Consider the following 144,179-nt stretch of genomic DNA (forward strand, 5'->3'; position numbering starts at 1 on the left):
GTGACGTCTGTGGATAGTCCACTTCTCGCAGGCGTATAAGAGAGTTGGGAGGACAATAGCTTTATAAACAAGCACCTTGGTATCCCTATGGATATCCCAGTCCTCAAACACTCTCTACTTCATTCAAAAAAATGCTGCACTCACAGAGCTCAGGCGGTGTTGTATTTCAGTGTCAATGTTGACTTTTGTGGAGAGGTGACTGCCAAGGTAGCAGAAAGGGTCAACATTTTCTAATGTTACACCATTAAGCTGTATCTCTGGCATTGGAGAGGGATTGGCTGGTGATTGCTGGAAGAGCACTTTGGTTTTCTTGATGCTCAATATAAAAGGGCCCCACATCTACAAATTTCTTCATATTTAGGATGCAATCAAACAGAAGGTTTTTAAAAGAAAACCATTTGAATGTGGGGAAAAATATATTCCCATCCTTGTGCCCAAACCTGATTGTCAGTCCCACCTAGAGCAGAGCCACTGAATCAACAGCACACACAGAAGTCCTAGCCATCGACAGACCTGGCACACAATTGCAGGATGCGCACAAAAGGGATACTCCCTGAAAATTAACTGGAGAGGCAATGAATCCACAATTTCAAATGTCAGCTGGTCTCTCTGTTTCTTCCATTTCATCAAACCGACTTCAACTGACAGCTTCCATGCGGAGCTTGGCTCAGATTGCAGATGCAGCAGCAGCTTTCTCTGTGGGATGGATGGCAAAAAAAAAAAAAAAGCCATAGCAAATTTCATCACAATTGGGATAGGCTTTCTAGGTTTCAGAGCATTTGAATAGTATATTGATGCCCATCTAATAAATGGGAGACCAGTAAATGAAAGTGGAGAGCAGTGGTTCTCAACCTTCCTAATGCTACGACCCCTTAATACAGGGGTCCCTCAATACATCACCATGTTGTGGTGACTTGGTTATAGCGAATCAATCCAAAGTCTCACTTGAAGCCAAAATGATTGAACTGAAGCTGTTGTATTATGGATTCATAATGAGACAACATGGCAATGGAAAAGTCAACAATGCCTTGTAAAATGGAAGGGAGGAGGAAAAGAGGAGGATCCCGCAGCAGGTGGATTGACTCAGTCAAGGAAACCACAGCATAGTCTTCAAGACCTGAGAAAGGCAGTTGATGAACTCTTAGAACAGGGTTTCTCAACCTTCCTAATGCCGCGGCCCCTTCATACTCATGTTGTGATGACCCCCAACCATAAAATTATTTTTGTTGCTAGCACATAACTGATATGCAGGATGTGCTTTCATTCACTGGACCAAATTTGGCACAAATACTCAATAGTACCAAATTTGAACACTGGCGGGGTTGGCGAGGGATTGATTTTGTCATTTGGGAGTTATAGTTGCTATCATTTTTAGTCAACCTACAATCAAAGAGCTTTCTGAACATCTCCAACGATGGAATTGAACCAAACTTGGCACACAGAACTCCCACAACCAACAGAAAATACTGAATTTTGAGTTTTGAAGTTGTAGTTCATCTACATCCTGAGAGCACTGTGGATTCAAACAAGGATGGATCTGGACCAAACTTGGCACGAATACTCAATATGTCCAAATGTGAACACTGTTGGAGTTTGGGGAAAATAGAACTTGACATTTGGGAATTGTAGTTGCTGGGATTTATAGTTCACCTACATACAATCAAAGAGAATTCTGAACCCCACCAAACCTCCCACATGAAACCCCCATGACCAACAGAAAATACTGTGTTTTTTTATGGTCTTCGGTGATCCCTCTGACAACCTCCTGGTTGAGAAACACTGCTCAAGAGGATATAGCAACTCAGTCCCATGGTGTTTGGTTTTGTATTGTGCCCAGAGGATGGAAAAAGAGCTAAGCAATCATAGTTGCTACTCTCTTAGCATTAAATGCACTGGTCTCAAACCAGTGTGGCATAAATATCCATGTGTGGACATACGTCATGTCAGCATTCTCCATCTCATGCAGGATACCAATACTGCACAACACATATCAATAACTGGGTGCATTGTGCAATAATAATAATAATAATAATAATAATAATAATACATCTTTATTTGTATCCTGCTTTTCTCCTACAAAGGGACTCAAAGCGCATTGTTGAAGGCTTTCATGGCTGGAATCACTGGGTTGTTTGGGTTTTTCGTACTGTATCCCCATGTTCCAGAAGCATTCTCTCCTGCTGTTTTGTCTGCACCTATGACAGTCATCCTCAGGGGTTTTAAGGTCTGTTGGAAACTAGGAAACTGTTGGAAACAAGCATGTGGACAATTTCAACAGAAAGGAAGAAACCATGAAAATGAACAAAATCTGGATACCAGTATTGAAAAATTCCAAAATAATAACAGTAAAAAAGAGCAAACTCAAAAACGGGGATTTCAGACAAAAAACAATCAGGGCCAGCTAACCACCTCCCAACAAAGGATTCCCCCAGACAGTAAGAAGCCAGACCTTGAAACTGCTAGGCCATTAAATTTTAACCGAGGTGGCCAATTGAAACGTTCACACCTACCTCAAACAGACAAGAGTCCTTTCTCCCACCCTGGACATTCCACAGATATATAAACCTCATTTTGCTAGTTTCCAACAGACCTCACAACCTCTGAGGATGCCTGCCATAGTTGTGGGGAAACGTCAGGAGAGAGTGCTTCTGGAACAAGGCCATACAGCCTGGAAAACCCACAACAACCTGAAACCATAAGCGGCTTCCAACATGTCAAAATGCAATCAAATACTGTATAAAATCAACAACAATCAAAGACAAAAATATAAAACATAATAAGCAACCATTAAAATATAAATAAGCATTCAAATGCACAGTTTGCAAAAACAAGACACAGATGAATACACTGTTTATCTTAATCCACTGTGGCCACTACTTGCAAATATATCTGTGGTGCAATGAGGGTTTGGCATGGTGTGCATAGTGTGACTGATGCATACCTACATCCTAAGTGAACAATAGCTATCAGAGATAAACGAGGGCTCCCATGTCAATGGGATAATCAGTTCAATTGATATTTTAGGCTGAATATTGAAGGTGTTGTCTAGAATGTCGTACCTATCTTGGTGTTAGGATTCAACACCTTGGATGACTCGTTTTAAATTAAGGGTAAACCCAATGAAGAGCCACTGCCCTGATGGCATCGAAACCAGAACCCATCACTGACAACTGTGAGGACCAAAAAAAAATGAACTGGGAAGATTGGAGGAAGCTATATCTGGCAAATTGTAATAGGTTTTTGCCCTCTGTCATTCAGTACTTTTTATTACATCTGCTTGAATCACCAGTCCAGAATGGCCAGCGGCTCTGGGGGTTATAGTGCAATAAAAATATCTTTGTAGAGCAAGGCAATAAGATTATATATACTAGCTTTACAGAGATGTCAGAAAGAAGGTCAAAATGATATGAAGTGGAATTATTATTTCGAATTTGGGAAATTAACTTTTGGACCACAACTCTGAGAGCTGCTCAATCTGGCTGAAGAATAGTGGATGCTATAGTCTAAAAATAACTCCCAGGTTCATATTTTAGTTTATATTAGGAATCACCTGCTCTGGAACGTACCCAGGTCTGACAGCTGAAGTTCTGCTCTGTGTATTTCAGAAGGTAGATGGATGACTTTGCTCTGACAAGTATCTTGTTTTATAGAATTCCCTCCCTATATCTTTGTACCCGATTCATACATTCAGATTCTTTTCAGCAGCAGATGACAACAGTCTCCTTGAACCAAGCTTGTGGGAACATCCTGGACCTACATCATTTGGGGCTTGAGAGATATTATTCCATTGGCCCCATTTATATCCAGGGGCGGCTCAATCCATTACGCAAAGTAAGCATTGGCAGTATAGTTGATTTTGCCCAGGGGCACTCTTGAGGTGCTCTTGGGGGAAAATAGACCCATATGTGAGTTGTCGTTACTGGGATGTATAGTTCACCTAAAAGCAAAGAGCATTCTGAACTCCACCAATGATGGAATTGAACCAAATATGGGACACAGAACTCCCATGACGAACAGAAAATATATATCAATAAGTGGTTGGGGGGGGGGGGGGGCAAAATACTGTTTGTTTACCATTGAAAATTACCTAGGGCCGCCTCTGTTTATATCCAGCATGCCTCCAAGGAGGTTGAAAAATGATGTGGGGAAAGTCCAGTTTGTGGGTGATATGTGGCTCCAAGGTTGTTTTCATGGTCCCACAGGATCTACAACTTGGGGTGGAGTCCCCTTAGTGGCCCAGCAATATTTCATCTTGCTTCCTAAATTGACCCAGGCAGGACCAAAAATGTGCCTTCGTGTTTATAGTTTTTTGAGGGACCAGTTGTTCAAGTTCAGCCTGTGACTGTGTTTCAGGATCAGGGTGCTTTGGATGTGAGAAGTCATGCCAATGAATTTCAAGATGGATGATAAAACATCAAAAATCATCCGGACATCCCCTGGGCAACGTCCTTGCAGACGACCAATTCTCTCACAACAGGAGCGGTTGCTCCTGACACGACCAAAAAAAAAATCAAGATGGCAATGGTTTGGTCAATGATACTGATGCAGAGAAGGACCAGGAGACCTCTGTGCAAAGTGTAGTTTCCCATGTGAATATCTCTGAAGGGTGTGGGGATGATAGTATACTCCCTGAATTGCTACCAGAGGGTTCCCGGGATTTGGGGCTTGAAAACAACCGGTCACCTGGCCCAGCTGTGAGACTTAATGAGCAAATATTTATTTATTATTTACAGTATTTATATACCGCTTTTCTCACCCCTAGGGAGACTCAAAGTGGTTTACACATAGATATTGGCAAAAATTTGATGCCTTACAACTACACTTGTAAAACCACACATAAATCATAATAAAAACAATACATTACCAAATAGATAGGTGAGAGAAAATTAGACAAAACAAACAGGCCGAACAGTGCCTTCGGCGTTCTGCCAGGCTCTGACAGAAAAAAATAAGGGGATCTCAAGTAAAACGAAACCAATTCCTGAATGCGTGGAATAGCTTAACGAGGGGATAATAGTTCCAGGTATGGGAAATATAGTCAGATGAAGCATCGTTGGAATCAAATGTAGTTCTCCTCCTTTGTTTCATGGAAGCTTTGCTTGAAAGATTCTTATGTAAGTATTTCTTGTTCATTGTTTGGACTTTTGGAATGTATGAATGCCTATTCATGCCTTGGATTAATGTTTCCTGTTTTTCCTGAATTATATTAGAGAAGTGTGGACTTTGTTTTTATGGACTTTGCTGAACTTTACCCTGAACTATTTTTGCTCCTGCTTATCTTCTTACCTAGTTGGATTTACCTATTTCTTTTAAGTGCTTTTTACTTGCTGCTTTTTAATTATCTTCAATAAAAGGATTGTTTTCCAATCAACGGTGTGGTGTTTACAGTCAGAGGGCTTTTCCTGTCCTGGAGTGCAACACTAGCATTCTTTGGTCAAGAAGGCCAATAACCATGTACAGCTACAACCCCCAAACTGAATTATTTATACATGCACCCTGAGGCAGTTTGCCTAGTTCAATATCCCCTGGTGAATTGCATGCAAAAAATGGGAACCTAAACCCAAGTCTCCCTGATCCTAATCTAAACCCTTGCTATTACTTTGTATTGGCTTCAGCATTAGCCAGGGCTTTCCATTGAACCCAAAAACACTCCGATAGCAATCACACATTATCGAGTGGCACCAGTGGAACCTTCAAAATGATTTTCAAGGCAGAGTAATTTAATATAAGTTGTAGCCATGATTTAGCATCATCCATTATATTACTAAAGCATTTGTGATCATAGAATCATAGAGTTGGAAGAGACCTTGTTGGCCATCCAGTCCAATCCCCTGGCAAAAAGTAGGACAATCACATTCAAAGCACCACTGAAAGATGGTATTCCAGCCTCTGTTTAAAAACCTCCAAAGAAAGAGCCTCCACTACACAGAGAGTTCCACTGCTGAACAGCTCTCACAGTCAGGAAGTTCTTCCTAATGTTCAGGTGGAATCTCCTTTCCTGTAGGTTGAAGCCATTGTTCCAGGTCCTAGTCTCCAGAGCAGCAGAAAACAAGCTTGCTCCCTCCTCCCTATGAATTCTCCTCACATATTTATGTTCATGGCTATCATGTCTCCTCCCAGCCTTCTCTTCTGCAGGCTAAACATGCCCAGTTCTTTCAGCCGCTCCTCATAGGGCTTGTTCTCCAGAACTTTGATCATTTTAATCACTCTCCTCTAGACACATTCCAGCTTGTCAACATCTCCCTTACAGACAGCTCAGAGTGGGAAGATTCTGCAAGTTGTCAACTCCAAAAGAAAAGTGTCTAAATTGTGTTCAAGACTACAATACCTAAGAAGATGGCACACAATCTTATGTAGCCAACAATATCGCCCAGACTACCTGAGAATTTCAAGAGCAAAGGTAGTTCTGAGAAGATTTTAAAATACCCATCTTTGACTTTATTATGACTGACCCATATTTTGATGCCCCAAATGAGTGGCGTATGGGAGGGGACCATCTCCGACTGGCTTCTCAATGTGGCAAGCACAGCCCACAGGTGTATTCAAATCTTCACGGCTGGAGTGTGAGACAGCAGACACAAGCACATGTTAATTACAATCCACTCAATCTCCTTCTATTGGGAACGGAGCTTTATTTTGCAATTTAAATATAACATAACCAAATAGGGATCATTTTAATGTAACAACACACTGCAAGTGAGAACCTTGGTAAATGTTGACAATGACTGGCAAAGGTTGGACAAGGCATACCAATAGCAAGAATGTGTGAAAATCAGAAATATCCCAGCAAATCCTGGCAATTACTTGAAGGTGACTGACAATATTTACAAATATGTGTTTCGAAGATAGGAATATGTTATTGCTATTTGCCTTCAAGTCATATCTGACTTGTTTTGGAGAGATAAAAGTGTGCAACGTACCCAGAATCACCCAATAAATTTCCTTCATCAAATGGAGAATCAGACTGAGTTGTAGTCCAATAGTAGCTGAAACTACTACTGCCTGTAATGGGAATATTGATTTGCACAAAAATATCAAATGCTGTCAAATGAAATTTGATTCTGGATGGTTCTTCACAGGGATGTGGTTCTTCATAGGGATAGTGCAGCAGGCACTATCCCACTGTTCAATTCTCTCACTGCTCAAGTAAAGCTATTCTTCATTGATCTTAAAGTCCAGCAGCATGATTCTGAATTGAATACATGTGCTTTTCCAAATGTGTTAATAGGAATATACATCAAGCAGCGAAGAAAATTGACAGGAAAAAATTAACTCATCTAAAATAGGGCACTGAAGAAAATTCTATGGACACCCTGGACCAGGCATGTAGCCGGGGGGGGGGGGCATGAGGGGCTTCAACCCCCTCTCCCCGAAATTCTCATGGTGGTTTGCGAAAAGGCCTTACTGGTGCATTATTTAAACTGTTATGTTTATTCATATCATGATCTGATCACCATACTCAATATATCCCATATGCATGGGGGTTTTGGGGTAATGATACAAATGGTTTGCTAGGGTAGACCTTCTTTCACTCAAACTCAGCCCCCCCCCCCCCCCCCCCGAACTCCCCCGAAAAAAACTCTGCCCCCCCCCCCCCCCCGAATTGAAATCCTGGCTATGGGCCTGCCTTCCGAGATGAGTGTGTTGACTATAAAAATGTGAGTGTTGACTATAAAAGTGTAGCTCAGAACTGTCACAGTTAGTTTCTCATCACAATATTACTACATGGTAAGAAATAGTTGATTTTCCAGCCACAGAGAACAGATATGACAATACAATGTATTTCAGGGGTCCTCAAACTTTTTAAACTGGGGGCCAGTTCACTGTCCCTCAGACCATTGGAGGGCCGGACTATAGTTTTTTTATTTAAAAAAATCAATAAAATATGCACACGGCACATATCTTATTTTGCTGTGTGGAAAGGCCCTAAGAGGGGGTTCTTTCTAGCCCTCTTTAGGCAATAATTCCAGGAGCAGAGAATGGGAAATCATCCTATTTCTAGTCTGAACAAAATCTGGCTACCAGTATTAAAAAAAACTCTAAAATTATAACTGTAAATAAAGAACAACACTCAAACACAGGGGAACTCCAGACAAGAAACAATCAGGGCCAGCTAATCACCTCTCAACAAAGGATTCTCCCTAAAAACTGTCAGGCTATGAAATGGTAATCAAGGTGGCCAATTGAAACATTCATACCTACCTCCAACAGACAAGAGTTCTTTCTCCCACCCCAGATCTTCCACAATTTTCCTAGTTAAAGGTTTTCCTCTGACATGAAGTCCAATCGTGTCCAACTCTGGGGGGTGGTGCTCATCTTCATTTCTAAGTTGAAGAGCCGGCGTTGTCCGTAGACACCTCCAAGGTCATGTGGCCAGCATGGAGCACCGTTACCTTCCCGCTGGAGTGGTACCTATTGATCTACTCACATTTGCATGTTTTTGAACTGCTAGGTTGGCAGAAGCTGGGGCTGACATCGGAAGCTTATGCTGCTCCCAGATTCGAACCTGCAACCTTTTGGTGAACAAGTTTAGTAGCTCAGTGGTTTAACCCACTGTGCCATCGGGTGCTCAATACATGTTAGCAGTCTTCAAAAAGTTCAGCTTTTTGCAACTCAGAGCCCCTCCACGCAACTGAATAAAATCCCACATAAAATCTGCTTTGAACTGGGTTATCTGAATCCACACTGCCATGTATCCCAGTTCAAAGCAGATATTGTGGGGTTTTCTTCCTTGATATTCTGGGGACCCATCCACACAGCCCTCTATCCCAGAATATCAAGGCAAAAAAAAAAAAACCCCCACAATATCTGCTTTGAACTGGAATATATGGCAGTGTGGATTCAGATAACCCAGTTCAAAGCAGATATTGTGGGGTTTTCTTCCTTGATATTCTGGGGACCCTTCCAAACAGCCCTCTATCCCAGAATATCAAGGCAAAAAACCCCCCACAATATCTGCTTTGAACTGGAATATATGGCAGTGTGGATTCAGATAACCCAGTTCAAAGCAGATATTGTGGGGTTTTCTTCCTTGATATTCTGGGGACCCTTCCAAACAGCCCTCTATCCCAGAATATCAAGGCAAAAAACCCCCCACAATATCTGCTTTGAACTGGAATATATGGCAGTGTGGATTCAGATAACCCAGTTCAAAGCAGATATTGTGGGGTTTTCTTCCTTGATATTCTGGGGACCCTTCCAAACAGCCCTCTATCCCAGAATATCAAGGCAAAAAACCCCCACAATATCTGCTTTGAACTGGAATATATGGCAGTGTGGATTCAGATAACCCAGTTCAAAGCAGATATTGTGGGGTTTTCTTCCTTGATATTCTGGGGACCCTTCCAAACAGCCCTCTATCCCAGAATATCAAGGCAAAAAACCCCCACAATATCTGCTTTGAACTGGAATATATGGCAGTGTGGATAACCCTGTTCAAAGCAGATACTGTGGCCGGCATGGCTGCATGGAGCAGCACCGCGCGCTCACACGTAAAGCATCTCGTGAGGTGCTTTACACGCGAGTAGACCCCGCGGAGCAGCCTCCCTTGGGTGGCGCACACTGCGCATTGGCCCTGATGGGCAGCCTGAGCCTGCCAAGGGAGGAGCAGCACCGCACCGCGTACTCGCGTGTAAACACCTCGCGAGGTGCTTTACACGCGAGTAGACCCTCGTGGAGCAGCCTCCCTTGGCTGGCTCACGCTGCGCATCGCCCCCGATGGGCAACGTGAGCCTGCCAAGGGAGGGGGGCTGTGTGGGGGGGGCGCTCCTCCCCCGCGGGCTGGATAGGTGCCCTTGGCGGGCCGGAAGTGGCCCACGGGCCGTAGTTTGGGGACCCCTGATGTATTTGGTTCTCCAATATGGTTTTTTGGTATATGCAAGGTCTACATCAGTGGTTCTCAACCTACAAGTCCCCAAATGTTTTGGCCTTCAACTCCCAGAAATCCTAACAGCTGGTCAACTGGCTGAAATTTCTGGGAGTTGTAGGCCAAAACTCCCGAGGACCCACAGGTTGAGAACCATTGGTCTACATTTAGTCAGGTAACATTGGGAACTTGTATTAACTGACCTAAAATTGATGGGTTATGGATAGATAAACCAATAAGCAAATGGGTGCTAAATACCTATCCTCTGAAAACATTTATGATATGCCTTCCGACAGGCATGTAGCTGGGGGGGGGGGGAGGGCTTGAGGGGCTTCATCCCCCCCCCCCCCCGAAATTCTCATGGTGGTTCGCGAAAAGGCCTTACTGGTGCATTGTTTAAACTGTTATGTTTATTCATATCATGATCTGATCATCATATCAATATATCCCATATGCATGGGGGTATTGGGGTAATGATACAAAAGGTTTGCTAGGCTAGAGCCTCTTTCACTCAAACTCAGCCCCCCTGAAACTCACCCCCCTGAAACCCAATCCCCCGCCTGAAAAACGCAACCCCCCCCCCCCCCCCCCCGGAATCGAAATTCTGGCTACAGGCCTGCCCTGGACCATTAAAAAGACAAATGGATGCATCCTAAAGCAAACCAAGCCTTTATTTTCATTACCACCCATGATGACTAAATTGTGACTGTTATAATTTATAGATATAATGGAATGACATATTGGAAAAGACAATAAGGCTCAATAAAGGTGAAGATGGCAGGGAAAAAGGAAGATCGCACAACAGAGGGATTGATTCAATCGACAAAATCATGACCTGTTGATGTCTAGGGCTCTTGTAGTCTGTCACCTGTAAAATGGTCATAATTGCAAATTTCTCAATGCTACAGAATCCTGAGATTTGTAGTTTAGTGAGGCACCAGCACTGTTCTACAGTGTAGATGCATCCTTAGCCTGACACTCAAACCACGTCTGTGTATTAGCTCAGTGGGATATGGGAGTTTAAGACATTTCAGAACACCCTGTACTTCAGCCTATCTAGGAAGACTTCAAAACAGAAGAATGGGGCTTCTGAAAATTCTTCATCCCATTGAAGTGTCAACTTCCTGGTTGAAAGTGATTAAAAATGTACTACTTCAATTTAAAAAATAATGTTTTTATCCTTTTACCAGTACATGATGTTCTGGGGTCTGACCTGTTTTCGGGCTATTGGCTTAATTAAATATCTGGCGGGCGCATTTCCTTTCTTTTGCATACATGCAACTCCAAATGACCAAGCTAATATTATTTATTATTCTATTAAAATTTTGCCTTCATCAACCCAGGCCTCCGTTTTTACATTGTTTTTTTTAAGTCAACACTGCAGTCATAAACGCAGGAAATTGGGCTTCTGTTGTGCTTATATTGGGTCCTAAGTTAAAACTTGTTTAAATAATAGGATGACTGCTTAAAGAAGCAAGAAGAAGAAAAAACGGGTTGCATGGGAGGACTGTATTGCAAAATTGAGATTCAATCTGATTAGCAAGGAATAAGTTCCCTATTAATTCTTCATTATTGTTGAGCTGTACGCTTAACCTCATTTAGCCAAGTGGCCAAAGGAAACCACCACAACATTGATTTAACCGAGGCTTGTTTACATAGGTGCCCAACCTGAGATTAGAACTGCCTATGTTCAGGCCAGCCCTTTAGATGTGTTTACATAAGAAGAATCAAGAAGTGCAGTCGGGTTTATGCATGCGGCAGAATGAGCTCGTAATGAGCCTTATGCTTGCAGCAGAGCAAAATGGAAATGAAGTGAGAGAATGGATTATATCCTTGCAGACTATAGGAGGGAAGGCTCGTGCTTTTGAATTTTCCACTATGCAGGCAAAATCTCCTGAGCACAATAAGGAGAAGACAAAAATAGGACCATTCCACTGTTGTGATAAGTCTTTAAAAATGCAACAACAACACTGACTAAGCATAGTGTAAAAAAAATGTCACCATCTATGGTTATGAAAAGGCACGGTCTGTCCTAATTCTGTGTCAAAGTATGAAAACTATAGCCCTAAATATATAGACTGGACCTTACTTGGAGGTGTAAGATCTATTTACATCATAACTAGGAGCAAGGTTAGTATGAGCCAGGATAGTGGGATTGAGGGTGCATCTACACCGCAGAATGAATGCACTTTGGTACCACTTTAACCATCATAGGTCATTGCTATGGAATCAAATATGCATGATGCATATGGATGCGCATGGGATACATATGTACATATGGGGAACCTGATCCTTTGTGCATTGTTGTCATTCAACCCAAGGGTTGCTTTTCACTTTCAATGCATAACTCTGTATGCAGAGATTTATGTTATACAAGTCTTAAATAGGACATCGGCCACCTAACAAATCTGAGGACACATTTGTCTATATCACACTAGTTCACTTTTACAACTGGCCATTACATACATTGCCACCAAATATTGGCGCAACAGAGTTACAGTAACCTGCTAACGGTGATAATGTTGCATTGAAAATCTCTCTGTGTAGAGCAGACTGCTACATGAGATAAGTTTTTTATGAAATAAAATATTACTAAACAGCAATTTTCTTTGATTTGCAAAAGACATATTGTGTTGCTTTCCAAGACTAGGAACCCCTATGGCCTCAGCACCACACAAGTATGCAAACAGATTATTGTAGGAACACATTAAAAGGAAAGGCAAAAAAAGCCAAAATAAAGGAAGTAAATGTATAATCCAAAAAGGTTTAGCAATAGATGATAATCCAAGCAGTAATCCAAATGTCTCAGGCAGATCCTAAGGTAACACAGCCCAAAAAGTCACAAGTACAGAATAAGTCCACAAGCAAAGGTATACTTAGTGAAACTTGAGCAGAAATATATAAACAAAAACATAGAATACTTCCAGGAAACTAAAATTCAAAACCAAAGGCTTGATTTGAAACAAGAACCAGAAAACTCAGGCCTAGCTTCTGACCTGAACACTACATTGCCTGAACTAACTCTTAGGTAAACAACTTGCTAATTAATAGGCACCCATGAAGTCATGTTTTTCGCCATTAAATTTCTCCTCAACTTTCCCACGTAAGTATTTGGACCTACGATGCCCATTTTCTGCTCTGATATGTAAACAAAGACCTTTGTTGATCTCTATAACTCCAAGTTTTTTTCCTGAGAACCTTCTCATCACTTATTTCTTTGGCCAACTCCTTATCTAATGTTACAGTTTCTGGCTCCCCTGAATGACCTTGAAGACCTGCAGTTTCTGTGTCAGATTTCTCACAGAGAGAAGAATCATCCCCCTCATTTGATTATTCATCACTTCTAGCCTCAGGAAATCACTCAATCCTCTTTAAATCATCATTGAACCCATCAATCTCAGGCTGATCCTCCAACATACTTATAGATTTGTCAAGCAGTGTCTATTGAGGGCATCACCCTGAGAGATCTTCAGCTCCATGATGGTGGAAAGATAGATTTTGCCAGTGAATGACCACATAGGCTGAAACCCACCCCTCCCCCCCCACAAAGATTGTGAAAAAATGGAACACAATATGAGAGAGAGAGGCGGGGGGGGATCCTTGTCTTGGGTGGATGTAGCCACATTTTTTCAGTATTGGCATTGGATTTTGCATTTAAGGGGAAAAAAACCTTTCGAAGCCTGCAAAATCTCTTATACAAAGGAAACTGTGGAAGGAGTCACTTTCAGGATTCATAAGAACTCTCTAGTCATAAATACTTGATGACAGAAAGGTTGGCATGGTAGACCAGGGGAACAATTAAGTTAGTTTAAACATTTCTCAAGAAAATAGCTAGGTAGCTAGCCAGCCATAGCCACAGCAATATATATCCCTGAACATGCTCACACTATAGATTGGAATCAAGTTGATTTAGTTAAATTTTCATGTTTCTGCCCTCATATTCACCAACTGTGAGAGCTGTTCAGCAGTGGAACTCTCTCTGCCCCAGAGTGTGTGGTAGAGGCTCTTGCTTTGGAGGGCTTTTAAGCAGAGGCTGGATGGCCATCTGTCAGGGGGTGCCTTGAATGGGATTTTCCTGCTTCTTGGCAGGGAGTTGGACTGGATGACCCACAAGGTCTCTTCCAACACAACGATGCTATGAATCTATGATTCTGTACCCTCTTCACTCAGAATGGATATCTGATCAACAAAAAGGTTGTCATGCACAGCAGTGCATATTGTAGCTTGGCTTGACATTTTTCATTTCCCACACTGGTGTCATAGAATCATAGAATCATAGAATCATAGAATCAAAGAGTTGGAAGAGACCTCATGGGCCATCCAGTCCAACCCCCTGCCAAGAAGCAGGAATATTTGCATTCAAATCACCCCCTGACAGATGGCCATCCAGCCTCTGCTTAAAAGCTTCCAAAGAAGGAGCCTCCACCACACTCCGGGGCAGAGAGTTCCACTGCTGAACGGCTCTCACAGTCAGGAAGTTCTTCCTAATGTTCAGATGGAATCTCCTCTCTTGTAGTTTGAAGCCATTGTTCCGCGTCCTAGTCTCCAAGGAAGCAGAAAACAAGCTTGCTCCCTCCTCCCTGTGGCTTCCTCTCACATATTTATACATGGCTATCATATCTCCTCTCAGCCTTCTCTTCTTCAGGCTAAACATGCCCAGTTCCCTAAAGCCGCTCCTCATAGGGCTTGTTCTCCAGACCCTTGATCATTTTAGTCGCCCCTCCTCTGGACACATTCCCAGCTTGTCAATATCTCTCTTGAATTGTGGTGCCCAGAATTGGACACAATATTCCAGATGTGGTCTAACCAAAGCAGAATAGAGGGGTAGCATTACTTCCTTAGATCTAGACACAGATCTAGACACAGGCTGAGCCTGACTTTATCTATGCAGGGGCAGAGGGGGCGGGGGGAGAGAGAGAGAGAGAGCCATTATCACATCACACAACAGTTGGACAAATACTGAAACATCAATTAAAAGAAAGGCATCTGCAGCCCCATTAGCAAAAGTCTCTTCGAGTTGCATCCCTCCAGACAAAAAAAACCACATTGTTTTGATTATAGTGTAACCCAAAACCAAACACAAGATGCACTTAGCTAAAGCACACTTTTTAAGTGTCGGCTTTTCATAGAATCATAGGCTAATGTAATTACGGAGTTGGAAGAGACTCAAGGGTCATCCAGTCCAGCCCACTGCCATGCAGGAACACACTGTCAAAGCACTCCTGACAAATGGGCCTCTGCTTAAAAGCCTCCAGAGAAGGAGACTTCACCAAATTCCAAGGCATCATAGTTAGTCCCAATGAGAATAGACCCCTTAAAATCAATTTCTGAATGGTGTGTGTAATCCTCACTACCTCTGAGGATGCTTGCCATAGATGCAGGCGGAACGTCAGGAGAGAATGCCCTCCGGACCATGGCCCTTATAGCCCCGAAAAAAACAATCCTGTGTGTGTAATGTTTGAATGAACAGTAGGATTTAGGCCCGTATGTCCACAGAATTATAGCATCATAGAGTTGGAAGAGACCTCATGGGCCATCCAAGTCCTGCCAAGAAGCAGGAAAATCACATTCAAAGCAGCCCTGACAGATGGCCATTCCAGCCTCTGCTGAAAAAGCCTCCAGAGAAGGAGAGCCTCCACCACACTCTGAGGCAGAGAGTTTCACTGCTGAACAACTCTCACCGTCAGGAAGTTCTCCAGAAAGTTTAACAGAAAAGTTCACTGTTGATTATATGTTTTTAATGTTTTTTGCATGGATTTTTATAATATGTTAAATGTTTTTTTAATTGTTTATTATGACTGTAGTGGCATCAAATTGCTGCCAATTTGTAAGCCGCCTTAAGTTGCCTTTGGGCTGAGAAAGGCAGGATAAAAAAATACCATAAATAAATAAATAAATAAATTAATTAATTAATTAATTAATAAACTATATGATGCTTAAGTGGCTGAGGGGGGAAAGGAAGGGACCTGAGACTGTTAGGAATGGTGGGAATTGAAGTCCAAAACACCTGGAGGGAAAGTCCCAAGTTTGCCTATGTCTGAGCTAGAACCTGGATGCATTAACTTTAGTTGAATCACTTCCCGCTTCAAAGTATTTTTTCCAAGCGCTAAAACTAGCTGAAGTGACATCTCTGGTTATGTTTCTTTCCTTTAACTGCTGTTTACAATGTCATTAATGCATGATTTCATATATTTACAAATACTCATTTCATTCTTTGATTTCCTGCAATTTTCTCCTTTACAACCGCAGAAAAACTATTTCAAAATACAGATTAGGCTGCAAATGAGATCATTAGTAATTATGAAACGGTGGTAGAAGATGGAAACTTTAGTTTTTCTGTTTGGAAGGGAGTCTGTTTTAAAGTGGATCTCAAGTGAACATATTTGTTTTTTCGAGCACACGCGCAGTTGACTGAATTCAGCAGCAGTTTAATAACACTATATTTTCTATTTTTGATTTGAGGATTCATATCCTGTTCTTTAAATCAGTGATTCTCAATCTTCTCAATGCCCTCGACCCCCTTAATACAGTTCTTCATGTTGTGGTGACCCCCAAACCATAAAATTATTTTTGTTGCTACTTCACAACTGTAATTTTGCTGCTGCTATGAATCGTAATGTAAAAAACCCAATATCCAGGATGTATTTGCATTCACTGCACCAAATTTTGGCACAGATACCTGTTACGGACAAATTTGAATACTGGTGGGGTTGAGGGGGGGTTGATTTTGTCATTTGCGAGTTGTGGTTGCTGGGATTTCTAGTTCACCTACAATGAAAGAGCATTCTGAACTCCACCAATGATAGAACTGAACCAAACTTGGCATACAGAACTCCCATGACCACCAGAAAATTACTAGAAGGGTTTGGTGGGCACTGACCTTGAGTTTTGGAGTTGTAGTTCGCCCTACATCCAGAGAGCACTGTAGACTCAAACAATGATGGATCGTGGACCAAACTTGGTAACAAATACTCAATATTACTTACTTAGTTGTTATAGGGTTTCTTGGGCTATATGGCCATGTTCTAGGAGGCATTCTCTCCTGACGTTTCACCTGCATCTATGGCAAGCATCCTCATAGGTTGTGAGGTCTGTTGGAACTAGGAAAATGGATTTATATATGTGTGGAATGACCAGGGTGGGACAAAGGGAGTCTTGTTGGAGGTAGGTGTGAATGTTTCAACTGACGACCTTGATTAGCATTTGATGGCCTGGCAGTGCCTGGGGCAATGTTTTTGTTGAGAGGTGATTAGATGTCCTTGATTGTTTCCTCTCTGTTGTTTTGCTGTTGTAATTTTAGAGTTTTTTTTTAATACTGTGTAGCCAGATTTTGTTCATTTTCATGGTTTCTTCCTTTCTGTTGAAATTGTCCACATGCTTGTGGATTTAAATGGCTTCTCTGTGTAGTCTGACATGGTGATTGTGAGAGTGGTCCAGCATTTCTGTGTTCTCAAATAATATGCTGTGTTCAGGTTGGTTCATCAGGTGCTCTGCTATGGCTGACTTCTCTGGTTGAAATAGTCTGCAGTGCTTTTCATGTTCCTTGATTTGTGTTTGGGTGCTGCGTTTGGTGGACTTTATGTAGACTTGTCCACAGCTGCATTACTTATTTACTTAATTACTTAGGTGAGGGGGAAAGGGGTAAGGGCCTGAAGCTGTCAGGTATAGCGGGAGTTGATGTCCAAAACAACCTTTGAGGGCCCAAGTTTGCCCATGCATGTTCTATAGCATTGAACCATGGCCGTTTAGGTGATGTCAAACTCCAAGCGATCTGCCAAGTCAGGGGAAACAGAATGTATACAAAACTCTCTCAAACTGGGTTGTTGTAGGTTTTTCGGGCTATATGACCATGGTTCTAGAGCAGGGGTCCACAAACTTTTTAAGCAGGAGGCCAGGTCACAGTACCCTCAAACTGTTGGAGGGCCGGATTATAATTTGAAAAATAAAACATGAATTCCTGTGCACGCTGCACATATCTTATTTGTAATGTAATAAACACTTAAAAACAATACAATAATTAAAATGAGGAACAATGTTAACAAATATAAACTTATTAGTATATCAATGGGAAATGTGGGCCTGCCTTTTGGCTGATGAGAAATAGGATTGTTGTTGTTGTTATGTGCTTTCAAGTCGTTTCAGACTTAGGTTGACCCCTGAGTGAGGGGCCGGGGTAAATGACCTTGGAGAGGCCGCATCCGCCGCCCCCCGGTGCCTTAGTTTGAGGGACCCCCTGGTCTAGAAGGCAATTCTCTCCTGAAGTTTCGCCTGCACCTATGGCAAGCATCCTCAGAGGTAGTGAGGGTCTGTTGGAACCAGCGAAAAAGGGTTATATATATCTGTGGAATGACCAGGGTGAGACAAAGGACTCTAGTCTGCTGGAGCTAGGTGTGAATGTTTCCAACTGACCACCCTTGATTAGCATATAATGGCCTGACCAGGCCCGTAGCCAGGATTTTGTTTCGGGAGGGGGGGGGGGGCTGGAGTCTGAGTGAAAGAAGGTCTACCCTAGCAAACCTTTTGTATGTTACCACCAATACTCCCATGCATATGGGATATATTGAGCATGGGTGATCAGATCATGATATGATAATAAACATAACAGTTTAAATAATGTACCAGTAAGGCCCTCTGTCAGACCACCACATGAGAATTGGGGGGGGGGAGGTGGGCTGAAGCCCCCCCAAGCCCCCCCCCACCCTCCCCGGCTACATGCCTGGTTTCAATGTTTAATGCTATTTTAATGTTTTTTATGTTGTTTTTCGATTTAAAATTATATATTGTACTAGCTGTATCCGCCACGCGGACTCTTTTTGGAGAGATAAAGTGAGATAGCCCCTAAACAGTTCTGGCCCAGCCTATCTATCCAAACGCATCCCTCCCTATGAACCCAACCCCCCCAACCCCCGCTACATGCCTGGGCCTGACAGTGCCTAGAGCAAACTTTTGTTGAGAGGTGATTAGATGTTCTTCCCAAACTGGCTCCACCAAAGAGATGATGCCTGCTGTCCTCATCTTGCGAGCTTGGGAAAGCTCCCAGCCCCCTTCTCTTTTAACTGCAATTCCCAGTAGATTCCCCTGCTGGGGTGTGAAAGGGGATTCTGGGAGGGTGTCATCCCACCCCCGAAGCAACTTTCCCAAGTTCTGCCCTGTGGAAAGAAACCCAATGTTTTGCAGTTGGTCTCCTTGACTCCCGACTCCTTTTTGCGCAGACGAAAATAATCCTGTTGCGGATCAGGATCCTCTCCACCGAAAGAGGAGGGGGAGAAAGGGGAGGGGAGGAGGAGAGATAGATGGAGAGAGAGAGAGAGAGAGATGAGAGGAGAAGAGAGAGAGAGAAGAGAGAGAGAGAGAGAGAGAGAGAGAGAGAGAAAGGCGAGGAAAGGCAGCCTCTTTCTGTCTCTCTGCCACCAACAGCGACAAGAGAGAGGAAGCCAAAGGCGCACAGAGCCAGAGCCCCCCTTTCTGCCTGCCTCCAGCCTCTCATTATTGGTAGTTTGGTCCTCGTTTGGCTCGGATTGGGCGCCTTGTGTTGATCTGCAGCCCAGAAAAATATCCGTCGGAGTGGAGGGACGCCTATTGCTCTTTGCTCGTTGCCTGGCTGGAGGAAGAAGGGCTGCTCTGGGAAGGGACCAAGTGAAGCCGAGCGAAGAAGTCCGGGATGCGCCCGCAGTGCGCTATCCGTGGTGCTGAACGCTGTCCTTGGTGCTGAAAGCGCCCGCACTGCCTTCGCCAGCCTCCTCGCCTCCCTCCGACCAAGGCAGCCCTTCACACACCATCCCTCCTCATCCTCATCTTCCTCCTCCAGGTTTTATGCCGCTACTCCTTCACAGCTTGGGACTTGAATCTGGAAGGCGGTAAGGGGATGGGAGAAGTACTTTGGGGTAGGAACCTCGGGTGGCTGTTGCAGGAGAGCCTTTGGCGGGAGATTGAGACTCTGGGATGTCTGTGAGGTTCCAAATGAAGGCGAAGCCCTTCAAGTGGAGAGTCCTACAACCTAAGAGTAGGCTATCTATAAATTAAAGGATAGCCATGTTGAAGTGTTGGAAAGGGTGTCATGTTGAGGAGAGGGGAAGCTTATTTCCTTCTTGGGTGGTTGTAGTTTTTTCCGGGCTATATGGCCATGTTCTAGAGGCATTCTCTCCTGACGTTTCGCCTGCACACATCACAATCTCTGAGGATGCTTGCCATAGATGCAGGTGAAACGTCAGGAGAGAATGCCTCTAGAACATGGCTATATGGCTATGTTCTAGAGGCATTCTCTCCTGACGTTTCGCCTGCACACCTCACAACCTCTGAGGATGCTTGCCATAGATGCAGGTGAAATGTCAGGAGAGAATGCCTCTAGAACATGGCTATATGGCTATGTTCTAGAGGCATTCTCTCCTGACGTTTTGCCTGCACACCTCACAACCTCTGAGGATGCTTGCCATAGATGCAGGTGAAACGTCAGGAGAGAATGCCTCTAGAACATGGCTATATGGCTATGTTCTAGAGGCATTCTCTCCTGACATTTCGCCTGCACACCTCACAACCTCTGAGGATGCTTGCCATAGATGCAGGCGAAACGTCAGGAGAGAATGCCTCTAGAACATGGCCATATAGCCCGAAAAAACCTACAACAACCCTGTGATTCCAGCCATGAAAGCCTTCGACAATTATTTCCTTCTTCTCTAGAGATTAAGACACAGAGCAAATTTGCAAGAAAAGAGATTCCACCCAAACTAGTGCTTCCCAACCATTGGTCCTCGGAATATTTTGGACTTCAACTCCCAGAAGTCCCAGTCCTCTTACCAACTGTTAGGAATTGTGGTTAGTCTAATTTATCTAAGTGTGTCTTGTGCTTGGTTTTGGGTAAGCCATAATCTGGATAATGTGGGCTTTTGTTTGGAGGGATCCCACGGGAAAAGGACATTCCAGCTAATGGGAGAGACAGGTGACTCTTTTCATCCATATTTAAGCACTTGCTCAGTTATTGTGTGGTTTGGGAGGTGATGGTTTTCTCCTTTTCCCACCCATCCCACTACATGAATCAAATCAGGGTCAACAAAAAATGCCAAGGCAAGCCACAGAATCCGCTGCTGTGCATAACTCCCTTTTTGTTGAAAAACACCTTCTCTGCATATAGAGATCTGAATAGAGGTGTATGTGTGTGTGAGAGAGAGATTTCTTGAGCTGAGACCTAAACGAAATTTCACTGATATCTTTTTGATCTAGGTCTTTCCAACTCCTAAAGATGACTGCAAAGTTGAAGCCCTCAAGGAAGGGGGAGGCTGGTTGGATGGACCAAAGCAGCCAAAACACATATTGAAGGTGGATGAATACATACTCTCTGGGTTTGAATTTCTACCACCTCAAAGCTTTATGTTAAATACACCTGGTCACTGTTGTCATGCCCTTGTCTTGTGTTTTTTGGGCACTACTAGGACACAAGAAGACAACTTATGTCAAAAGTCTAGGAGGCCCAGCAGAGAAGAAAGCTACTGAGTTTGATCCTCAGGCACTGGGCAAGGAGTTAGTGGAAGGAAGGATAACCCTTTGCAAAGAAGTGATGGATTTCTTTGGGAGTTTTGTAGAAAGAAGAGAACCCCGAATTCTGTTGGCTTTTCCATCTGCATTATGAAAATTGACTCCATTCATATTTATCCCTACAAGACCTATCTGCCTTTGATGTGGATAAAGACTGGAATACAAAGACTATGGCCAAATGGAGGTATCCAGGATGGGAGAGGAAGCATGAAGCCATTCCTTTTCAGCCAGTGGTTAATGTACTGAAGACGTCTACAGTGGCCTTCAAGGGTGACAGACCTCACACCGTGGCTCTAGGAAAACTGATGTGTCTTGGTTGATGTGAGAGAATCCCATGGGATACAATTTGGTGGAATTCTGCATTGACATCAAGCACAACAAGCCAAGATCCATGACTCAGAAAATAAACCCTTCTAGAGAAGGGTCCACGTTTCCCTCTTGGACTCTATAACTGAATGGTAGCTCCAATGAGGTGTTGGTCGCTATCCATCACCTCTGCGGTGCTGAAATTTGGATGATGTCTATCAGGAGACCTCAGGGCTGCTGCTGCGTATCGCATTTCAATGAGGACAATGGCAGATTTATCCTCTTAGCTGTGCTCATTGTGGCATACCTGACCGTTGGAGCAACCATCTTCTCAGCCATCGAAAGCCCATCAGAAGCAGAAGCTCATCATCGTTGGAACTGGACCCTTCAGAACTTCAGCCAGATCTTCAACATTAGCCTCCCTGAGCTAAGGGCCTTCTTAAGAAGCTATGAGGCAGCCATGGCTGCAGGTATCCGAGCAGATGCCCTCCGACCAAGATGGGACTTCACAGGAGCTTTTTATTTTGTGGGCACAGTGGTGTCAACTATAGGTAAGATTACTTTCCTTCTTTCCTACTCTCTCTTTGACATACTTACAATGTGTGTCAGTTCCAAATGGCCATCACTGTGTCTCTCTGAGAAATCTGAAACTATCCCTTTTAAAGTATGGACACTTACATGATGCAGTAGTGTTTGGAAAAAGAGGAAAATAGTGGGTTGGTTGTTTACAAAGTGTCTTCAGAGCAAACATTGTTGTGTAAGTTATTTTAAAATGACTCTTCCTCCATTTTTATCTCTCCTCTTCCCTGCTCTTCCAAGTCTTGTTCTGAAATCCATCCTCCCACCCATCTCTCTTTTCTTTCCTTGACTCTCTCTCTCTCTCTCTCTCTCTCTCTCTCTCTTTCTCTCTTGATCTTCCTGTCTTCTCTTCCTCAAGATCTTTCCTTTTCTGTTTTCTCTTTTTCTGTTTTGGTCTTTATAGCCAACTTTCCTTCACTTTCACACCTCATCCCTCCCTCTTGATTAATTTTTAATTCCTTGGTGAGAGATCTATTTCTCAGATGTCTCCAATAACAGTGTTTGCCTATATATTGTGTAAGATCACACGAAGACATAATGTCAGTGTTGCTTTAAAAAAGAGAAGCAGAATAACCCCAATTCTAAAGGCAATGTTGGTCTATTAAGCATAATTTTTGCACTCTGATCACAAATGCTAGCAATTGTGAATATATATGATGTTGAAAATGTGAGAAGTTTAATTCAGGTGGTATGTCAAGGAGTCTTTACGATAAAGATGAAATCTTTAGTCATATGCATCCTTTTCTATATTTATTCTGGCATTAACAACATTATCCCGAGATACATATAATATTCTAAATCCAACTGCTAATCTGTACATAGTTGACTCATTATTAACTGCTTAAAAGCAATGCTTCCATAAATCCTCTTGCTACAGTGGGTCTACTCTAGCTAGGAAGAACCATTGGATTCAGGCCATGATAACAAATTGTATTTTTGGGTGTTGGGTGTGAAAATGATATTAAGCAAACCTCACAACCTCTGAGGATGCCTGCCATCGATGCAGGCGAAATGTCAGGAGGGAATGCTTCTGGAACACGGCCATACAGCCCAGAAAATTCACAGCAACCCAGTGATTCCGGCTTTGAAAGCCTTCAAAAATAGTTGGTATGCAGAAAAAAATGAGAACACAGGGGAAGGGATATTTACTCTATTGGGTTTTGGGACTGCATGGACAATATTTTGTTGTTGGCTCCATTTTTTTCTCCCTCCAAAAAGAAAAGGCACGGATTGAGTAACACACACATGTCTGCCCCTTTCAAGAATCCAAACAAACATAAACAGCTGCTACGCTTTAATGAAGTAGATGGGGAGAAGTTCAGAAGTGATGTGTGTTTCTTTTTTGAGAAAGCTTTCTTAAGTTGCCATAGCAACAGGGGGAGTTTAGAAAGTGGATGGAAAGTGAGGATGCCTTCATAAAAAGAGCTGGTGTCTCCCCACTGTGAGCCGTTAATTGTATTTTAGATCTGGAAGGAAAGTAGGGCGTATGTGGTGGGTGAGATAAAGTCGGCCAAATCCCTGCTTCCTCCCTCATCTCCCTTTTGGATGCCTTCTAAATCCAGTGTTGCTAAAGTCTTGCCGTACTTCCTCACTTGAAAATAAGTCTGCAAATCCAGATCATAGAAATCTATTAAATACACCCCCCAAAAATGTTGCCAAATTTAGATTCAGGTTCCTCCCTCCACCCCCATGAGCCATGAGATTAGTCCCCTTCCTTCCCCTGAGGCTGATCAGTATGGTGCTTTGCCTTACATTTCTTCACAGTGAGAAAGAATTAATTACTCACATCTTAAAGCATTAACTAAATATATAACTCCCTTTCCAAAATTTTAATTGAGTCCTTATCTTTTGTATCATTATTGCCTTGGACATTTATCCTTAACTGGTTGCATCATCCCCCCCGGAAGAGCTTTGTATTGACATCATCTCTGACATAGGAAAACCAACAATACGCAAAACTTACATATTGTTTTGCTGTTTTCCATTTTGCCAAAAACTAAATGGTCTGTTACATAACTCTGTTATGCTGGAATCGTTAAACTTGGGTCTGCATATGTCTCATTGTGCAGCATTCTTTCAATGATATGCTGGCATAACATGAATTTACACACCTAGGTTTCCAGAGAGTAAAAATATTATATTCATGATGAGGTGGCAAGGATGCAACATTTAATGTTTGGTGTCTTTTAAATGCATCCTACCTGGAGACAAGTTCCTAAAACTGCAATGTTCCCAGGGAATCTGATATGCCTGCATTCTTTGCAGGTGGTTTTAATCCTCCAAAAGTATATTTGTTGCTCTTCGGCATACTGACAATACTTTCAAGAGGTACCAATCCCTCAATTGGGCATATGCTGCTGCTTTCTCTCCCTTGGCAAAGGGGTGTGTGCGTGAAATAGGGAGGGCAGTATATCTGCCTCTGCATAAACAAACAGATTGTAAAATGCTGCTGCCCTAAAACATAGAACTGCAGCAAAAATGTTTCTTCTCTCAGCAGCACTTTTGCTGTACTCCCCTTTCCACATTGATTTAACTGCAGCAAGGGTGTGATTATCTGATGGTAAACACAATGAGGGACAGGATGGTGTAGTGGTTTAAAAAGTTGTACTATGGGTGCATCTACATGGTTAAATTAATGCAGTTTGACACCATTTGAACTGCCACTGCTCAAGGCTAAGGAATACTCGGAGTTGTAGTTTGGTGAGGTGCTAGCACAGTGAGAAGGATAAAGATCTTGTAAAACTACAACTCCAAGGATTCCATAATATTAAACCACAACAGTTAAAGTGATTTCAAGCTGCATTAATTCTACAGTGTAGACCAGGCATGGGCAAACTTGAGGGCTCCAGATGTTTTGGACTTCAACTCCCACAATTCCTAACAGTCTCAGGCCCCTTCCTTTCCCTTCTCAGCCGCTTAAGCAGCTGAGGGGGGAAAGGAAAGGGCCTGAGGCTGTTAGGAATTGTGGGAGTTGAAGTCCAAAACACCTGGAGCCCCCAAGTTTGCCCATGCCTGGTGTACACTCTGGAGACCAGGGTTTGAATCCCAGCTCAGACATGAAACCCACTGGATGGCCTTGGGCAAGTCACTCAGCCTAGGAGGATGGTAAAGGTAAACCCCCCATGCACAAGTCTTGCTACGATGGTTCACATTAAGGCAGAAGTAACAGTCAAGAAGGGATGACGACAGTTGTGGTGTCTGAACACAGTTTTATTGCTTGCTTTTAGCAGAAGCTTAAATTCACTTAAATAGTTTATCAGAAATATAGCCTGGGTTTATTTATTGATGTCTATGGCTAGTGGAGTGGAAAGTCAATTTTTAAGCTGTTTGGGGGGGATTTGGAGGTAAGAGTAGTGACTATTTTCTTTGGGAGTTTGTGTACTTGTCCTATCTATCTATCTATCTATCTATCTATCTATCTATAAATGTAATGTTCGTTTGTGGGATTAATATAACTCAAAAACCACTGGACGAATTGACATCAAATTTGGAGACAATACACCTATCAGGCTAATGAGTGACCATCGCTCATAAAAACATTGAAAAACACAGCAGAAGAGACTTAAGAAGCCAAAAAACAAAAATCACATTACAATGCATACGCAAAACCACATATATATACGCAAACACACACATAAACACATAAACACACATATATACACACACAAAGCACACATACTATAATTATAATTATAATTATATATTTTATATTACGTGTAACATTACTAATAATATTATGATATAATGGTATAGTACAATATAGTAATATTTAATACTGATATTGTACTATGCTATTAATATATTATTTTGTATGTGTATGTATCTTGCATGCCACTCTGAGTCCCCTTTGGGGTGAGAGGGATGGAATATAAATGTTAATTAATTAATTAATTAATTAAATACACAGACTGGGCCACAGCAACGTGTGGCAGGGGATGGCTAGTATTTTATAACAGAATCATAGAGTAGGAAGAGACCTCATGGGCCATCCAGTCCAACTCCTGCCAAGAAGCAGAAAAATTGCATTCAAAGCACCCCTGACAGATGGTCATCCAGCCTCTGCTTAAAAGCTTCCAAAAAAGAGCTCCTCATAGGGCTTGTTCTTCAGACCCTTGATCATTTTAGTCACCCTCCTCTGGACACATTCCAGCTTGTCAACATCTCCCCTTAATTGTGGTGCCCAGAATTGGACATAGTATTCCAGGTATGGTCTGACCAAGGCAGAAAATAATAAAAAAAATAAAACTTTATTTATATTCTGCCTTAGAGGACTTGGGACAGATTACAACAAACAAAAAAGGCAAACATCCAATGCCTCAGTACAACAACAGATACAAACATAACCCCACTTTGTGGCAACAACTTATAACACGACATCTATAAATTAGATATTATTGTAATGTTCATTTTGTAGTTGTTAAAATACAATAAAATCTATTTCAAAAACTCAGAAGGTACACAACAACAACAAAACATGATGAGTGCTAGGGATCAGGTCTATTAACTATACAGTTAACATTATGTCTACCAAAATGAGCCAATTGGGTGCCATAAGGAAGATCGCATACAAACCAGCATCTGTTGTTATTATTCCTCAGCATGTTTCTGTTGGTGTCATGACCAAGCACAAAAATCGAATACATCCTCAATGCCAGTTTTGCCCCAGCTAATTCATTGAGTAGAATCCATGCAAATTAAAGTATTGCAGATGCAGAATCAATATAGATATATTCAAAGGTGGAGTTGTTGGTATTGAACATCTTATATCAATGGACCACCTATTTCTGGATCTAATTCATAGTTTGGAGAGCAACGACTTGTATCCTTCTGAGCAATTTGGATAAACGGCAGGTGGCAAAACATCTCAAGAAATGGCAATGTTTAAATAAGGCTGCCAGTAGGTTTAATTTCACTTTGAAGCTTTGCTTCTTTTTAATTAGGATGGGATAACTTTAATGCAGAAGGTCAAAGATGGGGGGCGGGGAGAAAAACAAGCACACGGTGTAATACTGGGGCTCTTTTCATTCCAATATGTCATTGTAACAGGGGATGAAATGGAGAATATTAAACAAGACCTTTTCCCCTCATCGTTATTAGTAACTTTCATTTTTTCCCCCTCATTGCTAGTTCTCTCATGCTTTCCCCAATCTTTCAGAAAACCACTTTACTTTAAAATCTTGGTCATCCATAAGTTTAATTCAGAGTTATTTGATGAATTATTCAGTAAACTGACTAAAAGAGGAAAATATTCATAATTTGAAAGTTCTTTAAGAAGATTACGGTCTTCATAGAGATAAATCATAAATATGCTTCATTGATAGTACCGGAACTTCACAAGGGGCATTCAGCACAATTCATTTACTCAGACAGTGAGGGCCCATCTACACTGTGGAATTAATGAGGTTTGGCACCACATGAACTGTCATGGCTCAATGGTATGGAATCCTGGGATTTGCAGTCGCAGAGCTTGCAGATGACACCAAATTGGGAGGGATAGCTAATACTCCAGAAGACAGGAGCAGAATTCAAAAGGATCTTAACAGATTAGAGAGATGGGTCAAAACTAAGAAAATGAAGTTCAGCAGGTTATTAGTATATTCTATTTGCAGGTGGATCTTGCTGTGCATGTCATTGGTATGTGTGCCTTTTAATATAATTAATAACATTAATAATCATCAAGTTTGCAGACAACACCAAATTGAGAGGGATAGCAAATACCCCAGAAGACAGGAGCAGAATTTAAACTGATCCCATTAGAGAAATTGACAAAACTAACAAAATGAAGTTCAGCAGGGACAAATGCAAGATACTCCACTTAGGCAGAAAAGATGAAATGCAAAGATACAGAATGGAGGATGCCTGGCTCGAGAGCAGTATGTGTGAAAAAGATCTTGGAGTCCTCATGGACAGGAAGGTGAACATGAACCAACAATGTCATGCAGCAGCTTTAAAAGCCAATAGGATTTTGGCCTGCATAAATAGGAGTATAGTGTCTAGATCCAGAGAAGCCATGCTACCCCTCTATTCTGTCTTGGTCAGACCACATCTGGAATACTGTGGCAAATTCTGGGCACCACAGTCAAAGGGAGATGTTGACAAGCTGGAATGTGCCCAGAGGAGGGCGACTAAAATTCATTTACTCAGGCAGTGAGGGCCCATCTACACTGTGGAATTAATGAGGTTTGGCACCACATGAATTTGCTATCCCTCCCAATTTGGTGTTGAACTTGTGGATGCACTGTTTTTAACTTGATTTATGTCTAATTGTAATGTAATGTAATTGTTTGTACTGGCATTGAATTTTGCCATTACTTATTTGTAAACCACTTTGAGTCCTCCTCGGGATGAGAAAAGCAGTATACAAATACTGTAAATAAAATAAAATGATCAAGGGTCTTGAGAACAAGCTCTATGAGGAGCGGCTTAAAGAGCTGAGCATGTTTATCCTGCAGATGAAAAGACTGAGAGGAGACATGATAGCTATGTATAAATATGTGAGGGGAAGTTGTAGGGAGGAGGGAGCAAGCTTGTTTTCTGCTGCCCTGGAGACTAGGATACGGAACAATGGCTTCAAACTACAGGAAAAGAGATTCCACTTGAACATTAGGAAGAACTTTCTGACTGTGAGAGCTGTTCAGCAGTGGAACTCTCTGCCCCAGAGTGTGGTGGAGGCTCTTTCTATGGAGGCTTTTAAACAGAGGGTGAATGGCCATCTGTTGGGGTTGTTTTGAACACAATTGTCCTGCTTCTTGGCAAGGGGTTGGATTAGATGGCCCACAAGGTCTCTTCCAACGTTATGATTCTATGTAGTTTGCTGAGGCACCAGCACTGTTTCCCAGAGAATGCTAATAACCTTGTAAAACTGAAACTCCTGTGGTTCCATAGCATTGAGTCATGGCAGCAAAAGTGATGTTAAGCTGCCCAAATTCTACAATATACATCAGTTATTCCCAACCCATGGTCCGTGGACCACCAGTGGTCCTCAAGAATGAAAATATGATCCACGGCCTCACCATTACTACACCGTTGCCTCAAAACCACATGGCAACGAGAATGAGTGTTCTCGCAAAACCCTCTTATAGTGCCAAGGCAACAGGGATGTCAATAGGGGAGAGGCTGGCTACCCACAAAATATTGCTGCTACCACATCAGCTCTAGATTATTAAATATGGTTTTCTGTGGGCGAGCAGATGGTGTCTACTGCATATGTTCATATCAGAAACTAGAACTGATGTGGTCTAACCAATGCAATTTTCTAAATCAGCACCCCAAATAACCAACCAAATCTAAGTTGTCCAAAAACTGATTCGTAGCCCTTTTGGTACCAATGTTGGAGAGTGGTCCCTGGTCAAGTGGTCCCTAGTCAAAAAAAGGTTGGGAACCACTGATATACATGCATCCGTAGCTCAGGGGGAGTTAAATAAAGTATGCTAAAGATTACAAGATTAGAACTCAATATTATAAATTAATATATTGGCCTCAGTTCTCTTGGTGTGCTGTGCTGATAACTGTCCTTGTTCCAAGATTTTGCAGTTTTGCAGTTGTGATACGTAAAAGCAGTGAAATTTAACTCATCCAAGCAGCCTGTTTCTCCAGTGCCTTCTTTTCTGCACAGCTGCTGTGTCGGCAGCCTTTTTCCTCCGTCACTCCTTGTGCCTATCAATGCATTGCTCCACCAGATTTGCAGATCTTTCAGAGATCAGTTTAAGATATTTTTACCCCACCTTTTCACACAAAACTCCTGAGGCAGCTAAATAACATCCCCTTAAGAGTAAGGTGTTTATAACAGTATATTAAAGCAACTGAATAATTAAAAATGTCCCAATAAAATACATTCAGTAAAAACAGCATTAGAATTTTTGTGTGTGTCAGGAGTGTCTTGAGAAACTGCAAGTCACATGTGGTGTGAGGGAATTGGCTGTCTGCAAGAACGTTGCCCAGGGGAGGCCCACATGTTTTGATGTTTTACCATCCTTGTGGGAGGTTTCTCTTATGGGGAGCTCGAGCTGACAGAGGGAGCTCTTCGCACTCTCCCCAGATTCGAACCTTTGATCTGTTGGTCAACATTAGATTGATTAAAAGACACATGAAATCCAAAGCTGCAGTAGCATCTTCACTGAACACTAAAGACTTGGAGAAATACTTACTTATTTAGGCGATCCCTCGTAGTCCGAGGATGATGGCCTTCCAAGTTTGGTGTCCTGGCGGTGGGTTCGTAGGTGACTGTGGAGCCCTATTCTTGATCTGCATCTTCTTCCGCAGTGAGGGCATTGGTTTCCAGGTGGAAGGCGGTCTCGGACGGGGTTGGCCTGACGCACCTTCCTCTTGGCATGTTTCTCTCTTTCATTCTCCATTTGTGCCTCTTCAAATTCTGCAGCACTGCTGGTCACAGCTGACCTCCAGCTGGAGCGCTCAAGGGCCAGGGCTTCCCAGTTCTCAGTGTCTATGCCAGAGTTTTTAAGGTTGGCTTTGAGCCCATGTTTAAATTTTTTGGAGGATGGTCCAGATAAATAAAGTGATCTTGTCTGGTGCCTAATGTTCATCAAACTTTAAATATCTCTAAATATCATCTTATTTCTCGCACTACTGAAGAGATAAGCTGCCGTTCTTTTCCCAAAGTGACTTAGCCCTTTTGCAGCTGTGAAAGGAAACAATTGAAGCCCAGTTGAGAACTTCTTTCTGTTGTGTCCACATATTAGTTTGGTCTCTGGGTAGAGAGAACAACATAGCAGACGAGAGGTCAGTAAAAGTATCGAGGGACATAATTCTCATATTGCATCAGTGAGATGTGACCTCACCAGTTTATTCTGGTGATAAAATGGGATAAACCTCCCTCATCACCTCAAGAAGGGCAGAATAGAAAGGCAACAAATACGTCAGTCATTACAGAAGAGTAGAAGGTGAAATATAGGTATCTTTCATAGCCCATGGGTGCATCTACATTGTAAAGTAAATGCAGTTTGACACCACTTTAATTATTGCGGCTCCATGCAATGGAATCCTGGGACTTGTAGTTTGGTGAGGCACCAGCACTCTTTGACAGAGGAGGCTAAAGGCCTTACAAAACTATAATTCCCATGATTTCATAGCATGGAACCATAGCAGTTAAAGTGGTGTCAAACTACCTCAATTATGCAGTCTGGATGCACGCCCAGTCAGACTTTTGTTGTAGTTCAGGGCTGTAATAATGATGTGTTTATACTCATATGAGGCAAGACTGGGTTGAATGAAAAGATCTAGAACAAATAACTGAAATGGAATATAATAAACTAAAAACTATATATAAAAACTAATAGACTACTGTGATCGTATCCATGAAAATGTAGGCACCAATGGTGAATAATCACCAACTTGCCGTCTTAGAAAAGATACTCATTGCACAGATTCTAGAAATACATGGAGAACTACTAACTAATCTGTGACTCCAGTCCACCTCAATAGAATGCACTAGCCGTCCCCTGCCGCGTGTTGCTGTGGCCCAGTCGGGTGATCTGGAAAATAAAGTAATGAGAAAATGTTGGTTTCTAATATATGTAATTTCTTTATGCTTGTGGCTAAACAGTATTTCTTGTTGTTTCTTTGTCAGTGTTGATGTAGAGATTGTCTGGTTTGCCTACTCTGGAATATGCAACATATAATTGTCCTTCTTAAGGGGCCCCTTTCAAATCTATGATACTACATATGTCATGTACATCTATATGTGTGTGTGTGAATCATATATATCTATCTGTATCTATGGCTGATGTCTCTGTCAGGAGGGCTTTGATTATGTTTTATTGCCCTGGTGAAGGGAGTTGGACTGGATGGCCTTAAGGCAACCTGGGGTCTGGAGAACAAGTCCTATGAAGAGTGGCTTAAAGAGCTGGGCATGTTTAGCCTGAAGAAGAGAAGTCTGAGAGGAAACATGATGAGGGCCATGCATAAATGTGAGGGGAAGTCATAGGGAGGAGGGAGCAAGCTTGTTTTCTGCTGCCCTGGAGACTAGGACAGAGAACAATGGCTTCAAACTACAGGAAAGGAGATTCCACCTGAATATGAGAAAGAAATTCCTGTGGGAGCTGTTCAGCAGGGGAAGTCTCTACCCTGGAGTGTGGTGGAGGCTCCTTCTTTGGAGGCATTTAAACAGATGCTGGATGGCCATCTGTCAGAGGTGTTTTGAATGTGGTAGCCCTTGTTCTTGGCAGGGGGTTGGACTGGATGGCCCACGAAGTCTCTTCCAACTCTATGATTCTATGATTCTGTGATTCAATACAGTAAAACAGCACTTACAACCCTGTTGTTAAGAATCTTCGGTTCTACGAATTTGTTTGTGGGGAAAAGGGGGGTCTTTGCCTGCCGATAAAAAGATAGCAAGGAGGAATCTATTTTAGTCTCCTAGGAAGACAGCTCCAAAATTGCGGTGGCGTGGGGGGTGTGTGTCACTGATGCCCCTTCTACACTGCCTATAATCCAGATCATAAAATCAGATAATCTACATTATCTGCTTTGAACTGGATTATTCGAGTCTACATTGCCATATAATCCAGTTCAAAGCAAACAATATGGATCTTATGCAGCAGTGTAGACAGGGCCTGAAAAGACCCTCTCTCCTGTTCCCATCAGCTGTACCTGTGAAGGTGGTAGGACTGGAAAAAGGGACTTTTCTATTTATTTTAGCATCTAGGCAGGTCCATATGTGAAGATATGGTCTGTCAGATAGCCTAGACCTAAACTATATATATTATATACTAGCTGTACCCACTTCTTCTTTCTTTCTCTCCTTCGTTCCTTCCTTCCTTCTTTTCCTTTTCCCTCCCCTCTTTTTTTTCGCTTCCTCCTTCTCCCCTTCCTTTCTTACCTATTCTTGTACTGCTACTCCTATTTGGAAGATTGCTGGGAGTTGAAGTCCAGGAACAGGAAATTGGAAATATGCAGGGATTGGGATGCTCTCAAAGAAATCCAAGGAGAAGAAAGCTTGCAGCTTGGAAATATGCAGTGCATTTGGATCATCCTCCTCTCCTAAAGGGCCTGGTCTAGGGGATGCTGGGAGCTGTAGTCTGGAAGAGAGTGTGGATATGCTATTGTGTGTGTTGTTTGCCAGGGGAGTCTTTTTTGCGCATGCGCTGTAGCATCTTTTTACTTTTTTGGCTTTTTATGTCCCTTCTGTTGTGTTTTTCAGTGTTTTTATGAGCAATTGTCACTTGTTGGTCTGATAGGTGTATTATGTCCAAATTCAGTGTCATTTCATCCAGTGGTTTTTGAGTTATGTTAATCCCACAAACAAACATTACATTTTTATTTATATAGATAGTTTATTGGTCATAAAAAACACTTTAAACAGTGCTACAGTAACTATTGTAACTTTCCCATACAAAAACATGGACCTGAATTACTATCTCATTTATTCCTGTATATTCTAATAGCATACCCCATTTGTATGCCGTATGAATCTGGATTTACGCATGGAAATATTTTCCTTCAGTCAGAAGACCAACAATTAGACTCGCGCAGTGGAAAACATTCTGACTCAAAAGGAAATCATAGTAGGACTTAATTCTCTCATAAAGTAAATAGCCCAGTAATACCTGAATGCAAGAAAGGCCAAATAACAAGGCTGAAAAAGAACCTGACTGAACCATCTTGTTGTGGAAAGGGTTTTTTAAAAAAAAAAAATCATCGGCTCTCAAATTTTGGAAAGCAAAGATAAACTATATGAAGTTAATTAAGCCACCATTCCACCATTTCTGCATCCGTTGTGGTTTTCAGAAGGAATTTACCGCACCGGTAATGCTAAAAGGCATTTCGGAAGCTCTCAAATGAGATGCTCACTCAATGCAACATTGATCGTGAATTCACTGATATTCACCATTTCTAATGGAAATTCAAAGATGATGGCAATAGTCGGGAGAGTATATTACAAAAAAGCCCAGCTGGGTGGGGAGAGGAAGGGAGAGGCTTTAAAGAAGATGGATCACTGGCTATTGTATTGCAGTTTCTTTCCTGTTTTCTATTGTTCCCCTTTCCTCTCTTCCCCGGCACATTAAGAGAAGCCTTTACTGGATTATATTGAAACTCTAATTCAGCCTTCTATTTCTGGAAATCACTGTACCACTGCTCTCCAATATGGAACCTATCTCTTCAGCCCCTTCCACAAAGCTGAATAAGATCCCACATTTTCTGCTTTGAACTGGGATATATGGCAGGATGGACATGGGGTCCTACCACACAGCCCTACATCCCAGAACATCAAGGCAGGAAATCCCACAATATCTACTTTGAACTGGAACATATAGAACTGTGTACTTAGATAACCCACTCCAAAGCAGATATTGTGGGATTTTCTGCCTTAATATCCTGGTTATATGGCTGTGTGGAAGAGCCCACAGATAACCAAGTTCAAAGACGATATTATGGTATTTTTCTGCCTTGATATTCTGTGTTATATGGCTGTGTGGAAGGGACCTTCTTCCCACCAAATGAGCCTGGGAAGGTGTGCTGTCGCACGCTGGGCCTGAAATAATGTCTGTTTACAGGACGTGCCTTCTGTATGCCCAACGGGACGCCGGGGTGCCTCAGCTGAAGGGCCCCTTAGATTTCCCAACACAAAGTTCTATTGAGGCTCAGAATAAGTTCAACAAAGTTCTTTATTTGGGCTTAAACCTTCAAAAAAATGAATTACATGCTTTATAACCTTGGAAAACTGGTAGCTTCCTCAATCTGCTATCAAGGGCAGGCAACTGGTGGTAAACTGTTCCTCTCTTCCTTAGGGAACTCTTCTGACCCCTCCCTGGGCAATCTTTCTTTACCTTGCTGGTGTGAGGCCCCTAGTCCCGGCTCCAAGCTACTTCATGGCTAGCCCAAGTGGTCCCTTACCAGAAAAGATTCCTGTAGATCTGCCAGGTTGAAAGGTGTCCTTTAGATTGCTCCATGAAGGCTGTAGGAACTGACCTGTTGCCCCAGCAAAGGCTGGTTGTATTCCCCCCAGCAAAAGCTGTGGAAATTTATTACTCCCCCAGCAGAGCTGTGAGAAGTGAAACTTTTGTGCAAATAAAGAACTTTGTTGAATTTATTCTGAGCCTCAATAGAGAATCCCACACATCCTTCTGTTAGGCTTCCAACAGTGAGACTGAACAAAAGTCCTCCTCTCCCTCCAAAACCCTGGGAAAAGGGGCGGGTCTAAAGATTCTAATGATGATTGCCAAGTTGTTGGCCCTATGACTGCAACTTGGGGAAGCTACCTGATTGCAAAAGGCATAGCTTAAATAGATTCATGCAAACTAGCAGTGCAAGAAAAGGAATTCAAATCTCCTGGCACTGCTGTGCCAGCACAGAAGGTGTTGGTATTGGATAAGACTGAAATATCAGGCCTCATGCAAGCCCCCATGTGAATAATGGAGCAGGAATGTCCTCTGAAACTGTGCAGGAATCATAGAATCATAGAGTTGGAAGAAACCACATGGACCATCGAATTCAACCCCCTGCCATGCAGGAAAAGCACAAAAAATATCCCTGACAGATGGCCATCCAGCTTCTGTTTCCAAGGAAGGAGCTTCCACCACACTCTGAGGGAGAGAGTTCCACTGTTGAACAACTGTTACAGTCAGGAACCTCTGAGGATGTCTGCTATAGATGCAGGCGAAACGTCAGGAGAGAATGCTTCTAGAGCATAGCCATATAGCCCAAAAAACCTACAACAACCTACAACAACCCAGTAGAAAACAAGCCTACTCCCTCTTCCTTATGGCATCTTTTCACATATTTGTGCATAGCTATCATGTCTTCTTCTCAAGGCAAACAGATAATCCAGAATAACTTTGTCCAAAGGATCTGCCAAGCCTAGCACTATCCAATCTACTCAAAGCACTGGCTGAGATAGATAAAAGTGTATTTCAAGGATCTGTGTTTGATAGAACTTCAGAGTTAATGCAATCAAAGACAAAGTATGCATGAGTCATATCTAATGCACACATGGTAATCCTTAGTAATGTAAAGGTTTTCCCCTGACATTCAAGTCCAGTAATGTCTGACTCTGGGGGTTGGTGCTTATCTCCATTTCTAAGCTGAAGAGCCAGCATTGTCCATAGACACCTCCAAGGTCATGTGGCCGGCATGACTGCATGGAGTGTCATTACCTTCCTGCTGGAGCAGTACCTATTGATCTACTCACATTTGCATGTTTTCAAATTGTTAAGTTGGCAGAAGATGGGGCTAACAGCAGGAGCTCACCCCACTCCCCAGATTCAAACCTGCAACCTTTCCATCTTGGACTTCAACTGTTAGGAATTGTGGGAGTTGAAATCCAAAACACCTGGAGGGCTGAAGTTAGGGATTCAAGAATTACTTTTGCATGAATCCCTATTCGTTGTTACAATAGTTATGTAATAGCTGCAAAGAAGAGTTAAAGCATTTCAGCCTTTAGTTCTTCCTTGTGCCTCTGCAGACCTCATTTCCCTGTCAGTACTACAGGACATTTGTGGTGCTTTCAGTGAATGGCCGAGGAACAGGAGTATCTGCAGTCCGTGTTGTTCATGTCTTGTGGACTGCCTGTACACCACTCGATCAACCCAAATACCCCAGACTTCTTTTTATCTGGCTACACACATGCACATTCACGCAGAGAGGAAAAATGAGTCTTTTAGATCCCAAGAATAAAGTCTGACCGTGGATTGAACACAGCAGGCTATTCTGCCAGATGCTGTGTTGAACAGAGCCTGGCATGCATATCTAGAATTGATTGGCTAAAAGGCAGTGATAACAACTTTATGTTTAATTTTACAAAACTATGCTGTGATACAAATTGAGCAACACACTGCCAGCAGTCATATGAACCCACTAAATGAGAAATAAGCCCAATTTCCAACTATGGCATAAATCCTAATGATAGTCCTGACTAGAATAGATTCATTTGCTCTATGGGTTGATTCACCATTCAACCACTGATTTAATAGGTCTACTCTGTGTCACGTATAGGTTGACTCAGATCAGAAGACAAAGTTTTCAGAAAGTAGAAACTTTATTTCAGGTAACAGAGCAGCCAGCTATACAATGGCCATTTGTCAGATCTGATGGAGATTAACTGCACCCTACATTTATAGTAACACAATTCAAATACTAGGGAGAGTTTCACCCCCATTTGTCAAGATTGAAGCTTCAGTTCTTCTTGCAGGGTTTTTGCTTCCATTGTCTTATAAATCATAACATCACCTAGCCCACCTTTCTTCTTGTTTTCCCATGAGAACGACCTTGAGACTGCACTACTTTCTTACATTATTATTCTTAGTTGTTGTAGTAGAAGTATATTATTGAGACTCAAAGCAGTATGAAGATTCAAAGCAAAAATAAACCTGCCAGGCCTAGATTCTTGTTCTTAGTAATGAGAGCTTTTCCCACAGACCACTACTAAAAAACCCCAATGTCAGCATGTTTAAAAGCATGGCAACACTCATAATTCAGTATACATATACAAATCTGTATAAACAAATATATGTGCAGGTACACCAATGAAGGATATAATAATTTACAGCGTTGCATATATTATATGCCTCAAGAAAATATGGGAGAACTAAATCTCCCAGCAAATCTTTGAACCATCAGCTGTTGGTGCCTGGCAAGTTTCTAGGAGAGAGATAAACAATTGTACATTTGATGGTGCTATAAATCATCATCACCACCACCACCATTGGACACAGATATGATACCAGCCACTTTCTTCTCTCTCAAACATTTCCTAATCACCTTCTCAAATGAACTATCCTGTTCTCTAATTTTCCCCCTCAAACATTAGATCACTTGAAATATTCTGTTTCAGAACTCAGGTCAAGTTTTGTAGATATTTAACTTAACTTGAACTAGTGCCTTGGACTGCGAGAAGATCCAACCAGTCCATACTTCAGGAAATAAAGCCCGACTGCTCATTGGAGGGAAGGATACTAGAGGCAAAGTTGAAGTACTTTGGCCACATCATGAGGAGACAGGAAAGCCTAGAGAAGACAATTATGCTGGGGAAAGTGGAAGGCAAAAGGAAGAGGGGCCAACCAAGGGCAAGATGGATGGATGGCATCCTTGAAGTGACTGGACTGACCTTGAAGGAGCTGGGGGTGGTGACGGCCGACAGGGAGCTCTGGCATGGGCTGGTCCATGAGGTCACGAAGAGTCGGAGATGACTGAACAAATGAACAACAACTTGGGCCGATACCCTATTCAGGAGTTATAATATTGTAAGATGGTCTTTGGATTTAATAATTGCTAGGGATTCACTTTCATTATTATGAATAAGTGGACATGACCCAAAACCTACATTCACAACCAGAGGCGGGTACTAGGTAATTTTCAACGGTAAGCAAACAGTATTCCCCCCCCCCCCCCACCAACCAATCACTGATATATATATTCTGTTTGTCGTGGGAGTTCTGTGTGCCATATTTGGTTCAATTCCATCATTGGTGGAGTTCAGAATGCTCTTTGATTGTAGGTGAACTATACATCCTAGTAACTACAACTCGCATATGTCAAGGTCTATTTTCCCCCAAGAGTGCCTCAAGAGCACCCCTGGGCAAAATCAACTATACTGCAAATTCTTACTTTGCGTAATGGGTTGAGCCGCTCCTGTTCACAACCTGGAGGCACTAGGACTGGAGCATGACCAAAGCACTAGAGACCTGGGTGGTGGGAAATCCAGAGCAGGTTTCTGGTCACAGGATGCCTTGAGACAAGCAGCTGCAGGAGGACCTAAAAGGTCTTCCCAGTTACAAGTTCTCAAAGTACCCCACAATGAGGCAATGCAGATTTTAGAGAAAGTCATCATCAATCATAATGGCAATGATAAAGCTCTGTCAACATAGTTGCAATTATCACATAGGATCTCATAATCAGAATTTACAACATTTTATATGTCTTAGAAGACATTTCCTTCAGCATGGCTCTATCAAACTTAGACTTTGTGACAGGCATGGGCAAACTGTGGCCCTCCAAGTGTTTTGGACTTCAACTCCCACAATTCTAGTAGGCTGTTGGGAATTGTGGGAGTTTGAGTCCAAAACACCTGGAGGGCCCAAGTTTGCCCATGCCTGCCTTATGATTACTTTACAGTGGTTCTCAACCTGGGGTCCCCAGATGTTTTTGGCCTTCAACTCTCAGAAATCCTAACAGCTGGTAAACTGGCTGGGATTTCTAGGAGTTGTAGGCCAAAAACATCTGGGGACTCCAGGTTGAGAAGCACTGCTTTATGACCTTACTTCTTCACTCTTCCACTTCAACAGATATGTGTAGTCCATAGAATCCCTTTGGGAGAAAAACAAAATATAAATTAAATAGGCAGATGGAATGAAGCTTCACTTTGAATTGCTGTTACTCATTATGACAGTCTCTATAGTCACATAGATTCCTTGACTATCTCCATCCGTACCAATTAACAAGTTGTAGAAATAGTTGATCTCCAACAGGACTAAGTCATTTATAGAGTCATTGAGTTTTAGTTATCTAGTCCAGACTAATGTGTTTTGCATTATGACATGAGTAACTCACAGTATATTTTGTCACAATTTTTAAAAGTCTTTATGCCCCGTAGGCACGAAGCACAACCACCCACCCTAAATACTATTTTGTCTATAGAAATAAAATGTTAGTAATGATGTAATTAAATCTCCTTTAAGGAATCTTGCCAGCTTTTCTCTCTTACAACTAACAATATCATTATCAAATTTGGATCGTGACTTGCAGTTACAAGATCATGTTTTGACAATTTTATGAAGGGGGAAAAGATGGAATACAATGTCATTGTACTGTTTACTGTGGGAGCTTCTGGAAGTGTAATTATTCAATCATGCAGTTAATGACAGGAGTGCAAAAGGAAACCATGAATGTATCTGAATTAACTAATATTGCCCTACTTTAAAAAACACACTGAATAATTTATGTGTACTTTTCAAGACAGGCACAATTCTGGCCCATATGGTCACTCTGGAGGTTCCTGTCAAACTTAGAGCAAGAGGTCGAAATGTCAGGGTACAATATGCCAGCATTGTAGCATAGCCCATGTGGCACCACTAAGACTGCAACAACAGCTGTCATGGCTAGTTTTGCATCAGCTCCCCACCCTCCCAACAGTTCCCACAAAAGTACTGGGGAGAAATGTCATATAATGGATTTTATACATGCATTTACAAACACAAAGGAGCTCTCTCACCTACCTCTGTAATTATACAAATATATACAGTTGGCTCTCCGCATTTAAGGCTTTTAGTTTTGAGTATTTGTGCCAAGTTTGGTCCAGATCTATCATTGTTTGAGTCCACAGTGCTCTCTGGATGTAGGTGAACTACTGAAGGGGCTAACAGAACTCAGAAATGTTGAAATTCTAAAATGCAAACCTAGAGAGGGGTTTGTGCCTCTCCTCTGGCCTGCAGAAGACCAGAAGCTAAGAGGAGATAATGTATCTAGAAGACACAAGATGCTGTATTGTCAAGTACACCCAGGGTGGGTTACTACGCCCAGGGAGTACCCAAGGGTGGGTTAACACCCAAAATGCTTATCTGTAACAATAATGTGTGTGTTTACGTAGTTTGTAGAAGGTTAGCAGTGAAAGACATTGGAGTGGCAAAATATGAGAAAAACATGTTTTTGAATGGTTGATCCGATAAGAGAGGTGTGTGCCCATGACACAGTGAAAAGACGTGTATATAAGGAGACTGAAATATCCAAATATGAGAGACAGCTCTCTTTGAAGACACTAGTCTGTCTGGGCTGTTTCTCCCTGTGTGGCCACACTTGAAATAAAGAGATTTCTGCTTTACCTCTGGAGACTAGACTCTCTTCATTTTGCTGCCCTCTGTGACGGACTCAGCAAGGACCCCAAGCAGGGGGTCCCCTACATTTCTGGAGGTTCCGCCGAGATCTAGCAGAGGTGCCGGTTTGATGAGATTCTAGAGGTTGTTGGCAACCCATTCCTGAAGGCGAAGGCTGCCCAATTGGGATGTATCAACAGAGATCGAGAAGGGATCCCAAAACAACAGACCGATCCTTTTGTTCATCTTTGTTGGGTGCCCTCACCAGCAGGAACGCTCCACTTGAGAGGAAAGTTGGAAATCTCATCCCCAGGAACGTCAGGGAACGCAAGTCATCGTGACCAGGCGAGTAGAGTTTTTCTTGGGGAAAGGGAAAGTCTAGACTAGTAAACAGGCGCCAGAAGGGTGGAAGGTTGGAAAGTATTGTCTGTTCGGGAGTGTGATACAACTGAATTGGCACCACCCTTAGGAAAATGGGGCAAAAAGGGAGTAAGAAATGCTCAAGCCCATTGGAATGTATGGTTAAGAATTTCTCTAAGTTTAGGCAACAGATGCCAGGATGTAACAATGCCCAGAAATTGCAATTTCTGTGTCAGGTGGAATGGCCGAAATTTAATTTAAATCCCAGATGGCCAGAAACCGGAACTTATGATTTGAAAATAGTAAGGCAATACCTTCGTTACATAGCTGCCAACCATCTAGATTAGCTTTGCTATATAAATGCATGGAGTGTTGTGTTGCAAACCTGATCTCCTTGGCTTTTAAAATGTTGCAAAGAAACTCCCTCTTGCATGCCCTTACTTGCCAATCCAACAGCACCATTTAATGGTGAAAGTAAGAAGGTCATATACCTTGATTCTGCAGAAGGACAATTAGAGCTGGAATCCCAGCCCCCACCATATGTGTCATAAGTACTTTTAAAAACATTAGATAGGTTCTGCTTTTAGTGAGACAGGTTGCATTAGGCACTTTCAGAGAAAAAATAGACACAGACTCCAGTACTTCCACCCGCCATGCTCTGCTCCATGGGAAGGACAGAGGTTGTGTATTCAGAGAGTGTCAGATATGCTATGGGAAAGCATCATTCTGGACACTTTGGGGCTTCTTTCTCAAGGGAAGAGGAAGAAGTGCGCTTTTGGAGTCTTAGATTTTGTGCAGGGAGTCAGGTTCTGCTGTATGGAAAACAGAGGTCTGGTCCTTGGCATTGTGCTTAGGGAAAGAAGTTTTGGCATTTCAGTGTTTTGAAGTTATGGCATTATGGAAGTTATGGAACTGTGCATTGGCAGGCTGCAGGAAAGCAGGGTCTGGCCTTACAGGTGCTTCTCCAAGGAGGGAGAAAAGGATATGGTAATATTTGGATGCATGTGGATGAATGCGTGTACATGTGTGTGAATGTTGAGTGAAAATGTAATTCCCCTATGTTTAATGTATTGTCGAAGGCTTTCATGGCTGGAATCACTAGGTTCTTGTGGTTTTTTTTCGGGCTATAGAGCCATGTTCTAGAGGCATTTCTCCTGACGTTTCGCCTGCATCTATGGCAAGCATCCTCAGAGGTGTGAGGTCTGTTGGAATTAGGACAATGGGTTTATATATCTGTGGAATGGCTGGAGTGGAGCAAGGAGCTCTTCCCTGCTGCAGTTAGGTGTGAATGTTTAGCTGATCACCTTCATTAGCATTAGAAGGCCTGTCTGAGCCTGGGAAAATCTGTTGCTGGGAGGTGTTAATCTGTGCCTGGTTTTTTCCCTCTCTGTTGTTTAGCTGTTATAATTTTAGAGTTTTTTTAATACTGGTAGCCAGATTTTGTTCATTTTCATGGTCTCTTCCTTTCTGTTGAAATTGTCCACATGCTTGTAGTCTGTGTAGTCTGACATGGTGGTTGTTGGTGTGGTCCAGCATTTCTGTGTTCTCAAATAATATGCTGTGTCCAGGCTGGTTCATCAGGTGCTCTGCTATGGCTGACTTCTCTGGTTGAAGTAGTCTGCGGTGCCTTTCATGTTCCTTGATTCGTGTCTGGGCAATGCTGCGTTTGGTGGTCCCTATGTAGACTTGTCCACAGCTGCATGGTATACGGTAGACTCCTGCAGAGGTGAGAGGATCCCTCTTTTCCTTTGCTGAACGTAGCATTTGTTGGATTTTCTTGGTGGGTTTGTAGATTGTTTGTATGTTGTGTTTCCTCATCAGCTTCCCTATGCGGTCAGTGGTTCCCTTGATGTATGGCAGGAACACTTTTCCTCTGGGTGGATCTTCATCTTGACTCTCGTGGCTTGTTCTTGGTCTTGCAGCTCTTCTGATGTCTGAGGTGGAGTCTCCATTGGCCTGGAGAGCCCAGTTGAGGTGGTTCAGTTCATCTTGGAGGAGGTGGGCTTCGCAGATTCTTTTTGCACGGTCTGCCAAGGCTTTAATGGTGCTTCTTTTTTGACTTGGGTGATGCTTGGAGTTTTTATGTGGATATCTATCTGTGTGTGTGGGTTTTCTGTAGACGGTGTGACCCAATTGTTGATCTGGTTTGCGGATGACTAGGACATCTAGAAAAGGCAGTCTTCCTTCATTTTCTTTTTCCATGGTGAACTGGATGTTTGGGTGGATGCTGTTAAGATGGTCCAGGAACCCGTTTGAGTTCTTCTTCTCTATGGCTCCAAATGGTGAAGGTGTCATCCACATATCTGAACCATATTGTGGGCTTTTTGGTTGCTGTCTCCAGGGCTTGTTTTTCAAAGTGTTCCATGTAAAAGTTAGCTATGACCGGGCTGAGAGGGCTCCCCATAGCTACTCCATCTTTCTGTTCGTAGAATTCATTGTCCCACTGAAAGTAACTGGTGGTGAGGCAATGGTGAAACAGAGCCGTGATGTCTTTTGGGAACCTCTGGTTTGTTTGTTAACCAATGTAATTGTGAATCCAATGTAGTTACATAGAATCTGTATGTCTGTATGTCCAATGTCCAATGTCATTCTTTGCCTAAATGTTTTCTGTAATCTTATATACCTTCTCACACTGGAAATTGCACTAAAAAAGAACCTCTGCTTTAAAATCATTGAAAGGTCATTCATGACATATGTAATTTTAGATTTTATTTAGCCTCACTCTTATTGATGATACTTTTCATAAAGTGTTTGCAGTTTTGAGCAGAAGATCCTCATCCTTATTGATTACAGGCTAATGATAAATAGAAGTGGGTTCATCCGAACCAGGAAAAACTTGGAAAGCTGTGCAAGTTAATTAACAGTTTTATTTGGTTTCTAAACAGGAATGCAACTGGCCACCAATTAAAAGGATGCAAAGCTTATGAAAAAAAATGCAATTGGACTATTAATTGGAACAGTAAATATATGTATTGTTTGTGTTTTATAGTTTTAAGGAGTGCAATAATAATAATAATAATAATAATAATAATAATGGTGACTCATATTATTATCTGGTACCAGAACCTATTGGCAGTTGTTTTTTCAGAGGCCAGAGCTATTCAGCATCAGACCTCTTTGAAAAACAAAGCAAATGAGATATCAAAAGTGCAGGATTTGCTAAGATTGGTTTACATGATTGGTAAAGAACAATTGCTCTAACACAAATGAAAGCAATATATGGTATAAAGTGTAAGATTTATTGTATAAAGGGTATAGAAAAAATAAGGATGAAATGATGTTTTGAATCAGATCAACCAAGTGATAGAAGGAAAGACACAGAATACAACGGATGAAGAATATTGAGCTTCAAATAGAGAAGTACAGCTTTGGTATATGGGATTACTGCCGGATTGCAATTAAGTATATTTGACCAGCTGAATCATTCCTTGGTTGCTTTAATGAAAGCTAAAAATGAAACCTTACAACAAATAAGTAAGTCTATGAGTTGTTTGACTATGGAAATAAATTTGAGAGATTGGAGAGAAAAATGTTGATGTTAATAATGGGAGGACACTCAGAAGCCTTCCTGAATTAACAAAATTACATTATTGGTTAAGAACAGATTATAAAGGATGGAGTAAGCTTGTCAAATATTCTTGGGAAGATGATATACTAAGATTGAAACTGGAAACCTTGGGAAGAATGGTCAATATTGGAAAAAAATTTTGTTTGTGATATAGTTCCTATGCCTATGCATGTGGGAAAATGGTTCTGGGTTCCATATTTGTTATCCAAGAAAACCATATGCACAAGGTCCAAATATACAAATTTGAATGAAATAATTGATATTGATAGATGCAATAAATGGGATATGTATGTCCTTTAACAGTAAAACAAGTTGAACCATGTGCATTGGAAATGGCAGATGCAATCTGCAGGTTACAAAAGCTAAAGCCCAAAACCATGGTATATGACAATGGAATGTAATGCCTATGTGCTATATCACCTAATGATTTATATTGGTGGAAACACAGAACACCACTGGTATGATATCTTCATAGGATACATTTAATAGTATGGATAGGGATACTTATATTGCTGCCAATCATTTGGATCTTATGGCCTCTTAGACGAATGACAGGATTGACAAATCGATTATCTATATTTGAAAACAAGTTAACGTGTTTAGAAACACAATTATGAACTATGATGTTTGATTAATCATACAAGTTCAATATTAACCTAAAGATATATACTCTGCACTTAATCAAGTTTGATTATAAGTATAACCAACACTGAATTGCTTATCATGTATGGATCATGTATGTGATACGATAAATTAGCATTTATGTATCAAGGGGAGGAATATGTGAGGAATGAATGTTTGAATGCATGGAAAAGAGAAGAAACAGGCCTGAAGAAAAATCAACATGGAGTTATGATATGGGACGAACTTGGCAGTCGAAGCGAGGAGACAGTAAGGCATAACTGAACAACAATGGACAATGAGGTATGCGGCCGAGCATGTAAGGAGTGCAGGAGGTACCCCATAAGTCATGAGGCCTGGAATGCGAATGTCTTGAACTTTGGAGAGAACAAAGACATATTGTCCTTTAGTAAGAGGACAGAGCAACCTGCTGTTGAAATGAAGAAAAATGGATTTTGGCCTATAAATGCAGGGGACCCCTGACAATCTCCATGCTTCCTGAACTGCAGCAATGGAGTGTCCACGCTTCCTCAGAAAAGACTGATCATCTTTGCCGGAGAAGGCCTGTGTGTGCATGAGTATGAATGAATGTGTGTGTGCACGAGAGCCCTCCTTGACTGTATTTTCCCATCATCATGAAGATGTGTGATAAGTTCACCACAAGTGCGGTTCCCACTTCGTGGCAATTGGTGGTGATTACAAGAATGCTGGGGTATCATAAAAATGTTATAACTAGATATTGATCTTGCTTCAGCTTCTGTATGATCAGCTTTCGCAAAAAAAAAAATGGAGGAGTGAAGGGGCTAACAGAACTCAGAAATGTTGAAATTCTAAAATGCAAACCTAGAGAGGGGTTTGTGCCTCTCCTCTGGCCTGCAGAAGACCAGAAGCTAAGAGGAGATAATGTATCTAGAAGACACAAGATGCTGTATTGTCAAGTACACCCAGGGTGGGTTACTACGCCCAGGGAGTACCCAAGGGTGGGTTAACACCCAAAATGCTTATCTGTAACAATAATGTGTGTGTTTACGTAGTTTGTAGAAGGTTAGCAGTGAAAGACATTGGAGTGGCAAAATATGAGAAAAACATGTTTTTGAATGGTTGATCCGATAAGAGAGGTGTGTGCCCATGACACAGTGAAAAGACGTGTATATAAGGAGACTGAAATATCCAAATATGAGAGACAGCTCTCTTTGAAGACACTAGTCTGTCTGGGCTGTTTCTCCCTGTGTGGCCACACTTGAAATAAAGAGATTTCTGCTTTACCTCTGGAGACTAGACTCTCTTCATTTTGCTGCCCTCTGTGACGGACTCAGCAAGGACCCCAAGCAGGGGGTCCCCTACATTTCAACTCCAAAATTTAAGGTCAATGCCCACCAAACCCTTCCAGTGTTTTCTGTTGGTCATGGGAGTTCTGTGTGCCAAGTTTGGTTTAATTCAATCATTGGTGGAGTTCAAAATGCTCTTTGATTGTAGGTGAACTATCGATCCCAGCAACTACAACTCCCAAATGACAAAATCAATCCCCCACCCCACCCCACCAGTATTCAAATGTGGGCACATTGGGAATTTGTGCCAAATTTAGTCCAGTGAATGAAAATACATCCTGCAATCAGATATTTACATTACGATTCACAACAGTAGCAAAATTACAGTTATGAAGTAGCAACAAAAATAATTTTATGGTTGGGGGTCACCATAACATGATGGTGTTAAGGGGTCACGGCATTAGGAAGGGTGAGAAACACTGATTTAGGGTATTTAAGAGTTGCTATAGATGACTACTTACCATACTTGGAAAACAGGCATCTGATGGAATTTAAAAGGACCTCTGTCTCAATATACAAATAATGGGCTTATATCGTTGATTAAAGTACTGGTAGATACTCCCTGAAGCGTTGCCTTCCTATCTATCCTCTGCTTGAGCCATGCCTGGTCTCCTTACCGTGCCTTTAGTTCTTTTATCGCTTCTTGTCTTGCGAACACTTCCAGTGATGCTGAGTGTATGTGACAGACAGATTGACTATGTCCGCACTTCCACAGACAGGCAATAACAACGCTTGGTATAATTGCCCCTGGCAAGAAAAACAAGTTTATATTCCTTCCAAGTTCAGGCCTAGAGTTGCCAGCATGAATGCTCCTAATTTACTAGATCCTTAGGCAGGCTTGCAAGGAAATAGCGAACCAAAACCAATGAGTGATCTGCTGTTGTTGTTGTTGTTCATTCGTTCAGTCGTCTCCGACTCTTCGTGACCACATGGACCAGCCCACGCCAGAGTTCCCTGTCGGCCGTCACCACCCCCAGCTCCCTCAAGGTCAGTCCAGTCACTTCAAGGATGCCATCCATCCATCTTGCCCTTGGTCGGCCCCTCTTCCTTTTGCCTTCCACTTTCCCCAACATAATTGTCTTCTCTAGGCTTTCCTGTCTCCTCATGATGTGGCCAAAGTACTTCAACTTTGTCTCTAGTATCTTTCCCTCCAGTGAGCAGTCAGGCTTTATTTCCTGGAGGATGGACTGGTTGGATCTTCTCGCAGTCCAAGGCACTCTCAGCACTTTCCTCCAACACCACAGCTCAAAAGCATCGATCTTCCTTCGCTCAGCCTTCCCTAAGGTCCAGCTCTCACATCCGTAGGTGACTACAGGGAATCCCATGGCTTTGACTAGGCGGATCTTTGTTGCCAGTCTGATGTCTCTACTCTTCACTATTTTATCGAGACTGGACATTGCTCTCCTCCCAAGAAGTAAGCGATCTGCTACCATACTAAAAGGTAGTAAGGGGACTGAGAATTTTTTTTTTGGTTTTTCAATATTTTTGCACAAATTTAAATGTGGCAGGAAGCACTAGAATTCTATCTATCTATCTATCTGAGAGAAACTAAAATTGATAGATTCGATCTTCGCTCTTAAAAATTTAGCTTTCAGTCCCTGTATATTCAGTCCTATTTGTGGTGCTAACCTACATATTTTATTCTAGCAGGCTCCTTTGCTTTAATATCTAGATAAGAGGCAGATACAACATTGGCCTACACTCTATTGAACAGAAGCTATTGACTAGAGTAGGTATTGGCAAACTTTGGCCCTCCAGGTGTTTCGGACTTCAACTTCCACAATTCCTAACAGGCAGTAGGCGTGCAGATCCCAGTAAGGTGGCCTTCTGCAGTTGGCATATGGTAATTTTGTCAGCACCGATTGTGTTTAAGTGCAGGCCAAGGTCTTAAGGCACTGCACCCAGTGTGCCAATCACCGCTGGGACCACCTTTACTGGCTTGTGCCAGGGTCTTTGCAAAGATGCAAAGAAGATGATGATGATGATGATGATGATTATTATTATTACCAGGGCTGGAATATATGGCAGTGTAGACTCAGATAACCCAGTTCAAAGCATATATTGTAGGATTTTCTGCCTTGATATTCTGGGCTGTGTAGAAGGGCACCAAAACGCAAGAAAATCTGGTACCTTTATCAATGTTTAAAGAGGCTTTAAATGTAAAGGGGCTTTTAAAATTTATTTATCGTGTCAGAAGCAACCCGATATTTGTATTACATTTTTAACAAAACAAACAAACAGACAGACAAAACACAAAGTTTGCAAGCTTGGTAGTTGATTAAATGTCCTTTGACCAGTATCTGGCCACTTGGAGTGCTTCTGGTGTTGCTGCAAGAAGGTCCTCCCTTGTGCATGTGGCTGGGCTCAGGTTGCATTGCAGCAGGTGGTCAGTGGTTTGCTCTTCTCCACACTCGCATGTCGTGGATTCTACTTTGTAGCCCCATTTCTTAAGATTGGCTCTGCATTTCGTGGTGCCAGAACACAGTCTGTTCAGCACCTTCCAAGTCGCCCAGTTTTCTGTATGCCCGGGGGGAGTCTCTCATTTGGTATCAGCCATTGATTGAGGTTCTGGATATGAGCCTGCCACTTTTGGACTCTTGCTTGCTGAGGTGTTCCAGCGAGTGTCTCTGTAGATCTTAGAAAACTATTTCTTGATTTAAGTCATTGACGTGCTGGCTGATACCCAAACAGGGGATGAGCTGGAGATGTCACTGCCTTGGTCCTTTCACTATTGGCTGCTGCTTCCCGGCAGACGTCAGGTGGTACAATACCGGCTAAACAGTGTAATTTCTCCAGTGGTGTCGGGCGCAGACACCCCGTGATAATGCAGCATGTCTCATTAAGAGCCACATCTACTGTTTTAGTGTGGTGAGATGCGTTCCACACTGGGCATACATACTCAGCAGCAGAGTAGCATAACGCAAGGGCAGATGTCTTCACTGTGTCTAGTTATGATCCCCAAGTTGTGCCAGTCAGCTTTCGTATGATATTGTTTCTAGCACCCACTTTTTGCTTGATATTTAGGCAGTAAAGGGGCTAACTGGAGTGCTGAACTACAACCTATCCTTGTTTGTTTCCCTATATGATGGGCCCTCTGTAGCCACAGGTTCTGCACCTATAGAGTCAACCAATCATGGTTTGAAAAGTTTTTTTAAAATGTTTCAAAGGCAAATCTTGATTTTGCCATGTTCTATAAGGGATGCCATTGTATATAATCGGACTTGAGCATCCAAGGATTTTGATATCCACAGGAGGTCCTGGAACCAAACCTTAGAGGATACTAAATGTCAAATGCACAACAAACAGTAAAGACACCAGATTCTGACTTATCTTGGAAGCTAAGTCGGTTCTGGAGATTCAAACTTTAAAAGGAGCTTTAAATATTAAATATTAAAACCCAGAACAAAGTCATTATCACATTGACAAGGATAGTACCAACCCCTAATACCTCCTGAAGGAAACTTATTCGGGATTGCTGCCTTTCCTTCCTTCCATTTATTAGTCAAGTGGGGGCATTGCAAAGTCTTGGCTGACCAAGAAATCAGACATCATCTTCTTTTCCCCCAAATCCCACACAGCCCCAACATAGGGTTGCCCAGAGGCACTTTGGAAAATTGAAAACAGACACAGCCTTAGTCACACTTTGCTTGTAGCCTGCCTACAGCCTTGGTTTAAAAAAATTTGGAGAAGAAAGAAAAGTTGAAGTTGGCAGTCAGCATCAGTCCCGGTAGCCCAAGGCCTTTTTTCCCAGTCTTTGCCAGATACTGTCACAGCCTGAAGGGGAATAGAAGTCTTGGTGCATCACATCCATTCCCCTGCCCAGCATATAAGAGCCAAGGAGGAGAGGGTTTTTAACTGTTAATATTCATATAGTGATTACATTTGCAAACCACTTTGTTGGTGGAGACCAAAGAGCCATCCAATGCAACATATTTTCTCAATGGAATCCTGGGTGTTGTAGTTTAATCATGTCTTTTGCCTTCTCTACCAACAAGTGTCGGTGCTTCACCAAATTACAAATCCCAGTATTTCATAGCATTGAGCTATCGCAGTTAAAATGATGTCACACAGTATTAATTCCATAGTGTACAAACACTCTAAGACAACACGCTTTCTAGTGAGTAAGCATCATTAAAAAGCATGAGAGTTATTTCTGAGTAGATAGGTAATTTTAATCAAGCCTCACTGAAAATAATGAAACTTATTTCTATGTAGATATGCTTTGGGACTCCAGTGGCACAGTGAGTTAAACCGCTGAGCTACTGAACTTGCTGACCGGAAGGTTAGCTGTTCGAATCTGCAGATGGGGTGAGCTCCCATTGTTAGCCCCAGCTTCTGCCAATCTAGCAGTTCAAAAAATGCAAGTACAAGTAGATCAATAGGTACCACTTCTGTGGAAAGGTAATGAAATGGTAAGGAGAAGGTTAGAGGAAAAGAGACAAAGAGAGTTCCGGAGGTCTGAAAAAGCATGCTTTTATTTCCAGCTGGGACTCTGGAGTGGAGCTGTGTCCAAAAGCACCAGAGCCCCGATATAGGCATTGACTATGGCTTTTATACCCTCCAATTGCAGGCAAACAAAGAGCATGCTTCTACATACATTGACATAATTCTCTGCATCACTTTAGCATCATAGGAATATCAAATTCTATCTTCCAACATATAAAAGGCATGTCTCTGTATTTTTTCTAGCAGCAGCATACAGCTTACATTCATCAATCAAGGGGACTACTTTGACTTGTCATGAGGGAGATATAGCCATAGCCTGGGCTTGGTACCAGTCTCTGTTGCTACTAGGACTGACTTATCTCTCTCCTGGAATGTTCCCCTCACTCTTGCTGTGCCTGGACATAGCTTGCTTGTCCTGTCAGCATTCTTTCTGATACAGAGACAACTTGATTTTTCTATACATTTCAGTGCTTGTAAAGTACATACAATTTATACATAAATAAATATCTATTTCTCCAAGATCTCCTCATCAGTAATAGCTCTCTATGCAGTCATGCTGGCCACATGATCTAGGAGGTGTCTACGGACAACGCCAGGTCTTCAGCTTAGAAATGGGAATGATCACCACCACCCAGAGTCGGACACTACTAGACTTCATGTCAAGGGGAAACCTTTACCTTTACTATGCTTTGATTTTCTGCAATATCATGCCTTCTAGAATATCATACCCATAATTCCCACCCAGTATGAAATAGTAATGGTGGATGGGAATTATGGTATATGGGAAGGTGCCAGATTGGGGCCGTATCAGCTTTGCACACTACAGTGCAGTTCACTTTCTTCCTTTCTTGGAATCTATTAATATAGTCGTATCGTAGAAGATTATTAAAGTGCCCTTGAGTTTGGTACATTAAAGAAAGGCTTTCAGGAACCAAAGATTTCAGATGATGGAAATGATGCTGTTAAAGGAGAATTGAAAATACGGCATTTCAGCTGTGAGGGTAGATAGATGGCGTAATGAAGAATTTAGTCCATTATCTGCTCCTTTCCCTCATTCTGTATAGTGCTGGTTTGGATAAATTTTGTCTGCTAGAAGTTTTTATAGATTTATTTATACCTCTCAAGAACTTTTACTTGGAAGGAAAAAGAGAACCATTAATCAAGTTGCCTGACTTATAAATGATGCAACAACGGAAAAAATTAGTTAAGATCATTTTTTGGACTGCTCTGCTGATATTTGCATGCAGTTGCAGTATTTTATTACCTCCATTAATTGCTCATAGTTGTTCAGGCCTGTAGCTAAGACAATAAAAATGGAATGGTTTGGTTTTTCCAGGATGCTATTATAGAGTTGAGTTGAATGTTGAGCACCAAACTATTTCAGTTGAAAACATAAGAGGGTGCCTATGTTTAAGGTGTAATGAAAGACCTGTAACTCAGATTTTTCACTACTATTTTATTGCAAGTTAGTAGTTCTCCAGCTCATGGAAATCACAACCTTCTCAAGCCTCCACTAGTCGTTTGTTATGTACATAATTGCTTATTGTATTATATGTGTGGATTGGTTTGCAATTTTACCTAGACTCTTTGTTGTGGGAGGGGCTGCAGACCATGTGATCAAAACTGAGCATGTTCAGCACTCTGACTCCATTTTAGTTCAGTGTTTGCTTCAGACTTCAATGGAGGTGTTTGCTCTTTAGAAGCCATTAGAGAGAGTAGAAGCCATCTGTATGCATTAGACTTCAATGCAGGAACAGTATGCTTAGAGACTTATTAGACCAGGGGTCCTCAAACTTTTTAAACAGAGGGCCAGGTCACAGTCCCTCAAACGGTTGGAGGGCTGGATTATAATGTGAAAAAAAAAACATGAATGAATTCCTTTGCACATTGCACGTATCTTATTAGTAGTGCAAAAAACTTTAAAACAATACAATAATTAAAATGAAAAACAATTCAAACAAATATAAACTTATTAGTATTTCAATGGGAAGTGTGGTCCTGCTTTTGGCTGAAGAGATAGGATTGTTGCTGTGTGCTTCCAAGTTGTTTCAGACTTAGGTTGACCCTGAGCGAGGGCCAGGTAAATGACCTTGGAGGGCTGTATCCGGCCCTCGGGCCTTAGTTTGAGGACCCCTGTATTAGACTCTCAAAACAGAGAGATGCTTTGGACTATGGATTACTGTTTCTAAGGAAGATGCCCTGTGTTACCTACACAGAGAAAGTACTACAAAATCCTATTGTAACTGGATTCATAAGCAAACTGCCTGTATGCTTTATACGTAAAGTTTTGTGCATAAACCAACCCTTGTTACTTTTGAAGAAGACTGTTTCATAGAATCATAGAGTTGGAAGAGACCTCATGGGCCATCCAGTCCAACCCCATGCCAAGAAGCAGGGAAATTGCATTCAAAGCACCCCTGACAGATGGCCATCCAACCTCTGTTTAAAAGCCTCCATAGAAGGAGTCTCCACCATACTCTGGGGTAGAGAGTTCCAGTGCTGAAAGGCTCTCACAGTCAGGAAGTTCTTCCTCATGTTCAGATGGAATCTCCTTTCTTGTAGTTTGAAGCCATTGTTCCACTGCGTCCTAGTCTTCCCCTCCAGTATGTGAGGGGAAGTCTCCTATGACTTCCCCTCACATACTTATACATAGCTATCATGTCTCCTCTCGGCCTTCTCTTCTGGCTAAACATGCCCAGCTCATTAATCTGCTCCTCATAGGGCTTGTTCTCCAGACCCTTTATCATTTTAGTCGCCCTCCTCTGGACACATTCCAGTTTGTCAACATCTCCCTTCAATTGTGGTGCCCAGAATTGGACACAATATTCCAGGTGTGGTCTGACTTAGGCAGAATTGAGGGGTAGCATGATATAAAGGCAAATATATTTAAGGGAGAGTAAATGTTTTGAGGCAACGAAAGGAACTCTTCTGAAACTCTGCAGAATATATATGTTTTGTCCCTAGCAGTTCAAAGACATACCTAGGTACATCAGTTTAACAACTGAGAGACCTAGTTGCCTTGCATGAATGCTGGTGACAGGCCCGTAGCCAGGATTTTTTTTCGGGGGCAGCTGAGTTTGATTTGGGGGGGGGGGGCTGAGTCTGAGTGAAAGAGGGTCTACCCTAGCAAACCTTTTGTATCGTTACCCTAATACCCCCATGCATATGGGATATATTGAGCATGGTGATCAGATCATGATATGAATGACATAACAGTTTAAATAATGTACCAGTAAGGCCTTCTCGCAGACCACCATGAGAATTTCGGGGGGGGGGGGGCTGAAGCCCCTCAAGCCCTCCCCCCTAGCTAGATGCCTGGCGAATAACATTTTTCAAAAAGGGTTATGACTTCTAGCAAGGTCATGCCTTTCCTTTGATCAGTGGTTTTCAAAAAATGTTATGAATCCCATTTCCCAATGGTTATGGAGATTCACATTTTCCAAAACTAGCACTGTATCTTTGCTGTGCTATTTAGTGATTTTCCTGCATTTCTATATTACACTAGCCGTCCCCTGCCACACGTTGCTGTGGCCCACATGGGGGTTCTGTGTGGGATGTTTGGCCCAATTCTATCGTTGGTGGTGTTCAGAATGCTCTGTGATTGCAGGTGAACTATAAATCCCAGCAACTACAACTCCCAAATGTCAAGATTCTATTTTCCCCAAACTCCACCAGTGTTCATATTTGGGCATATTGAGTATTCGTGTAGAGTTTGGTCCAGATCCATCATTGTTTGAGTGCACAGTGATTTCTTGATGTAGGTGAACTACAACTCCAAAACCAAAGGACACTGCCCACCAAACCCTTCCAGTATTTTCTGTTGGTCATGGGAGAACTGTGTGCCAAGTTTGGTTCAATTCCATCGTTGGTGGGGTTCAGAATGCTCTTTGATTGCAGGTGAATCCCAGCAACTACAACTCCCAAATAACAAAATCAATTTTTTGAGTGAAGGACATAAATTAGGTTGTTAGGTGTCTTGTGTCCAAATTTGGTGTCAATTCATCCAGTGGTTTTTGAGTTCTGTTAATCCCACAAACGAACATTACATTTTTATTTATATAGATGAATGAGAGCAGCAAAAATTAGGGTGACTCCGAATTGGCTTTGTATATAATAATCTCAGTGAGGAAAATATTTCTGGACATCACTTATGATTAGCTTTTGGTTTTATTTGTTGTAACAGTGTTACAAAATGATGGGTTTAACATTACCAACCATTATCCACCCTTCGTTTATAGTTTTGCTCACTAGTTTCAATGATGTGCTTCCAAGTGCTATATTACCTAGAACGGAAAACCCCTTAACTCACTTTTTTGACCCACACTGCTTTGTCATTGCCAATTTTCTCATTCTGACAACAATCATCACTGCATTCACCATCACTATTTAATTTTTGCACATATTTGTACAATGCTTGAATGAGGGCAGGAAGCATTCGACTTGAAATGGCTTTGAACACAATAATGAAGCCAAATCAAATTGAGAAAAAACATTGCCTGGCATCATTCACTATTCGTTTTGGGATTTTTTATTTTTATGATGTGATTCCAAGTAATATCTTCAATATTACCTTCAATTTAGTCAGCAGCATAGCAGGCATAAAAAGAAATAATCCATATCTTCAGGTATTTGTTGCTGGTAAATTACAGCTGGCAGTTAAGATCCTTTCTTGTGTTTGCATAATGTAAGTCTACCTTCACGGTTAAACAGTGGTTGCATTTTAGATTAAGTATCCAAAAAGGAGTTAACAGTGAAATGCAATCTATTTCTAGGATGGCTTGCTAGAATACTGTTGGCAGCTCTATTTCAGAGAAGCAAAACAAAAAAAATTGCTGTACAAAATAACAAATTGGACATAAAAGCCATAGACTGGGTTTCATGGCCAGATACAGCAGCAATTACTCAACTTTAAAAGGTACATGGCCACAGTTCTTCACTCGTGGACCCTGGAAAGTTGGCAATAAACTTCCAATTCCCTCTGGTCTTTGAACCAGGAAAGATGTCCTATGAGCCCTTCCACACAGCGACCTAAAATCCCACATTATCTGCTTTGAACTGGAATATATGTCAGTGTGGACTCAGCTAACCCAGCATTGTGGGATTTTCTGCCTTGATTTTCTTGGATATAGAGCTGTGTGAAAGGGTCCAATTCTGGGCACCACAATTCAAGAGAGATATTGACAAGCTGGAATGATATTATTGTGTTTATTCGTAGGTATCAAATATGTGCCGGCTGGAAGCCGCCCTGAGTCCCCCCCCCCCCCCACCAAGGGGGTTGAGAAGGGTGGAGTACAAATATCCAAAATAAATAAAATAAAATAAATCTCACATGGAGAGCATTAGGTTACAGGGTGACTCATTAAGTTGTTATTGCTGCAAGTAATCCAAATGAGGGAGCCTGAAAGAATGCAAAAAGCATGTCAAAAACAGAATTTCCAATTTTATATGTGAACCTATACCTGTATCTGTAGATTTGTTTGGACTAATCTTCCACCAGTTGCACCTGACTGAATGGTGAGAGGTACAATTTGGCATATCTGGAAGGTGCCTGTTTGGAGAAAGGCATTAGATGTAATAGGGAAGGTGCATAGGAATAAAATTAAGAAGGTTGTTCCACCGAACCTAATCCTGCCCTTGGAATAATGAGCATCATCTCCATTAAATATCACAGAAGCTTTGCCTCATGTATAAATCCTGAAAGCCTTCTTCCCATAAGCCTTTAAGTAAAAAGGACTTCCAGTGAAATGACTGCAAACATGCCTAAATTCAAGACAAATCTGAGCAAGTTCCCTGTAGCTAAAGCTATAAAGCATATTTCTCATTAATTCTGTGGAGACATCGCGTATTTAGAGATTTCTTGTTCCAAGCCAGCCACCACTCTCCTACTCATATTGCAGGTGACATCTAGACTGAAAACACACCGTCCCCAATCCTGTCTTTTCATTTCTGATGCTGATGCGGGGTCAGCCGGGGAGAGATGTTAGATGGGAGCAGGTGCATGGCCTCTGCCCTCATCTTCCAACTCTTCCTCTGTAGGAGTACATTCCCAGCCAGATTGCATTTACTTGAAATCATGATATAACAAAACACCATTAAATTATCTGAGCTCTGGTCCCAGCAACCATAGAGTCTCCATGGGGAACCTCAACATTCCAAGAGAGATATCTTCTTCTAGGTATTTCCTGGATGACTCTGCAATATAATTTTCAGGGAAAGCATACCATATAATTACTTGAAGGACATAGCAAATTCCAAGAGAGTACCTTTTCCCACTAAGTATGGGTAAGCAAAGATGGGGATGCAAAAGTGGAAGGTCAACTGAAAATGCTATTACTTCAGACTGCAAACGGAAAACTGGAATTTCCAAAGGGTATCTTGAGGGACATATCAGTTATCTCAGAGCAGGAGATGAATCAGGTTCATGGTGTCCACACAATGCATGGAGATCATCTGAGTTAATGTTAACCTAACTTGCAGGTTGCTCTGAATTCTCCCTGAGAATCCAGGGGACCCAAAATGGCATTTAGTAATCCCTTCCTGTTTTTGTTGTAGTGATGCTCAGTAGGTGTGACCTGACTAGGGTTCATTGCCTAACCCCTGGAGAGACATCAACAGCATGACATTGGTTGGGACACAAGGGCAACCCTTCCTGCTCCCAAGTTGTTCTGGGACTCTGCCAACATCACTCAGCCAATGCCACTTCAAGAGACAACTGGCTGTTACTATCCATGTTACGTTTGCTGACCACTGCTACAATGAGAATGAGAGGGGATGATCAGGGTGGCCATCTGGTGGTGCTGGCCACTGGATGGTCAGGATCATCATGACCAGCTGTTTGGTGGTTTTAGTATAGCTGCTGGGTAATGTTAATCTCTGGGTTGTTGTAGGTTTTTTAGGCTATATGGCCATGTTCTAGAAGCATTCTCTCCTGACGTTTCACCTGCACCTATGGCAGATCACAACATCTGAGGATGCCTTCCATAGATGCAGGTGAAACATCAGGAGAGAATGCTAAAACCAGCATGGGCTGATCCAGAATTCAACACCCCCAGTTGGTCTAGGGATATACCCTAGAAAACTTTACTATTGCAATTTTGAAGAGAGATTGAGTTCCCTGGCTGAAAAGTATAACTACCACTCTTTAAACTGAATGTTCCATAGGAAGTTGCCATTGTAGAAAGGGTCTCTAGTCCTCAGAGACTGCTTCTTAGACAGCCACATTTGCACCGATCTATATAGCCAAACTCTTTAAAAGAAATTTATATAGAGCTTGAAGAGCTCACGTTACTGCCTCGTATTAGCTAACCTCTGGTTCAGTCATTGCACAAACACATAACAACTCTACAGATTCTGCCGCATCTACCTTCTACTCACCAAGGGTTTGTGTATTAAATGACTGGCACAGAACAAGTGACAGGGCATTATTAATTACAGAGCTATAGATCTATCAAGAAGAGCTATGAGGAAAACTCTGCATTGTCATCAGGATCCTAAAGGAGGCTGTTTTTGTTTTGCCTGTTACTTAGCTGACTACTTGCAAAATACATTAAAATAAAGCACTATCATTTGTTGAGAGGTTTCCGACAGCATCTAGAATTTCTCAATGTCTGCTAGGAAGAAGGGGAAAAAAAGATGCCCACAATGATCAGTCTCCTACTTTTGAAAACACCACATTTAATATATACTTAAAAGGATTGTGTGCATCCTTGGGCAAAATGCACAGGTCCTTGGTGCCGGGAGGTACAAAAAGAAGCATGACTGTTTGTGCATTAACAAAGTAATTATGATCTTGAGCGGGCAGTAAAGATTTTGATATTAACAAAAATGGAGATAATTTTGTACTGTGCTCTGCAAATTATTTATTTATTTATGTATTTATTTATTTATTTTGGGTATTTGTATCCTGCCCTTCTCAACTCGGGGGGGGGGGGGCGACCTCAGGGCAAATTTACGAACTCACTGTCATCCAAGGCAGGTGAATGGTTAAATTTGGTGTCTTCCACAAAGTACTGGCCAAAAAAATCTGAATGCATACTCGTTATGGGCTTGGTGTCAGTGAGACTACACTCATGGGTTTGATTTAAAGCAAAAATGTCTTATTCAGGGCTGACATATAATTTTGATACTATTTTGATTTTGGAGGTTCTGTTTATGATTTATATTAAGCCGGTTATTAGGATTGAGATTTGTGATACAGAAATCTCTATGCAGTCTTCCAGTTGGGAAACCATTCATTGGCCCAACACTCTCCAGACTTTGTTCAGCAAGGCTCATCAGCCCCAGCACTCATGACCAATGGTCAAGGATAATGGGACTTGTCTTAAACACCTGGGAGACTCTGGTCTAGAGAATTTGATCTTTCTCCTCAACTACTGCAATGATCGGATTGTGCCATCCAAGGGTGCAAAATCTCTCTCATGAGATCTGGTTGTTGTAATTGAGCCTATGATTGTGCTTGCATTTGATCTTTCTGGGGATTCTGGGCGTGTTAGTGGGGATTCTGTGTCTGCAAGTCAGCAGGAGAGCCAGCAAGAGAAAGCCCTGAAAATGAGCAGTCTGTGTCTGAAGACCACATTCCTGAAAGGCAGTTCACTAGGGAAGCAAGGTCAGGAACAAACCTGAGCTCAGAGGATGAAAATGAAAGTCCAGGTGGACAGACTAATGAGCAGTTAAATAGGAGATTTACATTCCATTAACATAGAGCTTCTCAGGAGAGTTTACGAAGATCAAGATGCCTATTAGCTAAGAAGTCATCAGTTTCCCAGGGGAGAAGGCATGATTTTCTCTCTATATTAGCTAGCTCAGTAGATGGGTCTGTCAGTCTAGGCAATGTTGGTGTTAGAGGATAGGTCTATTGTCAAGTCAAGGGATTTCCAGTTCCATGTTCCTTTTTGTTCATGTCTCATGATTCCAAGTTTCAAGGACTGTTCCAGAATCTCCTGTTTTGGATTTATTCTACTTGTTGTATTCCTGGTTTTTGATACTACTCCGGTACTTTGATTTCTGTGGATTATTCCTAATAGTTGGATTTCAGTTTTTTATACTATTTTGCTAAATTGCTTTTCATATATATATTTCCATAAACTGCTTTGCTATTTTAGTTTGGATTGGAGTGTGTATCATAGAATCATAGAATCAAAGAGTTGGAAGAGACCTCATGGGCCATCCAGTCCAACCCCCTGCCAAGAAACAGGAATATTGCATTCAAATCACCCCTGACAGATGGCCATCCAGCCTCTGTTTAAAAGCTTCCAAAGAAGGAGCCTCCACCACACTCCGGGGCAGAGAGTTCCACTGCTGAACGGCTCTCACAGTCAGGAAGTTCTTCCTCGTGTTCAGATGGAATCTCCTCTCTTGTAGTTTGAAGCCATTGTTCCGCGTCCTAGTCTCCAAGGAAGCAGAAAACAAGCTTGCTCCCTCCTCCCTGTGCAGAGGTTGTTCTCAGCTTTGGAGAGCAATGCTGGTCTCTGGAGGCACATCATAATGTTATAGGCTGCTTACTTTGTCTTACATTCTTTATATGGTTTTATGGATAACACAGATACACCAAATGCAATGTAAGCCTATAGATTAAGTTGTGCTAGGCTTGAAATAGCTTGGAATTTCTCACTACTTGGGGAAAGGTTCTGAAATACCATATTTAACATAAGCTTCCAAACAGAGTGTGCTAATAAATAAACCCGTCATAAACATGATCATCCCCCTTTTTTAAAAGTACCCATTAAATCCTTAATTTTATAACAAATCTGGCTGGGTTCTCAACAGAACAGCTGCAGCCTAACAACATCCAGCAATTATTTTCTGGATAGGTAGCCATGGGGGAGGTGGAAGTGAAATTGGTGTTCTGGGATGCTTGGATGCACATCAATAATTTTTGAAGCATCCACAAATGGCAAAATGGGTTGAAAACAGGGATAGGTATTTATTAGGAGGAATAGCGAGGAGACTTCTGACACATTGAAGACTAGCTTTTATTGTGGTGTACATTTTTGTGAAGAAGAGATAATTATTATTATTGTGTAAAGTCATTTTCAGCTTACAGCAATGCTAAGTTGAAAATGTCATAAGATTTTCTGGGGCTGAGAGTATGTGACTTGCTCAAGGTCACTCAGTGGGTTTCCATGGCCAAGTGGGGAATCAAACCCTGGCCTCTGTTGTGTACTGCTCTTCTGATTCTGAGGGAGAAGGAGGACAGGTGGATGAAGAAGCAACACTTGGGGATTTGGGGCTAAGTGGTAAGGAAGAAGAAGAGGTGGCAGACATATCACAAATCCCCACATTTCAGGAATGACAAAGGGAGAAAGAAGTCAGAAGGAAATCAGCTAGGTTAGCAGTGGGAACGGTGATCAATCATACCGCGCCCTAGAGCAGGTGTGGGCAAACCCAGGCCAAGAGACCGGATGCAGCCCCTTGGGCTCTTTTCTCAGGCCCTCCTCTCACTCATCCTATCCTTCCTTCCTTCCTTCTCTCTATCCTTCCTCTTTCCATTCCTTCCTTACCTCATTCTTTCTCCTTCTATCCTCCCCTTCCACCCTTTGGTCCTTCCTTTCTTCCTTCCCTCTTTCATCCCTCCTTCCCACTCTCCCTCTTTCTCCTTCCTTCCTTCCTTCCTTCCTTCCTTCCTTCCTTCCTTCCTTCCTTCCTTCCTTCCTTCCTTCCCTTTTGTCTTTCATTTATTCTCTCTTTCCTCCCTCCATCCATTCCCTCCCACCCTTCCCTCCATTCTCTTCCTCCCTTCCTCCCTTTGCTTTTTCCTTCCTCCTTTCCTCCTGGGGGATGTTTCGCTGGGAGAAGAGGTGGTAGAGAGGGAAGAGAACCATGTATCAAGATTTAAAAGGATGTGAAAAACTGATTTTCTGCTGCTCTAGAGACCAGAGCACAAGAGAACAATGGGTTCAATGGCAGGGAAAGATATTCAACTGAAAAGATTAGGAAAAAGTTCCTAGAGAGTGGCATAGGCTGCCTTGGAGTGTGGTAGAGGCTCTTTCTCTGGAGGCTTTTCAGAAGAGGCTGTCTACTGGGAGTGCTTTGATTGTGCCTTCTTGTATGGCAGGGCTGGGTGGCCCTTGGAGGTATCTTCCAACTCTAGGATTCTATATCAGGAGTAGGCAATATGGGGTCTAATGGATACAATTTTCCTCTCCCATCCACCATCTCATCCTGACCAAGGCTAACCCTTTTGGAATCCAGACGTTCCCAGGGCAGGGAGGAGACCTGAGGAGAACCCCCCTCCCTCCTGGCCCTCCCACCCACCCCCTCCAGGCCGCCATGTGGCCCTCAAGTTAGAAAGTTTGCCCATCCCTGCCCTAGAGTGCCGAGAGCTCAGGGCTATATAAATTAGCAGCAAAGTCAGGGCCCAGTGCTGACAGCAACTGACATAGGTTGTTGTAGGTTTTTTCGAGCTATATGGCCATGTTCTAGAGGCATTTCTCCTGACGTTTTGCCTGCATCTATGGCAAGCATCCTCAGAGGTAGTGAGGTCTGTTGGAACTAGGTAAATGGGTTTATATACCTGTGGAATGACCAGGGTAGGACAAAGGACTTTTGTCTGCTGGAACTAGGTGTGAATGTTTCAACTGACCACCTTGATTAGCATTTGATTGCCTGGCAGTGCCTGGAATAATCTTTTGTTGAGAGGTGATTAGATGTCCTTGTTTGTTTCATCTCTGCTGTTGTGCTGTTCTAATTTTAGAGGTTTTTTTTAATACTGGTAGTCAGATTTTGTTCATTTTCATGGTTTCCTCCTTTCTGTTGAAATTGTCCACATGCTTGTGGATTTCAATGGCTTCTCTGTGTAGTCTGACATGGTGGTTGTTGGAGTGATCCAGCATTTCTGTGTTCTCAAATAATATGTTGTGTCCAGGCTGGTTCATCAGGTGCTCTGCTTTGGCTGACTTCTCTGGTTGAAGTAGTCTGCAGTGCCTTTCATGTTCCTTGATTCGTGTTTGGGCGCTGCGTTTGGTGGTTCCTATGTAGGCTTGTCCACAGCTGCATGGTATACGGTAGACTCCTGCAGAGGTGAGAGGATCCCTCTTGTCCTTTGCTGAACGTAGCATTTGTTGGATTTTCTTGGTGGGTTTGTAGATTGTTTGTATGTTATGTTTCCTCATCAGCTTCCCTATGCGGTCAGTAGTTCCCTTGATGTATGGCAAGAGGCCTTTTCCTCTGGATGGATCTTTGTCTTTACTCTCGTGGCTTGTTCTTGGTCTTGCAGCTCTTCTGATGTCTGAGGTGGAGTATCCATTGGCCTGGAGAGCCCAGTTGAGGTGGTTCAGTTCATCTTGGAGGAGGTGGGGTTCGCAGATTCTTTTTGCACGGTCTGCCAAGGCTTTAATGGTGCTTCTTTTTTGACTTGGGTGATGGTTGGAGTTTTTATGTAGATATCTATCTGTGTGTGTGGGTTTTCTGTAAACTGTGTGACCCAATTGTTGATCTGGTTTATGGATGACTAGGACATCTAGAAAAGGCAGTCTTCCTTCATTTTCTGACCTACTTTGGGAAAGTTCCTGTTCCAAGTTCCTGTTCCAAGCACCGTGTCTCCATTCCAGTATCGGTCCTTGCTGAAGGCTATTGACATTTGTTTCTGCAACCTGTAATCCTCTTTATCAAAGACCCTAGTTTCTGTCTGATGTGAAGACTTTTGTTTTACGTTTGCTTGAAGACCGTGCATTACCATCGGGACTGTACTTTCTGCTTCACTTATTGCATTATCTTTATTCTGACTGAAGTAAAGCCTTTTTATTTACTTTCCCTTGCGTCTAAAGCTGTTTCTGGGGAAAAACTGGACACTAACACTTAAAGCAGTACACCATGCTGACTGTCATGTATGAACACACCATCCAACATTTCATACAAGAAACTCGGAACACTTGTAGCCGAATACCATTAGAACATCGTGAAGATAGCAAATGCTACTAATGAGGAGAGGAAGAGCACACAAGATAAAGAGCAGCTGCAGCAGTTTGCTTTTGCCTTAGCCTACTGGGAAGGGCAAAACTGTCCTCTCCCTGCTACTGAGATAATTGAATGCAAACAACTTTTGCACTTTGAATGCAATCTGCAGCAATTGGAGTAAACTGAGCACAAAGAGGGTAAGTGGGATGAGGCCACAGTGGTCCATACTCTTGTTACATCCCGAATAGACTACTGCAACGCACTCTACATGGGGCTGCCTCTGAAGACTGCCCGGAAGCTTCAATTAGTCCAACGGTCGGCAGCCAGGTTGCTCACTGGGGCGGTTTACAGGGAGCACACAACTCCTCTGTTACGCCAGCTCTGTTACTTCCGAGCACAATTCAAAATTGTTTTTAACCTTTAAAGCCTAAACGGTTCTGGCCCAGACTACCTGTCTGAACGTATCTCCTGTTACAAACCATCACGAAATTTAAGATCATCTGGAGAGGCCCTGCTCTCGATCCCACCGCCACCGCAAATGCGATTCATGGGGAGGAGGGACAGGACCTTCTTTGCAGTGGTCCCCATCTATGGAACTCCCTCTGCAGGGACATCAGACTGGCCACCTCCCTCCTGTCTTTCAGAAGGAAACTTAAGACCTGACTATGTGACCAAGCGTTTGACCAGTAATAACAGCAAGTAAAAGGAGTTTTAAGATAATGACTTGACCTGGACTGGACCTTGGACTCTGGATTTTGGATTCTGATTTTAACAGGCGTGTTTTTTAACCAATTGTTTAATTGCTGTTTTTAATATTTTAATGTATTGCTGATTGTTGATTGTCTTATGATGTTCGGCATCCTATGATGCTTTTGTGAGGCCGCCCTGAGTCCCCCTCAGGGGTGAAAAGGATGGGGTAGAAATGTAGGAAATAAATAAATAAAATAAATATTCACAAGAGTGTTATCTTCAACTGGTAGCTGCATTTCTGGAGTGGAGTAGATGTGCCAGGTGACATCGCACATTGACTCTAAACCAGGCATGGGCAAACTTTGGTCCTCCAGGTGTTTTCAATATACAAGATATTAGAATGTATTAATTCTATATAAATCTTAAAATAGGCCCATTTTGCTTATTTTCATCTTTGGGTTCAATACGTTCTGGATATCATTTTTTTCCAGTTGGCTTCACTCTTTGCAATTTTGAGAATGATGCTGGAATATTTGGCATCTCGGTCAAGCAAAATACAGCATCATAGGTGCAATATAAGGTCGTGCTGAAAAAAAAGGAGAGAAATGTGTGAAATGCTCTAGTAAGGTTAAAAAAATAGTGTTGGGTTGTCGAGTTTTCTGAGCTGTATGGCCATGTTCCCGAAGCATTCTCTCCTGAAGTTTCACCTACATCTGGCAGGCATCCTCAGAGGTTATGAGGTCTAATGTATTGTCGAAGGCTTTCATGGCCGGAATCACTCAGTTCTTGTGGGTTTTTTCGGGCTATATGGCCATGTTCTAGAGGCATTTCTCCTGACGTTTCGCCTGCATCTATGAGGAAGCCTGCCATAGATGCAGGCGAAACGTCAGGAGAAATGCCTCTAGAACATGGCCATATAGCCCGAAAAAACCCACAAGAACTGAGTCATGAGGTCTGTTGGAAACTAGGAAAATTGGGTTTATATATCTGTGCAATGTCCAGGGTGGGAGAAAGAACTTTTGTCTGTTTGAGGTAGGTGTGAATGTTGCAATTGGCCACCTTGCTTAGCATTTAATGGCCTAGCAGTTTCAAGGACTGGCTTTTTATTGCCTGGGCGAATCCTTTGTTGGGAGGTGATTAGCTGGCCCTGATTGTTTCCTCTCTGGAATTCTCCTCTTTTTGAGTGTTGTTCTTTATTTACTGTTGCAATTTTGGTTTTTTTAAAAATACTGGTAACCAGATTTTGTTCATTTTCATGGTTTCCCTCCTTTCTGTTGAAATTGTCCACATGCTTGTGGATTTCAGTGGCTTCTCTGTATAGTCTGACATGGTGGTTGTTAGAGTGGCCCAGCATTTCTGTCTTCTCAAATAAAATGCTGTATCCAGGTTGGTTCATCAGGTGCTCTGCTATGGCTGACTTCTCTGGTTGAAGTAGTCCTCAGTGCCTTTCATGTTCCTTGATTCGTGTTTGGGCACGAACCTGTGTTTATTAATTCAGTAAATCCAGCTGGGATAGAAAAAGAGACAGACAAAAGAAGATTACCTATATTTTTGGCAGAAAAGCCCCTAAAAGCTGGCCTTTTTGAGGCAATAGCCTCATGGATGCTTCCACGCTAGACAAAGGGACATAAAAGACTAACTGGATTTTGGAAGAAAGAGAAAATGATCTCTACAGGTGGGAAGGAAACAGGATAAAAATAAATACATCAAAGAAATAGAGAAGTGAAAAACAAAGGGGAAGCCATGCAAACTACAGCTCTCCCCCTAATTAACATATAAGGGCATTGATGCCTCTATGCATCAAATTTTAAATTGAAACCTAACCTTTTCTTTACCGCCAACTTAGCAAAGGTATTTGGATTTTCATTACCACCAACCAAGTGAGAGTATTTGGATTATAGCATGTTGAAAAAAAACTGCCTTTAATCCAATTACTCGGATAATTTTATTTGCATTGCGGATAATGCTTTAATCGCTTTTGCATGCTGTAAATACATTTCCCTGATTTTAGGCTATTATATCTGGCTCAGAATCTATACTACCATATTGTGAGACATAGAAAAAATTAGCTAAGCCTGGTTTTGGGAGAAATGGGAAGGAGGAGTAGGGATGTGTTTCAAGTCTCAAATGTTACAACGGCTAGGAGAGGTCTCTCATATTTAGAGATATGGTGAATTCTGCCGGTGAATGTTACAGGTAAAGATCAAAAAAGATGCTTGTTGAAAAAGACCTAATCTCATGTTGATCCATGGCTAGAGGGGAGAGAGAAGTGAAGTCAGCTTTACAGCTTGGAAATATATATATATATATATATAGAGAGAGAGAGAGAGAGAGAGAGAGAGAGAACACCACTCAGAATCCCACAGCTATCATGGTCAGCCTCAGGCCAGGCAATCATTATGAATGGAATTTTTTTTTCACATTAACATAATGTCCAATATTCCTAAAATAAGAACATGTGGGAACAGCTCTTTAAAATTGCTGTGACATGCAAAACCAATGGGTCTACCTAGTATTTTGAGGATGACCAAGTCTAGATCAGCGTTTCTCAAACTGGGGGTCGGGACCCTTGAATGGGTTGTGAGGGGTGTCAGAGGGGTCACCAAAGACCATCAGAAAACATAGTATTTTCTGTTAGTCATAGGGGTTCTGTGTGGGAAGTTTGACCCAATTCTATCATTGGTGGGGTTCAAGGGTCTCTTTGATTGTAGGTGAACGATAAATCCCAGTAACTACAATTCCCAAATGTCAAGGTCACCAGTGTTCACATTTAGGCATATCGAGTATTTGTGCCAAGTTTGGTCCAGATCCATCATTGCTTGAGTCCACAGTGCTCTCTGGATGCAAGTGAATGACAACTCCAAAACTCAAGGTCAATGCCCACCTAACCTTTCCAGTATTTTTTGTTGGTCATGGGAGTTCTGTGTGCCAAGTTTGGTTCAATTCTATCATTGGTGGAGTTCAGCTATGCACTTTGATTGTAAGTGGACTATAAATCCCTGCAACTACAACTCTCAAATGACAAAATCAATCCTCCCCTCCTCAACCCCACCGGTATTCAAATTTGGGTCAAATTTGGTCCAGTGAATTAAAATACACCCTGCATATCAGATATTTACATTACAATTCATAACAATAGCAAAATTACAGTTATGAAGTATCAACAAAAGTAATGTAATGGTTGGGGGTCACCACAACATGAGGAACTGTATTAAGGGGTTATGGCACTAGGAAGGTTGAGAAACAGTGGTCTAAGACTCATGCCATCCAAATATTGGTCAAGGTCAGGCATGGGCAAACTTCATGAGGATAAATCTGTAATTGGGACAAACATCGGGGTGTGTGTTCATTCTTGGAGCATCTCTTTGCGTTTTCTCACCAAGGTGGTAACTATTTATCTACTCACATTACATGTTTTCAAACTGTAGGTTGGCAGGAATTGGAGCTGACAAATGGGAGTTCACCCTGTCTCGTGGATCGAACTGCCAACCTTCAGGTCAGCAGTTCAGTGACACAAAGGTTTAACGCATCTCGCCACTGCAGCTCCTAGATCAGGGGTCCTCAAACTTTTTAAACAGAAGGCCAGGTCACAGTCCCTTAAACTGTTGGAGGGTCGGATTATAATTTGAAAAAAACATGAATGAATTCCTATGCACACTGCACATATCTTATTTGTAGTGCAAATAAACACTTAAAAACAATACAATAATTAAAATGGAGAACAATTTTAACAAATCTAAATTTATTAGTATTTCAGTGGGAAGTGTGAGCCTGTCTTTGGCTGATGAGATAGGATTGTTGTTGCTGTGTGCTTTCAAGTCATTTCAGACTTCGGTTGACCCTGCGCGAGGGCCAGGTAAATGACCTTGGAGGGCTGTATCTGGCCCCCGTGCCTTAGTTTGAGGACCCCTGTCCTAGATCAACAACTGTCCTGCTCAGGTCTTGCAAACCCAAGGCTATGGCTTCCTTGATGGAGTCAATCCACTTGTAGTCTTCCCCTTTTTTGACTGCCATTCACTTTATCTTATTTTCCAATGAGACACGTTGTTGCGTGATATGTCTGAAGTCCAATAACCTCAGATTAGTCATCTTGGCTTCTAGGAAGAATTAACATTTGATTTGCCGTAAGATCTATTCATTTGTCTTTTGAACAGTCCATGATATCTGCAGAACTCTTTTCCAGCAGCACTCTGCCTAATCAGTGCTTTGGCACCAGATATTGCTACAGAGATGAGCCCTGGAAGGGTGGAGAAAGGAAGCAATTTCCACTCTTTCCTTTCTTTGCCATTAGTCGATGGGCTACTTGAAGGCTCATACTCACACATTTCTTTTGAGAGTCAGATTAATGATGCCCCCAAGAAGAGATATCATCCTCCATTTCTGGTGATGTATAAATCCCACAAGTTCCTCATTTCTAATCACTAGCACATCCTCTCCTACATTAGAGGGTTTTTTTTCAAGAATTAGAAGAGATGTTTAAAAGCATGCATGTATTACTAGAGAAATTATGGACGGGGGAATAAAAGAGTTGATACATTCACTTTCAGTGCACATCTTCTCCCGAGCTTCATTGTTTGGAACAGGGCCAGATTTGAAATGACAGTCCCAAACAAGATGAGAACTCATTCATTTCGAAAGACATTAGAACTATTCAGTGGCAGAAAAATGTTGATGTGATATTTAAAAAGCACTCTTGACGTTTGAAGTGCTCCGTTTTAATAGGTGTAGGCTCTCCACACCCTCTACGAAATTGCATGCTTTGCTTCCATGTGAGAAAGAAGATGGAAGAGGTGAAATTTTCTGGGGATGGTGAATTATAATGTTTTTTTCCCACCAGAGAGATTAGAATAGGCACTTACTCATTGCTTCTTCCATCCAAAAAAGTGGAAACTCATCACCCAAAAAGAGGACAGAAGAAGACACAGATTGATATATTTTCATAAGCGTAGTCATCTGTTCAGATGCCAATTCAGAAATAATGACTGCAATTCTGCACCGGAAGACATAAGAAATATAGCAATATAGAGATATAGCTATACAGTATCAGTGGGGAATACATTTCCGATCTTCATGTGGATACATGAAACCATGGATAATAGTGAATCTTGATAGTAAAATCAAGGACTTCTGACCTAGTAATACCATAGAATCGTGTTGGAGGAGCTAGCATATGCCATATTTTGTTAGATGTGGATGAATGCCACCTGTGGATATGAGGACCATACTGTGATAGTTTCCTATCCAACCTTATCATCAAAACCAACTTTTCCCTCTCTTAGTTGACGTTTCCATACCTGTTCATTTGTAGTCATTGGAAAACAGGGGGAGTGTTGAGGATTCCTCATCGTCAGAAGAGGAAGGGGAACAGGGAGGTGCTCAGGTCTTGGAGGGAGAGGAAGACGAATCTGACAATGATGTTTTGCAGGTGCTTACTTTTGTAGAAAGATGGAGGGAGTTAGAGAACAGACGGTGGTCAGCTCAATTAGCTGCTAAAAGATTGATGGGCTAATTGGGTGATGCCCCAAGCCCTCCTGCATGGGGTATAAATCAGAAGCAGGAGAACTTAGCTTTTCGCTGCTAACAACAATTCTGTTACTGTTGGAACCTGTTTTGTGACTCTGTGCCTTTATTGTTTGCTGATTTTGCTGGGACTTTGCAAAATTGGTGTCTGTAGTAAGACTTCCTTGTTTTCTTTTTCAATTGCATTTGCTTATTTTGTTTGCTGGAGAAAAGCATTTTTCTTTTACTTTCAATTTTGTATTGAGGCTGTTTTTTAAGAGCAAAACAGGTCAGGGAGCAGCAGATACTAGGTGTCGGCAATGGAAATCCACACTCTATAGGGCCCCCTGAAGATCACAGCAAAAGGTATACCATATATATTAATGAATATGTAGACACATTTTTGGCAAAAGGGGGGGGGGGCTTTAGCACAGCTGGTTAATCACCAACAGCAATAGATCTTACAAAATCGAAAGGTTGACAGTTCATAGCCCAGGTTGGGGTGAGCACCCAACTTTCAGCCCAGCTTACTTTCCACCTAAGCAGTTTGAAAACAGCTTTGAGCTGTGAGTAGAGAAATTAGGCACTGCTTAAGCAGGGAGGTATTTTACGGCACCATAAAAGAAATATCAGAAAACGCCAGCGATCAAACTAAGGAGGAAGTCTGTGATCAAGGGCTCTTTGGCATAGAGGATGGAGTAACAGCACCCCTTATGGCCAGAACAGAGCACAACCTTCAGGACGCCAAAGTTGGGGGAATTTGGCAACACAATACCTCTATCTGCTGTCTGTCCTGTCTGTTTAATGGCATTGAACGTTTGCTGTGTTTGTGTTCCATCATCTGCCCTGAGTCCCCTTCAGGGTGAGAAGGGCAGAATATAAATGCTGTAACTAAATAATAAATAAATGGGTCAGTACTGGAATAAAGACACAGTGCAAAGACAGTAACAAGAGATAAAGGCCAGGCTGTAGCACAACTGGTTAATTTCCAGCTGCAGTAGATCACTGCTGACCGGAAGGTGACAGGTTCAAAACCAGAGTTGGATTGAGCACCCAACTGTTAAGCCTAGCTTACTGTCCACCTAAGCAGTCTGAAAACAGCTGAGCTGTGAGTAAAGAAATTAGGAACCGCATACAGCGGGGAGGTATTCTATGACACCACAAAAATGCCAGCAGTCAAAGAGCAAGGAGGAAATATTATCAAAATGACTCGGTGGCTAAATCAACATCTACCCCCTGTGGCTGGAATCAGGCATAACCTCCAGGCACCAAAGTGGAAATGCCAAAAATACCTCTATCTGTCTGTCTGTGTGTATGTCTAGAAAATGGCATTGAATGTTTGCTGTGTATATGTGCATTGTGATCTGCCCTGAGTCCCCTTCGGGGTGAGAAGGGCAGAATATAAATACTGTAAATAAATAAATAAGGCAAGAAGCGCTCCCAATTCATTGCACCTTCCTTGCCCAAAGAAAAGCAGTCCTCTTTCTTTTCTTCTAAAGCCTCCGCAGAATTCAACGGTAAGGCAGAGGAAACATTTGGGGTGCTTGAGGTGGAGTGGGGTGTTCATTTCTAAGAAGAGCTTTTTTTTACATAAAGTGCTCTGCAGAGAGATTACAACAGTTGTTTTTAATAGGGGCTCCTATCTAATCGACTTCCCACATTGTCAACCAGTTGCCTATGAGAAGTTTATATACTGTTAAGTGTTACTGATTGCTAGATCCCTAATATATCTTTTCCAGCTGCTAAACCTTCTTAGAAGTGAAAAACTGGAGTGTATCTACCAGCTCCAAAAAGTTTTGCTTCTAATAGCATTAAGTTGTAGAAACTTTTGAAGTGATTGTTTTTCACTGAGGGCCAGAGTGCTGGTGATGTTAAGCAATAATGCTTGACCTAACCTCGGTGTGTTAGTGTTTCCAAGAAGATCTCAAAACACAAGCAAACTCATAATGAAAGGACATGGCCTTTCATATAACCAGGATGTAAGCTTTGACTTGTGGGCGGAAATATATTTGTGTTGCATGCAGGCTGATCATCCCATATCTGAAGTGCTTGGAACCAGAAGAGTTTGAAATTTGGGATTTGTTGTTGAAAACTTTAAAAATTGCCTGGTGACATGGTGGGAATCTTGCCTTCCAAGATCTTCTGGAGTTGCCCATCCCTGATCTAATATTGTACATATTGAGAATGCTGTGAAAAACTAGGATTTGATTAGGAATCCACTGGATTTCATTCTTAGATATTAGTATTTTTGAGGACATGGTAGCTCAGATGGTACATTGAATAGAGTAAAGTAGATTAAGTTTGAGTAAAGCAGATTAACTTTATGATCACAGAGTTATGTGGTATTGCAATGCCACTCAATTGTGGATGAATGTGCCACATGCAAATAGTGGTTGTATGTGATGCACCCCAAATTCATGGTGCTGGCTTTAGCCTATAAAGTCCAAAACAGTTCAGGCCCAGCCTACTTGAGGGATTGCATCGCCTCCTATTCAGCCCACACGAGCCCTGAGATTATCAGGAGAGGCCCTCCTCTCAGTCCCACTACTGCCACAAGTTCAGTTGGTGGGAACAAGCGAGAAGGCTTTTTTTGGTGGTGGCCCAGTGGCTCTGGAACACCTTCCCCAAAAAGGTAAGTTCAGCCCCCTCACTATTGGCCTTTTGCTCCCAAGTGAAAACCCTTTTATGGAAGCAGGTCTTCCCTGATAACATACATTAGGAGCCACTTCAGTCAGACAAGACTCAAAACTTATATGGACCAAATATAAGGAGCTCTGAACTGTTTAGCTTAATGTTTTAATATGTTAGGACAACCTCAGTGGCCTGAGGTGTAGAGAATTTAAATGATAACATTATATGTGTTATTTTTATGCTTATTTATATTTATGTACATTGGGTTGATGTATGTGTTTAGTTAGGGTTTATATGTTGGGCTGTGGGATGATGGGTTGTGGTAGGTTTTTTCGGGCTATATGGCCATGTTCTAGAGGCATTCTCTCCTGATGTTTCACCTGCATCTGTGGCAAGCATCCTCAGAGGCAGTGAGGTCATGGTGGGATGATGGTTTTTGTATTGTGTAGTTGTTTTTTATCTTGTATATCACTTTGAGTCCCATTTGTGGGGAAAAAGTAAATAATTAAATAATGCCACGCACCATGTGCATGTGGAACCAAGTACAATTGTCATGCAGCTCATCTTTTGCAACCTTGAATTGAATACATTTGTTCTGCATGAGACAATAATAACCAATTACTGCCATACAGGAACCTATGTATGCATAAGACACCGACAAATTTCCAGCCAATACTGTTACACATGATTAGTAATCCCCATTTGAGACAAGTTTCTGCAATTGTATTGTGTGTGGGTTTTTTCCCTCTTGTTTTTTGTTTGTTTTTTTTGTTTGTTTTGTTTACAATTACATTGCTACCTAAAGGCTGTCTTGTTTTCTGATACTGTTGAAAACAGGGGGGTGGGGAGACAAACTGATAGAGAGTGGGGCTATGATGGTTTGAGTATGTATTGAATCCAATGTCAGATGGCATGTTTCATTGCTAGGGTACATGAGTGGGGAGGTGGTGGCACATATATTTCAATATTATTGGTAGCTGTCATGTTTGTAGGGTGACAAGCCAGAGGAGCTGGCATAACAGGGGGATTGTGTGCTCCCAGTATGCAGCTCCAGTAAGGAATCTGGCTGCTGCCCATTCTTGAAGTTTCCAAACAGTCTTCAAAGGCATCCCCACGTAGAACGCATAGCAGTAATCTATTTGTTGACCTTCCAGTGATCCCACAATCCCAGCAAACAAACACACAAACAAATATTACAATAACTTTGTCTAGTTTTAGCCTGTGATACCTAAAGGCTTGTAGACATTGCAGTGCCTTGCACAAACCTCAGCAAAACTGCATAATGTTTTGGGGCAGGTCTAGTTCAATTGCTTTCTCACCTTTAAAAAAGAGGACAGTGGAGACAGACTGATTATTTAATGCAATTCGAAGGTAGCATCAGACTGCGGTGGCTAGACAACAAACTCCTAAAAAGAGCATGAAAGAAAGCCCTCAATATGCATCAGTGCTCAATTGTTATTGTTTATTCGTTCAGTCACTTCCGACTCTTCGTGACCTCATGGGCCAGCCCACGCCACAGCTTCCTGTCAGCCATCACCACCCCCAGCTCCTTCAGAGTCAAGCCGGTCACTTCAAGGATAACATTCATCCATCTTGCCCTTGGTTGGCCCCTCTTCCTTTTTCCTTCCATTTTCCCAAGTATCATTGTCTTCTCCAAGCTTTCCTGTCTTCTCATGATGTGGCCAAAGTATTTTATCTTTGCCTCTAATATCCTTCCTTCGAGTGAGCAGTCAGGCTTTATTTCCTTCTGGAGTACGAACTGGTTGGATCTTCTCGCGGTCCAAGGCACTCTCAGAATTTTCCTCCAACACTGCAGTTCAACAGCGTCTATCTTCCTTCACTCAGCCTTCCTTATGGTCCAGCTTTCACATCCATAGGTTACTACAGGGAATACCATTGCAGTGCTCAATAGTTTGTGTAATCACCATCCAGGCCTCAAACCAGTTCCACTTCCCTTAATATCCGTTTGAAATTTGACTTAAGTAGACAGTGTAGATGGGGCTTATGGAAGCCTTAAACATATTATTAAAGCTTTAAATCTTGAAAAGAAACTGTTCTCTTCCCTTCCAACTTGTTTTTCTTCTTTCCCTCTTTTCTTCTTTCATTTTCAGATACAATAGAGCTCCACATTCAATCCCTTATGTGGTCCCAATACACAATTTCTGCACAGATCACAGAAAACATCTAGCTGAATATTAATATAAATAGATTCTGGGTCAAGCAATGGCTAAAACCTACTTTTCCATTTATTTTCTACAGGGACAGCCCAAAGCTAAAATGTTGCACACACCAAGCCGCTTTTTACATTTCTTTTGGGAGGAAACTACTCATAAATCTTCTTGCTCTGCTTGTGTCACCTATAAATACTCTTATAAATCTTCACTTCTCTTTATTCACTACCTCTCTATAAATCTCTCACTGTATCTTTACTTCCCTGTGCAGTAAAGCTCTCCTCGGTAGTGTTAGCTACAAGCTGTCTTTTATTTCTTGGAGTTAGCTGCAGGCATCCATTTTCCTAGTGAAATTTGGTCAAATATCTGGGTAATAAACTAGGCAGGCCCTTTGTGGCATCCAGACAAATCTCCCTTTTGTAAATTTCGGTCAGGCCTTTGGCGTCCTTATATTGTTGGAATACAAGAAACGTGGCCTTGCCAAATACAAGCTCAAGACACCAATGAGAAAATAATCTGTTTTGCTTTATTTGCCAGCAAGTCAACTTTGACTCTGAAAATGCAAGACCTCCAAGAGACCCATTCATTAACTATCCTGATCAGGTTTTGCAAACTCAACAGTGTTGCTTACTTGACTAAGTACAACACTGTACTATACTGATATAGCGCTATTTTTCTATTTTAACTGATATGACTGCCTCCTATGGATTCCTGGGATTTACACTTTAGGGTGTAAGGGGCTCCAAATCTGGGCCCCTATTGAAGGTTCGGTCACGGGAGGCAAACAGGCAAAATGTCCAGTCTCAGGAGTAGATCAAAAGCAAGGTTTATTCCATTATGGCCATAAGGAGATGGATCAGCCGTACTGCACATGCAGGTCGCAGTACTTGAAAAGGCTGCCGTGCCCCACACCCCTTGACCACACATTATATAGGTTTTTACTCATCAAGATTCTACTGCACATGTTTTCTTGGGCAAATTTCAGCCAAATATCACTCAGCCCATGTTCAGCCCATGTTCAGCAAGCCCTACCTTCATGACTAGCTTATCTATTGCAGAACAGACAATTTCTTGGAGCATTTCCAACCTGATGTTGATGTGCTGCACCTTTTCTGCAGGGAGGGGTACCAAAGCAAATCTACAGGCTTGAGCCTCCTTCAAGGGAAGACCTTTTCGAACCCCTAGTCAGAGAGCACTCAACTATAAATCCCAACATGCCAGAGGAGGCAGCTATAATAGTGTCGTGCGATATTGTTAATCCATGTCGCCACAGTGTGGTTCTTCTCTCTTCATTCTGACTTTCACTCCCAACAGATATCCATTGAACCTCTGCTTTAAAACCTCCAGAGAACGAGACTTCACAACACTCTAAAGCAGTATATTCCTAATGTTTAGGTGGAATCTTCTTTCCTACAGACTCAATCTAAGCATTATCATCTTTGCCAGTGAGTCATGCCATCTCATAATATGTCCAACATATGAAAGCCTTGGCTAATTAATCTTGCCTTTTAGTGAGAACTCAGACTTTATGTGCTCTGGGACCCATTCATTTGTCTTTGTAGCTGCCCATGGTATCCATAAAATACTTCTCCAGCACTGAAGTTCAAATGAGCTGATTTTTCTTCCTATTAGCTTTCTTCACTGTCCATCTCTCACATAGAAATAGAAATGCTATGGTATGGTATGGATGGTTCTGATTTTGGTGTCTGGTGATATAGCTTTAATCCTGAGGAGGTTATTGTCAGAAATATTAAAAATTAACTGGGTATTTTTGATTACAAAAGTGTGAGTCAAGCACTGAAAGAGGTAGTAGGCTGAAGCCTGTTAGAGCCAGTGGGCCAAAGCTGGTGTGAAACTGAGCAGTGTGAGGTAGGCCTTGGTGTGAGAGAAGCCTCATGTGTGAAGGCTGCGGTGTGTAAAGCTACTGTGTGTTTGTTTGTTTGTTTGTTTGTTTGTTTGTTTTGTGGAAACCTTGTTCTTGCATAGTGTAACCACATTGTTTTACTACAAAGAGAAGCCTCCCATGGAAAAGATAACATTAATCTGTGTGTTTTTGTTCTTTTTATCACTTTGGGCTACTGGAGCTGGGTCACGCTGCAGCTAAGTTATTCTGGTGTACGTTTGTGAGGAGGGTCTTTTGTCATTAAGTCCACTTGCCCAACAGTTATCTAGTACCCTCATAGCTGCCCTTCCAAGCCTTAGTCTTCTACTGATTTCTTGTATATAGTCTCCATATGAACAATCAGCTGTTGGGAAGCATTAATGCCAAATTGCTGAAACTAATGGTTCTATAAGAGTTTCCAAGATATGGTGAATCTCTCACAGGTTTTTATTTGCAAAGGAAATTTGCCATTGCTATCCTCTAAAGTTGAGAAAGTTTGACTTGCTTAAGTTTATCCGGTGGATTTTCATGGCTGAGCAGGGATTCAAGCCCTAGTTTGCTGGAGTTTATTTATTTATTTACTGTATTTATATACTGCCTTTCTCAGCCTAAAGGCGACTTAAGGCGGTTTACATTCGGCACAATTTGATGCTCCCTAACATATAAAATACAATTAAAAACATTAGCATATAAAATATAGGTTCATAAAAGTCAATAAAATAATAAATCCTTAGTGTCTCCTTACTGAAATCACTATTCAATCACATCCTCAGTCATTCCGTGGTCTATCATTGCCTGTTACATTACATTTGCAAATGCCTGCTCGAAAAGCCAAGTTTTAACCTTTTTGCGAAATGTTAAGAGGGAGGGGGCCGATCTAATATCCCTAGAAAGGGCATTCCACGGCCGAGGGGCCACAACTGAGAAGGCCCTGTCTTTTGTTCCTGCCAAACACATCTGAGACGGAGATGGTTCATAAGGGGAGATTTGTTCAGACAAGTAAGCTGGGCCGGAACCGTTCAGGGCTTTATAGGCTAAAGCCAGCACTTTGAATTGTGCCCGGTAGCAGACTGGCAGCAGTGGAGCTGGTGCAACAGAGGAGTTGGGTGCTCCCTGAGCGCTGTTCCTGTTAGCAACCTGGCTGCCGCCCGTTGGACCATTTAGAGCGTCCGAACAGTCTTCAAAGGCAACCTCACGTAGAGCATGTTGCAGTAGTCTATACAGCAGTGGTTCTCAACCTGGGGTCCCCAGATGTTTCTGGCTTACAACTCCAAGAAATCCCAGCCAGTTTACCAGCTGTTAGAATTTCTGGGAGTTGAAGGCCAAAAACATATGGGGACCCCAGGTTGAGAACCATTGCTATACAGGATGTAACCAGAGTGTGGACTACCATGGCCAAGTCAGACTTCCCAAAGTACGGGCGCAGCTAGCACACAAGTTTTAACTGTGCAAATGGTCCCCTGGTCACCGCCGAAACCTGGGGCTCCAGGCTCAGTGAAGTCTCTGTCAAACATGCTCTCTGCCCTTTCAGTTCATATCTGAAAACACACAGAAATACGGCTGTGTCCTATTGATTAATCCCAGTTAGAGTTGACACATGGGATCAATTGTTGATGAGTCAATGTAAAGATAAATCACATTTATTTAAGGGGCCTACGCAGTCTAAGGCTAAATATAAAATTTGGACTAAAATATATAAAACCTCAATTTCTCTCAGAATTGTTGTCAAGTAACAGGATTGTTGTCAAGCCACTTTGAGTTGCTTCGTCAAGAGAAAAACTGGGTATAAATAAGCATAATAATAATACAAATAGTAATAAGCATTAATTATATGTACCGTATAATGATATGTGTCATAATATTTGTAACTACAGACAGCCATTCATATTTGCATGTTTAACTTTTCCAGCAGAAGTTGAGCATAGAACTGGTCTGGAGGACTTAGACCAGGCATGGGCAAACTTTGTTCCTCCAGGTGTTTTGGACTTCAACTTCCACAATTCCTAACAGCCGATAGGCTGTTAGGAATTGTGGGAGTTGAAGTCCAAAACACCTGGAGGGCCAAAGTTTGCCCATGCCTGACTTAGACTTCCTAGAGAGAGAAAAATACTTTTTAATCTGCAATGATACCACGTTTGCCAGGGTCCTCCATCCCTAGTTTCCATGAAAGTGGACTGCCTATTGTAGTTTCTTTCAAGCTCTATGAGCAACATAGGTCTTCTAAGTCTGAATTTTGCTCACTCTTGATCTGTGTCAAATCCATTTCAAAAAATACCAAGCTTAAATAAGAACCCTATAGCATCCTACTTCAACCTTACCTCCAGTTTGATGAGGAGCCATTGATAAGGACTTTTCAAACAGCTCTCTAGCCAACTATTTATGAATGTACTTCATATTCTGGTTGCACAGTCCTGCTTGTTCACAAAAATACCCTGCAGGACTTTCTCGCTTACTTTGTCAAATGCTTTGCTGGAATGAAAACAAATGTCATTCATATCATTCCCAGAAATGACAGATTGCATTTGTAAGAAGAGTTCTGCTGGGTCAGATCAAGAGTCGAGATGCATCATGTCAATTAGGAATTTGCATTCTGCAATATTTATCATAGGAGATACTCAGTAAGAGTCTGGAAGAGGAAAGGTGGCCAAGAGAGAATATAGCAGGAGATTATCAGCAAAGTGTTTTTCAAGAAACACTAAAATTTCTTTTTTGTGGAGGATAATATTTTTGCCATTGCATAGGCTTTTATTTACAGTAATCTTATGAATGAGAGACTCTGAAGACCTCCATCCATCAATTCATCCACTTAGATCTAACAAACCCAGGTCAGTCATGACTTCCTTTGTTGAGTCTTGGTTGAGTCTCTTGACCTGTAATGTAGACATCCCCCTTTTCTACTGCTATCTTATGAAGCATTACTGTGTGTAATGAATCATGTTGTCTCGTGGTTTATCCAAAGGACAACAGTCTCAGTTTATCCATCTTGGCTTCTAGTTAGTAATCAAACTTTATTTACACCAAGGCTCATTCATAGTGGATTTAGGATTGGACAAGTGTTTTTCCAGTCTGTGGTATCTGTGTGACCTTTGGAATCTGTCCATGATGGGATTGTATTGTGTGGATCCCATTGATTTTTCTACTCAACCTTTGCAGTGAACAATTATGTTGTGCAATTGAATGTATAACCAAATGCACCTTCAAATGCACAACTTAATGTGCTTGTACACACATGCACAATGGTGTTGCATGCTCAACTCTGTTTCCTCCACCTTGAACTGAATGAAGATATTCAGCACTGAATAAAAATATATACAGGATTCTGGCCTATGTACTAAATATGAGCATGATTTAGTCCAGTGGTTCCCAACCTATGCTCCATGGACCACCAGTGGTCCACAAGAATAAAAATACGGTCTGCGATCTCACTATCATGAGACCATTGCTTCAAAACCATGCAGCAATTAGAGTGACTAGTCTCATGAAACACTCTTATAGTGCTGAGGCTGACTACTCACAAAAGATTACTACTACCACATTAGCTCTACATTATTAAATATGGTTTTCTGTGAGCAAGCAGATGGCAGCTACTGGATGGCATATGTTCTGCATCAGTAACTAGAGCTGATGTGGTCTGTCCAATGCAATTTTCTGAATCAGCACCCCAAAAAATCAAACCGAATCTAAAGTTGACCAAAAACAGATTTGTAACCCTTTTGGTACTAATGTTGGAGAGTGGTCCCTGGTAAAAGTAGTCCCTGGTCGTCGTCCCCCCCCCCAAAAAAAAGGTTGGGAACCACAGGGGATTCCACCTGATCATGAGAAAGAACTTCCCAACTGTGTGAGCTGTTCAACAGGGGAACTCTCTGCCCCAGAGTGTGGTGGAGGCTTTTGCTTTGGAGGCTTTTAAACAGAGGCTGGATGGCCATCTGTCAGGGGTGCTTTGGCAGGGGGTTGGACTGGATGGCTCACAAGGTCTCTTCCAACTCTATGATTCTATGATTTAGTTAGTAGGGAAATGCCTAAAGAAATATGCACATGTGGAAAAATGGAGGCAAAAGAAAAGAGAGTTCCAGAAAATGCATAGAAAAAAAGATATCCAAACTTTAATTCAAGAAGAAAAGTCCCAGAAACAGTAGAGGTTGGTTGTCCTGATGTCAGTTGGGCAAAGGAATTCTCCTTGGGTCTTAACCCAAGGTTTATAGGCGCTAGCCAGAGCCCTGAACCTATTTGGGAGTCAGGATTCAGCACTGTGGATAGTTCCTTTCAATGCTAGTTAGAAAGCAGGAGTACCTTTGGAGGCCCCTTTCTCGCAGTCTGATACAAGCAATGGTTGCAATGAGAATGCAAGAAAAGTGGGGAGAAATGCAATGAAATCAAGACTGAAAGTTATCCCTATACAGAGATAAATTACCCCTGAATATATAAATTTGATTCAGCCTCCATGCTCATAAGCGATTGATCAATGCTCTCCATGAAATTTGTATAATCGCCTTCAAATGATTTCCAAGCATTCATACTGACAGGTCATAAATTGTTCAAGCTTGCTGTATTCATGTTATCTGTTTGTTCTAACTGGGTCCTTGTATCTCTCTTTTTTTCCCTCTTGGGTTTTCGTGTGCTATTTCTGTCATCTGAGTATAATTCCCCTCTGATCTGATCTAGCAAGATCTGCAAACCTTATCTTGCATCTCATGAGAAACTGCACCATCATTGAGAAAAGACAGAAAAAACACAGTCAAGCTAAAAAGAAATTAAGAGAAAATAGCTAAACTATTTTATTGTTTTCCAGAGGATGTAAAAAGAGAGAGATCTCTTTAACAGAATGAAGTCTGATTTCCAAAGGGGTAATATTAGTGCATTTGGTTGTTATGGAGATATTATGTTTACTTTGCTCTTATTGTAGAAAGAGCATGAAAGAGAACAGTGTTGCTTTCTAAAATCGGGAACTAGACGCGGGTGAAGTTCTGCAGATGGGCTTCGAAGGCAAACAGCATATTTACTGTTAAGATCCATCTGTTAACTGGGGGCAGTTGTAATTTAATAGCTGGAGGAGTTTACACAACTTCAGGCCAATATTTCTTGCTCAAAAACCCTACCCGGTAGCACACTGTGATCTGCAACTGCTTGTTCATAGGAATACATCACCCACAAATAACATGCAAAGCTGTGAACCTTCCAACAAATATTTGGATTCTTCATTGCCCTCTTTCTTTTAGATCTAAATAGGTTCAAGCAACCTGATCCATAAACTGTAACCATAAGGGTTTAAACGGAAAGGGTTAGCGATCTCTCACATCATTCACTGGGGGTTTGATATATATCCTCTAGGATCTTAGGGAAGTCATACTACCATTTCTGGTTTGGCTGTCAATTACAAGAAATGGTTACTACAGCTGAAAGATCTTCCATGGAAGTTTGGACTGAACACATGGCCCCAATTTGGATTTTTTCTGCATCTCCAGGGGTGTCAAACTCATTTTCACCAAGGGCCACAGCAGCCTTAGGATTGTCTCCAAAGTGCCATTTGTAATTGTTAGTTAGTTAGGCGATCCCTCATTGTCCGAGTAGGATTGTCTTCCAAGATCGGTGGACTGGCGGTGGACTATCACCAAGAATAGGGCTCCACAGCCACCTACGAACCCACCCCCAGGACACCAAACTTGGAGGACCATCATCCTTGGACTACGAGGGATCGCCTAAGTAAGTAAGTACTGGCGGTGGGTACATAGGTGACTGTGGAGCCCTATTCTTGATCTGCGTGTTCTCCTGCAGTGAGGGCATTGGTTTCTATTTAGAAGGTGGTCCCGGTTGGGGTTGGCTTGACGTGCCTTCCTCTTGGCACATTTCTCTCTTTTGCCCTCCATTCGTGTCTCTTCAAATTCTGCAGCACTGCTGGTCACAGCTGACCTCCAGCTGGAGCACTCAAGGGCCAGGACTTTCCAGTTCTCAGTGTCCATACCAGAGTGTTTAAAGTTGGCTTTGAGCCCATCTTTAAATCTTCCTTCCCACCAGTGTTCTTGAGTTCGGAGTAGAGCAACTGCTTTAGGAGACGGTGGTCGTAATTGTAATAAATGTAACTATGTTTCTCCTCTGGCATTGAAAGCCTTGTGGACCACATATAATAACATGGTGGACCAGATTTGGCCCACAAACCTTGTGTTCGGCATGTATATGTTAATCTATCTTCTCTAAATGGTGTCAGGGAAAGAAATCTGTGCTTGCATTTGTGTGTATGTGCCTTTAAGATACCTGTCAATTTACTATGACACCATATATTCCATAGTGTTTGCTTAGGCAAGGCATATGTAGAAGTGCTTTTCCCAGTTCCTTCCTTTGAAATATTTCATATAGAACAGGCATGGGCAAACTTGGGCCTGCTGGCTGTTATGAATTGTAAGAGCTGAAGTCAAAAACACCTGGAGGGCCCAAATTTGCCCATGCCTGCTATAGAATCAGGTATTTACTGGCAGACTCCTATCCAAGAGCCAACAACAGCTCATCCTGTTAAGCTTCCAAGATACTGTGTTGACGAAGGTTTCCAAGATACTTATCACAGTTGAGGAAAAACCAAATGATAGCATCATAGGGAACAAAGTGTCTAGGGAAGCCCAGTGGGCCACATTGAGACCTCATAGGCAACATTCAGATTTAGTGTCAGACGTTCTCCATCTTTTGCGTTAAACTCATGGGACTAATAGCTGTCAGTGTCCTGTTAGTTTATAGCTAAAGTAGGCCCATTTAATTGAGGGGTATAAATAAAGATTATTATTATTATTTCTTAATTTTTAAGGAGGAATAAAAAACTTAGTCTGAACTAAATTGAAATGGGTTCACGACATTAGATCACTCCTTTAAAGTTCAGGCAAAAACCCAGAACAGTTCAACACTCTATGCTTGGGAAAACCAACAGTAACCATTCAGGGCCCTACCACACAGCCCTATATCCCTGAATATCAAGGCAGGAAATCCCACATTATCTGAGCGTGGACTCAAATAACCCAGTTCAAAGCAGATGTTGTGGGATTTTCTGCCTTGCTATTCTGGGATATAGGGCTGTGTGGAAGGGCCACCAGTAAACCTATACTGGAGTTGCCACCCTTGAACCAACTTCTTAGTAGATGGAATGACATTTCTTACCATATCAATAGCAGGATCTAATCTTAAATCCTTACGTATCACAAAACTGTGGCAATAATACACGTCTTTGACAGGCTGATTATTCCCTTACCTTCTCATTTGAGCCTGATGCCTTAAGGGCATCTGACACACACTCTTGCTCTCAGCCTCAATTAAGCTCCTTGAGCGTGTGGATGCCCTGTCAGAGATTAAATTGAACACAGACAAATGTAGTACACAGTGGGAAAATGAACCGGACATGCCAATATTCCAGCCTAATTGGAAACGAATTTTACCAGCCATCAAACAATCTACACAGCAGATGTTGACATTGCAGCTGGTCCAACAAAATCTCCCCCTGGAGAATTTATTAGACCTGAGAGACCGACTGCATCAAGAGGGCATAAAAGCAACTAACATACTTTGGAGACATGGTAGAGGTTGGCCTGACGTGGAGTGGCAATTTGGAGGAACAGCTGTTCATCATGAGAGTCCCCCATGGCTGCTCCCATAAAGGGAGTCCAAAAAGGCAGGCAGCTGTATTGATCTGTAGCAATAAAGTAGTTTTAGCTGTTTTCTTCTCCATCAGGACATGTCTTCTGTGAAACAACAACACCAAGGACCTATCCAGACAGTACCTTTATTGCCTTATCTACCTCAATAAAAGGGGGGTTGTCCAGACAATATTCTGGACAGTCCTGAATTAATTCGCTACAAACCAGGAAAACCCTGGTTTGTATTGAATTAATTAGATAGTGGGTTTATTCCACTAGATAGTGGGTTTACTGTTGTTGTTTATTCATGCAGTCACATCCGACTCTTCGTGACCTCATGGAACAGCCCACGCCAGAGCTCCCTGTTGGCCATCACCACCCCCAGCTCCTTCAAGGTCAAATCAGCCACTTTAAGGATACCATCCATCCATCTTGCCCTTGGTCGGCCCCTCTTTCTTTTGCCTTTCATTTCCCCTGGCATCATGGTCTTCTCTAAGCTTTCCTTTCTTCTCATGATGTGGCCAAAGTACTTCATCTTTGCCTCTACTAGCCTTCCCTCCAATGAGCAGTCAGGCTTTATTTCCTGAAGTATGGACTGGCTGGATCTTCTTGCGGTCCAAAGCACTCTCAGGATTTTCTTCCAACACCACAGTTCAAAAGCATCTATCTTCCGGGTTGTTGTAGGTTTTTCAGGGTATATGGCCATGTTCTAGAAGCATTATCTCCTGATGTTTTGCCTGCATCTATGGCAGGAATCCTCACAATGATGTCTAACACGAATTTTGGGGGACCCTGCTAAGGCAGAGACTGGCCAGACCCAAGAAAGAGGATCCGGGACACCTGGTGAGACAGCAAGCACCCCAAAAGATTTTCCCCTCTTTTTTCCCAAATAAAGTTTCACCAAGTTGAAGGAAAGCCACGGAGATGTTAATTTCATTCCAACTGGAAAGGATGATGACCACAGTCATTTGCCCAGGAGCCGACATGACCCATTGGGCAAAGAAACACAATATTTATAGAAATGCAGAGCTGTCAAATTCAAATTTCCCACCCCCGCACCCTAAGCCAACTTTGATGGTGGAAACATCAGCTGGTTGGGAGGAGCGGCTGGGGGCAGCAGTGTTCTGTCCAATCAGAGTGCTAGCCCTGCTTCGGCCACTCAGCCAATGGGGAGGCAGGAGATGGGTCTGGTGGGAAACAATGAAAGTAAGGAGAAAATGATAGGATTAAGGTAAATAGTGTTTGCTAGATGGCTGGGCGATAACTTTAGGCTCTCAAGCCTGGTCTGAGTTATTGTTTGCTGCTTTGAATAGACTTTCTTGTTTAGCCCTGAGAGGCCAGGTCCTTTGTTTTACCATTCTGCAATATGGGGTCTATTGATGAAAATGGGTTTCGGGGGATCAGGATGTGGCACAGAAGGGAGGTGGTGACGAATTTCTGGTTCCTCACAGATGGAAAGATGTCCTTTGTGTTAGGTGATCTGATATGACCATAGACTCCATCATCCCAGATGGCCTGGCTATTTGCCCTCCAAGGTCCGGTCAGACAGAGCCATTGATTGTTGTCCATGCAAATGGGTTTGGTGAAGTCCTTTGTTAAGGGGATTGTTGACTCAGGAAGTTTGGAAACCCCGAGAGCCATGAGTTGTTGGTTTCATGAAAAAGGTGACTTTTCCTTCATTTTTTCAGATATTGACATTTATCTACATGGAGAATGAGGGAATGGGTATGGGAGCATACACAGAATTCATGAGGGGAGAAGGGGAAATCATGCAGGGTCTAGGGGATCCCTAATAGCCCCCCAAAATCCATGGAAGATCATAAAAGTTGGCAAGAGTCCAGAAAAGTTCGTATAAAAGTTCATGAAAGTTCATAAGAGTTCATGGGGGGGGGGGGGTGCAGGAATGTTCATGGGAGCACCAGGTCGTCATGGTCCATTCAAAAGAGAGAGAGAGAAAAGGTTCATTTCATATTTCCAATTCATGAAAGACTGAAGTGGCCTGCCAGGGTCCGGGGGTCCCTGGTGAACTATAAATCCTTGAGTTGGGGTGTGTTGTTCGACAACATTTGCATCCCAGATGAGGCCTAACCAGTGCAAAATATTCTGTGACTATTATTTCCCTTGATTTGAAAACTATACCTCTATTCAGGTAGGCTAAAATAACATTCTTATCCTTTGCTAAGGCATCACACTGTTGGATTATATTCAATTTACCTTCCGCATGTCAGGGGATTGGATTAGATTGCCTTGTTGGTCCCTTCAATATCAGTGAATCCATAGTTCTTTGTAAAATGTGAAGTATCTCATTCCCCGTGAGAGCACTGCTTGAAACACTGGGAGAGGAGTTTGCATGAGCTTCAGGGAGGCAGAAGAGTATCAAACGACACTTTCCCCCTATGTCAGCATGAACAGCCTCAGAAATATATAAAAGGAATGACAGACAGATCCTGCTATGGAATACATTATCCATAAAGGACATAATTTAACAGAGTAATTCCAAATCTTTTCCAGTGCATTCCCCTGGTATACAAAAATTCTGCAATTGCAAAGATGCATCCATCATCGAAGCTCAACTGTTTCATTACACCATTGTTTCTCAACCTGGGGGTCAGAAACCTTGGGGGAGGGTTGCAAGGGTTTTTTAAAGGGATCAGCAAAACCATCAGAAAACACATATTTCTGATGGTCTTAGGAATCCCTTTGACAGAGAAGGCTGAAGATCTCTCTGCCTGTCCTTCTCTTTCTTTTGGGAAACAGCCATCAAATCCTCCCACCAAAAGCCCTTCTCTGCTGTGATTGGCCAGCCCCTCAACCAAGGAAAGGGCTGTTTTTGAGACTCCAAGTGGAGAGGGGAGAGCAGGGATGCTCTCCCCTAAATCACTGTCAATTCCTCCCCAATCCCTCCAGTATTCTTTTAATTTACTGTTGGTCATGGGGGTTCTATGTGGGAAGTTTGGTCCAATTCGATCATTAGTGGGGCTCAGAATGTTCTTTGATTGTAGGGGAACTATACATCCCAGCAATACAACTCCCAAATGTCAAGGTCTATTTTCCCCAAATTCCATCAGTGCTCACATTTGGGCATATTGAGCATTCATGCCAAGCTTGAGCCAGATCCATCATTGTTTGAGTCCACATTGCTCTCTGGATGTAGTTGAACTACAACTCCTAAGCTCAAGGTCAATGCCCACCAAATCCTTCCAGTATTTGCTGTTGGTCATGGGAGTTCTGTGTGCCAAATTTGGTTCAATTCCATCATTAGTGGAGTTCAGAATGCTCTTTGATTGCAGTTTACCTATAAATCCCAGCAACTACAACTCCCAAATGACAAAATCAATCCCCCCCCCCCCAACCCACCAGTATTCAAATTTGGGCATATGAGGTATTTGTGCCAAATTTAGTCCAGTGAATGTAAATACTTCCTGCATATCAGATATTTACATTACAATTCATAACAGTAGCAAAATTAGAGTTATGAAGTAGCAACAAAAATAACTTTGTGTTTTTTTTGGGGGGGTGTCACTTTATTTAGGGGTTGTGGCATTAAGAAGGTTGAGAAAAACTGTATTACACAAACATATTTACTGGTTATTTTTGTATTTTTTTAAACCTCTACAGAACAAACTGTGACAGTAATGTGTCCATATGAAAGCAATAATTAAAAACAATACCTTGGAAATATGCTATGAAAAGAGACATTTAAGGACACACAAACACAGACAAAGATTGGGCACAGTCAGCTATCCCTGACTCATCATATTATTATAATGATTTCTGGGTCCTTCCTTCTCTCTTCCTGCTGTTCTCATCCTCCCCTTCTTCCTTCTTCCCTCTCTTTTGTCCAACCCCTCCTTTTCTGAGCTTACTTTTTCGGTTCAGCTTTCCCCAGTTTTTGTCCTCATTTGATTGTGTTACTCATGTCTTTGTTCAATCTTTTAAAGAAATGAATACATTGAAATGTTAGACACAAGCACACATGCAAAGACAAAGCCAATCTGTTTTGGAGGATGAAATTTAGAGATGAGATGTGGCAGACAATGCCTAGGACGCTTAACCCTTTCCCCAACCACCAGTTCCTCCCACTCACAATCCCTCCCCAAACAGCTTTTTCCTCTCTGCTTAAATTCCAAAGAGAGTATTTCTAAATGATTACAGTAAACTATACTGACATGGAAGTCATGCTGATTTTCTTCTGGGTCCCATTGTTCAGACTCAGACTCCAAACTCTCTCATTATTCCTCCGATTCCTGGAGGCTAAGTACCAATTAATGTTAATCTACTGCGCTATTGTTCTAACCACAGGCCTGCCAACAGGTTTGTTTTGCCCATGTTTATAAATTGCTCATCTTGTCACAGCATGTTTGCTGTTCCTAAAAAGGAGCCAATGAGTTGTGCCTAATTCTGTTTGGGGGGGGGGGGGGAATAGATTGATTTCCCTAAGGAAATCCCACCACCATCGCCAAATCAAAAATGATCAAGAGCTTTGCAACTGCACCTTCAGAGGACTAGGAGAAGAACACATGTTCGTGCCCATGTTAGTAAAAATAACTACTTGACTGCTATCAGCATATATATATCTCCAAGCTTGAGTTTATAATGTGCTATCAGTTCCCTCCAAAGAAATCCCTTGGCCTATTTGCCCAATTGTGCCATAGACCCTTGCCCTTCCTGGCTAGTCAAACTTGGTTTGTGACTATAATAAACACTTCATTGGTGCAAGGGACATTTCCATCATGCCTTAAACAGGCTATAGTAAGACCAGAGGCGGCCCTAGGTAATTTTCAATGGTAAGCAAACAGTATTTTGGCGTCCCCCCCCCCCCAACCAATCATTGATATATATTTTCTGTTCGTCATGGGAGCTCTGTGTGCCATATTTGGTTCAATTCCATCATTGGTGGAGTTCAGAATGCTCTTTGATTGTAGGTGAACTATACATCCCAGTAACTACACTTGCCACACTTGCTCCCTTGCCTGGCCCGCTTTGGGTCTGGAGGCGTGCCTGAAGACCCCAGCGTGTGCACCAAAAGTCACCTCTTCTCCTGACTTTCTCCTCAGCCATTGGGACCAAGAGAGAGAAAGAGAGAGAGAGGTGGAGATGCCCACCTTTACTGAAAAACAAAGGAGGGAGCGGAGGTGGGAGATACCTCCAGCCGGAGGGGCTCTCTCTCTCTCTCTCTCTCTCTCTCTCTCTCTCTCTCTTGGTCCCAATAGCTGAAGAGAAAGTCAGGAGAAGAAGCGATTTTTGGTGTGCACACTGGGGTCTTCAGACACGCCTCCAGACCCGAAGTGGGCCAGGCATGGCGGCCCGGGTGGAGCAGGAATGAGAGGGGCTAGGTGAGGCTCAAGGGTCCAGCCCCTTTGGGAAGAGGATCACCCGGCAGTGAGGCAAAAAAGCCGAGGATCCCCCCAGACTGCTAGGGCTATTGTGAGCTGAGGGGGCGCTCCTCAAGTGGCGGCCGAGGGGCATTTGCCTCTGCAAAAAAAAAGTTTTCTGCGACCGCTTACTTCGCGTAATGGACGAGCTGCCCCTGAGTAAGACCAATATTGAAGAAGAGTTCCCTTCATTCCACAGTACTTAACAACTACAGACCAATCTCTATCCTCCCATTTTTGGGCAAGGTTCTGGAGTGGGTGGTGGTCTCTCAGCTCCAGGGATTCCTAGATGTCATGGATTTTCTAGACCAGTCACAGTCTGGTTCCAGGCCTGGGCACTGTACCGAGACAGCTTTGGTCGCCTTGGTGGATGACCTCCGCAGGAAGCTGGATAGGGGGAGCATGACCCGACTGGTGCTCTTGGACATCTCAACGGCTTTCGATAACATTGATCATGTATCCTCCTGGGCTCTCTGGGATGGGCCTCAGGGGCACAGTTTTGCTGTGGCTCTGGTCCTTTCTGAGGGCTGCTCCCAGTTGGTGAAGCTGGGGGACACCTGCTCAGACCCCTAGCCATTGACCTGTGGGGTCCCGCAAGGTTCCGTTGTGTGCCCAATGCTTTTCAACATCTGCATGAAACCACTGGGAGAGGTCATCCAGAGTTTTGGAGTTCTGTGCCATCTCTATGCAGATGACACCCAACTCTACTACTCTTTGTATGTTGTGTTTCCTCATCAGCTTCCCTATGCAGTTAGTGATTCCCTTGATGTATGGCAAGACGTTCTTTGACAATACATAGTACCTGTAATTCTGTGGCTTGCCATAATTTGTCATTTCTATGTGTTGAATCCAAGTTGGGTGTGATCCTGGATTCATCGCTGAGTTTGGAACCCCAGGTCTCGGTGGTGAACAGGGGAGCATTTGCACAGTTAAAACTTGTGTGCCTGCTCTGCCTGTACCTTGAGAAGTCTGACTTGGCCATGGTATCCATGCTCTGGTTACATCCCATATAGATTACTGCGACGCTCTCTATGTGGGGTTGCCCTTGAAGACTGTTCGGAAGCTTCAAATGGTCCAAACAGCCAGGTTGCTAACAGGAGTGGTGCTCAGGGAGCATACAATTCCTCTGTTGCGCCAGCTCCACTGGTTGCCAGTTTGCTACCGGGCATAATTCAAAGTGCTGGCTTTAGCCTATAAAGCCCTAAACAGTTCCGGCCCAGCTTACCTGTCCGAACGTATCTCTCCTTATGAACCATCTAGGACACTAAGATCTTCTTGGGAGGCCCTGCTCTCAGTCCTGCCTCCTTCACAGATGTGTTTGACAGGAATGAGAAACAGGGCCTTCTCAGCGGTGACCCCTCGGCTGTGGAATGCCCTTCCTACAGATATAAGATCGCCCCCTCCCTCCTGACATTCCATAAGAAGATTAAGACATGGCTCTTCAAGCAAGCTTTTGCTAACACAATATAATTAGATTAAGATGAAATTTGGAACAATTTGACGATGCACTTGGGTCACGATTTTAGTAAGGAGACATTGCAGATTATGTTTTTATGGCTTGTTTGGTTTTTATATTATATGTTAATGTTTTAATTGTATTTAATTGTATTTAATTGTATTTATAATCTGCTTTTAACTTGCATTTTATAGTTGTGGAGGCATCAAATTGTCTTTAGGAGGAGCTTGAAAACGTGGTTGTTCCAGTGTGCCTTCCCAGAATAATGAACCCTTAGCATTATGTCCTCTAAAAGCACTTTAGGACTGCTTGTATGTTTCCATCAATGCCCCACCTCCTTTATCTTGTTCATGCCTAGCATTATTTTTTAAACTTCCATTGCATTTGGCCCAGCCATAGTTTTTAAATGTGCACTGTACCTTGTTTAATGTTTATGCTATTTGTGTTTGAGATTTATTTTAATTGCCTTGTATTGTGTTTGTTATTGCTTGTACTGATGTATTGTGGGCTCGGCCTCATGTAAGCCGCACCGAGTCCCTTGGGAGATGGTAGTGGAGTATAAATCATAATAATAATAATAATTATAATTATTATTATTATTATTATTGCCGATTGTGAACCGCAATCGGGCTGAGAAAGGCAGTATATAAATATGGTAAATAAATAAATAAACAAATAAGTTACTGCTTTCTTTGTATCCCCATATCAACTATTAATGGAGAGTGGTTTTGCTATGAATTAGAGGCGAATGCAGCACTGCCCCTTCTTATATTTGAAGTTTCCATGCACTAGCCTTTAAGCCCCTCCTGAATAGATTGAGGTTGTCTGTATTCCTTGAGTTTGAAAATGTGCACAGTGATTTACTGGTGATGGATCCGAGCTATAATTGGCAGTCTTGTGTTTTTAAAAAATGTCCTTGAGTTGTTTTAGACGCCACAGAAAAGTACTTGATTGGAGTGGTCAAACAAGGCTGTAATTTTTCCTGGTGTGAGAACTCTAAATCTCTACAGCTGTCTGACTCCCTAGCTGTGTATTAGCATCCTTTAACCTCCCCAGTATGAAGGCTGCTATAAGTTTGGATTCATCCATCAGCCGTGTGCTATTAAAGTTCTTCTAGCCCTCTGCACAGCAGCAACACACAGGAGTAAACAAGCTCTTGAATTAAACTCTCATAATGTTGCTGAGTAAAGTATATGCAAAGTCGCCAGATTTCAATTATAACAGAGATACTGCTAAGCTGGGCATTTGGTCCGAGATATTCTAAACAGTGACACAATGCTAGAAGGATTATTCAGATAAGGAAACTATCCTTCATATGTAATACAGTACAACAAGGTTCTTGTGGGTTTTTTCGGGCTATAGAGCCATGTTCTAGAGGCATTTCTCCTGATGTTTCGCCTGCATCTATGGCAAGCATCCTCAGATGGCATAGATGCAGGCGAAACGTCAGGAGAAATGCCTCTAGAACATGGCTCTATAGCCTGAAAAAACCCACAAGAACCTAGCAATTCCAGCCATGAAAGCCTTCGACAATACACAGTACAACAAGGTTAAAAAAATTGAAATGGGGTTTTACAATTCCTATCAGATATGCTGAACCAAACATTCTGTTATTGTGAGGCCTTTCTGCTCCTCTCCATCTTCAAAGGATACTTAAATATAAAGAACTGGTTTCAATTCGTTTGACTGAAGCATTCTTGGTAATTGCCCAAAATTGGAAACTCACAACTGAGATCTCTCTCCCCCCACCACCCGGATTAAAAGAGTTTGGTTCATTGCCTTTGTAGAAAAACTAATATATTCAATAAGAACATCAAAGGGACAAATAGATAGAGACAAATTTGGTATCTATTTATTTGCATACAAAATTTAAAATCACATAATTCAAACCTGCGGAATAGCATTGAACTTTTGGACTAACCCATTGTAACTGTTCACAACTGGGGAATAATCCTATCGAATCTAGACTGCAATAATTTGAGTATCCTGCCAGGCAAGGAATGCTAGCAATTAATAATAATTTATTTATTTATTTCGAGGTTTTATATACCGACCCTCTCACCTTCAAAGAGGGATTCGGACCGGTTCACAACATGTGTTAACATACAAAAAATATACAATAACAGCACAATGCCACTTCATTACATGGTTAAAATATCAGCACTATACACGTTAAAACATTATCATCACAGTTAAAAGAGCCAACTCGTCCAACACCATCACAATCCCATTCATCCCATAATAATAATAATCATCATCATCATCATCATCATCATCATCTTTATTTATACCTCCTCTACCATCTCCCCAAAGGGGACTCGGGGTGGCTTACATGAGGCCAAGGCCAAAGATACAATACAGCAAAATAAAATACAAAATACAGAACAACAAAAATTACATCAAAATGAAATACATACAGTAGGAAAATAAAATAAATAAAGCAAAATATTATAATGAAAAAGAAAAACACATGGGCGGGCAAAAGGCACAAGATAAAATGATAAAACCCTGGATGAGGTAGGAGTAGAAAAAGTGTATAAACTCGAAGTTCCATATTAAAACTCAGCAAAGGTAGCTGAAGACATAAGACAGAGGCAGATTTACTCATCCATGGCCATAGGAAGAAGACCTGTGGACTCATACCCAAGAGACAAGTTTAGCGGCTGTTAGGAATTGTGGGAGCTGAAGTCCAAAACAGCTGGAGGGCCTAAGTTTGCCCATGCCTGCTATAGCACCTGGGATTCACTGGCAGTCTCCCATCCAAGTACTAATCACAATTGACCTTGCTTGGCTTCCAAAATCATACAGATTCTGATGCCAGTTTAGGGAATGTCCTGACTTAAATGAAAAATTGAAGATGAGATAGGAAGAGGACACCATTACAAGAAAGCACATTGTATTTGATTTGATTTTTTTTAGTTTGTGACGCAGCTGCTTGGGAGTCAGCTGCATTAAAATCACTACTGACCGAGAGGTCATGAGTTCGAAGCCAGCCAGGGTCGGCATAAGCTTCCGGCCATTTGTCTAGCTTGCTGTCGACCTTTGCAGTCCGAAAGACAGTTGCATCTGTCAAGTAGGAAATTTAGGTACCACTTATGTGGGGAGACTAATTTACCTAATTTACGACACCATTAAAAAATCTCTCCAGCAGCGTGCAAAGAATGAGGAAGTACTCCATCATTGTCACAAGTGGATGGTGAAGCGACAGCTCCCCCGGTGGCTGAAATTCAAAAAGCATACCCTCATGAAGCTGGAAAGTCAAATAGCCTCTGTCTATATATGTTGTGTGTCTATGGCATTGAATATTTGCCATGTATGTGTGCATTGTGATCTGCCCCAAGTCCCCTGCAGGGTGAGAAGGGCAGAATATAAATACTCTTAATAATAATAATAATAATAAATTACTACTAGGAAAAAAAACAGAATGTTGAATCTCAATCACCAAAGCATCTTGAAATATTGCTGTTCATGTCAGCTTCATTTTCTCTTTGTCTCTCCAGGTTTTGGGATGTCCACACCAGCAACGGTAGCCGGCAAAGCCTTCCTTATTGTTTACGGTCTATTTGGGTGTGCTGGGACCATCCTCTTCTTCAACCTCTTCCTGGAGCGCATCATCTCGCTTCTGGCTTTGGTCATGAAGGCTTGCCGCGAGAGGCAACTGCGGAGGAGCGGCCTTCTACCTCCAACTTGCCGTCGGGGCTCCGGCATGTCTGATGCGGACAGCTTGATTGGGTGGAAGCCATCTGTCTATCATGTGATGCTGATTTTGGGAATTCTTGCCATTACTATTTCTTGCTGTGCCTCGGCCATGTACACAGCGGTGGAAGGTTGGAATTACATTGACTCCTTATACTACTGTTTTGTCACCTTCAGTACCATTGGATTTGGTGATCTGGTGAGCAGTCAAAACGCAGTCTATCGAAATCAGGGATTATACAGATTTGGGAACTTCATGTTCATATTAATGGGAGTATGCTGCATATACTCTCTTTTTAACGTCATCTCCATTGTAATCAAGCAGGTCTTAAACTGGATGTTAAGAAAGTTTCGTTGCACCTGTTGCCCGGATTGCAATAAGCCAACCTCTCGCCTTGGGCGGCGCAATGCGATCACGCCGGGATCCCGCTTCCGCCGACACAACTTCTCTGCGGAGACAGATGGACAATATGACAGTGACACCGATGGGAGAAGGCTTTCGGGCGAAATGATTTCCATGAGGGATCTTACAGCCTCCAACAAGGTCTCCCTGGCGCTTCTTCAAAAGCAATTGTCCGAGACGGCCAATGGTTACCCTCGGAACGTCTGCATAAACACGAGACAAAATGGCTTTTCGGGAGGAGTAGGGGCTCTAGCTATCATGAACAATAGATTGGCAGAGACGAGCGATTCTAGGTAGAAATTTTGAAATTATCTTCTATAAAGCCAAGACATTTTCTTATTCTTTATTTAATAAAACGAAATTTTGAAAAATTATTATGTTGATCTCTCAAGAGCAAGTTACTGGCGAGTTTTATGATTTCTTTTCCTGCTTCTTAGGATGCAGTAGTTTTTATCCCCTTCGAGTGTTTACTCTTTCGTAAGTAGTACCAGGAATAGCAATGAGCCATCTAGTCACAGGTAGGAACCACTGACCATTGGGAGCAATTGAGGAGAAAAGAGATCCCTCCGCTTAAGCGGCTGAGGGGGAAAAGGAAGGGGCCTGAGGCTGTTAGGAATGGTGGGAGTTGAAGTCCAAAACACCTGGAGGGCCCAAATTTGCCCAGGCCTGCCATAACTGCATCCAGAAGTTTGTTAGCTAACTTTTACCTAACAAGATCTAACAGAGAAATTAAAGCCATAGTTAGTTGCATTAGTCTGAAATATCAGTACGCAAAGTGATCTTGAAGCACCTTAAGCCAGGGGTCCTCAAACTAAGGCCCGAGGGCCAAATACGGCCCTCCAAGGTCATTTACCTGGCCCTCGGTCAGGGTCAACATAAGTCTGAAATGAGTTGAAAGCATACAACAAAACAACAACAACAACAATCCTATCTCATCAGCCAAAAGCAGGTCCACACTTCCCACTGAAATACTGAGTAAACCAAATATGTTATTTCCATCAGTCTAGAATATATGATTCTGGATCAGGGGTCCTCAAACTAAGGCCTGGGGGCCAGATACGGCCCTCCACGGTCATTTACCTGGCCCTCACTCGAGGTCAACCTAAGTCTGAAATGACTTGAAAGCACACAACAACAACAACAACAATCCTATCTCATCAGCAAAAAGCAGGCCCACACTTCCCATTGAAATACGAATAAGTTTATATTTGTTAAAATTGTTCTTCATTTGAATTATTGTGTTGTTTTTAAGTGTTTTTGCACTACAAATAAGATATGTGGTATGCATAGGAATTCATTCATGTTTTTTTCAAATTATAATCCGGCCCTCCAACAGCTTGAGGGACTGTGACCTGGCCCTCTGTTTAAAAAGTTTGAGGACCCCTGCCTTAAGCTATATCCACATAGCAGACTTATTGCAGATTGACAGCACGTTAAATGCCATGGCTCATGCTATGGAATTCTAAGATCTGTGTTTTATGATTTATTTTTCCTTCTCATCAGAGAGCTTTGGTGTAACAAACAACATCAACTACACATCCAAGGACTCCATAGGATGAGGCTATGGCTGTCAAAGTGGCGTCACACTGCCATCATTCTCCAATGCGGGTGGGAGGTCAGAGGGGAATAAATTTATCACACAAGGCAGGCAAATTGTCTCCTCCTTGGAGTTATTCCATGACGTCGCTCCTTTCTACTGGCTCTCACAGGGGGAAACAGTCTGGAATGCATTTCTAATATATTAATGTATTGTCAAAGGCTTTCATGGCCAGAATCACTGGGTTGTTGTGAATTTTCCAGGCTGTATGGCCATGTTCCAGAAGCATTCTCTCCTGGGGTTTCGCCTGCATCTATGGCAGGCATCCTCAGAGGCTGTGAGTAAATGGTAAAAACTCCAAAATCATAACAGTAAATAAAGAACAACACTAAAAAAACAGGAGAATTCTGGACAAGAAACAGTCAGGTCCACCTAATCACCTCCCAACAAAAGATTCCCGAGGCAGTAAGAAGCCACACCTTGAAACTGCTAGGCCATTAAATGTTAATCATAGTGGCCAATTGAAACATTCACATTTACCACAAACAGACAAGAGTTTTTTCTCCCACCCTGGACATTCCACAGATATATAAATCTCGTTTTCCTAGTTTCCAACAGACCTCTGAGGATGCCTGCCATAGATGCAGGCGAAACGTCAGGAGAGAATGCTTCTAGAACATGGCCATACAGTGTAGAAAACTCACAACAACCCAATATATTAAAGGCCTTCTTTTGTACAATAATCACCTTCCAACCATCTCCTGCCGTGAAAGCAGTTGAAATATGAAGCATTCAAGAGAAAATATTTTGTTGTCCTGCTGTAATTGCAATTTGCCTACTTTGTGTCACAAACTCCAGACTGCGGGAATGAAGCTGGTAGCATAAGCTTTCATAGATTACTTAGTCTACTTCCTCAGACACAGTCTATAAATGCTTATGCTGCCAGCTTTGTTCTCTTAGTTAGTCTCTATGGTGTTACAAAATCCCTTTGGGCACTGGATCTAACATGGATTTTATACAACGGAGCTCATTGTTGAGGAAAGACAAGAAGATAGTTAGCATAACATTGAGCTCTGCAGTTTGCTTAATTAAGGGAGGTTGGGAGCCAAAATTAAAATGCAGCTCCAATGGTTGAAAATATTATACATCAGTTATGCATCTGTGAAGAGCTAATGAGCCATTAGCTTTCCTCATAGCCGCTAAATATGCACATACAAAGGAATAGAAATATGCACCGAAACATTAATAAAGACTCTATTTTTTTGAAACATGCCAATTCAGTTGCAAACGCATCTCCCATTTTTGATAGGGGTGGAACTTTTTTGAAGTCCAAGAAAACGAAATCTCAGAAGGATAAGGCTGCTATGTATCAGTAACATGGTATTTTTTAATTTTTTTAATGTTAAAGATTGAAGATTGCATAACTGCGTGAGACAGTTGATGCTTAGTTCTGCATTATAAATTGGAGAATGGGGCTGAAAGGTGGCAGTTTAAGCAAGGCCACAGAATAATTGCACAAAATAATAATAGATAAAGGTAAAGGTTTTTCCCTGACAATAAGTCCAGTCATGTCCAACTCTGGGTGGTGGTGTTCATCTCCATTTCTCAGCCGAAGAGCTGGCGTTGTCCGTAGACACCTCCAAGATCATGTGGCCAGCATGACTTCATGGAGTGCCGTTACCTTTCCACCGGAGTGGTGCCTATTGATCTACTCACATTTGCATGCTTTCGAACTGATAGGTTGGCAGAAGCTGGGGCTAACAGTGAGAGCTCATGCCATTCCCCAGATTTGAACCTGCGACCTTTCAGTCAGCAAGTTCAGCATTCAGTGGTTTAACGCACTGCATATTTTGAGATATAACACTTTATTTCCACCCTTCTCCCTGAGGTGACTCAGAGCAGATTACAGCATATAAAAAAACACAGGCAAACATTCAGTGCCTTGTTACAGTGAAATACAATGAGACACACATAGACAAAGGCAAAGGCTTCTCCTTTCATTTCCGGCTCTGGAGGCAGTGCTCATCTCCGGCTCTGGGAGAGGTGCTCATTTCCATTTCCAAGCTGAGGAGCCTGTGTTATCCATAGACACCTCTTGCTTGTGTGGCTGGCATGACTGCATGGAGCATCTTTTTGCCTTTCCCAAAAAAGCAGTACCTATTGATCTATTGATCTACACACATTTGCATGTTTTTGAACTGCTGGGTTGGCAGGAGCTAGGGATAACAGTGGGAGCTCATCCCATCCCATGGGTTCAAACTGCCAACCTTTGATTCAGAAGTTGAGGAGCACAATGATTTAACCCTTTGCGCCATCATGTTATCAACAAAGTAGTGTTACACTTTAACATTAAACTCCATGTTTAATAAACGTCAACACCTCAGAAGTAATGTTAAAACTCGGGTATCTTGAATTCAAGTCCAGATCTAAACACAATAGATCACATGCTTTTTGATGCGTACCTGTCTGTTTCTGGTAACTTAGTACCCAAATTAATTTCCCTAGTTTTCACAATGACTCAAAGAGTTTTTATTACTCTTGGTGGTCATTACAAACATATCAATAATGCTTCAATAATGTTCAAGGTTTCTTCTGAGCACCATTTTTCTTCATCTGCTTTGCCTTCACTTAATTTTTCACTAATTCTCCAAACACAGCCATAGATGCCTATGACTTCTGGAATGACTTAGGAGGCAAATACTTGTACAAGCATCTTTCCTTGGACTTACTAAACCAGGACTGAGCAACTGGGGAAAGGGCAATTTTCATCTCCGTGATGGTCCACAACATTATCCTTTTCAGTTAAAGATATAACCTGGAATGGATCAGAAGTCTACTTGTGATTTGGGATTTAGGGAGGTTTAGTTGCATTTTAGCCAGGCTTTTATGGGGCGGGAAAAGCACGTACTTAGGTTCAATCCATTTATTGCTGTTTCTAATCTGACAAGATGTTTTAAAATTGTAGGGGTGGATTCCAGGAGTTTTCAGAGCATTAGAGGACTCTGAGTGCAAAGTAGATTTGGGGGGCCACATGCATCGTGTCCTAGGTTTTCCCCCATTCTTAAACTAAACGAAACTTTAAATGTGGCTGTAATTCCACCAGTGGACTCATAGCCATCACATTGCTACGATTCTGCTTTAACAGCCTTGGTTCCTTCCAATAAATTCCAAATAAAAATAAAATAAACTATGGAGTCCCTCCAGAACCACCCAGCCAACATATCCTGTCATCATATAATTTTCCTAAGCTCTAGTTTATAGTGATACTCACTAAAGAGCAAAATAAAGCAAATGCATTGCCTATTGCACCACTGCCAATTCACACACCTGGAGGATAAATTCGTATTTCTGTCTCTTATTGATTTACTAGTTCTATTTCTTTTCCTGGCTTTCTGCAAAATAAATTGCCAGGTGGTTAGCTAATTTCTCAACCAAAGCTTATCTCAGTAAAAATATTTTTATGATAATGGACTGCATCCAACAGCTATTTGGCAGTAATAGAAATCACTTGTATTCATGGCACATCAGGGCAACTTGTTTTGGCCAGTGCCATACATCCACTGAAATGTCATTTGGCCACCACAAAACTGTTCCCAAAAGTTTGAGAATTCCCATCCCTTCCAAAAGAAAGAAATATAAAGCACAGAGCTACAGGAAATAGAATTGATATAAAAAGGTGTGCCTTACCTTTCACAAGCAACCACATTTTTCATAGCACAAAGCTACCCTAAATCTCTGGATGCAGTTATGGCAGGCCTGAGCAAATTTGGGCCCTCCAAATTTGGACTTCAACTCTCACCATTCTTAACAGCCTCGGGCCCCTTCTTTTTCCTAATAATAATAATAATAATAATAATAATAATAATAATAATACTTTTTTATACCCCACCACCCGAAGGGACTCAGGGCAGCCAAGCCCAAACAATTACAATAAAGCAAAATAAAGTACATACAAAACAGATACAAAATAAAAATGCTTAACAATAACATAGTAATGCAATAAAATAATGACAATAACATAATAAAAACAAAGTATACAATGCAAAAAAAATAAAACAAAGGTAAACTGGGCCAAATGTGAAGGGTAAAAATGGTAAAATCTGTGGGTGAGATAGATAGATGAAATGCCGTGTCTAGTGGGAGGCTCGGGTGGGATAAACAATGAGGTTATTCTCCATTGAGGGATGAGAGGAAGTGCATCAGACACTGTCATGAATACTTTTTAAACCAGGTTCTTTTATTGCAATTTTCAGTGTGAGGGGGTACATCAGAACTTTTATAGAATGTTTACACTTTTACACAAATAACAACATTGGACATACATACAAACAGATTCTATGTAACTATACTGGATTCACAAACAGCTTACAGTTACAAACAAACAAATAAAGGGCAATTACATTTTTACTCAACATTCACACCACATTTGAACATTCATCCATCTTCATGCATCCAAATATTACCATATCCTTTTCTCCCTCCTTGGAGAAGAACACCTGTTAGGCCAGACTCTGCTTCCCTGCAACCTGCCAACACATAGTTCCAAAATTTCCCTAATGGCAAAATTTCAAAACACCGAACTCCCTAAGAACATGACTCCAAAATGCATTTGATGCTCTATAAATTTTTTTAAGCAGTTTAAAAGCAATTTTGCAGTTTCAATCATGTCTGATGATAAAAACTACCAGAAATTACTGTAAAGAAGATGCTCTTGAATGGAGTTGGGGGGGGGGGGTGGAGAAGACTGGGCAGGGTGGGAGAGAAGGAAACAGTACAGAAGAGGAAAGTCCCCATCACACAAGGTAGGTGTCGGGAATGTTGAAATTAGCAGCTATTGGTCGTCTCCCCCCTCCCCACGCCATCAATAGTGGGTAAGGGGTTAATGTGGAGGAAGCAATTGCACACAATGTCATGCTATAGGGACCATCAACTTAGTGACAATCAAGGGTGGTTTGCTCCCTCATGCAAATAGGCTACTCTCCTCTGCTCTATAACTTGAGGACTTTTACCAAATGAATTTATGATTTCCTAGCAGAATTCTTAAACCTCAAAAATTACATTGTCAGTGTGACTTATAAGGGTTCAATGTGATAACATGTTCTTTAAGCTAGTGATTATTAGTATGATCTTGTCAGCTCTGGTAAGTCTATGTTGAACTACCCACAGTGCACATTCCTATGCTTGAAAACCTCTTTATTTCAATTACAAGGGTTGAATGAAAAGAAATGCCTCCAAATTCGTTACTTGGGTTTGGATGGGAATATTTTAATAAATCAAACACAGAAATAATCCCTAGAATGTGCTCTTTAACTGCCCCTATTCACTTTTCCACATATACACCAGACAATTGGATATATTTCTGCCAATGATGAACAAGTTTTCTGAAGCCGTCACGGAATAAGTCAACACTGTTTCTGCAACCAGCGTCTCACAGTTCTCTTAACATCTTCATCAGAAGCATAATGATGTCCCCACAGATCTTCTTTCATTATCAGGAACAGATGGAAGTCAGACGGTGCTAAATCTGGGCTGTATGGAGGATGTCGTAAGGTGGTAAGATCCAGTCTCTGAAGTTTCAAGTCTGTGCGCTTTCATTTCAGGCGTCATCATCCTGGGTACCCATCGTGCACAGATATTCAGATAGCCAAGCAATGCAATAATGTGACCCATATGTTCTTGTGAAATGCCGATTGTGATTGAAATTTCTCTCTGTGTGATACGACGATCATCCTGAATCAATCTGTCAACCTTTTGCTTGTGAAACTCGGTGGTTGCTGTCCCAGGACGTCCAACTCTTTGTTTGGTATGCAAGTCAGATGTCCCCTCCTCAACATCTTTAAACTTACTTGCCCAGCGACGTGCAGTACTCACATCAACACAATCACCATAAACAGCTAGCATTCTCTGATTAATCTCCTTTGGGGTGACACCTTCTGCTGTCAAGAATTCAATGACTACACATTGCTTAAGTCGCATTGACTAACCATCTGTGCAGGGTTCTATACTTCGCACTTTAACAACACAACCATTCAGTGCTAAGGCTTCCCACCAAAATGGAACCGTAGAGGAGAGTCTACTGAACAAACCAGTATCTGCCGCATACTAGTACTGCCATCTGTTGAGTAGTTACGAAGGTAGAGGCATAACTTTTCATTCAACCCTCGTACAATTTCTAGAATCCACCGGTCTGCACAGTTCCGAGCTGGCTGGAGGATGCTAAGATCTGTAGTCCAAAGCTCCAGCTCATTCTGTTTTTGCTAATGTTTGCTGCTTCCATCAAGGGTCACTGGCCCATAATGTCTTCATGTTCCTACCAGTGGGAGAAGAGCTGAGATTATTAGCTTGTGGGCATGTTATTACTAAATATTCAAGGCTGATTAGAGATCCTGAGAGACAATTATGTTGTTACTGCTGAAGAGTTTCAGCCTGTCAGACATAAGCCGCGTGTTCTGTTCCACTCCGCAAGCAGAAACCAAAGCCTTTATTTGAATGCTGTACATTCTTTAATCAAACTGCTTTCAACATACACACTGATACCGGAAGCCAGGCTTTCAGCATCTTGATATAGTTGTACAATGATTCCTGAGCATGACAAATCAATGAGGTGATATAGGTGATACAGAGCACTTGGTTATATTCTCTTCTTAACCTATTCTGTATACTTTTGCCAAAGCAGAAGTGCCTATCAGCATATGTTACTCAAGATCTATGTTCTTGATGCAAGCCTTACTTTCTGGCTTGAACCAGAGAAAATAGGATCTAATGACAAAGAGAAGTCAAACATAGGAATCTTCTACATGAGTCCAATAACCACCAGCAGCTGAAAATCACTTCTGAATGTCTACATCAGGTGTGGGCAAACTTCGACCCTCCAGGTGTTTTCGACTTTAACTCACACAATTCCTAACAGCTGGTAGGCTGTTAGGAATTGTGGGAGTTGAAGTCCAAAACACCTGGAGGGTCGAAGTTTGCCCATGCCTGGTCTATATGACATCCAGGACCTTCTGGTCCTTACTGTGAACTAAACCACTGGTTTAGCCTTACACTAAGGAAAGTTAAGGAATGCTCCGGAGCTTGAGTGAAACTCCAGAGCTGTTTGTTGTTTGTTCGTTCAGTCGCTTCTGACTCTTTGTGACCTCATGGACCAGCCCACTCCGTAGCTCCCTGTCAGCCGTCACCTCCCCCAGCACTACAGGGTTAGGCCAGTCACTTCAAGGATGCCATCCATCCATCTTGCCCTTGGTCGTCACCTCTTCCTTTTCCCTTCCATTTTCCCCAGCATCATTGTCTTCTCTAAGCTTTCCTTTCTTCTCATGATGTGGCCAAAGTACTTCATCTTTGCCTCTACTATCCTTCCCTCCAATGAGCAGTCGAGCTTTATTTCCTGACCCAGAGCAGTTACCACCAGGTTTAATGTGGAACCAGTTTATTGTCCACAGGCCACTGCAATCCACTTTTCCTTGTGCTTGTTAGCATAAGAAAAAAGGGATGGATCAGGCCCATATAACCCCATTGCCACTGCAGAGGGCTGCACAGCTCTGGGATCACCTCCCCTCCTTTTCCCTGGTTGTGTGGGTGCCTCTGCTGATGCCAACATGGAGACCCACAATGGCCAGGAGCTCTTCTGAAGCTCTGCAATCATTCAGCAGAAGGAACAATGATGGTAAAGGTAAGGTTACAGTCCAGCAGGATCAAACAAGCTTCATATCAGTTGGATCATGTGGACTCTGCACAATTACTGCTTCAGCACAAACACAGAATATATGGCCACCTCCAGCGGTAGTCCAGAGTATTATTGCTATTGATTGGTTGCAGATTGGTTGTGTTTGATGTAAATGAGCCCATAGTGTAAGTGGGGCAAGAGGTCTACTCTGCAACGAGCACTTGGCACTTTTTAAATTTGCATGTGTATGTTTCTTTCCTGGATTTTTGCTCAGGAAAGAAACAGTTATTTCTCCTTATTGCTAGATTCAGCTATACACCATGCTGATTTGATGGAAATCGGTGATGTTATTAACCAAACTCCTCCACAAAGCAGTGTTTTTGACATGTTAAAATTTAGTTATTATTTATTCACAACATTTATAGCCCGCCTTTCTCAACCATACGGCGACTCAAGGCGGGTTACATATTGGCATGATTCGATGCCATGCATTCATAAAAGTGCAATTAGAAACAGTCAATATAACAACATAAAAACATATATAAAAACCATTAAAACATGTAGTCACCGATGTCATCTTGTTAAAATCATTTTCCAGTAACATCATCTGGCCATTCCATGTTCATCATTCATAGTTTCATGTTATCTATTCTTCTGCATTCTCAAAAGCTTGCTCAAAGAGCCAAGTTTTTACTTTTTTTGGAAAGTCAGGAGGGAGGGAGATGATCTAATATCCCTGGGGAGGGAGTTCCATAGCCGGGGAGCCACCACTAAGAAGGCCCTGTCCCTTGTCCCTGCCAATGTCACTTGCAATGCAGGTGGGGTCGAGAGCAGGGCCTCCCCAGATGATCTCAAGCTCCTAGATGGTTTTATAGGAGAAAGAAGTTGAAATAGAATAAATGTGCATACAGATCTGTCAAAAGACAAAATTAAAAACTGAATAACCCACCTAAAACATGAAAATAGAACAAGACATACTAATGAATCCATACTTAATCAGCTGGATGTTATATCCATTAACTGTGTTGCAAAGCCAAGCAGTAGTTACAATTTCTGGTTTACAATTTCACTTTCTGTAAGTCCCTTCCCCATCATTGTTTTGTCTTTCCACCTTCCAAAACAGATGAGACAAATGGCCTCAGTACTTTAATCTTGGAAGCTAAGCAATGTCAGGTCTAATTAGTACTTGGATGAGAGGCCACCAAGGAATACCAGGTGCTATAGGCTATATTTCAAAGCAGGTATTAGGAAACCACCTTTGAAGTTCATGGGGTTGCCATAAGAGAATAGGTGAGACCTGAGGACATATGTATATATAATTACAGTCAATATGTACAATGGATAGGATGCTGAAGTAGCATTAGTAATGTTCATCTCTCTGCTCTGCTACCTTGCTAATTGGGAACATGTTGGTATTCTTTGGTCTAACTCACCTCCCAGGGCTCTTACAAGGATCAAACAAGATTATGTGTGTTATTCTGAATTCTCAGAAAAAGAATAGAACATAAAACACAATAAACAAAGCCATTGTTAGAGGCAACAATACACAAAAAATACAATTTAAAATACAATAAACTCAAGTATAGAATAGAACATAAAACACAATAAACAAAGCCATTATTAAAGGCAACAACACACCTTTCATCTAACCACCGATTTTGAAAAACTCTGGTATATTTCAGTGAAAGTATCATTACTCACATCCTGAAAAGTAGAATTTCAAGACATAATAGGCATGTTAATCTGAAATATTATTATTACATTTATTTTACTCTATTATTGTTACATTTACATTATTTTACTATTATTACATTTATTATTTTACTCTATTTATTATTACATTTATTATGATATTTTATTATTGTTATTACATTTATTTTACTCTATTATTATTATTATTACATTGACATTATTTTACTATTATTATTACATTTATTATTCTACTTTATTATTGTTATTATTACTTTTATTTTACTCTATTATTATTATTACATTTATTATTTTACTCTCTTTATTATTATTATTACATTTATTTTGTTACTTTATTATTGTTATCATTACATTTATTTTACTCTATTATTATTACATTTACATTACCTTACTCTATTATTATTTTTATTACATTTATTATTTTACTCTCTTTTACTCATTATTGGAAGGATGCATAAGCATGTTTACATTGAAGAAGGTTAGAATAATAGCTTAATCAGAGTTGGACAGTCTTATCTTAAATTACAGTTTTATGTAAACATTAAAAGAATAACCTACAGATGCCTTGATTGATGTAATTTTATTGCGATCTATTTTTTATTTTGAAATTTACTAGTAGCTGCTGCACTATACTCGAGTCAATATGTTTTTCCAGTTTTTTGTGGTAAAATTAGGTCCCTCATCTTATATTTGGGTCAGCTTATACTTGAGTATATATGGTACTTTCTCTCAGTCTCAGGGGTGCAGCAACATACCTTTCCATCCTGATTCCTGAAAAATATTAACAGAACACAATTGGCAAGTAATTTTATCTCAGTCTCCTTCTACCTGTCCCTGCTGCCAGAAGATTAGATGATGCTCCAGAAGGAATTGGGATGTATGCACTAGAGCAAAGATGAAGGAAGTATCATCAGAAATCAGGCAGAGGAACTTTCTATTAGTGGAGCTTCCAATGGCTTCCTTTCATTGGTTTATCTCAGGTTTCAAGGCCATGTAATTAAGACACTATACATAGTCTGCCCCAAAAGCTTTGGGGGGGGGGGGGGGGTTGGTCGTGTCAGGAGCAACTTGAGAAACTGCAAGTCGCTTTTGGTGTGAGAGAATTGGTCGTCTGCAAGGATGTTGCCCAGGGGACACCCAGATGTTTTGATGTTTTACCATGCTTCTGGGAGGCTTCTCTCATGGCCCACCCCAAAAGTAATGAGATATCGTGTTTTGTGTAGTGAAGAAGGACCAGTAAAGGAAAGTGGGGGTTGGGGCAGGTGGAGGGGGAACCAAGGCATACAGTTTGGCTTTCCTCAGTTCAGTCCAAACCTTAGTAGCAGTCGGTAAATTAGCAAAGTGCATAGCAAGAAGTCTTTGTATCTTGTGATGGGCAAAAATGCAGAGGAGTCTGGAGCAGCGACCTTGAACTTCAAGATCTGAGAACAATGTGACTCATGTGAAGATTGTTCTGAACACTTTCCCACCCACCGTACAGCCCTGACTTGCCTCTATGCGATTTCTTTCCCCAAGCTCAAAACCCACCTCAAAGGATATCATTTTGGGACAGTTGGAAACATCCAGGCAGCAGCTGCATCAAGGACTTTGAACAACATCTCGAGTGAAGACTTGCTCCGCTGCAATGAAGAGAGGCATCAGCACTGGAATCCCTGTATTCAGGCACAAAGAGCCTATTTTGAGGGGCGAGGGGAACCGTAATTGCATGTATTTTCAATTAAGAAGAAAAATCGTTCTCATTAACTTTGGAACAGACCACATAATATTGCTAGAATGTTTCATATTTTATGCTAATAAAGCACAGAAGGATAATACCATGGGCAATTACAAAACAGTAAAACCTGTTTTGATTGTTACAGGAAACTCATCAAAGTTAGTGGCAGAGGCCTAAACTTGGTTACAGAAGTGGGTTGCTGTGAGTTTTCCGGGCTGTATGACCATGTTCCAGAAGCATTCTCTCCTGACATTTCGCTCACATCTATGGCAGGCATCCTCAGAGGTTGAGGGGTCTGTTGGAAAGTAGGCAAGTGAGGTTTATATATTTGTGGAAGGTCCAGGGTGGGAGAAAGAACTCTTGTTTGTTATCCAGCTTTGCTGTCCTGCCCAGCCCAGGGCTTACACATGAAGGACCTAAAGCCGCACTCTCATTCCACCTTAGCACTCCTGCACTTTCAGGTCTTGTTGTTTAAATTGTGGCACCTGTACTCTAATCCTTTTGCCTTCTAGACTAGCACGTTATATCTCCTTACCCTATGGTAATAATGCATAAGACCACTTTTACTAGCAGGCTTTTGTTTGCCCTGTTTGGGGGTGGGGGTGCTTGGGAAACTATGTTTTAATCTTTTTTTATTGCATTCATATGTTTTAACTGTTTTATAATTTTAAATGTTATATTTATTATTTGTATGTATAATGAGGCATTGAATTTTGCCAAAATCTGTAAGCCGCTCTGAGTCCCCTTCGGGGTGAGAAGAGCGGGGTATAAAGACAGTAAATAAATAAATAAATAAATAAATAAATAATCTTGTCTGCTTGAGGCAAGTGTGAATGTTGCAATTGGCCACCTTGATTAGCATTTAATGGCCTTGTAGCTTCAAAGCCTGGCTGGTTGCTGCCTGGGGGAATCCTTTGTTGGGAGTTGTTAGTGGGCCCTGATTGATTCTTGTCTGGAATTCCCTTGTTTTTTGAGTGTTGCTCTTTATTTACTGTCCTGATTTTAGAGGATGCCTACGAATGTGGGTGAAACGTCAAGGAGAGAATGCTTCTGGAAAATGGCAATACAACCTGGAAAACTCACAGCAACCCAGTGATTCTGGCCATAAAAGCCTTTGACAACACATTGTTTACAGGAGCCTGTAAAGCAGACTTTTCAATTCAGCTCAAGTTTCCATTTCTGGAGAGTCCATGTGCTGCCTCTCTCCCTAAAGCTGAGGAGGAGGACGAGGAGAAGGAGAAGGAAGGAGAAAGCAGCCTCAGGAATGGAAATAATGTCAGTCTTTAGAAAGTTGGTATGTTGTGCCCCACTACTACCACAAGCACACACAAAGTGATTCAGGTTATTTCTGTAATGTTGGTGGTTTAGTCCAGAATCCTATCAGTTCACTATGCCAGTTTAACTGTATCAGTACAGGTAATTGTGACAGGAGAAAAACCACAAGTGCAGCATCTGTGAAGGAAGTGAAGCATTGCAAAAAATGTATCTGCCATTCCTTGTTGCTGCTGTGCAACCCCAGAAAAATTGCCCCTGCTAGAACAATGCATGAACAGGATTGCAGCCTTAATTTCCAACAACGTTACTGGTTAAATGACGAGCAGTTAACCTGGGTTCTCTTTCCTTCAAAGGAGGTCACTTGAGATGTAGAGCACTTCTGTGATAGAAGATTTATTTACGCCTACAAACGAGATGGACGTAAAATGAGGTCTCACAGCATGAATGCAGATTCTCGTTCCATGTCGGATTTCTAGAGGAACCAGCAGCACCGTCTGATTTCCTGCAGAGAGCAAAGTCAGCTTTCCCCTCGATTTCAGACCCAGTTCCAACACAAATTAACTTCTCGCTACACGCAGAGAGATGCATGCAGAGAGATCTTGTTCAGTAGGGCATAAGAAATATGAGTCATCCCTGCCCATCACTTACACCTTTTTTGGGACATCCCAACTCCCACTGAAACACATTGTTAGAATTTTAGTAGTCAGTGGTGGTTGGTGGATTCACAACTCTGGGGACAGCTAACGTAGTCTTGATTTAACCTCTATTCCTACGATGGCAGCTTCAAGTTAAAAGAGAGCTCCCCCAGTCCCGGGCCAGAGGTTTGCTAGAACAGGATGAGCATCCCTTATCTGAAACAGCAAACTCCAAAATGTGATGCCAAAGAATCACACCAGATTGGGTACTGTTTCATTATCTGGATGCAGGCCATTGGGGGGGGGGGGGGGGGTTGAGAGAGAAGGTGAGTCCATTTTACAGGAGGGGAGTATCTAAGTATTGGAGCCCCCGGTGGCACAGTTGGTTAAACCCTTGTGCCAGCAGGACTGAAGACTGACAGGTCGCAGGTTCAAATCCACGGAGAGTGCAGATGAGCTCCCTCTGTCAGCTCCAGCTTCCCATGTGGGGACATGAGGATCCACAAATTCATTGGTGCATTTGATTGCACAGTTGGATGTGCCTTTAAATGGATAATGTTGACATTTGACACAAACTTGGGTCGCGCAACCAATAAAGAATTCTACCTGTGTAGTGTAAAGGTCAAGAAGATCCATGCCTTAGTGTTTTCTATTTTTATCTATGGATATGAACACCGGTCAATAAAGGAAACTGCCAGCGGGCAAAAATCAATTTATTTGAAAAGTCAACTTTCATGTAGGAGAGTAGTATGGACTACCAAAAAGTCAAATAAATGGGTCTGAGATGAAATCTGGCATTAATTCTCACTAGAATGGATGGATGCATTTAATAACTTTATTTTTGTTTGATTGATTACTAAATAAATTGAAGCCAAAATAAACAAACTATCCTATTTTGGACATACTATATGAAATATGACATACAAGGAGGATAATGCTAGGTAAAGCTGAAGGCAGTAGAGAAAGAGAAAGACTTAAATACAGATGAAATAATTTAGACCACACCTGAGTCCCCTTTGAGTTGAGAAGGGCAGGATATAAATGTCGTAAATAATAAATAAATAAATAAATAAATAAATATTGTGTCCAATTCTGGGCAACACAATTGAAGCGAGATTTTGAGAAGCTGGAGTGTGTCCAGAGGAGGATGATTAAAACGATAAAGGGCCTGGAGAACAAGCTCTATGAGGAGAGGCTTAAAGAGTTGGGCATGTTTAGCCTGCAGAAGAGAGGGCTGAGAGGAGACACGTTGAGGGCCATGTATCAATATGTATGGGGAAGCCATAGGGAGGAGGGAGCAAACTTGTTTTCTGCTACTCTGGAGACTAGGACACGGAACAATGGCTTCAAGCTATAGGAAAGGAAATTCCACTTGAACATTAGGAAGAACTTCCTGACTGTGAGAGCTGTTCAGCATTGGAACCCTCTGCCCCAGAGTGTGGTGGAAGCTCCTTCTTTGGAGGCTTTTAAACAGAGCCTGGATGGCCATCTGTCCTGAATGCTTTGAATGTGATTTTCCTGCTTCTGGGCAGCGGGTTGGACTGGATGGCCTTCGAGGACTCTTCCAACTCTATGATTCTAATGGAGCCACAGCCCTAAGTTTTGCAAGACAGAGTAGGGCGCCAGAAAACAAGGGCTCTTTGAACATTGCCATAACTCAAAGCCCATCTGACAGCACATAAAAACAACCTCAAATTCAACACATGGTCTTGGACTTTATTTTTATTTGTTATATGTTTAGAAAAGTCCAAGTGCTAGACATTGGACTTCTTCATCCAGGCTGTGATCACACATCAGAATCTGTGAAATACAAAGACAGACAGACAAAAAGATAGTGGCATGGAAAAGGACTTGCTCCAGGCCAGATGTTTTCAATTAAAATCCCCATCATCTCTAGCAAAGGTTTCCAAATCAGCACAGAATTTCTCATTAAACTCTCAAGCCTGCTTAGTTACTCTTGTATAAGATCCCTTCCACACAGAAGTATAAAATCCCACATTATCCGCTTTGAACTTGGTTACATGGCAGTGTGGACTCAGATAACCCAGTTCAAAGCTGATATTGTAGATGATCTGTCTTTATATTCTGGGTTCTATGGCTCTGCAGAAGGGCCTCTAAATCAACTTCAGACCAAGGCCTTCAAGTATTTTTCATATCATCCTGGAAACACCTGAAACAGTGCTTCTCGGTCCTGATGCTTGGACTACATCTCCCAGGGGTCCCAGCTAACATGGCCCATAGTAAAGAATTCTGGGAGCCAAAGCACCAAACATCTAAAGAAGTTTTGAGAAGCAATATCCTAGTGGGCATGGGGGGGGGAGGGGGGGCTAGATGTTATGGTACCTAGCCACTGCCCGAGGGAGAGCCTGGGATTTGGGTTTGGAATAGGGACAGAAATTCGTAAGGAACCGAGTTAAAACAACCCAGTTCCTCCTGGATTTCTGGCCTGTCTGGAAAGGCCTTCAAACTACCACATTCCAAGGCAGCATCTTCCATTGCCAACACCTCTTCTCATCAGGAAGTTTTTCCTAATGTTTGGGTGGAGTCTCTTCTCCTGCAATTTGATTCCATTGCTTCATACCCTGATCTCCAGGGCAGCAGAAAACAAGCTTGCCTCCTCCTGTGACATCCTTTCAAATATTTAAACATGGCTATCTTGTCCCTTCACAACATCTCTTCTCCAGGATAAACATGTCAAAGTTTGTAAAATTACCTGGCATATTAAAATGGTAAATGGTTGAGTCATTCAGGCCTAGCCACATGGTAAAGTGATGTGACACCATGACCAGGTAAGTGGCTGATGCAATGTGGAAGGGTATAAAATCAAGTGGCTACCATGTGTTCAGTGATGAGGGAATGATGATGGACAGATGATGGACTGATGACAGCATGGATGTGAGTGGAGTGACAAGAGAAAGTGTATATTTGATATAGCTGTAAATAATATCTTCTGCAACTTTGGAAGATAAAGCATTTGGAAAGAAAAACAGCATTTGGTGTCTGTGTTGTTCTGCAGTGAATTCCTACACTACACAGAGAGGTGCATAGATCCTGGCTGGATTTCTGTATGGAGACGCTTTCTAGCACTCTGCTAAGGTCTTAGAAATTCCTGAAAAAATATACTCAATTCCCTAAGTAATTTCTCATGGGACATAGTTTCCAGAACTTTTACCATTTTGGTTGCCCTTCTCCAGATTCATTCCAGCTTTTCAATATCAGCTTTTTGGTCAGTATCTCCCAGAAAGAGTGACCATGAGGGAAAGGGGATCTCCACTGAAGCTTTATCACCAATCCTTGTTTCCATAACAAGCCAAATTTTTTAAAACACAATTATCACAGGGACAGAAAGTGAGGCGAAATCCTGTGAACTGAGGCACAGAAAGCAAAACAAACACCACAGGGATGTTAACCCTTCCCTATGCTATACAAAGCTGATAGATAGATAGATAGATAGATAGATAGATAGATAGATAGAGATAGATAGAGATAGATAGATAGATAGATAGATAGATAGATAGATGATGTTGCTTTTATTGTTTTTGTGATGTCTTATACTGTTAATGTTTTTTATCTATTATGTTTTATGTATACTGATTTGTTGGAAACTGGTTTGAGTCGCCAATTGGCTGAGAAAGGCAGTATACAAATACAGTAAATAGATAGATAGATAGATAGATAGATAAGATAGATAAGATAGATAAGATAGATAAGATAGATAAGATAGAGTTGCACTTAAAATGTACTTGTTCCAACTTACAAACAATTCAACTTTAGAACAAGTCTACAGAATCTATTTTATTCATAACTCGGGGACTAACTATCTGATAGAGGAGGTTAGATCAAATATTAATGGATAATTCATACTAGATACAGTGTTCCCACGCTGTTTCGCAGTTCACGACACGCAGACTCCCTGTTTCGCGGGGTTTTTAAAAAATGAATTTGAAATACAAGTAGAGAGGGAACACTGTATACCCATTATCAATGTGTGTTGTTTCTTCAGCATAGATGCTTCCACAGACTTGAGTTGCAGAGTTACTCACAGAGTAGAGTTACAGAGCAGAAGAACGGCTCTCGCGCTGCCCTGGGGAGGGAAGGGGCAAGCCAGGAACCCCTTGCTGGTGCTTCCCAAAAGCTGGAAGCATCGCCCTCGCTGGCAGAGGTGGCAGGCTGCGAGGGAGGCATGTGTGTGGTTGGCAAAGAGCTGGCGAAGATCCCCGTCCAGCGCCGGCAAGGGGCACAGAGAGGGCCACCAAGGCAGCTTCCACCGGGGCTTCTTCCTTGGGCAACCGGGTGAGAGCCTCATGCCGGGGGGGGGGGGAGCAAGGTGGGAGGAGAATGGTGGCTCCAGCAAGGGGAGGGAGGGAGGAAGAGAGGGGGGAAAGGATAGGAAAGAGAAGGCTAAGGGATTGATTAAGTGAGTGAGAGAGGGGGAGAGAAGAGTGGGTAGAGCTATACTGTACATATACAGTATAGTGTCCCTACATAGTGGTTTTTCACTTATCACGGGTGGTCCTGGAATGTAACCGCCACAATAAGTGAGGGAACAGTCGTAATTTTTATAGGAGATCCAAAGTGCTTATAAAATCCAACTTGGTATAGTGGTTTGAGTGCTGGACTAGGACTTTGCAAGCCAGGGTTCAAATCCCTATTCAGACACAGCATCCCACTGCACGACTTTGGGCAAGGCACACTCTCCAGGCCTCAGAGGAAGGCAATGGCAAACCCTTGCTGAACGAATTATGTCAAGAAAATACTTAGGATCACACAGGTTGAAATGACCTGAAGGCACAAAACAACAAATCCAAAGTTCTGGCACCCACCCCTTTAATATGTTCCACATATTAGATACTTCTTTTAAAGTTTGACTAAAATCCAGACTAGATACACAGCTCCAATGACACCAGAACCACCAGCTGCCCAGTTTTTCTTTCTCTAAATGATGTCAAAGATGGTTATATAAAGTGTCCCCTTGGGCCACGGGTTCTTAAAAAATCCTGCATTGTCAAATTTCACATCAGTTTTCTTTCTTAGGTATTTTTGGGTCACACACAGCACTTCATTTTCTTCTCCTTCCTTTGTTTTCTGAAGCTCTTCCTAGGCACAATTGAAAAAAGGCATCTGAGCGAAACTGAAGCAGCTGCTGACTCATTGTTTTAGTGTGATGAGATTTTTTTTCCTCCCATGCTGTCTTTTAAAAACACCGGAGCAGGAGGGAAGACTTGCGTAGGGTTTTTATGATTCATACAGACAGTGATGTAAATTAATGGGAATATCACAGAAACTAGTCCCACATCCTGTCTGACTGTCTAATCTATCCGTCTATCTATCATCTCTCCCTATTTATCTATCATCTATCTCTGCTTCTATTGCAGTTTATCAGCAAGGGAGAAGATATTGTAGTCATGCTGGAACCCAAAAACATTATAAATAATTCAAAACTATGAGGAGGTTCGCAAGCATCGTAAATAAATCCATGCTTTCAAACCAAACAAAACATGGTCTACTGCACATGAGGTGACCTCCAAGAGCCTCAGTCATAAAAATAGCTCAAGTCTTGTAAACTCAAGACTTTGAAGTCCTTGATGGTGGCATAATCCAGGGTAATCCGTGGTTACATTAAAGTAGTGTTTCTCAACTTGGGGGTCACGAGGGGGTGTCAAAGAGGTTGCCAAAGACCATCAGAAAATACAGTATTTTCTGTTGGTCTTGGTGGTTCTGTGTGGGAATTTTGGCACAATTCTATCATTGGTGGGGTTCAGAATACTCTTTGATTGTAGGTGAACTATAAATCCTGGCAACTACAACTCCCAAAAGTATATTTTCCCCAAACTCCACCAGTGTTCATATTTGGGCATATTGAGTATTTGTGCCAAATTTGTCCAGATCCATCATTGTTTGAGTCCACTGGATGTAGGTGAACTACACCTCCAAAACTCAAGGTCCATGCCCACCAAACCCTTCTAGTATTTTCTGTTGGTCATGGAAGTTCTGTGTGCCAAGTTTGGTTCAATTCCATCGTTGGTGGAGTTCAGAATGCTCACTTATTGTAGGTGAACTGCAAATCCCAGCAACTACAACTCCCAAATGACAAAATCAACCCCCCCCCCAACCCCACCAGTATTCAAATTTGGGTGTATTGGATATTTCTGCCAAATTTGATCCAGTGAAGGAAAATATATCCTGCATATCAGATATTTACATTATGATTCATAACAGTAGCCAAAATTACAGATATGAGGTAGCAACAAAAATAATTTTATGGTTGGGGGTCACCACAACATAAGGAACTGTATTAAGGGGGTGCGGCATTAGGAAAGTGGAGAAGCACTACATTAGAGTATGGATTTATTGGACATTATTACAAATAGGGGCATTTAGTAGCTCCTCCTGCAATTCCTCCACTGTGGATGTATACAGACAGCTGGAAAGGGAAGCTACAGATACTGCTATGTCTCCCCACTACCAGGCAGGATGGAAGTGGCCCCCAAAGCAATTTCAGACTGCTTTTTATTTCCGTGTACTTATTTGTTTTGTACAATGTACAATGTAATCCACCTTGAAATGATAGTTTCTGTAATATGTGCTGTAATATGTGCTTTGTAGTCCAGTCACATAGACATTTCTTCATTGTTTCCCTGTGGCCTGCCAACCTTCCACCTCATTGGTTGAGTGGCCAAAGCAGGGCCAGGGCCCTCATTGGATCTCCTTCCGGCTTGCTGACATCACAGCCAATCACAACAAAGCCAGCTCAGGGAAGGGGCGCAGAAGGTTTGAATTTGACAGCTCTGTAAATATTGTATTTCTCAGCACCAGTGGTTATGTTGGCTCCTGGACAGATAACTGCAGTCGTCATTGGTTCCAGCTGGAATGAAATAAAACCTCGGTGGCTTTCTTTCAACTTGGTGAGACTTTATTTAGGAAAATTAGGGGAAAATCTTCCTTGGTGCTTGCTCTCTCACCAGGTGTTCTGGGTCCTCTTTTGGGGTCTGGGTGGTCTCTGCCTAAGCAGGGCATCCCAGATTTGCATTCGACATCACTCTGAGGATGCCTGCCATAGATGTGGGTGAAACGTCAGGAGAGAGCACTTCTGGAACATGGCCATACAGCCCAGAAAACTCATAGCAACTCACTTACAGAAATGTTGCATAACTTACAAATCCTGACAACAAATGGTGGCCATCTTTGGCTGAAGACGTTTCTGTGGTTTCTCCATCCTCTCCAGGTCCTCTCAAATGGAACTCTCTGCATTATTATCATACAATGTTTGTTCTCACAATATGCTTGAACAACAAAGCCCTGATGTTCCCCAGTCCAACTCATGATGGGTACTGAAAACAGCAGAACCTAACCTACTGCATGAGACCTACCCCACTTCTCTCCCCCTACTACAGCCCACACAGTGCCACCTCAAAATGTGGGAGATCTTTATGTCCCACCTTGCATTTCCCAGTGTTCTACTTCTATGGTGATATGCACAGATCCTGAATACAACTTACCGATGGCCTTAACCTCTATGAATTTCTGTTGTTGTATGTCTTCAAGTCATTTCTGACTCATGGTGATCCACATTGGCTCTCTGATCCCCTTTTAAAGTAACCCAGATTGGCAGCTGTCACTAGGAAAGAGAAAATTCCATAGTATCTACACACAGTGAATGTACATTTCCCTTTATCTGTCCTGAATCTTGCCTTATTTAGCTTCCTCGAATGAGCAAGAGCACTCATATTAAAGGGAGAACAGCTTTTCATTTTTTAAAACCGAAAGATGTCCAAGAACAACTGGATGAGGGCAGTTCCTACACCTGTAATTGATCCCAAGACAGCAAATTCTGGCAATTGATGTCTTCCCACCACTCCTCTTACACGCCAAGTATAATTGTTAGGTCTCTGTACAACTCCCCCGGCTCCTTCAGCTCCTAACAAGTTCTCAAGACCAATTATGCGCAAGTGTTTAGTGCCTGCTCTTGATTTCAGCTGAGACACTCCAGATTCCTTCCAGTGTAAGCAAACAATCTCCCTTCTCTATCATTGTGTTTTTGTTGGGGGAAAACAAGTCTTGGAGATCCCACTTGAGAAGAATCCAAGAAGGGAAGGAAGGGTCAAGGCTGGGTTTGTTTTTTGCTTTGCTTAACAATACGCCAATTTTGAAGAGGACAACAGTGAAAGCTAGCAGGAATGCCTCACTGTAATTATGCCAGAGAGTGTAGAAAATCAGCATCTGCTTGTATAACCACGGGTAGGAAACAAGAGTCTAGATAAGATAATATTTTGAAAAACAGCTTTCTGAATTTCCCAATTATCTGGCTATGAGATTCTGGGAGTTATCATTCAAAACAATTTCCCCCTCAAATCTGGGGCCCCTTCCACACAGCTGAATAAAATCCCACATTATCTGCTTCAAACTGGAATATATGGCAGTGTGGACTCAGATAACCCAGTTCAAAGCAGATATTGTGGAATTGTCTGCCTTAATATTCTGGGTTATATGATTGCATGGAATGCCCCTGGGACTACTTACCTTGAGGTCACTTATCATTATAGAACTGTCTATATTTATTTTATTTCATTTATGGTGTCAGGCAACAGAACACTTGTATTACATTTTTGACAGAACAAACAAACAAACATACAAAAGACACAGAGTTTGCAAGCTTGGTAGTTGATTAAATGTCCTTTGACCAGTATCTGGCCACTTGGAGTGCTTCTGGAGTTGCCGCAAGAAGGTCCTCCATTGTCCATGTAGAGAGCCATCCACATTGGAGAGCCATCCTCAGGTTGCATTGCAGCAGGTGGTCTGTAGTTAGCTCTTCTCCACACTCGCATGTTGTGGATTCCACTTTGTAGCCCCATTTCTGAAGGTTGCATCTTGTGGTGCCAGAGCGCAGTCTGTTCAGCGCCTTCCAAGTCGCCCAGTCTTCTGTGTGCCCAGGGGGGAGTCTCTCATTGGGTATCAGTCATTGATTGAGGCTTTGGGTTTGAGCCTGCCACTTTTGGACTCTCACTTGCTGACGTGTTCCAGCTAGTGTCTCTGTAGATCTTAGAAAACTATTTCTTGATTTAAGTCATTGACATGCTGGCTGGTGCCCAAACAAGGGATGAGCTGGAGATGTCTCTGCTTTGGTCCTTTCACTATTGGCTGCTACTTCCCGGCGGATGTCAGGTGGTGCAATACCGGCTAAGCAGTGTAATTTCTCCAGTGGTGTAGGGCACAGACACCCCGTGATAATGCGGCATGTCTCATTAAGAGCCACATCCACTGTTTTAGTGTGGTGAGATGTGTTCCACACTGGGCATGCATACTCAGCAGCAGAGTAGCATAGCTCAAGGGCGGATGTCTTCACTGTATCTGGTTGTGATCCCCAGGATGTGCCAGTATGATTTCGTATGATAATGTTTCTAGCACCCATTTTTTGTCTATTATAGGACTATATATGCAGTTTTTGAGATATTGCTACCCGCAACTCCCGCAATGGGAGTATTCCACACCATTGACTGGGTGTTAAGAGATGTTGAGAGAAAGCAGAGGCTGCATAACTGCAGCTCCTGTGAGAGGGCTCTTTCACCCTGCATTGTTGTTTTTGTTGTTACATCATCATCAACATGGTCATCGTCATCATCATTTACCAACTGGAATTTTGAACCATCTATGATTCAGATTCCATCCAAGAATCAAGACACCAATGAGATTTTGTCAGATAATGTGGAACATTCCAAGCAATGTCACTTTTTGTAATTATGCTATTGTAACTCTTGATTTCATTCAGGTGTTTTGTCCGGACACTTGGAACGCAGCACATCTACCACTGAAAACATAGTTAGTTTTGGGTTGCTGTGAATTTTCCGGGCTCTATAGCAGTATTCCAGAAGCATTCACTCCTGACGTTTTGCCCACATCTGTGGCAGGCATCCTCAGAAGTTGTGAGGAAACTAGGCAAGTGAGATTTATATATCTGTAGAATGTCCAGGAGAAAAAACTCTTGTTTGTTGGATGCAAATGGGAATGTTGCAACTGACCACCTTGATTAGCATTTAATGGCCTTGCACCTTCAAAGTCTGGCTGGGGAATCTTTTGCTGGGAGGTGTTAGCTGGCCCTGGTTGATTCTTGTCTGGAATTCCCCAGTTTTTTGAGTACTGTTCTTCATTTACTGTCCTGATTTAAGATACTCCACCACAGACATCAGAAGAGCTTCAAGACCAAAAATAAGACACAAGAGTCAAGACAAAGATCCATTATCAAGGGAACCACTGATCGCATAGGGAAGCTGATGAAGAAACACAACCTACAAACTATCTACAGACCCACCAAGAAAATCCAACAAATGCTACATTCAGCAAAGGACAAGATGGATCCTCTCACTTCTGCAGTAGTCTACCAGATACCATGCAGCTGTGGACAACCCCCCTGTTGTGCCAGCTCCACTGGCTGCCGGTTCAATTCCGAGCACAATTCAAGGTGCTGGTCTTAACCTACAAAACCCTATACGGTTCTGGTCCAGTGTATCTGTCCGAACGTATCTCCCTCTACGTCCCACCTCGGAGTTTGAGATCATCTGGGGAGGCCCTGCTCTCGACCCCACCACTCTCACAAGTGAGGCTGGTGGGGACGAGAAGCAGAGCCTTCTCAGTGGTGGCCCCCCACCTGTGGAATTCACTCCCGGGGGAAATCAGAACAGCACCAACCCTCCTCTCCTTCAGGAGGAGGGTGAAGACATGGCTGTGGAACCAGGCCTTTGGGCAACCAGGCAATTAGACAATGACAACCAAATAAGACAATCAGATGTGTGAGATCGGCAGGATTGTCGAAATGGAACCAAAACAGATCTTTGAGTTAATTGTACACTGATGGGTAGGAGGAAGTTCCAGGTTTGTATTGTTTTTACTGATTTTATCATTTTACTGATTTTATTGGATAATGTTGAATTGTGGGAATTTGTACTGTTATATATTTTTTTGTGATGATTGTTTGTGTAGCAGGCGTCTAAGTGCGCCTTGCAGCTGTAAGCCGCCCTGGGTCCCCTTCGGGGTGAGAAGGGCGGGGTACAAGAACCCCAAATAAATAAATAAATAAATAAGTCTACATAGGGACCACCAAATGCAGCAAGGCCCAAACACGAATCCAGGAACATGAAAGGCACTGCAGACTACTTCAACCAGAGAAGTCAGCCATAGCAGAGCACCTGATGAACCAGCCTGGACACAGCATATTAATTTGAGAACCCAGAAATGCTGGACCACTCCAACAACCACCATGTCAGACTACACAGAGAAGCCATTGAAATCCACAAGAATGTGGACAATTTTGACAAAAAGGAGGAAACCATGAAAATGAACAAAATCTGGCTACCAGTATTTAAAAACTCTAAAATTACAACAGCAAAACAGCAGAGAGGAAACGATCTAGGACATCTAATCACCTCTCAACAAAAGATTGCCCCAGGCACTGCCAAGCCATCAAATGCTAATCAAGGTGGTCAGTTGAAACATTCAAACCTACCTCCAACAGACAAGAGTCCTTTGTCCCACCCTGGTCATTCCATAGATATATAAACCCATTTTCCTAGTTCCAACAGACCTCTCTACCTCTGAGGATGCTTGCCATAGATGCAGGAGAGAATGCCTCTAGAATATGGCCATATAGCCCGAAAAAACCTACAACAACCCAGCATTAATTCTATTGTATAGATCAGGGGTTCTCAAACTTTTTAAACAGAGGGCCAGGTCACAGTCCCTCAAACCGTTGGAGGGCCAGATTATAATTTGAAAAAAACATGAATGAATTCCTATGCACACTGCACATATCTTATTTGTAGTGCAAAAAACACTTTAAAACAATACAATAATTAAAATGAAGAATAATTTCAACAAATATAAAATTATTAATATTTCAATGGGAAGAATGGGCATACTTTTGGCTGATGAGATAGGATTGTTGATGTTGTTGTGTGCTTTCAGGTCGTTTCAGACTTAGGTTGACTCTGAGCGAGGGCCGGGTAAATGACCTTGGAGGGCCGCATCCAGCCCCCGGGCCATAGTTTGAGGACCCCCAGTGTAGATGATGCACAATCAGACTCTGAGAGGCCAGCAAAGAAGCATAGACATCCACTAGGCAATCATGCAAGTCACACTCAGCCTGAGATGAAGGCAAGAGGAAATCACCTATGAATATACTTCCTAAGAATATCCTATAATAGGACTGTCATAAACTGGGATCCATTCAAAAGCATGTAACAGGAACTCCAAATCCATAAAATTTAATGTTGCCAGAATTGAGCCCAAAGGGAACTTCCTTATCTAAATTGAAAGTTCTGACTGTATTCAAAGAGTCAGTCATACATGTTTTCCATTAAGATGGCTATAGAGGGGCTATGTAAAGTTAGAAGCCAATCAAGCCTTGCTTTCTGCAGAGCTTAAAAGATGGCATGGATATCTTTTTGGCCTTTACAGTCTTAGGAGACACTTGGTGCATGTGGTTATAGGCTCTGCAGAGGGAGAGCCCTTAAAGCAGATAAGGAAGTTAATGCAAATCTTTCAAGGACAATTGTACTTGGACTCTCTCTTCCTGCCGCATTAATATTGATGCCTTCCAAGATACAGCCAAGGGCAGCCTTTACTGGAGAGAAGCTCTCATTAGAGGTTACAAGCAGATGGAGGAAGGTAGGCCAGAGCTTAGGAAAGCTACTTTTTGAATTACAATGCCACAAATCCTTTAGCCCAGGCATGGGCAAACTTTGGCCCTTCAGGTGTTTTGGACTTCAACTCCCACAATTCCTAACGGCTGGTAGTTTGCCCATGCCTGACTTAGACCTCCTAGAGAGAGAGAAAAATACTTTTTAATCTGCAGTGATACGACGTTTGTGAGGGTCCTTCACCCCTAGTTTCCATGAAAATGGAGTGCTTAGTATAGTTACTTTCAAGCTCTATAAGCAACATTGGTCTTGTAAGCCTGAATTTTGCTCACTCCTGGTCTGTGTCAAATCTATTTCAAAAAATACCAAGCTTAAATAAGGACCCTATAGTATCCTACTTCAACTTTACCTCCAGTTTCATGAGGAGCCATTGATGAGGACTTTTCAAGCAACAGGGGAATTCCAACATGAAATAATCAAGGCCAGTTAGCACCTCCCAACAAAGGATTCCCCCAGTCATGAAGCAGCAAGTCTTTAAAGATGCCAGACCATTCAATGCTAATTGAGGTGGATTGCAACATTCATCCTGCCTCAAACAGACAAGAGTTTTTCCTCCCACCCAGGGCATTTTGCAGATATATAACCCCCCCCCCCCTTGCCTAGGTTCCTCACAACTTCTGAAGATGCCTACCATAGATGTGGGTGAAACGTCAGGAGAGAATAATTCTGATACATGGCCATACAGCCCAGAAAACTCACAGCAACCCTATCCAATAGGATATTGACAGGCTGGAATGTATCCAGAGAAGGATGTATAAGAAAATATAAGGGGGATATATAGGGTTCATGCATTTGGCAGGGCAATCATGGGTAGAAATCGAGGTTGGATGGAAAGACTGTAATAGGAATTCGCATCAACAAAATGCCAGCATTACCACTGAAATCTACAAGATTGTGGGCAATTTCAACAGAAAGGAGGAAACCATGAAAATGAACAAAATCTGGCTACCAGTATTTAAAAACTCTAAAAGGAGGACAATAAATAAAGAGCAACCATCAGAAAACATGGGAATTCCAGACAGCAAACAATCAGGGCCAGCTAACACCTCCCAACAAAGTATTCCCCCAGGCAAGAAGTGAGGATGAGCTCGCAGGCCCCCGCCTTCAAGTTGATCTGAATCACAGCAGGGAGTTCCGCAGATCCTCATAACCTGGACTTGATGAAGACAGAGGGTCTGTGGCTCCAGCAGCAGCTTCAAGACTTTTCTTCTCTTTTCTTACCAAACTGAGCTCCCCCTGTTTCATTGTAACTAACCCCCCCAATAAAAAGTATCCTTGCGTGTAACCTTTTTCCTCTCCAGGGTGATACCTTGTGTCCTCTTACTCACTCAACTTGCTATCCTTATGAACCTTCCCTTTCTCAAGCCGCGGAACTCCACTGGCTCACCCGGGATGCTTTCGCAGTGTCCTGGGGAGGCCGAAACTCTATTCCTTTAAACCGTGGATATGGAGACCCACCGGGCCCCCGTATCCGCAGGTCAACCAATCGGCTCCAAACTGGTGCCATCTTTCTCCTGGACTAATTCTAAAACTGACTGCTATCTTGCTTTCTGATTAATGGACCCCTGAGCCCCGGGAAACCACCTTTTTTATAGAAAACTTCATGTAGGGACCAGCAAGCTTCTTTCCATGTCTCCACACTGCAACGATGTTCGTGCCTCCATTTCATGTACACCTGGAAGCGTGTCGACCCTGGGAGAGTCCCTTGTGATTACCCCCTGGGACCCCTGGCCCCCTGGCAGGTCGTTTTGGCCTTTATGAATCGGATCTACAGTTTTCTTCTTAAAACAATACAAAATAGATAGAGTTTATTTCAAGCACCACTATTTTATAGAACTTTATCAAAACTTCTCTCGAGACTTTTAAACAGAAGCTGGACTACAAACCCCAGAGGTGGAACCACGACAATTAAAGGGGGATCTTATCATCTTAGTACTATAACTGCATAATGTGGAAGGGCCTCAGCTGCTCAGAAGCAGGACATGAATGCATTTGCATCCTCCATCTCATATTCCCAAGAAACTGATACATAAGTAACAGCCTATGTACTGGAGGTAATGCATAACCATCCACTATAATTGTTCATTACTTGCTAATGTGGAAAGCGTTATGCATTAAGTACCAGCCAAATTTGCTCACAATTTATCATTCAAACAGAGAGAGGGAGAAAGGGAGGAAAACATTTTCCTGTTTGGAAATGAATGCAATCACTCTGGATGCACCCTCAGAGATGTCAGCTAAAGAGACTGTTTGCAGATCAAGAAGAAATGAGAAGGTTAGTCCTTCTCATTTACTTAGAGAAATGAAATCAGAAATGCTTGACCTAACTTACAGACATACCTCATTTAACAAAGATACAGTCCAAAAAGCCTCTTTTTTGTAGAATGTGTATATGCCCCCTGACTTCTTTTTCTTCTTGTCTACTGGTATTATGTTCTTGTTGATCGTACTGCAGTTGTGTTTCCCTGCCTAAAACAAGCAAAGTAAAACAGCATCTCTTACTGAACATACATTAACATCAATAAGAGCAACAAGAAGATAACTCTACCTCGCCAGGTATGTCTAAAATATTATAGTGTCTGATTTCATGATGGGAATGTTCTTGATGGTGATGGGGATGATGTTCTGGTTGCTGTGCCAGGGTCCGTGGCATTGAGGATGAGGGGTTGCTTGGGCCTGACCTAAGATCAGAAGAGTTGCCTGAGCTGTCTCAGGAAGATTCACAAGGCCACATTCCTGGGAGAGGCTTCTCGCCACTTTTCTCAGAGCAACTGTCTGAAAATGATGCTGAGATTGATTTGCCAGGTGCAGGAGTTAATGAGGGAAAAGATAGTGAAACCTTGGATAGAAAGTGAAGTTTTAGTAAACAGAAGCAGAGCTTTCGGAGACTGAAGCTACAGCAAAAGAGAGATAACAAACCTTTATCTGGTGGGAAGGTCAAGAAAAAGGCTTTCCTTTCAGTTTTGGGATCTGGAAAAGGTTTATAATGATTCATGGGAGACAGTTGCCTCAGTGGAGTCAATGTTATTTTATCACGGTCTTGTTTTCAAATGCTCTGAGTTTCATGTACCCAGTTTTTGCCAAGCTTAAGTTTTGCTTATGGGATTTTCCTGCTGTTTTGTTTCATGGTTTTAAGTGCCTTGTTTCATGGATTTCTAGGGATCTCATGGATCTTGTTTCACTTTGAAATTTATGGACTATTTTGTATTTTGGATCTTTACTGTTTTGCTTTTTTATTGCTTTGCCTACATATATTCTACAATAAACTGCTTGCTGATTTTACCAAGCTGGTGTGGTGTTTAAGGTCAGAGGTGTTCCTGCTCTGGTGTATGACACAAGTAGAGCATTCCCAAAAGATGTCCATTCAACCTTTGTTTTGAAACATCCAAAGGAGAGTCCATCATTCTCTGAGGGTGTTGAACCCATATTCCATTGTTGAACAGATCTTACCATTGCAAAGCTCTTCCTAATTTGCCCCATCCTCTCCATATCATCCTTTCAAACGTCTTAAGAGGATTTCACTTATTATGTCACTATTCAGCCTTCACTTTTCCAAGTTAAACTGATCCAGCTCCCTATGCCATTCCTTTTTTTCTTAATGTCACACATTTTCTAAGTCTAGTAAAAAGGGTCTTGGTGACCACTGGAAAAAGGCAAGCCATTGTATTACGAAGTCAGCGTCTCATGAGAACTGAAGGTGGTCCTGCTTTCCTTTTCTTCATACTCTCGTCGAATGGTGGATGGGCAACAGTTTGGGAGAGACAAACCATGAGGCAGGCATACTGGCATTAGACCATTGCATCCCACTATCAGTTTGCTTCACCTCATGATTCTCCCATTCTCCCAGTGATATTCGATCAGCTCCTTCCCTCCTGGCCTTCAGAAAGAAAGTTGAAACATGGATATGGAACCAAGCTTTCAGAAATAAAATGCAGAGCAATTTATTTATTTATTTATTTATTTAAAACATTTATATTCTGCCCCTGCGGAATTTATATTCCGCACAGGACTCAGGGCGGAGCACAACATATATACAGCAAACATTCAATGCCGGGACATAAAACCATAAATATATGCAAACCTTAAAATCACACATTCACATTAAAAGTGGCTTAAAAACCATCTCAGGACACCATTTTGCCTCATTGCACTGCTCCAAAGGCTTTGCCATCCTTCTGAAGGACAGGAGGGAGGGGGCTGATCTAATATTGCCAGGAAGGGAGTTCCATAACTGGGGGGCAATCACTGAGAAGGCCCTGTCTCTCGTACCTACTAAACACGCCTGTGATGGTGGTGGGACCGAGAATGGCCTCCCTAGAAGATCTTAGTTTCCACAGTGGTTTGTAAAGGGAGATGCATTCAGACAGGTAAACTGGGCTGGGGCCATTTAGGGCTTTATAGGCACTTTGAATTGTGCCCGGTAGCAAACAGGCAGCCAGTGGTGCTGACATAACACGGGAGTTGTGTGCTCTCTGTATGCCGCCCCAGTTATTAACCTGGCTGCCTCTTGTTGAACTATTTGAAGCTTCTGAACCATCTTCAAAGGCAACTCCACGTAGAGCGTGTTGCAGTAGTCTATCTAAATGAAGGTAAAATCTGTGCAATGACAACTGGAATGGCTCTAGACTATGATCTTGGATGGTGTGGTTTTAATAATTGATGTAATTGTTTGATGTCTTAATTCTGTGGTTTTTAATGTAAATGTTTATTTAATTGTATGTTTTTATGGCATTGAATTATTGCTGATGAGTAAAACCACTCTGAATCCCCCTCGGAGTTGAGAAGGGTGGGATACAAATGTGGTAAATAAATAAATTTACTACTGAAGAAAGGTACACTATCCAAGATGCTCATCGCAGTATGTACCCACAAGCTGTGGTAACACACTATAGTGGCACATCAGTTTGGTGTGATAAAGTCCAAAGCCCTCCCATAGTGTTTTTCTAGGGGTGATCCTTTCAGAACATATCCAGCTCAATCCAAAATTGCGGTCCAATAAATTCTTTGTCTTTCCCAGTACAATCCATCTAATCTTTGAATGCCTGATTCCATAGCCAGGATTGCAGTTGCTTCCTGAAGGTCAGGAGGGAGGGGGCTGACCTAACCTCAATGGGGAGTATGCTGTCACATGCTGGGCCTATGACAATGTCTGTTTACAGGACGTGCTTTCTGTATGCCCAACGGGACATTGGGGCTGCCTCAGCTAAAGGGTCTCACGGGTTTCCCAACACAAAGTTCTGTAGAGGCTCAAAATAAGTCCAACAAAGTTCTTTATTAAGGCTTAAATCTTTGAACAAATGAATTAAGTGCTTTATAATCTTGAAAAACTAGTAGCTTTCTCGATCCGCCAACAAGGGACAGGCAACTACTTGATAAACTGTTCTTTTCTTCTTTGGGAAAACCTTCCGAACCCTCCTTGGGCAATCTTTCTTTACCCTGCTGGCGTGAGGCCCCAACTCCTGGCTCCAAAGTGCTTTATTGATAGCCCGAGTGACCCTTACCAGACAAGGTCTGTAGATCTGCCAAGCTGGTGTCCTGTAGATTTGCCCCACACAGGCCGTGGAACCATTTCTTTATTATCCAGCAAAGCTGACTGTATTTCCCCAGCAAAAGCTGGCTGTAAATCTATTTCTTCAACCCCAGCAACGCTGTAAGAAGTGAAGCTTTTTGCAGGTGGGACAGAGAAAGCCCACACGCCTGCTGTCTTGGTTCCAAACTGTGAGATAGAACTGAAAGTCCCCTTTTCTCTCCAAACCTGGGGAAGGGGGCAAATCTAAATACTCTAATGATGATTGATAGTTTGTTGGCCCTATAATTGCAACCTGAGGGAAGCTACCTTATTGCAAAATGCATGGTGTAACGATAGCCTGAGCCCAAGGGAATAATACTTAACTAATATATTCCCTAGCACACACACCCACACGTTCCTTCAGCTGTTATATTGCTCACAGCTGGTCACCAATGTAAACTAGACTAAATGACCGTTCAACCGTTGGCACCAATTGGAAGGAACAGGGTAGAGGATTTTCTTTTCTTTTCTTTTTTTTTTTATAAATATTTTTTATTTGAGTTTTCAGATTATTACAAAGTATCACTGGTAAGTAAAAAAGGAGGTGGGTAGAAAAGGGGGGAAAAGGGATATAGACTTAAATACACAATACAATACAATATCATAAAAGATCCTAAAGAGAGGGAGATAGAGTACTGGGATTTAGAAGTGGGGGGGGGGGGGGGGTATTATGGGATATGATAAAAAGAACGGAAAAGGATAGAGGGATAAAGAGGTGGCTTGACTTCCGACTCCATTTACACCACGTTTTCGGTTTATCTTCTTCTTTGTAGACTGTTGTCTTGGGTCTATCCCTTTTAACTCTGTCATATTCCTTGTTTCTTTTACTCTCTCATCACTCCAGTTGGTCTAATCTATTCCTAAGTATCCGTTAAGTGGGGCCCAATCCGTCCTCTTTAGAAGGCGGCCATTTGAGTCTTTCAGAGCATAAGTTAGTCTATCCATTTCTCTTATCTCTAGGACTTTTTCCCACCATTCCTGTTCTGTGGGGATCTCCTTTGATTTCCACTTCCTGGCGTAAACTATTCTTGCCGCAGTTGTGAGGAAGGTAAATAAGATATCTTCATTGACCCCCAGATTCCATTCTTCCTTGAATAAACCTAGTAAATAGCATTCAGCTTTATCTCTGATCTTGATATTGAGGATTTTTTCACAGGTTACATTAATTTTCTTCCAAAACTTCTGAGCCACAGGACATGACCACCATTGATGGAAAAAAGTACCAACTTGTTCTTTGCATTTCCAGCATTTGTTGTTCGCTGGCTTGAACATCTGGCCTAATTTTTGGGGCGTCATGTACCAGCGATGAAACATTTTGTACCAATTCTCTTTTAGTACCACGGCGTATGTATATTTGGTCTTTTTCGTCCAGAGTTGTTCCCATTCATGGAGGCTTATCGTCCTTCCAAGATTTCTGGCCCATTTAACCATACATTCTTTGACTTTTTCTTGTTCCGTCGCCCATTCTAGAAGTAGATTGTAAATGGATGTGATGGTCTTCTTATCTTTTCTTAGGAACTTTTCCCAGAACGGGTCTTTTTCCATAAGACCTGCTTTTTGATCTCTGTTAAAATGGCCTCTTAATTGAAAGTATTGGAGCCAGGAAAGTGAGTTGAACTCCTTAGTTAACTCTTCCTTCGTTTTCAGTTGTAGCTGGCCATCCTTCTTGGTGGTTGTTGTTCTATAAGTGGGCCATTTCCTCCAGCCAAGCAATCTCCTTTGTTCGCCCTCTATGGGTGAAAACCACATAGGGATTTTCCCTAGATACAGGATTTTTTTATATTTTTCCCATATTCTCAGCAGAGGCTTTCTAATGGCGTGGTTATTAAAAGATTTTTCTTTCTTCGTTTGGCTTAGCCATAAGTAGGCGTGCCACCCTATTCTCAAATTAAACCCCTCTAGAGCTAGTACCTTTTCTTTTTCAAGTAAGATCCAATCTTTAACCCAGGCTATGCCACATGCATCGTGGTATAAATTTAGGTCTGGGAGACCAAGACCACCTCTTTTCGTTATATCAATCATGTGTTGATGTTTTATCCTGGGTTTCTTACCTTTCCAGATAAATGATCTAATCGATTTATTCCATTCATTGAATGGGGCCTTACTTTGGATTATCGGTAAATTTTGAAACAGGAAGAGGAATCTGGGCAAAATATTCATTTTGATGGTACTGATTCTTCCCAGCAAGGAGATGTTAAGGTTGGACCAATTCTTCAGGTCCTTTTTGATTTTATCCCAAGCTGGTACATAATTATTTTTAAAAAGTTGTCTGTTATTTGCCGAGATATAGATGCCTAGGTATTTCAACTTTGGGACTATTGACATTCCTGTAGTCTTCTTAAGCTCTTCTTGGTTTTTGGTGTTTATATTTTTTGGTAGGATTTTTGTTTTCTCTCTGTTGATCTTGAAGCCCGCCAGCTTACCATACGACTCTATTTTTGATATCCAAATTTGGGCATATTTCCTTGGTTCTTCTATTACGCAGATCAAATCATCTGCAAAGGCTCTAAATCTTAGGGCCTGTTTGCCCACACTTAAGTGAGGAAGGGATTTATCTGATCTAAGGCTCCTAAGCAGGATTTCTAGGGTCAGAATAAAAATAAGGGGGGAGAGAGGGCAGCCCTGTCTGGTCCCCTTCTTTATTGTTATCTGTTTAGATGGACAATTGTTGATCCATAGCGTAGCGTATTGGGTGTTGTATATCGCTTTTAACGCATTTGTGAAACCGAATCCAAAATCCATTTCACTCAGGATCGAGAGAAAAAACTCCCAACGTACATTGTCGAAAGCCTTCTCGGCGTCGACCGCCATGAAGGCTACTTCCGTCTGATGGTGAAAATCGTAGAATTCCATTAAATCGATGATATTTCTTATATTCTCCTTCATTTGTCTTCCTGGAAGGAAGCCTGATTGCTCCTCTCCAACCCATTTATTCAAAAAGATCTTCAGTCTCTCGCTTAAGATTGATGTAAATATCTTATAATCTTGATTAAGTAACGAAATGGGCCTATAGTTTTTCGCTTCTGTTAGGTCGGAATTCTCCTTGGGTATTACGATGATTGTTGCAGTCTTCCAGGATTCAGGAATCACCTTATCTGACATGGCCAGATTCATGACTTTCTTCAGGTAAGGGGTGATTTCATTACACATAGTCTTGTAAAATGTGGCCGTGAAGCCATCCGGGCCTGGTGCCTTCGATGGTTTTAGTCTTTTTATCGCTTTCCTGATTTCATCTTCTGAAATCTCATTGTTCAATAGTTCTCTCTCCTGGTCTGTTAACCTCTCCAGTTTCTGCGCACCCAGGTAAGACATGATCCCTTCCATATTCACTTGGTCTTCGGCATAAAGGTTATTGTAGTAGTCATAGAATTCTCGAATTATATCTGGATCCGAAGTGGCCTCGCTCTTCTTGGTTTTAATTCTCACAATGTAGTTCTCTTGTTTTTTCTTCCTAATTTTCCGGGCGAGCCATCTCCCTGGTTTGTTTGCCTGCAGAAATTCCTTCTGTCTAATGAGCCGCAGTTGTTTCGCCAGGTCTTCTGTTTCCAGTGAGGACTTCTGTCTCCTTAGTAGGTCTAATTCTTTTCTTGCCTTTTTATTTTCCACATTTTTTTTAAATTGTTGTTCAGCTTTTTCTATCACCTTATTCACCTCTTCTAATTTCTGGGTTCTTACTTTGTTTATTTTTGCCTTCTGTTTGATAAAATGACCCCTCATGACGGCCTTGCAGGCCTCCCATAGGGTTATGGTCTTGGTGTCTTGGGAGTCGTTTAGTTCGAAGTATTCTCTTAACAATTTTTTATTTACTTCTATGTCCATTTCTTCTTTGAGTAAGTTATCGTCCAGGCGCCATCTGTAAGTTTCTTTCCTCTGATTTAGTATAAATTCCAAGGCACAGTGGTCTGATAGATCCCTGGGTAGTATTTTAATTCTGGAGAGCTGTGGATTGATTGATTTTGAGGACCAAACCATATCTATTCTGGACCATCTATTATGCCTTCCGGAATAGTATGTGTAGTCTCTCTCCTCTATGTTTTGAATTCTCCAGGAATCTTCCAGATCCCACTCTCTTTTGAGGTGTAAGAATTTTACCGGGAGTGTGTTAATTTTTTCCCCTTTGGTATCTTTGACCGCTTTGCTTTTATCCCAAACGCTATTTATCACTCCGTTGAAGTCACCTAGTAAGATTAAGTAATCCTGCTGTGACTCGTGGAGTTTCTCATTCAGGTCCTTTACAAATTTTGATTTTGGGCCGTTTGGGGCATATAAGTTGCAGACTAAGATAGTTTTATTACCGTGTTTTATTTTTATACCAATAATCCTTCCGTCTGAGTCACGGAAGGCTAGTTCTGGGGCTAGTCTCTCTCTCGCATAAATTATGACCCCCCTTTTCTTTTCCACTGCCAATGAATAAAATTCTTTGCCTAATACTCTGTTTACTAAGTGAGCTGTATGTTTCTGTGCCGTATGGGTCTCCTGCAGGGCTACCAGATCGTAATTTCCCTTCTTAATTTTATTAAACAGTTTCTTTCTCTTAACAGGCGAATTGAGACCATTTACATTATTACAAAATACTTTTATTTCTTTCATACAGTCATTCATTTCTCCCATTTTGATCATCTTGAGGAGGTCCTATGTCGTCTATTACATTTCCATTGTCCGTTAGCTTGGTCTTGGGTTCTTTTGCCTTGGGTCCGTGTTGCCTATCGTTATCCGGTGAACTGAGGGGACGTTTCAGCTGTCTGCCCCCGAGCAGTCTATGGTCGTTTGGCGCCTTTCCTTGGTCACTCATGAAGATTCTGTAGAAGTCGGATGCTTTCTCCTCGTTTGTCAGCCAGTGCTTCTGTTCTTTGTAGGTCACCATCAATCCCTCTGGATTTTCCCATCTAAACCTAATATTAGCTTTCTTTAACTCATCAGTTAGAAAGAAATATTTTCTTCTTTTGGTTATCGTTGATTGGGGAAACTCTTTCATGATGGTCACTTTATTGTCCTTATAATGGGGAGGTGTGTTGCTGTTGATCTTCAGTATTTCATCCCGAGTCTTCTTTTTAATAAAATGGACTATTGTGTCTCTGGGTGTTTTGTTCTTTTTTGAGTAGCTCGTGGCAATTCTGTAGGTTCTGTCAATCTCTGAATCTATGTCTTTTTGATCTTTCTTAAGCATGGCCGCTGTCATTGTAATAATTATGTCTCTCAGATCTTCATTAGGTTCTTCTATAATGTTTCTGAATCTTAGTTGTGTTTCCAGTTTTTCCGTCTCCATTCTTTCCTGCAGTTCCTTGGTTTTTGTAATTTCAAGTTCTAGTTTATTGATTTTCTCATCTAGTTGTTTGTGAGCTTTGTCGGATTTTACTTTATCTTCTTTAATCTTTTTTATATTTGAGGCCATGTTGTTCATCTCTTCTTTTATCCAGGAGACTTCGGAAGTGAGATCTTTCCTTAACAGTTGTAGCTCTTCTTGTAGATTTTTTTGTTGGGATTCTTGTTTTGTTTCAATTCTTTTAAGGTCCTTCTGCAGTTCGTTCTGTTTGTCAGCAATCTTCAAGATTTCTCTCAGTATCTCTTTATTTATCGATTCCTCAGCTGTTGAGCCTTTTCTTGTCTGTCCTTTGGGGTCCTTGTTATCTTTAATTTCCTTTAGGTCTTTTGCTTCCTTGTTCTCTTTGCTCTCCTTGTCTGCTTTCTCCTGTTTGGTCTTAGGAGTCATCATTTTGAATTAGTTAAATATGTTAAGCTCGTGGGGATTATTCTTCTACCTTTGTTAAGTTTGATTGAGATTGGCTCAGATTGCCCAATCTAGTATAGAGACTTCTAGTTTTTGCGAGAGAGGGAGGGTTAAGGGCTTCTTAAAAAAAACCCTCTATTTTTAATCCTTGATTATTCCCCCCATTTTGGGGTTTTTTGCTATTATTATTATTATTATTCCCATCTGGGAGGAGGGGGAGTGGGAGAGGAGAGGTATGTGAGTAGGTTGGGTGAGTGGGGTTGGGGTGGGGGAAGCTTTATTGAGAGGGGGGGATTTTGGATTACCTTTTAGAACCACTCGTCGAGGGGGGTGTCAGAGAGTATCATGGGGTCTCACTCTATCTTTTGTAATGGTCTTCTTGAACCCCTGAATATATTCCAGCGTTTCCTCCCCTTTCTTCTTCTTCACCTCCTCTCACGTTCCCCCTATCTCTTTACCCCACGTAGTCCTTTACCTTAAAGCCTCTCTTTCTTTTCCGAAGATCTTCTCTTTGTTTCTTTCCGCGCTCCCTTTTAAATCTCTTTTCTTCCCTGGCTCACTATTTGCCAGGATCTTCTAAGGTTCTGGGTGGGGGGGGGGATCCCAAGTCTTTTCCTCTCCCGCCTTCTCTCGCGATATAGGTATCTTGGCTTCCTCCCTCTCGCGCATGTGTCTTTACTCCTCCCTGGGCTTCCAGGATTTGGCAACTCCTTGCGCGCGCGCGCGCGCGGTCCCTGCAACTTCCCTCGCAGCCCAGGCTGTCTCTTTAAATTTCTTGGGCGAATTTCATCCGGCTTCCCTCTAAGGTACTTGCTTTGTAAATAGATTGGTTAACGATCTTAAAATGTAGCTTTGCTTCCTCAGCTGGCTGCCGTTTGGGGATCGGTTAACCCGTTAGGGCCGCTTGTAGGGGGCTTACTAATCCTGTATTTCGCCGTGTTGGCCGTAGAGGCCGTAGAGAGGCTCGTTCCTTTGTTCCCTTTTGCAAACATAACATAACATATTGTCCTATATATCACCACCCCGCCTAAAACTGTGGGGGCCAGAGTGGGTGTATGGGGCTTTATCCCGAGCTTTATGTAGAGCTTTACTGAGGTTCCCCTTCAATCTGCATTGAAGACAGAGGTTTGAATGGCGGAAGATTCTTAGTATGATGAGCAGAGAGTTGCGATCTCCTTCGGGTTGTATCACTCCTAAAACAACGCGTTTTTCCTAAGAGAATGACCCTCCGCGGTGGAATGGATACTCACGGGAGAAAAACTTACGTTTCTCCTTGGCCATATTTTGCCATTCTTCTTTTCCTGTTTCTCAGGTATTCGAGCTGGATGAGCAGTAGATGCCAGGCTTGAGTTGTGTCAAGCTGGCTTCCCTTCCTACGGCCCGCGTGACCTCACCACAGCCGACCCTCCGACCCCCACCCTTGAGGGGTGGGCGCCACTGGGGGTTTGCTGGGTTTTGGAGGTCTCTGCGCTCCCCTCCGCTTATTTGCCGAGGAGAGGGGGGCGTATATCGCCCACCAGCCGTTCGAGAAAGGTTGACGCTACAGGAGCTCCTCTAGCGCCCTGCCTGCCTCCATCACAGCTCACCGGAAGTCCGAGGATTTTATTGAGGATTTTATTTTCTAAGGCTCCAACTGGACACCTGTCACAAAGCTCGATGTGTATTGAGGTATTACTGCCACCACTCAAATAGATTTGAGAATTTATCTTGATGTTATGCCTGAGGTAAAGCTTGTTGTGCCCCAGCCCTTCCTTTAACTCCCTCTAAAGTGTCTGAGGCGAAAAGATGTTAGAAATTACTGGAACAGACTTCATGGAATGAATCAAGGTGAAGACTCTATAGAAAGTTGAACTAGAACAAAGTTTATTTATAAATACTAGAACAAACAACTGAATTCTTCTTAGAGTTACAAAAGCGTATATGGTTGGCACAGCACAATCTTCTTAAATGGTTTCTAAGTCCTAACCAGCTTACTGGACTCCCCAACTGGGTATCTGTTTTTCGACGTGAGCAAGTTCCCTCTGACAGACTAAACCTATCTGTCCCCTCAGCGTACCTAGCTTTTCTAGAATACCCTGTCCTTTAGAGAGTACAAACAACCAGCGTGTTTTCTTCCACACCAGTTCACAGGCGGCTATTGACCCTCCAGGCCACTCTATAGCCACACCTATAGCCACACACTCTATAACCACCCTCCCTCAGGAATCTTCAGCTCACTCAAAAATCACCCTCTCCCTTCAGCTCAAAATCCAATCTCACTCTCTGCTGTTAAAACCCTTCCCTCTTCTCTCAGAAGCTGCCTGCCTTTTTTACAGTCACAGCTCCAGCTCCTCCCATCTGTACTAGCCAATCCTGGGATAGCTAAGCTCCTCCCCTCTGCTGATCTGACTTTCCTGGTATTCCCTCACTAACATGGAGGCCGGCTTACTGACTTTGAAGGCTGCAGCCTAACCAGAAAGGTACAAGTCCATTACACATGGCTATATAAATTCATGCAAACTAGCACTGCATACAAAAGAAATTCAAATCTCCTGGCACAGCCATGCCAGCACAGGGAGAGAGTTCCACAGCCAGGGGGACACCACAGAGAAGGCCCTGTCTCTCGTCTCCACCAAACGTGACTGCGAAGGTGGTGGGACAGAGAGAAGGGCCTCCCCGGAAGATCTTAAAGTCCTTGTTTAAAACGTGTCTCAGCAACGTGATATGTTTGGAAAACTGTGCTGTAGAGACTCAGTTATATTATTTGCAAAGTGAAAAGGTGAGCAACACCCTGCTTGCATTCAGGGGGAAGTTGAAATTGTTTCCAGAATCTAATCTGCTCCAGTTGCTTCCAATTGGAAGTGCTGAACTCTAGTGAACCCTGGGGAAATTCTGTGGGTTTAAAAAAATATTTCACTCTTCAACTTCATGTCCTTTATTCTCACCTGCATATTACAAGTGCGAGAGAGGTCAGGATGCTGCTAAAGCCATTCGCGGTAAAAACATTATGAACAATTTCTGGAAACCCTCCTTTCTTAGTCGTATTTATGCTTCTGTTCTCAGAGAATGAATTTTCCCAACACAAAAGCTCCCTTTTCCACTAATAGCACACTTGGAGAAAAAGGCTTAGATTAAATATTTGCCTTTTGAGAAATCATTTGCATTCAGACAAGATGACACACGTCACCTTCTGGAGGCTTGCTCGCTCAGAATTATAAGCAGACCCACTGTTTTAATGCAAAAGATGCCCAAGAAGACACGCATCCCCATCATCCCGAGTTGATCACCCAGACCCTGAACTTCCTATTTCAGAACCTTGCTTGCACCTGATTAGACGGCAGCTATTTGTGCAAGAGTTTTTCTTTTAATTTGACCTTTTCAAAAACCCAAGTGCGACATGCTGAGCAAACAAAGGGGTGTGCTGTTCTGTGAGGCACCTGCGATGCAATCTGCATTTTCTGACAAAACAAAACAAAGTACTGTATTTTAAGGAAGTTATAAAAGCAGGTTTCTTCAGGAAGGAAACCAGCCTCCTCCCTCTTCACAAGCATATGGATGGAGGACTCCAAGAAGAGAAAGAGGGAGGGATATTTGTTGTTGTGCAGTTACAAAGAGGTATACAGCGTAACAGGAATTTATTTATTTATCATATCAGAAGTGAACCAAGGATACAGTTTTAATGTATTTATAAAAGCAAAAAGTTTAAAAATTTGGCATTGTACTAAGTGTCCTTTGACCAGTAGCTGGCCACTTTGAGTGCCAGATAAGGAGTGCTCAACTGGTAAGTTATCAAAAGATAGCATCACTTCCTTTGCATGATAATCATAGCATTCAGTTCTTTTAAAAGTAACATGAAAAGTAACTACTTGTTACTGTGCAAAAAGAGAAATACATAGTTGCTTTTTAGATATTATAACTCTACCAGCATCTTATTATGAACCTCTACAAAAAAAAAGCTCAGGACATGCTTGGAAATATAATGGTAATTTTTAAAAATGACTTTTGAAGCTCTGTTGTCTATAGAAAATTGTATCTAAATATCAGAAATTGCATACCTCATACCCCCCTGGAAGTCATTCATCTGATCCTCATAATGACTCCTTTTGAACAGAATCAAGAGCATTTGGATCAATGAAACCTGTAATATCCAGTTTACGCATTGCATCTTCAATCATGCCCAATTTGCATTGTGTTCCATTTTACACTCAGTTTCAGCAACACTTCGGGTTGTTCCATTGATCATTTTTAATAGGGCTCTGATTCTCAAACAACACAACAGAATGAAGTCTAGGCTCCCAAAGAAGAAACATATATGCATTTAAATGTTTGTTTCCATTGATCAGAAGACAATGAAGCTCCACATCAGAAAGCTGATCTAATATATTCTAGTTTTGCTGCTTGTTCCTTATTTCAATACATTGATCCTTCTTAGCATGATCTTTCCAAGTTAATAAGCAATGCAGTTTTTTCCTTTTCTTTCTGCCAGTGAAGTCTAATAAAGTACCATTGATGTTCTGACACATTTTCTTACAAGCTCACAATTTGGAGCTCTCCAGGTGGCAACATAATCATTTCACACAATCAGACTCTCTAGCTGTATATTACAGGGAGAGTTTCCAGAGGCAGTGCTAAGAGATTTCATTTTCTTTTGGATGATAGATCATTGAATGTGAATGCTACTTTACCTGTACCTTGCACATGGTGCTGCAAAAAGACTCTCAGACAGTGCTAACCCATAAAGCCAAACCGGTTCCACCTAAAGGAAGCCACATCCATTTGGAGTCCTTAGAGGTTATGCAATGTGCGAAATGACTGCATAGTTGCCGCTATCGCATGCCGTTTCAAGTGATGTGGAATAATGGTAACTTACTGTCATGATGATGGGTGGCTTTACACAGCCGTTGGCATCACACAATTGCAATGCCTTGGAGAGAGCTGGAGACGGAGACAGAGACAAAGACTGAGCTCGAGACAGAGATGAGCAGATAGACAGATAGAAAACAGAAAATAAAAAAACATTTTTTTTAAAAAATATAAAACTAAAACTACTATGTACATCTAACACAACTAAATCTAAGACAGTCACCTTAAAATGTATTCACACTTATAAACACATATTGGAGACACAACAACTAATGGAACTATTCTACAAACCTCACACTCATTGTCTGTTTATTTTTACTCCTCATTTTCTCACTCCCGTTAAACAATACTATATATTTGCACTTCTACTTTTAATAACATTCCTCTAGTTTATAAATCCAATTGTTGAAGTTTGGCCCCATCTTTGCTGCAGAAAAATAATAAGTCCAAATTACTCTTGAAATTGGTCATGGATTTGTCCTTAATCCGTTTGTCCATCTCAGCTCCATCATAAATCTTCGACAGCCATTCTTTTTGCATTGAGGTGACTGGTGCTTTCCATCTCTGCATTTAAATTATTCTCTGTACTGTAATCATTGTTGTTTATTTAATCAGTCGCTTCTGACTCTTTGTGACCTCATGGACCAGCCCACGCCGGAGCTCCCTGTTGACTGTGGCCATCCCCTGCTCTTCAAGCCAGTCACTTCAAGGATACCATCCATCCACCTTGCCCTTGGTCGGCCCCTCTTCCTTTGACCTTCCATTTTTCCCAGCATCATTATCTTCTCCAAGCTTTCCTGACTTCTAATTATGTTGCCAAAGTACTTCATCTTTTCCTCGAATATCCTCCCCTCCAATGAGCAGCTGGGCATTATTTCCTGGAGGATGGACTGGTTGGATCTTCTAGCAGTCTGAGGCACTCTCAGAATTTTCCTCCAGCACCACAGTCCAAAAACGTCTGTCTTCCTTCACTCAGCCTTCCCTATGGTCCAGCTCTCACTTCCATAGGTTACTACAGGGAACCGCATTGAGTCGCCGATTTAGGCTGAAAAATGCGGTATAAAATAAAGCAAATAAATAAATACTATTGCTTTAACTATGCGGATCATCATTGCCAGTGTGATATCTCTACTCTTCACTATTTTATGGGATTTGTCATTGCTCTTCTCCCTATACAGTATAATATATGATTATACATACTGCAATCCTATATTGTAGTACTCTTTCATGTCACTTTTCTATCTAGCTGATTTTGCCAAGAAAACCCAGAGATAGGTGCACCTTAGGTTGTCATAACTCAGAAACAACCTGAAGGCAGACAACAACTACATTTTGCAGTTGTCTGTGAGTTCTGCCACTTACATATAGACTGTGTGAAGAAAGATTCCCTTTTTCTGTCTTGAATTATCCACCATTTATCTTCGTTTATGGATGTGGATGCTAATATTATGACAGAGAAAGAGAAGCTTCTGTGTATTACTTTACCTCCAGTATATACCTTTCCACACCTCTATCTCCAAGTTATTCTTTATATAAAACCAGTTACTTTCCCCCTTATTCTGCTCCTATACTTGTCTAACCATTTCACTATAATGTCTTTTTAAAGGGCGAGTTATCTTCTTTTCCATGTAATCACCCCAAAATAATAGTATATTCATTTCCTCTAGATATATTCTATCAATACATCGGCAAAGTTTTGTTGCTGACTTCTGGAAACAATCAGTGTAACATGTTTTTGGTTTTTCATACTAGTCAAGACCATGAAAAATCTCCATAAAAATATCTATAAACTTTAAGCCCGTCTACACTGCAGGATTATAGCAGTTTGACCACTGCTTTAATTGCCACAGCTCGATCCAATAGGATCCTGGGATTTGTTGTCTGTTGTGGCACCAGAGCTCTCTCACAGAATCTTGCAAATCTACAAATCCATAGCATTGAGCCATGCCAGTTAAAGTGGTGTCAAAGTACTATAATACTGCAGTGTGAATACAGCCTAAGACACGTCACTACAGGCACAAGAATAGAAGAAAGTGAAAATCAGTGGCTCTTTAGCTCAGCAGCCAAAGCAGCCTTTCAAAATGTGGATCACTCTACTGCAAAAGAAGGTCAGGATTTCAGAAATTTCCAGTAGGAGCTCAAGAGGCAAAGCATTCAAAAATCCAAGGACTTCCTGCTAGCTTTCCTCTTCTTACCGTGCAGAGTACAGCTTGCCTCTGGAAATGTTCCAGGCATTAGGCTGATGGCCAAAGCACATTACCAGAATCACAGTTCTATTTCTTCTTCAAAATAAACATCAGTAAATGTTTGAGATGACAGCTGTTTCGTAGTACTGAAGTTTTGCCATCCTTTCTAAATGTTAAGAGCTACTTCGGCAGTGGAATGCATCACCTGGGAGTGTGGCTGGGCAGCAATGGCTCCCAAAGTGACCCATTTAAGGTGGATTCAGACGTCAAATAGATATGTGTTATTGCCCCAACCTTATTTTCCATCTTAATCACTATAATACTTCATCTTGTTGATGGGAAGCTTCCTACCAGAGTGGATATCATCTATCAGATAGATGGCAAGCTATTTAACCTGAATGTGAAAGTGACGTGAAAGCCAAAACCAAGGTCACAACAACATCTGTTATAGAACTCCAATATGCTGATGATAGCGTAGTCTGTGCACATTCAGAAGAAGACCTACAAAACACTCTAAACACCTTTCAGAGGCATACAAGAAGCTCGGCCTCTCATTGAACATCAAGAAAACCAATGTGCTCTTCCAACTGGCACCAACCAACCCCTCTGCAATGCCAGAAATACAACTTAATGGTGTAAGTAGGGGCAGCTCAACCCATTATGCAAAGTAAGCATTTGCAGTACAGTTGATTTTGCCCAGGGGCGCTCTTGAGGTGCTCTTGGGGGAAAATAGACCTTGACATATGTGAGTTGCAGTTACTGGGATGTATAGTTCACCTACAATCAAAGAGCATTCTGAACTCCACCAGTGATGGAATTGAACCAAATTTGGCACACAGAACTCCCACGACGAACAGAAAATATATATCAGTGATTGGTTGGCGGGGGGGGGGGGGGGGTGTCAAAATACTGTTTGCTTACCGTTGAAAATTACCTAGGGCTGCCTCTGGGTGTAAGGTTAGAAAATGTTACCATTTCTGCTACCTTGGCAGTCACCTCTCCACAAAAGTCAACATTGATACTGAAACACAACACACCACCTGAGCTCTGCGAGTGGAGCATTTTTCCAAATGAAGCACAGAGTGCTTGAAGAGCAGGACATACATCAAGATACCAAGATGCTTGTTTATAAAACTATTGTCCACCCAACCCTGCTATACACTTGCAAAATGTGGATTGTCTACAGATGGCACACTCAACTTTTGGATTCCCTCAGTGTTGCCTCCGAAAAATGATACAATCTCTTGGGAAGACAGGCAAATGTCACCGTGCTGGAAGAAACAAAGACCACCAGTAGGTTCTTGTGGGTTTTTTCGGGCTATAGGGCCATGTTCTAGAGGCATTTCTCCTGATTTTTCGCCTGCATCTATGGCAAGCATCCTCAGAGGTAGTGAGGTCTGTTGGAATTAGGACAATGGGTTTATATATCTGTAGAATGGCTGGGGTGGGGCAAAGAGCTCTTCTCTGCTGGAGCTAGGTGTGAATGTTTCAACTGACCACCTTCATTAGCATTTGAAGGCCTGTCTGAACCTGGGAAAATCCCCTGTTGAGAGGTGTTAAGATGTGCCTGGTTGTTTCCTCTCTGCTGTTTTGCTGTAGTAATTTTAGAGTTTTTTAATACTGGTAGCCAGATTTTGTTCATTTTCATGGTCTCTTCCTTTCTGTTGAAATTGTCCACATGCTTGTGGATTTCAATGGCTTCTCTGACATGGTGGTTTTTGGTGTGGTCCAGCATTTCTGTGTTCTCAAATAATATGCTGTGTCCAGGCTGGTTCATCAGGTGCTCTGCTATGGCTGACTTCAGAGAAGAGCTCCTTGCCCCACCCCAGCCATTCCACAGATATATAAACCCATTGTCCTAATTCCAACAGACCTCACTACCTCTGAGGATGCTTGCCATAGATGCAGGCGAAACGTCAGGAGAAATGCCTCTAGAACATGGCCCTATAGCCCGAAAAAACCCACAAGAACCTAGTGATTCCAGCCATGAAAGCCTTCGACAATACAAAGACCACCAGCATTGAAACGATGCTCCTACGCAGTCAACTCCGCTGAACTGGCCATGTTGTCCGAATGCCCGATCACCATCTCCCAAAGCAGTTACTCTACTCCCAACTCAAGAACATAAAACGGAATGTTGGAGGACAGGAAAAGAGATTTAAAGATGGGCTTAAAACTAACCTTAAAAAATGTGGCATAGACACTGAGTACTAGGAAACCCTGGCCCTTGAGCACTCCTACTGGAGGTCAGCTGTGACCAGCAGGGCTGAGGCACAAATAGACGGCAAAAGGGTGAAACGTGCCAAGAGGAATGCAAATCAAGCCAACCCTGGCTGGGACTGTCTTCCACCTGGAAATCAATATTGTCACTGTGAAAGAACATGCAGGTCAAGAATGGAGCTCCACAGTCACCTACATATCCACTGCCAAGTCTTGGAAGGCCATCACATTCAGACAACGAGCGATTACCTAAGTAAGGAAGGAAAGCTTGGATATCCTTCTCCAGAGGTTTTTAAGAGGCTGAATGGCTCTCTGTCAGGAATGCTTTGATGATGAGTTTTTGCATATCAGGAGATTAAATGGCCTTTGGGGGTCTCTTCCGACTCTATGAGTCTATGTTTTAACACAAATAGGGGGGAACAAACCTCAACAGTGGTGAGATCTTTAGTCCTTCCTGAAACGAGCCCCCAGCCACATTCCCTATCAAATGTCCCATAAAGCTATCAAAACATGATGGTAAATCCTCTGCAAATGTCAAACTAGAAAGAACTTTCTCAGTTTACAGCTAAACTCTCAAGGCAAACTGCAAAAAGCCATTTAAAGGAAACATTTTCTGTTTTTTGCTTTTATTTAAAGAGCTTTTAGCAGTTTGATGCTAACGTTTATCACTTTGTTCATGAGGTGTTGGCAGACCTGAGGTTTGCAAAAATGGCCTCAGCATGCAGCCCATAAGCCACCTTC

The 144,179-nt window shown here is 42.1% G+C and overlaps 1 protein-coding gene across 1 annotated transcript; it reads left to right on the forward strand.

Annotated features, from left to right (window-relative positions):
- Window positions 1-19,697: 19,697 nt before the first annotated feature.
- On the forward strand, window positions 19,698-96,044 carry KCNK12 (potassium two pore domain channel subfamily K member 12). Its single transcript, XM_060754542.2, has 3 exons — window positions 19,698-19,722; window positions 21,083-22,251; window positions 95,072-96,044. Exons 2-3 carry the CDS (start codon window positions 21,909-21,911, stop codon window positions 95,965-95,967), a joined length of 1,239 nt encoding a protein of 412 aa, XP_060610525.1. The 5' UTR covers window positions 19,698-19,722; window positions 21,083-21,908; the 3' UTR covers window positions 95,968-96,044.
- Window positions 96,045-144,179: the final 48,135 nt, after the last annotated feature.

The sequence above is a fragment of the Anolis sagrei genome, chromosome 1, assembly GCF_037176765.1.
Source record: "Anolis sagrei isolate rAnoSag1 chromosome 1, rAnoSag1.mat, whole genome shotgun sequence".
Taxonomy (NCBI): Eukaryota; Metazoa; Chordata; class Lepidosauria; order Squamata; family Dactyloidae; genus Anolis; species Anolis sagrei.

What these genes read in the sequence shown, in the direction of transcription:
- KCNK12 (XM_060754542.2), top strand. Translation starts at nt 21,909, where the DNA reads ATGATGTCTATCAGGAGACCTCAGGGCTGCTGCTGCGTATCGCATTTC. An exon ending in CACAGTGGTGTCAACTATAG is followed by an intron (nt 22,252 to 95,071) that starts GTAAGATTACTT and finishes TTGTCTCTCCAG; the next exon opens with GTTTTGGGATGTCCACACCA.